We start from the raw sequence: 122,980 nt of genomic DNA on the forward strand, positions 1-122,980 counted from the left end.
TTTATTAATCAACAAATATTAGGGAAAGAAGTTCTTCATATAAAAAGGTTACACTTCTTCCCTCCTCCAGATTTTGTAAATTTTAATAGTATAATTTAAATTTGTTATAACATGCCAATTCTTAATTATTTATAAAAAAAAATAATATATATAAATATTTTAATAACATCGTTGAATCCTTATTCTTAACAAAAGATAAAATTTAAAATATCAAGGTACTGCGCAAATAAGGATTTATATTATTCTTCTTTTTCTTTATTGGAAATTATTAGATCGATATAAGCCTTTTGTATTAGTATATATTAAGAAAATTTATCAATCCAAATATATATAATTTAAAACAATTTTCTTTTCAATATAATCAATTAGTTGACTAACATAGAATTTCGCAGGTAACTTGTTAATTAAAATTGCAATTGACATTTCCCCATTAATTAATTACATATTGTAATACTGTTTCTTTGATTGCAAATATAAAATAGTATATACAATGATTCTCAATGATAATGCCATCCCTCAATTGCTTGTAATTTCCGGCTCGAATTTGACAATAATAACCGGGGAATCATATTTTAATGTTTCACCTATATCCATCATGAAAAATACTCCGCTTTGCTTTCCGCCTCATAAATTTATGTGGACCTTCAATAACTTGTATAAACTAGTGATAGCACCCATTCTTTTAATCTTGGGATTCGTAGGAAATACGATAGGATACATATTCCTTAAAAAGTTGCCCAAAGTTTCCCTCAGCGATATATGCCTTAAATATATGATAAAATTTAGTCTACTATATAGCGTCTTTTATACCATTTGGCTATTCGAAAAGATTCGTGTAGAATTTTATTCCCGCTACACTCTGGACCAAAGTTGGATGAATTACATATCTCATTTCGAGTTGATAATGTTAAAATCGTCTTCGAAGGCAGGAGTTTTTTCTTTTTTGGTATTGCTTATGGATCGACACATATCATTGAGGTATCCTTTTTATCATTTGACCTACAAAAATTTGAAATCCATACGTAATTTGCCGCTTATTTTTTGGATATTATCCATAATCCTTTGCTGGTCTGGGTATTATTGGTACGAAATGGATAGATGCATTATAGCGATTAAATTTGAACACCTTTACAGTTTGAAGAGTATGTTTATAATTACGCCAGATGTTACTCAGGCTATTTATAGATCGAGCGATACTCTGATTTTCATGTGTTTTTATAAACAAAAACGACACGAACCTTTTTGGCTCTTTTGTTATGATATATTTAGGGAACTCATATTATCCGTTATACCAGGGTTGCTTATCTTATTTTTTGGATTTCACATAACTATATCGTTGTACAAATTTTTCAAGAATAGAGCAATCATTCAACCTGGCAGATATTTGATCCCATTACCACAATCACTGCCTAGCACTACTTCTGGCCAAGATGGAAATTTGCCTTCCAAAGAGAATGTATCTACAACAAAATCCATAAGCGATATCTGGAAAAAGGACTTTATGCTAAACGTATCCAGTTTGGTGTATTTCGTTTTGTATTGCTTGTGTCATATTCCGAGCCTTATGACGGTTGTGATACGCCAACATTTGGAAAATATTAGGCCCTATACCAAATTAAACATAGACTTATTTATAGAATCTGGATACAATTTAGAGTTGTTTTACTTTGTCACAATCGTTTACATCACATTTTTTATGGACAAAAGATTTAGAGGGTTCATTTGTAAGAATAAAATACGATAATGTGTGATCAAAAAAAGAAAAATAATATAACTACCTGCAAAAAGTCAAATCATTCAAATCTTTTTTACTGGTCCGAAATTAAAAACATTTTTTTTAGTCCTGACGGGGATTTCCATTAAATAAGTCCATCCATGTTTTTTAAATTTCGCTATTTCAAATAATTTTGTAGATTGTTCCAAAAAGGAAACTTAAAATATGAGCAATAAAGAATTGTCATGATTAAAGAAAGAAAGAAATAGTTCAACTTATATAAATTATTCTATAACGGGCGTTTCGGATGTAAATGCCTGGTTTTTGATCTGTCGGTTCTCGAAATATGATAAGAAATATTTAAAATTTAATTTGTATTAAGAAATTTCTAAAATTTAATTTGTATTAATAAATTTATGAAATTTAATTTATTAATACCTCATTTATGATGGCTAATTACATCATTTTCCTTTTTGAAACAATAATAAAATTATAAATGATATATAAATAACTTATTGTTTTAATTTCATATATTTTTTTATCATTTTGTCGAAATTTGTTGTTATAAATAAACATGAGAATTACACTATATGACTTACAGTTGCGTTTTTATTACAATAACTATTTAATTGGTATAATATTCTTATATTAATTAATCATCACCTTTAAGAATATGATGGAATGATATTATATTTAATTTTTAGATAGCCCTTTGTCTTAAATATAAATAATTATATCTCAGTATATTTGGCAATAGGGAATACTGCGTAATAATTTATTAATTTTGAATTAGATTTTTAAAGAAAAATCTTGTTATTATTAGGTTCATTACTTAATTTAACGAAATAATCTCTCAGTGAAATGAATTTTAAAAAAAATAACGTATAAATTTAAATATCTTTATTAATTATATGTGATTTTGATATATATATATTTACTAAAAATAGTATATTTTAGCTAATGTTATCGGGAAAAAATTCTTACATTCATTCTATCGGCTATATAGTACAACTCTAAAAAAATTGTGGCTGCAAAATTAAAAATATAAAAATGCCGATCTTAAATTTCCTTGTAATAGCTTAATTTTATTCAAGGATATAAACCCTTCGACAAAAAAGGGTCCGGGTTCGGGTACATGAATAAAATTTGAAAGGATCCGGGTCCAGGGTTTGGGTCCAGGTTCAGGGAACATAAAAATAATGATTCAAAATAAGATTTTTTTTATTCATTTATTATTATACTTCTATACATCATAATTTACAAATGAAAAATTTATAAATGAAATAATTTATATTTTAAATGTTTTATTCTCGCACAATCATAATATCTTCTAAAATAACATCCTTGAGATTTCCACTTAAAGTAGACAATATATATTTCAAAGATGAAAATTCACGTTCTACCCTTACCTAAAATAGATATTTATCTTTATAAAATTATTGTACTTGTGTCGCTGGTACAGCCATGAAGATTCTAGATAAAATATATAATTCTGGATATAATGAAGAATTTTACTTAAAATATTTATATCCTTATTTATTCTCTTAACTTCTGAGAACTTTATAAAGATGCAATAGGCATTTTTTGATCCTCCTTTCTGGTATTACGTCAATTCGGCGCGGAAAATTCGGCGCACGACAATTCAGCGTAGCGTCAATTTGGCGCGGCGACAATTCAGCTGTATCTATTACAGTTGCAATTTATTATATATTACTTAGTATAAAAAAATAAGGATGATTAAATAGAAATCATTTTAAATTTTGGCTATTAATTATTTCTCCATATTTATTTTTACAAAAATCTCAATTTTATTTACTAAATGTGTAATATCAAAAAAATTAACAACCAATATTTATACCTATTTCTTTGGTTGCCAATTTATCACATAAGGTATGTTGATTAGTAGCCAATGTTATGTAAACCGAGATTTTGGGCATATTTCTTATCAGGGGGGGGGGTATATTATTTTTTTAACTTTTATATTTTTTTTATATTATCTAAAATTAGGCGTGAAAAGGGGATTTAAGATTTAACATTATATTTATCAGGGGGTATTTTGGGCCTATTTTAAAAAAACGGTTGATTAAAATTGTAGCCAAAATAATATATAAGATTAGAGATGGAGGTCAAATCTTTCTTTTTCTTTTTTCCTTCTATGCGCAAAATCTCCAGGCTTACATAATATTGGCTACCAATCAACATACCTTATAACGTGGTAAAATGGTCCATTAAAGAAATAGGTATAAATATTAGTTAATTTTTTTCGAAATACATTTAGTAAATAAAATTGAGATTTTTGTACAAATAAATATGGAGAAATAATTAATAGGACCAACATTCAAAATGATTTCTATTTAATCATCCTTATTTTTTTATACTAAGTAATATATAATAAATTGCAACTGTAATAGATACGCGCTGAATTGTCGCCGCGCCGAATTGACGTTGCGCTGAATTGTCGCCGGGCCGAATTGTCGTGCGCCGAAATTTCCGCGCCGAATTATCGTGGAACCCTCCTTTCTATCTGATGATAATTTGATTTTTTTTTCTCTATCTAAAAGTAAAATTTCAAGATCATCAATATTGCTATCATTATTATTATTATCACTATAACCAATAGTATTGTCGTAGTCTTCAATATATTGTAAATAAAGGAGTTTTGCTTATGCCATAAATCCTTAAGATGGTCTTTAGCCATTTGTTTTTGCTAAATACTCAATAAAACTTGATATTGAGGGTCTAAATATATAGAAGCGTTCACAACACTATTTTGCAAATATTGTTGCTCTCGAATTTTCATGTTTTCTAATATTTCGTATAAATAGGACTGTAAACTTTTCTATATCTAATCGGCATCTAATCCATATGCCTTAAAATCAAATAAACATAATTGTTCTGATTGTAATCTTAATATTGTTATTTTTAAAGGAACTAATACACTAGTAAGTCCCTTTATTTGGCACCAATCATCTTCCGACAAAATGACATTCACATGCTCCTATAATAAAATTATTACAGAAATCTTTCAAACTTAATAATCGTTCTAGCATCATACAAATTGAGGACCAACGTGTTGTGTATTATCATTTAAATTAAAATATTATTTCTTGTACTACAAAATAATTTACTTTCAAAATAATCAACGTATTTCTATAACATTATTAATAAATGTACATAATATATTATTACCCTGGAAAATTATGATATCAATCTCTAAATAAAATGGAAGTCCTGGAATAAAATTGAAAGAAAAACGCGAAGATATAATAAATGATTCCACAAAAAATTTAAAAAAAATTTATATTATTTTTTAAAAAAATATTTTTATTAAAAATTTTTATTAAAAATTTTTATGACACCTAGAAAACTACACCCTCCACTTTTAAAAAGAGTCCAGGTCCGGGTTCAGCCAAAATACGACGGCCCTGGAGGTTCAGGGTCTTGCTCCGGGTTCACATCCCTGATTTTATCTAAACTAAAATTGAGTCATTTCATATATTGCTAAAAATATCTGAAATATTTATAAAGATATTTTTTTTGGAAATAATTATGTGACCTAAAATCTGAAAATTTTATTGTACGAATATATTTTTAATTAATTATTTTAAAAACAAAATAATATATATCGATATGTACATCATTAAACTGCAAATCTGATGATGATTCTGAATATATATATAAATTGATATTTTTTTTTAAAAAAAATTTACAAAAATATTTTTAATTAATTTATAAAAAAATTTTTTTTAAAATAAACATATATCGGCATATATCTCATTAAATTCTAAATATTTAAATATGTATATGTTAGCGGCAGTGTGTTTTTTCCGGCAATGTGTTATTTTTTCAACTTTCAGTCAATTTTTGCGCACGGTTTTTTTTAAATTTTAAAATCTGATTTTACCGGTGTATAGCATGTTTAGAATACCTATCTTATGAATTGTAGATAATTATACCGTTAATGAGTCATTTATAATATTTATAATTTATAATGAACAATCTATGGAAAAACTAATATAAATGATATTAAGTTCAAAAGTTTATGATAAAATTATCTTAAATTCATAGGGTAGGTATTCCAAACATGATGAAATACATTTCCGGTAATATTCGATTTTTAAATTTAAAAAAAAACGAGCTCAAAATATGATTTAAAGTTTAAAAAATAACACATTGCTTGGAAAAAACACATTACCGCTAACATATATATTTAATTAATTGAAGATGCTCAAATTTCATATTTTATAGGTAATATATTTTTTTTTCATTTTTCGTGATTTTGGCCGAAAATAGAAAAAGTTATCTATATTTTCTAGATTTATTTTTGAGTATAACCATAATTTATATTTGTCGATATAATCCATATTTTTTTTTGTTTTGTTTTTATAATTTAGTAATTATATCCAATTCTAATAATATACGAATATCTTTAAAATATTATACAAAAGAAAATTTCTGTATTACTTTATTCGTTCATTTGTGGATTGTGGATTGAGAATTTTTAATTTGTAATTTCACTTAGAATATTTATATAATATACAAATATATACAGACTTATTATATTACAACACGTTAAATAATTAATGATCTTTAAAGGTAGAATATATTATAATTTTGTAATATTTCTTTCTAAAAACTGCATTTGATATTAAAAAAACTATAAATTATGGAACATTCAGTCGTTAGTAAAACACCCCTCCTAACTATTAAATATGCTATTAAATGATATTCGTGGCTAAGCATAAGCAGGTCGTAGGGTAAATAAATTTGAAGGACCATTGAGAAATCATCATTTGCCCCTGTTATTTCTCAAATTGAATTGTAATATTCTTCACTAAGACAAAGAGCCAGTCTGGATAGGCATGATCTAATGATTCGAATCTTTAATGGGCCGTGGTATAACTTTGAAATCAACCTAATTTATTGCTAAATAACTAATTTAAAAACTTTAAATATAAAATAATCCTCACTTAATATAAATATTTGAAAAAATAGGGTATTTAAGATTGATCCTTTTCATAATGCTCAAACGTAAAAATATCAAATTTTTAAGACCAACAAAATCTTGTAGAGGATTCTAAAGATTTTTTATTTTATATACTAATCAATTTTCAGCGCATATAAAATAGCTAATAAATAGTAAGAATATAAGAAAAATTAATTAATTGGTCAAATAACACAGTTCTTTATTTCAAAGCCTAAAATGTAATTTTTTTCGTAATAAATTAATCGCTTTTTTATATTGTCTTGTAATTTTGATAGCTGTAGGGGTGGGTTGACGGTTGGGTAATTAGTACTAAAATTTAATTTTGAGCAAAGTTATTTAATTTATAATAAATTGCAACTGTCTTCGATACACGCCGAATTGACGTCGCGCCGAATTGTCGTCGTGCTGAATTGACGCTGCGCCAAATTTTCCGCCCCGAATTGACGTGGAACCGAAAATGTCAGGTAAAATCAAATTTTTTAAAAATAAAGATTTCCTTCCTTTCAATAAATAGTTTAAGCTTGAGAGATTACGATATCATCACCATGACTATTCCAATTAGAATTCATTCCAGATTAATTTACCATTGTCTACTAAGAGAAAAAAAAATATTTCAAATTTGCATATTTAAATTTGACTATAAATTAGTAAAATTGTTTTAATTTCGAAGAATTTTGATATATTTTAAATAATAAGTTATAAATACATTTTATAGTTAAAGCTAGGGATGTAGAAACTTACCGGGAAAGTTGAGAGGTTTCCGAATTTTTATTTTATATTTTTTTTATCAAATAATTAGGATTTTTGTCATATTTTTAGGAAAATATTTTTTTCCTTTTGGTCTATATACCATCAATTGTGTTTTTTTTAAATGTACGTTAATTTTCGAATAATATAATATAATAATAGCTCAACTCTAGTTATATTCATCGAAATTCTTTTATAGACTGAAATATATTTAAATTTTTTTAATAATAACAAAGGTTAAAGGGATATCGGATAGGGTAGGCCAACTTCATCTTCTAATTTTAATTTAATTAATAATAATATAAATATTCTGAAAAAAATTTAATGAAATATATTGATAAATTTGCAATAGTTGTTAAATTGTCCATCTGCCATAATGTAACGTATTTGGAAGAAATAATATCAATCATTAAAAACAGAATTTAAAATGCTCTTAAAATATTTATTCGATCAAAATTTGTCAAAAACTGTGAATTTGAAAGGATTGAAAATATAGTTAATCGAAAGATAAGATAAAAATAAACATTGGACCCTTATTAATGATGGGCGGAAAAATATTGGCGTGGAATGTATTATAAATTATATTATAGCAATACCAAGTCCCATTTTCTACAAATTAATTAAAAGAGAGACCAATATGTATACAGGAGAATATATATAGACCAGGGTTAGTTGGCCCAGAGGGTTTGTGGTTTTAGCGGATTTTATTTAAATACCAGACATGTTTGGAAATTCACATTTATTATGTATAGCATTGTTTAATATGTATATTTGAGGAGAAAATTTATATAATATAACCCTATTTAATTTTTTTTTAAATGATAAAATATGTTTTTAGGTAAAAATCAAAATGTTTTTACTACACGAATAATTTTTATTTTATATCAATAATACATTGTCCATGAAAATAATGGAATAATAATATTAATTATCCTATCGGATACTTAATAAAATAAGGGAATCTATAAGCCCAGGGATTAAATGGCGTTAAAATTAACCTTTACTAAATTCAAACTTAAGAAAAAGTATAATATAATTTATAAATTCATCTATGTAATAGGTAGGTAGATGCTTAGGCTATCTTATGGTATTTTGTAAATTCAAATATAACAATTATTTTTGGACCATGAAGATCGTGGCAAAAATTGCCCCGACTAGCCCTGATTTCCCCTATCTAGTGAATTTATTAAAGAAATAATAAACACAATTAACATCATAACAAAGAATGTAAGTAATGAAGAAAGCCTGGACACTTTGTAAGAAATGATTTAGATGTTTAGGGTAAATGACAAATTGCTCGATTCTAGAGATCTGGAATCATTTTCTATCTTCAAACGAAGAACAAATCAATATTTGAATATCATACTTGTTTAAATAATATATTAATAGTCTGTATAATAAAACATGATATTAATATTGATCTGTAAAATAATTCTTTAAAGAAAATTTCCCGTTTTTCCCTAATTTTCCCGTTGTTCCCCGCCTTTTCTCAAAATTTAATTCAATTATAGTTTACCAGAAAATTTACATAGTTATCACCCTACTTTGTTTAAATTTATAACATATAATTGTTTTAATTTTTTTTCCTTAATGACTACCAAAAGCTTAATTTCTCAAATCCACAAAAGTATTCTACTTATTCTTACTTTAAATTATATTTTAGAAAACCTGCCCACACCAGTCTGAACCGGTTAGCATAGAATATCTACGTGTAAATTTTATTAATAAAAATTAGTATACTTTTATTTGAAAAATGTATAAATCGAAAATGTCAAATTAAGAGGATGTACTCTATTATAAATAAAAATGTCGGTATCACATCCAGGGTTGCCATGTCTCCCCCCATCAGTGGGAGTCTCCCTACAATTTTTTAGTTTACCCACATACATCTCACTCCCACAATTAGAAATCTCCCACAATTTTTTTTTAGCATTTTAATGTTTTTAATATATAAATAATAATTTTGAGAGACAGTATTTGATTATTTTTATATTTTTAAAATAAATTTTAAATATTTATTCGAAAAATATGTCTAGTACTTTTATTTTATTTTTCCGCTCTAAAATATTTTTTTTATAAAATTGTCCAATTCGGTATGGGAACGAAAGCGATATTCTCAATAAATGTTCCAAACCTGGAGATAATTTTTAATATGGAGAAAATAAATACCATCAAAATCCTAACTGTCGCTGATAATTTGAAAACCAGTTTTAGGCGGAGGCAATTAGATATTCAAGTTTATAAACTTTTTATAAATATAATTTATATTTCATTTAATCTAATAATATATGTTTAAAATTATTATACAATTAAATTATAAAAAAACAAAAAATTATTTAATTTCAATAATATTCAATCCGCAAGTTAGCGTATATTGTTTTTCAAAATACCTTTTTTAAATATATAGAATTATTATAAATTTTTTATCATTCTAAAATCTAAACTATTAAATAAAGAAATAGCTAGTTTTTATTTATATATATAGAAGGCTTTAACACTAAAAATAAAAAATCGAAAGCCTATTATTTTGATATAGACACTTATCAAAAAAGTGAATGTAGAGATATATTTAATACTGCCTTTTTTATTATAGATTTTTCTCAACATAATAGAATGAAATATTTGAAAAACTAAAACAACACTTGCTTTATTGAATGTTTAGGCTAATGATAAAAGATATAGATTAGATTAAAAATATATAGAACAAATGATATTAAGAATAATTTTAATAAATTATTTTTATTACATATTTAAAAATTTAATATTAAACATTACTTAATATTTACCATATATAACAATCAAAATAATAATATTTATTAATAGAATTCATGACTTTTTTAGTGGAGTTATAAATTATGGGAACATTTTTATCATATTTTTTTTCGCTCTTTTCCTTTTCGCTACGCGGGGTCAATTCTGATCGGCAATTTGGCGCAGCGTTTATTCAGCGCGGCGATAATTCGGCGCCTATCTAATACAGTTGCAATTTATTAGAATAAAACAAAAGGATCATTAAATAGAAGTCATGTTGAGGGTTGAATATCAAAAAAATAATTAAATTAATAAACAAATATTTATACTCTGATTTCTTTGGTAGACCAATTTCCCATGATATAAGATATGTTGATCCAAAAAAAAAATTCAAATTATTTTTTAGCAGTAAGGAATTAACAAAAGTGAAATTTCATGCTAAAGGTCGAATTTTCCAATAATTTTCAACGATTGTATTAATTTAGAAAATAATTATTGACTTAAATATAGTTTTTCCTTTAAGATTGCCTTGTTTTATATATTTTTGGAAAACCCTTAAAAGAATTTTATTAATCATAAAAAATAGATATCATTTTTAAATCAGGGTTTCGCGAAACAGGAACGAACCCTTATAATTCTCTGAACTGTAACCGAACTTTTATTTAAAAAATATAAAAAGAGCGAACCGAACTGTTATAAATATTTTTGAGCCGATTTAAACCTCTTCACAACGATTTTTAAAAATAATTAATTTTATTATTATTAACCTATGAAATTTCATTTTCCTTGGGGCATATTAAAATTTTTTTTAAAACTTAGTTATTATCTTCAAATCAATAAATACCAAATTTATTGTTATTGCTTTATACACTCAATTTTAATAGAGTTTAGGCAAATTACTAGTTAATTAGACAAGAAATTATCTTCATGGCTAAATTAAATCATATGTAAGAATGATATATTAATATTGCAATAAAATGTGAATATTATTTTTGTGTATAAAATAAAATATCTAAAATAAAAATTCTAATTTAGTTATTATTTGTATATGTAATTAACTACAGACTCTTTCGATTACGAATAATACAATTATTCAATTCGTACATAACTAAACAAATTGTTTGATTCAAAATTTAGGAATCGTATGTGAATTTAAATATTCGATTTTCAAGAGCTATAATTCTTATAATATATAATCCAAAATATAAAATAGCTTTTTAATTTCATGTGAAACTTATAAAAAAAAGATAATTGATTCAATGACATTATATTTTTTTTTTATTACACAAAAAATAATTTATCTAAACATAACATGTATTTTTGAAGTGACCCTAGTAAACATATTTATAACAATGAAATTCTTAGAAAAATGAAAAGTAATATAATAACATGAAATCAAGGTAAAAAAACACCCTGTGTCCATTTATAGTCGAATAAAAAATATATATATTAAAATTAAAATTATCATTAGAATTTAATTTTTATATCAAAATTCTTGTAAAATTTTTTTTTTTTAAAAACTTAATCGAATTTAAACAGAAATTTAAAAAATGATGTATGAACCTTTGAATATTTTTTCGCACTTCTCAATCCTTTTCCTAATATTGTTTAATTCAGTTTCGACCAATTATAACGTTAGTTCACCGCAGAAAATTTCTAATGAGACAGATATAAAAATGGATATATTCTTGGATAATCTGGAAACTATCGACGATGCTGAACCGAATTCGGAATCTACCTCCTTAAATTTGACGGCAAGTTCAAAAAATGAAACGGAAACGTATTCAGATATATTCGATATATTTCTTCACCCCTATGTTAAAACGTTCGCTCTAAATGAAAAGGTGGCAGATAGTTCGAAACTATTATTAACCATAAAATCGCAAGAAAAAAGAGAAAAAGAAAAACGGTTTTTAAGTACATCGGAGTTGAGAATAATATTGAATAAAGCAATTAAAAAGGTGGAAAAATTACAAAATCACGATTTAAAGTTTATATTACCTCTAAGTAATATTTGAAATATAAATATGTATTAATATTAATTTTTTTTTTAAACTTTATACAAATATATAGATTTTGAAAACGAAAATTTAAACAGAAATATCACGAATACTATGTTGCAATCGCTCATAGTTAAGTTTGGATTTGTTTCAGCCATGGCTTCAGAAATGATCAAAGAGAAACTAGGGTAAGAAATCATGTTGATTAATATATTTATTAAAAAATATATATATTATATATCATTTATTTACCAATAATTAATATATATATATATTTAAAAAAAAGAAATTCCTTCAATAAGACAGAATTGATTGGTTACTTAAAAAATGTCGATTTTTCTGGTACACCCTTGCAAGGAAAATGTCCTTATGATTATTTCACCAAGATTAAACATTGCGAATCTACAGAAATTTACAGGCAAATAGATGGATATTGCAATAATCTCAAAAATCCTCTCATGGGAACCGCTAGCAGTCCAGTGCAGAGATTTATAGATTCCGATTTTGGAGACGGTTTTATTAATAAATATTTAGAAAAAAATATATATTTTAAGATACACAAAAATATTTTATAAGGATGTAACTGTAATTAATAATATTTATAGGCATAGCCCGGATTTTGCCAAAGATGATGGGGAAACATTATTTAAGCCTCTTTCGTTGGATTGCAAATTATTAAAATACCCCCCTCCCCCCTATTATTTCAATTACAACCATTTTTTTAAAATTGTTATTTTTCTTTTTAAATTATTGTTGTTTAATGAGATATCGTTACATTTTGTTTTTGATGAGAGGGAAGTGGGATGAGTGTTATGGAAATCTTTTATTATAGCTTAAAGCTATATTTTATGAAAAAGTGAATTAGGGTAAAATAATTCTTTTCTCTTCTTTGTTAAGTCTATATGAATATTATACGATTTCGAGATGGTGTGTCCTTTCCGTGACAAGTTAGTATAAAAATAATAGAAAAGATTATACGAACAAGATTTTTTTTTAATATACAACTATAAAAACAGAACCTTTACCAGAAAATAGACCAAATGTTTTACAAAATATATCATTTAATAGAAGTAGTTTTTTTTTATAAATTTTATTTATTATATTTTTTTTACTCACCGATTACCTTGCTTCTCTGTGATAGAAAATTTAATTTAAATTGTTTTTTAGATTATTTATAATAGAAAAAAAATGAAAATTTAAATTAAAAAAAATTAAATTTCTTAATTAAAATATAAATGGATTTTCTTTTTTACTAAAATATAAATCAAATCTTTTGTTAATACTTATGATGGCTAGGGCTACTTTAGACATATGATATGAAAACTTTTTTCAAAATTTCTACATTTTTCTTTATAAAAAAAATAATAAATAATGCTTTGTAAATATTGTATAGTATAAAACAAAAAAATCTTATTTTCTACGAAATTTGGCGCTACTGCCCAGCCCGCATCCCTCCCCGTCTGCACGGTCTTGTTTATAATAGACCAGTCTACATAAGAATGTTTCTTACTTGTCTATTACACCAGAGATTATTCTTTTGGATGTTAAATTAGGTAAAAGTAAAATATTTATTTTGCAATTAAAAAATCAATGGGAACTAGATTATAGATTAATAAATCAAAGAAAAAAAGTTAATAATTTAATGCTTTAAAAGATTAAGCTGATTTTTATAAACCGTTATCACCTAAAATTTCACGCAAATTAAAAAAATTAGTTTAAAATAAAAATATGAAAATCCATATTTAACACTCCTCCCACCCTGAATAGGCAACGAGGAGAGCAGGGGTGATCCCGGCCTCTACTAAATTAAAAAAAAATAATATGGAAATGATATTTAATAGTTCCGAAACGCCATATGTAAAAAAATAATAATAATAATAAATAAAACTAAATCTGAAGCGTCCTATGCCAAAAAAAACAACTTATCAAAAAACTAATAAAACACTCCTCCCCCCTAAAGTTGATCAATAAAAATAATCATATATATAAGTAGGTGATTGTGATTATTTGGAGGATTTTCTTTCCTTTCTGTGCCTTGTTTAGTGAGTATTTGATATAAGCTATTTCCAATGGTAGTTTTTGTGATACCCCTTTTCCGTCGAGGAGATTTCTTACTGGTGCGTAGCCAAACTTTTACTCCTATATTTATTTTTTAGGGCTCGTTGTCGCTGTTTCGGGTGGATGTCGAGTAGGCGATCTAAAAGGTTTCGCAATTGGCGGCCTAAGAATACTATGGTTGGAGCCATTTAGTTGTGTTTGGTATTGTTGTAATTATGCAAAAAATTTATTATTTGTTCATGTATTGTAAACAGTATTCATATCTTGTATCGCGTTTTTGAAGGTTCGTATGAATCTTTAAGACATTCCATTGCTTTGTAGCATGTAGGGGGCGGTGGTAATATGTTTAAGACGGTTGTAATCGCAGAAATCGGAAATTTGCTGGTAAATTGAGGGCCTTGTCGGAAACCAGGGTAACCAGAAACCCTGCATATTTAAATATATTTATTAAGGCCTTAATGACATTTGTTGACGAAATCGATGGAAGGCATATAACGTCGGTCATTTTGGAAAAGGAATCGTTGACAATTAACCATGATTTATGAACTAAGCCCCCCCCCCCCGCTTATTTTTTGAGCGACTTTCCTTGCATTTGGCCACGGGGAGTCTTTTATACGAGGGGTATTCTCCTTGAACATAATAAAGTGTAAGCATAATTCGTAAATGGAATGTATATCTTTATTGATGGAGGGCCACCATATATAAGCACTGGTTGATTCTTTCATTTGAATTATACTGGCGTGACCTCTATGTAGTTCGGTTACAACCTCCGTTTGTAGTGCTTGGGGTATTATTATGCACGTATTTCTAAATAAAATGGTATTTTCTACGTGAGTTCGTGTTTTTGTCGTTGATAAGGCAACAAATTAATATTTGTTATTTTATTCGGCCATTCTGTGGAATATTTTAGGATTTGGGATAGGATTGTATGAATTAATTAACGTTTTATCACTTGTAATTCTTTAGGCGCAAAATTTTTTTATATCAGCAATCGAAAATATTTTATACTGTAATAAATAGATTTTGTATTAAAAAATAATATTTTTAGAAATGTCTTATATTGTTTTAATTATTTATATGCTAGTTTATTTTGTATGCATAATATAATAAATGATAAAATATGAAATTCAGAATAATTATTTTGAGTTAGCAAATTTTTAAAAAGTATAATATATTAATAAAACCCGGCCGCCCCCCAATTAAACACATTACCAGCGTCCCTATATGCCACAAAGCAATTGAATGTAAAAATTTATGCGAACCTTCAAAAACGCGATACAATGTATCAATCCAATTATAATACATGAACAAATAACAAATTTCTTGCATAATTAGAATACCAAACACAACACAACTAAAATTGCTAAACCATAGTATTCTTTGGCCACCAACTGCCAAACCCCTTAAATCGCCTAATCAAACGACATCTACCCGAAACAGCGACAACGAGTTCTATAAAATGTATGCAGGGGTAAATTTGGGTACACAGCCATAAGAAATCTCCATGATTGAAAAAGGGTATCACAAAAGCTACCATTCTAAATAGCTTATATCATATACGCACTAAACAAGAACTGTAGATCTTCCACGATAAGCAAATCAGGGAATGAAAATCCCCCAAAAATAATCACAATTTACTTATTATATATATTTCCATATTTTTTATCAACATATACTCCGCCCCTCCCCGTTGCCTATTTAGGGTGGGAGTAGTGTTGTGTTAGTTTTATTTTTATAGTTTAGTTATTTATTTATTTTTTTGGCATAGGGCATTTCAGAGTTAGTTTTATTTTGGTAGTTTAGTTATATATTTTTTATTTAACATAGGGCGTTTCGGAACTCTTAAATAACATATCTACAGAGTCGAGTCTGGGATCACCCCTCCCCAATGCCTATTTAGGATGGGAGGAGTATTGAATATGGATTTTCATATTTTATTTTAAACTAGTTTTTTTTGTCCCACTTTTGTTTAGCCTTAAATTCACATAAATTAAAAATAGTTTTACTTAGGTCCCTCTTCTGTTTGATTTAATTACACTAAAAGTAAAACATATGATTTTTGTGTTTTAATTTACTCAAGAGTTTTTCATACTTTTGAATTCCTTAGTAAAGTGTTCAATTAGATATTTAGGTCCCGGAGATCGTCCTAAATTCGAAGGTATAATTTGAGTTCCGAAAAGTATGGGGAGGGGGTGGTTGGTTTTATCCCCAATTATGTAAGATAAAACTTACACAACCTACTTTCGAAAAATTTTTTTTTACTTTGCGCCAATTTTAATTTATAACTGCGCCTTTTATTTTTTTAATAAAAGGGACTAATTTTTATGTTTACGATCCTAGATTTTTTGGTTTATAATCTTATATTTTTTTGGTAATATACCTTTTGTGATTTATAAATTTATAGCAAATTAATTTGTTTTACCTAATAAAATTTTAATAAAGTTTCTGTCGGTTTAATATAATTATGGACCATACCTGACCCCATGGACTGATTAGCAAAGTATCTTCAACTATACTACCAGTTATTTACTATTTTATTTTTTTACAGGAATAAATGATTTGAGAAGGAGCAAAGATAACGAAGAATTACCTAATCCTAGAATCGTTAGCACGACCATACTGCACACAGAAACTGTAAATCACAATGATTTGACTCATCTTATGATGGTTTTCGGACAATTTATGGATCACGAATTTGCCCTGGGTTCCAGTCCTACTGGTTTAAATCATTGATGTTTTTTTCAATAAACTCTTTTAATAAAAATGGGATGGAAAGTTCTTACAAATATTTATTTTTATATATTCTTGCATATTATATAAAATCTTACTTTTTAAACACTTTTTAACAAAGGATTTATTTCTTAATTTTTTTGGAATTAATTAATTCTTATCACGATTAAGGGTTTGATTTGGGAGATATCAAATGTTGCGATAAAGAGAGACAAAGAGCTAAATCCCGTAAAGAACAACATTTTCAATGTATGCCCATTTACATTCCCGAGGACGATTATTTTTATAGCAAATACAACAGCACATGCATGGAATTGGTCAGGTCAACACCTGCCATCAGTACAAAGTGCCATTTAGGTAGAGTAAAATTATTTTTTTTATCAATGGGTTTGCCATAATTTCCACCTCCCAAAATTGAATAAGTTCCTTCTTAGTTCAGTTTATGTTATTAATTTTTTGTTTAAATAATTACAAATTTATAATGGAGGTCAGTAATGAGCCAGTTTTTTTAGCCCAACCGGGCGTTGGCGAGTTTTATCAAATATTTTAAAACATTGGACGAGTAAGCGGGAGGATTAAAAAAAATTTTTAAACAATGGACGGGTAAACTTTATAAAATATTTTTTCGGTATTTATTAAAAATCATATTTTTCTATTTCTTGATACTGCAAGTTTTATAAGTTGAAGTAAAAAATACATTTAAATAAAATTAACCAAGAACCCAAACCTACTATTTAAATCATTTTAAAACATTAGGCCGGCAAGCAAGTTAAATCTAAAACCATGGGCAAGAAGGGCTTTGGGTTAAAACCGGCCCAATTGTAGACCTCTAATTTGTATGTTTTATTTGACTAATTTTTAGAAACGTCTATGTCTATTTATAAGTTCCTAGATCAAAATAAAATATTTGAAAAAGTTCATTACATTTCCTATATTGTAATTTATCAAAAATATATTATAAATTCGGGTTCTTGTTTATAGGGCCTAGGCAAACCAACAACGAAATAACTTCATTCATAGACGGTTCACCGGTGTATGGATCTAATGCTGATATTCAAAAATATTTGCGCGAATTTCAAGGAGGTATTTATTGATATAATATATTTATTATGTTAAATCTTTATAATAGCAAAATTGTGAAAAGAAATTATTCATGATTCATTTTACGTTTATTATTTATTTTTGTATTTAAAATAATATTAATATGGAAAAAAAATTTCTTACCAATGTATTAATATTTGAATATATGATGATTTGAAATTTTTATACAATTATATCTTTCTTAGGTAGAATGAAAACCCAACAAAATCCCTTAAATTTAAAACTGAAACCACTGCTACCCATCAGCCCTAAAGCTACATCGGAAGCCTGCGCTAACATCGTAGGGAGATACAAATGTTTTGGAGCTGGTATTATATATATTATACTATATAATTATATACACGGTACTCATTAATTAGTACTTATCAATTTTATCATTCTTTTATGGGCGAGTTGATATACTTTTATAGATATATTTTTAATACCCTTTCGAAAATAATATATATATTAGGCGATAAAAGAACGAATGAAAATTCTCTTCTTATGAGTGTTCACACAATTTTTATGAGAGAACACAATAGAATAGCCGAATCACTGGAGAATATGAATCCTCACTGGAATGACGAAAAAATGTAAGTGTTTAAGTGACTTAGGCTATCTAAAATTAATCATTTTTTTTATTGAATTATTGTTGATATAATTTTAATAAGCCATTTTATTAAATCAATTATTAAATAATTTGAATTTTTTAAATATAAATATGATTATAAGAATCGCAAAAAAAATATAAACCCAATTCTGATATATTTTGCATCAATTTTAATTATTGGAAATTAATAAATCAATAATTATATAGCTACCAAGAGGCACGTAAAATAGTAGGAGCTCTAATTCAACACATAACATATAATGAGTTTTTACCGATAGTAATTGGCCAGAAAAATGTAAATAAAAACAATTTAACATTGAAGAGCGAAGGATATAGCCATGATTATGACGAAAATTTAGATGCCACCGTTGATCAAGGATTTATAACCGCCGCTTTTAGATTCGGTCATAGTCTCATCAAGTTATTCTTTATTAATATACAGTTTTTAGATATTAAGCACAATTAAATGAAATAATGTCTTAATGGTATTTTAATTTATTCGCGATCAATGTATTCATTTAATATTAAAATTTCCTAAAATTACCAAGTAATAAACATAATGCAAAAAATCTATAATTATTTTTAAAGTAAGGACATGTTCAAGATGAAAAAACTCCAATTGTCTTACACGATTCTCAAGCTAAAAAATGATTTTTTTCACCCCCAGCATATCTACAGGGTTAAGCAAAATTTCCCCCAACATGGTTTTCATCAAAGTTTGATATTGGATGGAGGAATAGATCAACTCGTGAGAGGACTCATTCATCAACCCGCTCAAATAATGGATAATAACATAGCGGACGATGTCAAAAATCATTTATTTAGACTGGATCACGAAAAATTCGGTAATTAATAAAACATATATTTTAAATTTAAAAATGATAAGCGTAAACCCTTTATAGATAAAAAAAATAGCCCTATGAGTGATGTATAATGTATACACAAATTTTCGATCATTATAAAAATGTTATAAAGTGTGATGTCATGCAAGATATATTTTCCTATACTATATTCCATTTATTTTAAGGTATGGATTTGATGGTCTTGAACATAATTCGCGCGAGGGAACATGGGGTACCTGGATATAATGCCTGGCGTAAATGGTGCGGATTACTCAAATTTGAAACTTGGGATCAAATGAAGCCTTATTTTATGAACGATGTTGTTCGTAATATGGAGAAAGTTTACAAGTAAAAAAAAACTATGCTCTTTCTTTTTCGAATATTTCTTTTTAATTTTTTTCTTTAAAAAATAACATTTATGTTTTTATAAAGATTTTATTTGAAAATTTTTTTAGGCATCCAGACGATATTGATTTATTCCCTGCTGGTATTTCGGAAAATTCCGACAACGGTGCATTGTTAGGTCCCACCTTTTCCTGCATACTTTCCCGCCAATTTAATAAATTCAAACATGGCGATCGCTTTTGGTACGAAAATGCAAACCAACCAGGGCTCATAAATCATGCCTTTAAATTTGGTTTATATAAATATAATATCTCAGATTTTATTTCTAATCTTTAAAATTAATGACAATTTAATTATAATTTAAATGGAAAAAGGAGAAATAAGCTACTTTAAATTTGAAAAATAAAATGGTGGTCTAAATCATAATTTCGAATATAAGAAAATTTACTAATTTTTTAAAATTCAAAAATAAAAGGTATGTAATGTTAATAAATTTTTTAAATTATAATGAGAAATGGGCAGTTTTATTAATAAACTGGTAAGGATGGTATTTAAAATAGATGGGAAGTAAAAAAAAATAATTTGGTAGAAATAATAAGTTTCAAAACTTTCAATAAATTTTAAAGGAAGATTTTGGTCACGTTTTATCATTTTGTAAAGTTTCCAATAAGAGGTTAAAAAAATGAATCCCTTTCGCGCCCGGAATATTTCCCATGAACAAAAAATACTTGTACTTTGATATAATAAAATAATGATTTTGACAGGTTAATGATAAAATACGAAATAATAAATATTGTTTTATAAATCAATATCTCTAAATACCAACCATTAGTTTCTTTAGATATAAAAATTAATTGATTAAAAATTTTGATGACAAATGATCTCGCTGGGCGCGAAAAGGTTAAGGCCCAGCATCAACTATTATATAACTTCTACATTTTTTTAAGGGCATTAAATAGAGCAGGAAAAATAGTATGAAATGATATTATAACAAAAGTATAAAAATAAATGGGAAAGTAAAATGGCCACTTTTACAGAAACATGGTGATTTTCCTCGTAATATAATGTAACTCATATTCTCTGAGTTAGAAAAAAAGGAACATAAGCCCACTAACATAAAAAGTTATTATGTAATTTTTGATAGTTAATTGCTTATTAGTATAGGCTAAAAACATTTTTGAACTAGGACACCCTATTTTAACTTGTTTTAAGTATTTGGCGGTATTGTTACTTTTCGTATTTTATTCTTGTTTTTATTTGTTTAAGTTTTTCTTTCTTTTGTATTTATTTCGTTTTTTTTAAACAAATTTTATCTTTTGCTTTTTAAGCTATTTAGTAATAAGTCGCCCTAGTACATAGCAATATTTATTTTCATTTCGATATGGTATAATAAGGCCTTAAAAAAAGTTCACAAAAATAAATGAAAAATATAGATCAGCTTAAGCAAATTAGAAAGGCTACTTTGAGTAGACTCATATGTGACAACTCCGATACCATCAACGTAATTCAAGCCAATCCATTCAAACAATCCAATCATAAGTTATTTTTATTTATTAAAAAATTTATGATGGTATAGGGAAACCTATTTTTAATATACTATATATATTTATAAATTTTACACGCTAGCATTTCCTATGTTAACGTTTTTATATAGTTTAATGTTTTAATTATACTTTTTACCAGAATTAGTATATAAATCATATAATTTATAATACCTTAAACGAAAAAAATATAAATCTTAATATTTATTTACAATTTAGCAATAGTATCATTAGGTGTAAGGATATCCCCCAAGTTGATTTGAACTTTTGGAAAGACACGTGAAATTCATTTTTATTATTAGATACAAAATTATTTAATTATCATAGATATATAATAAATTATTTACATATAATAAATATATATTTAACAATAGGATTACAATATTTAAAAAGAGTGTTTTATAGTATGAAAATCAATAAATAATATTATATACTTGTATTACTATCTGTATAAAAAAAATATAATTGTATTTTAAAAAGGAGATATTTTTATTATATAAAGTTTCGATTATCAATCATGTTACGGTCAAGTGTTCATGTCAAAATTCTAAAAGTTATATAAAGAGTTTTTAAGGTTTTATTCTTTCCAAAATCTAAAATCTATGGATGACATATGTCGGCATTGTTTATAGGGATTACTTCTATGTATATTATTTTTTTAAACGAAAATAAATATAAATATATATATTTTTTAAAAAAAATTATAGTATATTTCTCAAATAGTATTGTTGAACTGCTCGATTTGAACAAATTTTTTAAAACGGATAACTCGATATTTTATTAAGAAAAATATTACTCAAACTTGAAAGGCTTTGGTCGTAGCTATCACAAAGGTTTGGACATCTATTAACACAAATTTTGAGGTTTAAGAAATATTTTTTCTAACTAAAATATTAAGTTAGGTCGTTTTTTAAAATGGGTTCAAATCTAGTCGATTTAACAGCAGCACCATTCTCAAATATGAATAGTTTAAAGCAATGATAAATTTCAAGTTTAGAGATTCTGGAACATCTTATACTAATTAAATATAATTCGATCTTTATTATAAAAGGTTGTAATACACTAAAAAATTAATTAAATCTCATTTTTTTACAGGTTATTTGATGAGAGGAAAACGTTTTCTGGAATTCGGAAAATCCTATCCGAGTTATCGCAGACAACTTTGCTAAGCGACACCTTTCTTATTTCCTGCAATTGTTCTTTTCATTAATTAATTATGGAAAATATATATTTTAACAAAAAATAATTAACACGAATAACCATAAATCTTATAATTAATGACACGCCATTTTATAACTTCGCCGCATGAGAATTAGATTATTCTATATCCACTATTTTTTTTTATAATTATATCATTGCCAATATATGAAAACATAAAACAATATAAACTTAATTTTTTAAAATTTCTCTCTTGTAAACTAACAAAAAGTGGAGATGGAATAATCTAATTCTCAGGCGACGATTCGTGAAAAAACAAACAATATTTATAATCGAAAATGTTTATAATTGGCAATAGCAGTGTCATCACTAGCCTCAGTTTAGGAGGTGGGAGAGTGGATACTATTTTAAAAAAGTCTCCAAAATTAGCAAAAAAGATAAAAGGAAATTAAATTTTATCTAAAATGGTGAAAAGGCCAAAAAATTAAGGAAAATTCTATCTAAAATTTTGAAAATCCGCCTTGCACTAAGGTCGTTACAACGATATACGTAATTAGTAATATGTTGTGCCAAATTTATAAAGTAAGTAATTTATAAATGATAGGAATATGTTTCCGTCAAAATTAGATTTTCCAAAAAAAGCGATAAGTAAAGTGATATAAAGTTAAAGAAATCAATAAAATTATTCAAGGCGCGTTTTTTGCTCAAAATATATATTCCTCTTAAAAAATATGTATCCTATAAATTTTTAGACAATTCGGTCGTGAGTTTTTGATTTATTGTTGATTTAAACACTAAAATTACAAGGATTAACTGAAATATTGATCAGAAAATACGTAACTTAATATAAGTATATACTTTAACTTATGTAAAATATAATAATTTGAAAAAGCAATAAGGCAGTGTCCTAAGTCGGCTTAATACTTAACAGCCGGCTATTTAATAGTTTAGTCGTCTTTTAAGGCTATATAGACAAAAAAAAACGAGAATAAAATTATAATTAAAATAAACCAAATAAGGGTGTCCTCGATCAAATACTTTTTAGCCTATACTAATAATGAATTAAGTATCCAAATTAAGCCGACTTACACGGTCTAAAACCTTATTTTGGATATAGGATTAATCCTTTTCTTTAAAAATAAAACCTGTCGTGAAGGCGTGGTTAATAATTCCAGAGATATTAGAATTTTCATACCAAAATCTGTCACCGTATTTAAATCGATTAAATTGGTGGCCCACTATACAAGCAAACGTTGGACCTAAGAGTCCTTGAGAGGGGTTATTCCCAAGTCTTTGAGGGGAAAATTCACTGACCCCTCCTATAAATAAATCTATATCCTCGGGGTGGCTAGAATAAAAAAAATTTTCTTAATTATTATACTTAGATTTAACATGATAAATCATCTAAAATTAGAAAATAACAAGGAACCTGTAAATAGAGGAAAGTCTATGAAACACGATAGCAGGAAACATTCCTATCATATCTGTCCATTTTTCGAAACGGGGCATACCACAAAATTCTCTCCAAGTATTATAAGAAGGAACTCCATGTTCCCTGCCTCGCAACAAATTTATTGAAATCAAATCCATACCTTTTTTTTTTTTTTAATTTAATCAATATTTAGTGCCGATTCGATAATTTGCCTATAAGTCTAATAATAACTTAATTACGATATCTAAAATCCAAATCGGCTCGTAGGTTTTTTAATATAAAAAAAAGTAATTTTAAGGTAGCTAGCTATTTCTGTTTTTTGAAATTTCAACATCATTATTCTATTAGAAGATGGGACTTTCTAACTCCCAAAATTAACTTACAAAGGAAATGAGCTAATTACAAAATAAAGAAAATCTAATAAAGTTCTAAAATTTTTTGGTCGGCCCAAAATTTTAAATAAATTCTATTATCAAGCCAGACCCGGACTTTTTTATATATATTATATATCATTTTGCAGAATGACATTTTTTTTTTATAAATTATTTCAAAGTGAAATTGAAAATATGGGCATTAAATGAACACTAAAGATTCTAATTATATAAGTTTCTTGTAAGGGTCAGTTAGTTAGAGTTGGTCATGTGGTACGCAAGCGTACATTTCTATTTCAAGTTTTTTTTTATAAAAATATTTTTCAAAGCTAATTTTTAAATTATAAATAGCGAATTTCATGACAAATCAAACAAAAAAAACACCATTCTCAACCCTACCCCCTCAGATTTTTCTAAATATTTTAAAGTGTTTGTATATCTGATAATTGAGGAGAATCAGAATGTTAGCTACAAGCTCCAAAATAAATATTTGATATTAATCAATAATTGTATTATAAGTCCTATCAAATATTTTATGTTTAATATTCAAAAAAATAGTAATTTATGTTCTGGGGGGGGGCTTGGTTTATTTATTTGATGAATGACTTCTCCTCATAAAAATAACTTAAAAAAAATACAAATCAATTTTTGATTATAATATATTGAATACAAAATTTAATTTATATATATTATAAATTCAATAATTTTGACAATATGAAAATGGTTCAACTTTAATTTAATTTTCTCTAAGTGGCCAAAAAGCATGAAACTTCTGATTCCGGGAATGGGTTTGAAATCTTTTACATGTGCATAATTAATTCCAGTGATATTTGCTTTATAAAAATTAAATGAATCTAAGGTGTTTAATATTTTCACATGGACACTGAAAGTCTCTTTCTGCTATCCATTTGTTGCCACGACCTATTACGAAAAAAATGTCAATCCACTTTGATTCCAATTTCAAATTCACATGGCTTAGATTAAATTTAAATTTTTTTTGATAAATTTCATAATTTTGATTTTATGAAAACCAATCATATTAGAATAAAAAAAAAATTGGTCTTAAAATTTCTAATTTATTAAAGCTAACTTTTGTAAATTTAAAATTAGAATATAATTATATATGATAGCATAAAATTAGTATTATCTTTGATTGGTTCTCTCTTTTAACCTTTATTGATATAAAACAATTTTTTTTTTAATCGGAATTATGAAATTTTCGAATTATTTAAAAAATAGTCTCGAAATAATATTTGAATTGGATAAAACACTCTTTTCCTTTTTTTTCAATCCTTGCCATGGATTCAGTCGTAAGGCCCAAGAATTTGGTAAAACAGCTTTAAATAAGAGACCTGGACCTGAGTAGAAAATTTTTTTAAATACCCAGTCGAGCCGCCAAAAACTTTTTTAATAAATACCCGGGCCGAGCTGAATATTTTAAATTTCCATTTTTATCTATAAAAATTAAAAATAAATTGAGAAAATTTTCAGGATATTTATTTTTGTTAAAAAAAATGTGATAACTCTGCATTAACAGTTAACGCGAATTGGCGGCGAAGTATAGAAAATATGATGTATATATAATAATTTTACATTAATTTTTATATATTTCAAAACGAATTAGCGCTAACTGTGAATGATGGGTATAACCTCTAAAAAAAATGATTCACAAACCAAATGGTTCTGAAGGAAGTCGGAAAAGATGATCCCTAACGTCTTCTACTATGTGATGATCCATCATTTGCGAATTTTGTTTATAAATTCCCCTGAATATAGGATCCAACCCACTCGGGAACCTTGATCCATACGTATGCTCAGGTTGGAAAAAGTCGTTTTGCAGTCTAATTGGGCGATATCTTGTATAGTCCTCTAACATCGAGATGCTCGGACTTTATTTATTTTATTTTTTTTAAAGTGAAATCTGTCAATAATTATAATGCCTTCATAGAATTGTCTGATATTTATACGGTTAGGCAATGTATTTTAAAAATACTGGAATAAATTTTCTGCTAAAATAAAATTTTTTCAAATTTAAAAAAAAACGCGCTAAATAAATTATTTAAAGTTGGAGAATAGGAAAATAATTAAATGAATAAATTTTTAAATATGTAGGGTCTGCTGATTATATCAATTGTATTTCGAAGTTAAAATACCTATAAAGAGTTTTACTTATAAACAAAGTGACTCCTACCCCCCCCCCCTCACAGCTCCACTCCTAGCACGGTTTAAAAATATCAAACCCCACCTCTCTCCTCCAGAAAAAATAGTTCCTTTGTTTTATTTTTCATCTTCCTTTAAAACACCCCCCCCCCTCCCTCTCCCAAAAGATAAACGAATTGCATAAAATTAGTGCTGTAAAGAACGTCGATTAAATTTGAAGAAAATGATAAGTAATTTTTTTTTTAAAAATAGCCCTTCTTAGAACTCCCTTTTAAAAAGCCTAGCGATGAGCCTGATGGTACTTTTTTTAAAAAAAATATATATATTCAAGATTTCTATTTCTGATTTTTTCGAATCCCTAATAACCCCTCCCTAGTGATAACGTGGATATGATTCTTTTTAGAAAATTAAATTCATAAGAATTATAAAGTATAATAATATAAAAAGGGAAATAATTACTTTATCAAGCTATGCCCAAATCTAAAAGCAGCTGTGACAAACCCATGATCTACAGTCGCGTCCACTTCTTGATTGTAACTATGAAAGTGGCCAGTCCTCTGTAGATTTAGTCCAAATCTTCTCATGTTAGTTTCTCCAATTATTATAGGCAAAAATTCATTATAGGTAATATGTTGAATTTCAGCGGCTAAGATTCTTCTACTCTCTTGATAACTTATAATATTTATTAAAATGTACAGATACAAACACATAGTTAAAAGATTAACCCCCCTCAGCACCAGAACTAGCTAAGAAAAAACAATAATTTTCTAAGTAAACTGACTTTATGATTATCAGAGACCTGCAGAGGTACCGTTTTCACAGCTCGGGATATTTTTTAAAAAAATTTTTCAGCTAGCCGGCACAAGGTTTATATCCGGCCAGGCCTGGATTTTTTTAAAATATATTATATTTATTTTTAATTTTTATAGCTAATAATGGCGATTTAAATATCTGGTTTTAAAATATACGACCCGGCCTGGGTATTTAAAAAAAAAATAGATTTCGTCCGCCAACCCCGTGTATATTTAAAAAAATTTATATATACCCGGCAGTTTCTGATGCTTATAATTAAAGTATACATTGATTCTGTGAAAATATATATAAATCGAAACTTTTGCAGGAACATGCAGAAAATTATATAATGGGAATCCTGAAACCTTCCCCGTCAGTTCCGGAACATTTCCAAAAATGATTTGAAAAGTATATTTAATTTTTATAATTAAAGATTTTCTTTAGTTCCCCCGTTAATAGCCAAAAGATTTCACATATCATTTTTATTAATTTCACGAAACTTTCTCCAAAAAATACACCAAGGATATTGATTATCATTAAATAAAATTTATAAGTAAACTGTATTTATTAGGTTTTGCTATTTCAGCGGCTAATAAAGTTGATGTATCCCCACCCCCTAGACCGCCCATTATGGGAGAGAGATGCTACAGAAAAATTGCTATCCCATGCAAGAGATAAGCCACTGAACGAAGAAATAAACAAGATTCGGTCTGATCTTTTATTGTTGAAAAATTTTCAAAGGGTTGAATCAGAGGTGTATGTATGATATCATACACATCTTTCTTACGAGGGTGGTTTCCTTAAATATTTGCAGTGCAAATAATGATGTCCTTTGATATCAAGGTTGGCTGTTGACCAGTTCATCTTATTTAGTCTGAATATTTATTTTAGATTCTAGGCTTAAGCAAATTGCTGTACCAGAGTTCCTCGTTTATTGGCATAAGGCCTAGATTAGAGCTAGGTATTACATCCAATCATTCATACTCAGTGTGAGAGTTAAAAATAATTTGATGAAGGTTTTCTCTAGAGATCCTCATGCTAAAAAGTAATCAATGACGTTACTTACTATAGTTTCATCCCAATCTTTTAGTTAGTTGACCGTTCCATAACTTTAGAAATTCGAGCACTGTTTTTATATGAATCTCAACCTGGATGAGAAGATCTTCGTATTTAAAAATATGTGATGAGCGAGCAATATTCGAGAAGAAAAAAAAGGTTTGGGCATGAAAGATATCTAAAATAGATTGTAAGGTATTTATTTAATATAAGAAATCTTTAAGAAAATCTTGAAGTTCTGATCAATCCCCCCCCCTCCCTCGATCCAAGATCAGTTCATTTATTCAGTAAGGATGTATTTTGGAAGTGTTGTCCAGAGAAGAGATTTCACATTTGGAATAACTATTATTTTAATGCAAAGATGTTCTATTTTTGGTTCCTGGAATTTTATGAAGGAATTTTAAATTAATGAATATATTTTATTTTAATCTTATAACTTAGGATAAAATTTCGACTCTTTGGCGTTTTAATATTAATCAATAAATTAGATTTCTAGTAAGGGTTTTATGAGGACCCGACCAGACCATGACTATAGAAAGAGAGAAAGATTGGTATCTTTACATAAGTCCTGTTTAATTCCACGTATACATCTAGCATCTATTTATCTTTTCTAACGTAAAGGCCATGTCCTAGTATTGACTTATTTTCTTTGCTCTTGTTTCCTAAAAGGCCTGAATATCGTATTTCGTTTTTTTTTTAAATAATAGATTCTGACATGATCTGGTTATATTTTTAATGCTTAAAGCATCACCATTCAGAATGGCTATTTAGAATTTTAAAAGAAAAAATAAGGTTCAGGACATAAAAAATATGGCTTTAATTTTGATTATAAACTAAAAAAAATAAAACATTTTTAATAGAATTCATAACCCCCCACCCTTAGACCGCTATTTATTTTTCAGGTTTTATTATTTTTATTTTTTTTGATGATCTAATGCCGAACTAACGAAAAACATCTGTTAAAATAAAGATTCCCACATGTAAATTTGTTTTGAAAAAAGATTATAATATCACAACTTCTATTATGATAACAAGTATGAAATACGGTACCCCATTTTGGTTTGTTTTAAATGTAAAGTAGTGGAATTGTTATTTTTTATTATTTTTTTCTCGATTTTTCGTTTTATTCATTTTCTTTTCTCTTTTACTTTTGGGCTGCTTAATCAAGGCTATCAGCCAGCTATTTATTAATAAGCTGAACCAGAACACGACCTTAGTACTTTTAATTTTAGTTTTTTATTTGATGAAAACATAATAAAACAGTTTTTTTATATTCTGATTTAGGTTATTTAAAATTCTAGAAATGATAGTTTCGATTATTAGATTTGACGTAGTGATCTCGTGTTCCGGTTCAGTTAATAAGAAATGAGGAGAAAATTTTAAACATTGTAAAATAAACGAATGAAACACAAGAATTTATAAATTGCAAATTATCTAAATTTTGTTCTTAGAACCTATTCGGTTTTCTAGAAATATAAAGAAGTCACGTGTCCCTTTCTCTTAAATTTGACTAGGATGCGGAATCAGATATGGTTACGGTTACAAACCTTGTTTTAAATTCAAAAATTTGTCATCTTAAAGTATGAAGCAAATGGTTCACTTCAACCTCAACACTGCGGTAACCAAAATGAGAAAAAAAAATTTCTTTTAAAAATGATTAAAATTATTTTTTCTCTATTACTAAATCAAATCAAAAAAAGCTTATATTTATATTTTTAAAGAAATAAATGTAATACATTTTTTCATCGTTCCAATGAGGATTCACCAATAGTAATCCATTCGCAATCCTGTTATGTTCTCGAACAAATAAAGTGTGAATTGCTATCAAAATTGTGTTTTCATTAACTCTCTCATCGCCTATGATTAAATAATTTTTGTATTAATAAAATAATAAAATATATTTTTTAACTAACCAGAAGCAAAACATCTGTATGAAGTGTTTCGTTTATCTTCGCATTGTTTTGAAAATGATATTTCAGAAACGGGTAATAAATGCTTCAATTTAGGGTGTCGGGGATTAGGTTGTGTTAACATCAATCCTTTTTTATAAAAATGCCAATTATATAATTATAATATGAGCCTAGTCAGGCGATAAGTGTAAAGATAGCCCTCGGCAATAAGTAAAAAAACTTACAAACTTAAATGTATGTAGGATAGGTATTTCATACATGTTAGTGTCAAAGTTTAGAAACAAAATAGTTCTGGATCTAATTTTTTAAATCGTTCAGGTTCTGGAGGTTTCTAAATTTGACGCGATTCCAAGGATTCTAGGTTTCCGGTATGGGCTTCCAATTACAAACTCTGGTTGGAATACATTTCTGGCAAAATCCGATTTTTTTTGTTAAATTTAGAAAAGAAATGAGCTATAAAATGATGAAAATCTATAGGTAATTATATGAACTGTCCACTTGCTAAACAATGACCAAGATTTATTAGAATGCGATCAGACCATTTATATTTTTAATATATATTAATGCGATAACGTGGTAAGTCCTATCTACTATATAATATAACCCCCCACCCGAAGGATGGAACCATTGGCTTTAGAAAACATATTTGCTGGATACGATCTCAGAACTAGATACGCTCATTGAACCAACTAGGCCACAGAACCTACGAGAAAACATATGGTTAGTATTTAAAGATAAAATTATAATGCTATTTAATATTTTAATAAAATATACTTAAAAATCAATTAACATTCTACGCTAAATATCATTACCCCAAATTCTATTTTTAGAATGATTTATTTTTAAATTCCAAAAATCTAATTTTGCCCAGATACATCTGATTATTTTTATCGTGTGAGTAAGTCATCTTTAAATAATATAATGGCGCCAGCAATATTAATATATATAAATGTAATATATTTACTTTAAATTACCTTTTTAAACTTAATGCTTGTCATTTTTAAATTATTCGCCCTATTTTAAAATGTTTAGAAAAATAAAAAAAAGCAAGTGAATTTATTTATCTTTTTTTAGACATTCGTTTAAAAGGAACTCGACTGGGAACAAAATAAATTCTTTAAACTATAAGAGAAGTTTACAGTCAGCATATTCGATATATATATATATACAAATAACATAAACCTAAAGGGATTCCCCTAATTGGTTGATTCCCAACTATATCAGGTAATAATATCTAGTAATTAAGTTTAATGGAATTTCTGATTTCCACTTAAATTAAGTTCACAAAAGATAAATTTTTATGGGATTAATATTAATAATTCAAACCTTTATCAAATGTTCTCAAAGAATATGAAATTTCTTTGGATGAGCCGTAGATAGGGGAGGCATCTATGAAAGAAGTGATTTCATTATTTTGTTCTCTACTACCTATAGATTATAAAAATTAATTTTTTATGTTATTTTTTTTAAAAAAAAACATATAAATATTATTATTAGCCTTTGGATATTATAATAACATATTATGTATGTATGTGATCTTCATCGGTTCTAATTTTTTAAGCCCGGCCTGAACCAAATTTTTTAAAAAATAATTTGTTCTGTCCGTCCTGACCTGAATGAAAATCCTGACCCGAAAAAATTAATTGTCCTCCCAGCCCGCCGAATTTATTTAAATATAGAAAAATTTAATATATTTTTTGATTGCAAAAAAAATATTCTACAAATAAAAAAATATTAACGTCTAGTTTCTTGCAAGAATAAAATTTATCAATTTATTTGACAATATGTAATGATGTCATATTTAAGCCCGATCGGCCTGGCCCTAATTTTTTTAAAAAATATTAGGCCCGACCTAGCTCGAACCGAAATTATTTTTGGTTCGAGGCGGACCGGGCTCAGGTATGAGCTGAGTCGGGATTTGCAGAACTACAATGTACTTACCTAAATGACAATCTCGAGAGATCACAGGAAATGATCTCACTACCTCCATGCATTTAAGATTAAATTTTTCGTAAAAGTTATCAGACGCATTAATTTTTAAGGCAAAGCAAAGCGGATTTTTGTCGTTATCCGTTATATCCTCGTCTGATCTTTTGCAGCATTTTAATTTTCCGTATTTAAAACCTTTCATTCAATAATATATATTTATCGAAATAATTTTTTTAAAATGTTATATTACCAGTGGGGCTGGAAGCCAAAGCAAATTCATGATCCAGTAGCTGACCGAAGGTCATAACCATATTTGTTATAAAAAAATTCTCTCTGGGAGTCTTAGGCAATACCTCACTTATCATCCTAGGATTTGGAAGTTCGCCACCAACTCTATTTAACCTCGGAGAGCTTAACCCTAAAAATTTAAGAATAATCGATACCATGACACTAATATTTAAATATGTTTGTAAATTATATACCACTTACAAAAACTATGACAAATATTGTAGGGCTTTGTTTAAAAAATAATAGTTTATTATTACAAAACATTTAGTTTTCATTATTTATTTATTTTTTTAAAAAAAGAGACTAATGTAAAACCATCTCCATAATCAGCCGGGATAAATCTTTGAGCTGGATAATTAGCCATTCCTCTGAAGGGATATTTCAAATTATTGCAATATCCATCTATTTCCCTGTAATATGGGTCACAACTTGGAGTTTTTTCTTTATCATCTTCCCTTCTTAATCGGTTTTCGTAAGGGCATTCAAAACTCATCATTGTTCCATTCAGATCCAACGACTTGATCATATTTAAAATTTCGTTATTACTAAAATTTCCTTTAGCCCTTGTTAAAGTGTATGTAAGTTTATATTGAATTTTTTTTAAAAAAACAATAGCAAATGATTAAAATATAAAATATTTTAATAATTGAATTTGAGAATTGCCACCTTATTGTGTATTACAATTGTTATTAATCCTGGGGAATAAAAAATTTTTAAGAGGCGAGTCATTGCTCATACCATGAAAGACTTCATCACTGAATTAAAAAATTGTGACAGTGGGATCGCGATCCTGAATCAAAACTTTAAATCCCGTTTTGAGTAAACGCGATAAGGCTCTAAGCGACGTGTCGAGTATAGCAGCTATATCAGAGATTACAGCGATTAGGCGTTTATCGTCATTTTTTTCAGCACCTCTTATAATTGCTTTTTATAATTAATTAATTTGGTCTTTTACTCATCATGATGAAGAAATGTGGCTTTGCGGTTACTAGAAGCGAAACCTAAAAAAAGAAATCTTACTAGTAGAATCTTAAGTTCATTTTTTAAAAAAAAATCCTTTCTCTTTAATCACATCTATGTTGATTTACCAAAAAAAAAATAGAATTAGAATACAATCCATATTAGAGATATGCATATCCCTAAAACTAGTCTGCTAAACCGGAGAGCTAGAAAAAAAAATTACGAATAGAGCAAGACGAAATGTCATATAAAAAATTTTAAACTTACAATTGAGTTTAAAAAATAAGTTAAATGGTCAAATTGATTTTTATTTGGGCTAAAACGAGGATATCAAAATTTATATTTTTTAAAAATATGATGGTTATTTTTTATTCACAATTTTTTTTTACCGTCTAGGTCGGGACGGGTAATTAATATAAAAATTTCGCCAGGGCGGGTTCGAACAGGGCGATCTCTAATTCGTAATTTAATATAAAATCTTATATTTTACACTTCTCAAAGTGGATAAGTAATTTAAATATCAAATTTAACTTTTCACACTTAGTTGAACATTAGTTTATAGATATAACAATTATATATAAATTTTTAATGATTTATTTTCAAAAAAAATATCAATTATTTTTTGATATAAAAAACGTAAGAAGTTAAAATTAAATAGTTAAAATAACTTAATCATATCTCTGATCCTTGTGGCAGCGAATACTGAAACAAAGCCCATCTTGATTTTCATGTAAGATTTACTTCTTGGTATTAATACATCATTTATTTGGTCTAAAATTTTATATAATAAATGGGATAATATTAAAATGTTCTTAATTAAAATTTTTGAAAACAGTTTGTTAGATATTTCATTTATAAAAAATTTTAAAGGAAAATATTATGCCCTTATTCGACTTTTAAACCATGGAACTCCTATAAAAATATATTAATATTAAAGCGCGCAATTATTTTGTAAAGTTACTAATAAATTAAGTTTTTTAAATAATTTTTAATAACTTTAAAAAAAAGTGTCTTCTAAAACCTTATAGAATAATTGTCTTTAAAGTAGTATACATCAACCAAAGCAAGTAATTTCTTAAAAGACTTATATTATGTAGGTCAACAAAATAATTAAAATATATATATAGACATTTGATATTTTTTATACACAATAAATTGGCATTAGGAAAATCGAGTTTTAAATGATTTAAGAATAAAATACATTTAAAAATTTAATATTTTACGATTTAATATTCTAGTAAGAAATTTTGGATTACACCCGCATTTATATTTTTAAAAAAAATATACCTTTAAACAAAGCAGACTTTAATTCCACTTGGCTCATAGCTTCAACCCTCTCCATAGCTTCACCCATAGCCTTTTCCAACTGATCTCTACCTATCACTAATGTTTGGGATAGATTTTCTTCCCCTTGAGCATTAATAATTCCATGTCGACTTGCAATCAGGAATACTTGGGATAAATACATCGTGATTCTGAGTTTTATAAGCATGAATTTCATCATTTGAAAATTTAAAATCAAATTCGTTTTAAATGAGAAAAAAAACAATGTTTATTCGTAATATTTTCAAAATTAAATGATGAATAGAGATTTTAACTATTCCACTTCCTAACTTGATTTTGTTTACACAATTCTTAACATAAATTGCCTTGTTTCTTTATTATAAGTTTTTCCTGATTTTCGATAAATATGACCCGTTTTTTGGAGGGAGCATCATTATTAATTTTTCTTTTTTAATTTAAAATTTTTTTTTTTTAAAAATAGGCCTTGTTTACAAATGTTTCAAGTTATTAGTTATACGGGATGAGGAAATATAACTACAATTTACTACCGATTTATTTTCTTGAAAACTTTTTAAAATTGAATTTTTTAAGATTAAAAATATATAAATCCTAGTATAAATAGCAAAGTTGTTAAAATATACTTTTTAAATGGATCTAGATACAGATACAGATACATCGTCTAAAAATTTATCTAGATACAGATACAGCTTCTAAAAAGTTAACTAGATATAAATACAATTTAAAATGTATCTAGATACAGATACCATTTAAAATGTATCTAAATACAGATACATTTTTTATTATACTCTTAGATAAGGTTTGAATAAACCTAAATTAGGATTCTATTGTGAAAATTCATGAAATGATCTAAAAAATTTATTGACTCGATATCACATTTATCAAAATATAACTAAAATAATGATTTTTAGATATTAATATAATATATGATTAATATAAATAATTATTATATGTCATTAATAAAATAATATAATATATGATTAAATGATTATAATTTATAAATAATTATTAGATTTCAGTAATAAAATATTTTCAAAATTTTGGTCATTAAGACATCCTCGTTTATCTGTAAAGACATTTTTAGCTATACTAAAAAGTCTTTCAACAGGGGCGCTGGAAGGGATTATAGTGTTATTTTTAATGAATAACATTTTTATATCAGGATATTGTTAAAAATACTAAAATCTATCTCGGCATTCATTTTTGAAAAAATATTTAAAATTTGTTGATTATCAGAATTTAAATCATTAACGAAAAAATCGGATATTAAATTATTGGTTTTTTTACACAGGTTTATTATTCTGATATTCCAAAATCCCGAGCAGTAGTATAAAGATCTGATATAGATATTGGTGCAACTGTTTCTTCATCTTCCAGATCATCTATGGATTCACTAATATTTTCAATTGGCTTGAAAACTCTATCATAAATAAGTAATATTATGTTTATATTTATAATAAATTAAACCTAACAGACTTAATAAAGTTTTTGGCATTATTAGTAATGCTCTTTGAGATTTTATTTTGTATGCAATAATCCTTTGCTATATCTTGTAAATTTTTTGCTATTTTATCATATGTATGATTACCAGTCATTCTTTTACAAGCCAACGCTACATTTTTTCTTTCCAAACTTGTTGGATCTATATAGTGTGCAGTGACTCCTATGTATAAACTAAAAATTAACATTTCTGTTTGTAATTAAATTATTATACAAATTTAAATATTAGCTATACCGGCGATAGGCAATCCAACAATCTGCTGTTGTACATATTAACAATGGTTCTATTAGACTTTTAATAATTTCTTTTTTTTCATTCTCCCATCTTTGGGAGATTCTAGCAACCACTGTCGGCAAATTATATTTTTTTGTAGAGCTAATGTTTTGATCATTTTTATAAATGAAGGATTTTCAACAATTGAAAATGGCTGAATGCTATCTATAATAAAATCAGTTATTAAATCATCTAAAGTGGTTTGTAAATATAATTTTTTTTCCCAAAGTCTGAGGTCTCTTGGAAAAAAAATCAATGGACGATGAGCCTAGTCCAATATTTTCTTTAATAGGTTTTTTCTCCTTCCCCTTTTTTATTTGAAGAGTGTTTGATGTTTTCTCTTAAAATTTAAAATTGTAAACATTTATTTAGTATCTATACCCTTAAATGTTTTACAATGTTGCAAGTTGAGGTAATGCTAACTGAAATTTGCATATTTTTTGGTAGACATGGCAAACATTTTACTAACAGAGATTTGTTTTCTTTATTTTGAGATATTCTTTTAAAATATGGTCTATAAATTGGCCATGGAAAAATGTCGTCATTTTCGTCATCAATATTAATCTTAAAAATTAATATAATAAAATAGAATAAAATAAAATAAAATACCAATTCCATTGCAATTAAAAATGGCTAAATTCCTTGAGATGGATTGTAATATCAGAATTTGTTTGTTATTGATAACTCGGACATAATATTTAATTAATATTTATATATTCTTTTTTATATATAAGTTTTAATATTTTACATATATATATATATATATTTTTTTAATATATATATTAATATTAAGTTATATGCTCATATGAAATAAAATAAATTTTACATTCAAGTATTTTTATTTATAATATAAAAAAGCGTTAAATAGAAGTATATCAAAATAAAAAGTATTTAAAAACAGATACAGATACTTCTAAAATAATATCTAGATACAGATACTTTAATCAAAAATCTATCTAGATAAAGATACCACATTTTTATATCTAGATACTTTAACAACTCTGATAAATAGTATTCCTTCTTTTCAAAATTCGAATAAAATTTCTTCCCCATTAATCCTACATCAATTCCAACAATAATCTCTTTAACACTCAAATCCTTTTCAATTAAATCAAACGACATTTATGTACTGCTCTGCTTCTTTTTTTCATTATTAAGTGGTTACCATTTTTTCAGAGTTATAAAAGTGATCCCAGATGTCCATAGGTGGAGTTAGGATTTTCCTAAGGGGGGACTGATAAATTTCTGTATATTTAATTATAAACATAAATGCTTATAATATTTTTTTAAATTTTTTCTTTTGGTGCTTGTGGGAGGGGGAGGGGGTTATCTTATAACTTGTTTGTATCTGTATCTTTTAATATAAGCTATCAAGAGAGTATTATTCAACATATTAGCTACAATAAATTTTAATAATTAGAAAATCTAACATAAGAAGTGAAAAGAATGAAGGATGATATACCTGCGAGTAAGTAAAAATATATTTTATTATTATTAACTATATTATAACTCTTTCTTTTTCTTTTCTTAAGGTATATATATATTTTCTAAAAATATAAATTAGAATATATATAAAAACAAAAAGTAAGGTTACGAAAAATAAAAAGTAATATAAGTTGAATTACAAAAATAAAAAGTTAAATTGAAAAGATAACTTTGAATTCATAAAAAGTAATACAAGTTGAATTACAAAAATAAAATGTTAAATTTGAATTCACAATTTGAATTCACAACAAGAAGATTTGGATTAAATTTACTGAAGACTGGCACCTCTCATAGTTGTAGCCAAGATGTGGGCGTGACTGTAGATACTAATTAGTCGTTCAACATTAGCACTTAAGTGAGAGCAGTGCAGTATTAAATAAGAAAAATCATTAATAATATTCATTTTAGTATTTTTAGATATAAAATATTCGCCTAGAGGATTTTCAATAGTTTTATTATTTATTTCAAAAAAATCATCTATAGTAGATGGCGTTTTTGATCTGGCTAGGGTATCCTGGTTTGATATAATAATATTTAACGCCACCATAAGCCTAACGAGTTGTTATTTGTTTTCAATCAAATGAATATATAGCGAATTCAAATTGAAACTAGGGTGTACAATAGCAGCCATGTTTAACATCCAAATAATAATTATAATAATTTTAAAATAATATCATTAAATAGATGTGACTGATAACAGAATGTTAATATTAATTATTTACTGTAATTTTTAATTTCATAATATAATTCTTAGATTATATTTTATGACGATTTCAAACAAACAATGTTTGAACTGGGCGAGAAAATAAACTTTAACATAAACTCATCTAGCGCAATAACTATTATAGATACAGTTTTGAATCAAACTTTATTATAAAGATTATGGATTAACTATACATTGATAATAAATTTGTTTGATATATTACATCTTACTTCTCAAGTTGAAGCATCTAATCTTATTTGATGATAAAACCTTCTGGTACATCTTACAACAAAATTTATAGCCTGCGTTAATTATTTTTATTGAGAATAAAACATTTTGCAAATTTAGAAAAAGTAAATTCCATATTATCATCATTTTTCGGCAAAATTATTTTATCATATGATTTATACCAAAATTATCTTCAATATCAATATCTATTGTCGACTTATTTTGACAAATAGATTCATAGTGCATATTTTTAAATATAAATTTCAAAATTAAATTAAATTAAATGAAAAGATTATGATTTATAAATATATTGTAATATGAAAGTAGTGAAGTAAAGCACTACTTAGCTACTTTCATAATTAATAGCTAGCTACCGCTATCCTTATTTTTTAAATGTAGCCCGCTAAAGCTACCGCGTCTGAATGACACATTTTCATTCTCCTTACTATGATTCTTTTTCCATATTTTGATATATAGATATAGAATCCCCTCCGATATCTAAAGTGGAATAATATGATTATTAAATTTGACTAATCATTTATTCTAAACTCGCTCGATTATCTAACGCGATCAATTTCTTTTGCACTCAGCAGTACTGCGGGATAAAGTATTCGAACAGTTAAGATATTTTTCATTAAGAAAATCTTTATGGGTCAAATCCCAGCAATCTTTTAATATTTACTAAATTTGAATCATTCATTTTATTTGTTTCTTGGCAAATCGTTATTTTTAAATAAAGAATATATCGGAAAGAATTTCCAAAAATATAATTTTATTAAAATTTATTCAAGGCATTTTACCATTGTTTTCAAAGATATCCATTTAATGGGACTACACGATGGTTAATTTTGAATTTTATTAATTTTGGATTTATGGCATAAATAAATAAAAGTTTAATTCCTGAATCAAGCGATATCATTAAATATTAACATAAATGATATTTAAATATTATTATCAACAAGTTCTTAATGATTTAATTTTTTTTAAATATAAGTCAATAAATAAAAAATGGATTATTTACAAAAGGACACAGTATAACTTGATGAAAATATTATAACATATTATTTACTTCAAAGTAGATTGATTAATCTTAACAATTAATAACCTACCTATTTAAAAATTTTATATTTCTATTTAAACATTTTAAGATTTTACTAAAATTGGGTTATTTCTTGCTTATAGTGTTGCTATTGTTAAATCTTAATTGTAACAGTCGAAAAAAAGTCTTGGGGTAATAGTATAATTTTTTTTCAAGATTATGTTTTACTAAGTATCATTATTAGAGGCTAAGATGATAGTTTTTCTTATAAAAATTCAAGTAAGCCTTTTTATAGTAGGCACAAATCCTGCTAAAAATGGAGTCATTTATCACCAATACATGTTGACCACACTTTATACTTTAAATAAAGTAAAAGCTGCAGCGACTTATGAAAATTTCAATTTGGTTTATAAATTTTAAAATATTAATTGGTCAATAATAATATTTTAATGATTGAGAGACCCACCTCCACCATAGAGTCATCGCTAAAATTTACAATGTCATCACTGTAGATTGTTATATCATTTTAAATCTCCAACCAATACCCTTTTTATTAGAAATTTTTTTAAAATCCTTAAAAATTGTTAAAAAGAAATCAAATTTTTATTTTAGTTGTTGATAAAATATAAAATGAACAAAAATAATGAATATTAAAATATTTAAAAAAATATATGATTAAATATATGATTAAATAATCTATTTTTGATATATAACAATAATGAAGAGTTAACACTTTTAAATGAATATTAAATATTTTCCCGAAGGACCTCAGCTCCCCTCCCACCATTTAAAATTAGGAAAGGGGGCTAAAAAATAAACAAATACTGAGAGAAGCTCCCCTCATAATAACACCCATGCATGACTTAGAGGTTAGCGATTAGAACAAGCCGGCAATGCCACTATGAAAATTCATATATAATTATATAGTGTAATGTTGAACACCAAAATAGATCTTTTAAACAATTGAAAAGACGTTCTTTATATTTTTAGAGCCATTTTTGGTGTTTTTTTAAAAAAATTTTTTTAGTATTCTAATATTAATGATGTATATTTTTTTTCATATTAAAGGATTATTTAACTAGATTATTATTCAAGGCACTTAAGAATTATTATGCTTTTAGAGGTACCCATATTTCATTTAGTAAGTCGGGCTGAAAAGCAATATATTGTATACTTCTTAGGATATTTAAATCTAGATTTTGAACAATATATTGTATTAATTTAGAATATTTTTACAGATTTCATTTATAGAAGTCTTTTGAATAAACTAATTTACCATTTACATTATAACTCCATAAATATGAGATATATTTTTAAATATAAATAATAATTATTCAATATTAATATCAATGTTAAATTTAGATTCGAAATTTTATATATAGGGGTCTAATTTGTAAAGACTTTCACATACTGCTAAATATGATTTATTTTTTATCGATAATGAATTTTTTATATATAATTTAACATAATTTTTATCATTCTTCAAGTAATTATTTATATTATAATTATATATTATATTGATAGTATATATAACAAATATTTCATGTATTTCTTTAAATTAATTTACATAATTTTTCTTTATCTAATTTATTTTTAACTTAATACCCACTTCACATGGTTAACATTTTTTTTTTAAATTTAACCTTTTCAAGTTTATTAGATATGTAGGTATTTATACTTAATAAAATTATAGCTAATGTCTGCATATTTATTTTTTAACAGAAGGCAATAGGTTAATAGCATATTAAATGATGAATGATGGCTTGTTTAATACTTTATTTTTTTTGTTAAAATATTTTGTAACACTTATTTATTTTATAAATAATAGTTTAATTTATTTTAGCCCTTGCTTTAATTTTAATAAAACAATTGTGATCTTTTAATTATAGTAATGATCAAATAAAAAATTTTTTTTTTAAAGATTAAGGTTATAAATTTAATCATATATTTTTATGATATCTGTATAAATCATAATTATACAATGTTAATATCAAAGTTAAATATTTTCTATACTTGTATCTAATTTGTAATATATTAACATACTCTTATTGATAAAGATTTTTTAAAATATATATTAAAAATGATAGTACATATTTCAGGCATTGCTATAAATTTATATAATTTTACTTTTATTATTTCTAACTTACCATTTCACATCATTAACCTTTTTAAAAAAAATTTAACTTTTACATGTTAATAGATATGTAAATATCTATACTGAATAAATATGAATTATGTTTGATAAACTTATATAGTTAGCTAATGTCTACATATTTTTTATTTAACAGAAGGCAGTATATATATTATGCAATAAATGATAAGTGGTTTAATACTTTATTAAACTATTAAAATATTTGGAAGACTCATTTAATATATGAATAATAGGCATAATTTAAATTTACTATGACCCTTGCATGAATTTGAAATATCATGTTGATCAAATAAAAAATATTTTTTTAAAATTATTTTGGTTATAAATTTAATCAAGTATTTTTATGATATATTTAGACTACCATATTATTGGTAGGCTGAATTTTTTTATGAATAAATTTATTTGCCAGCATCACGAATCTTCATCTATTTACTTGATTGTCAAACTGAACACATAAATTTATGTGATTTTATACTATTTATTATTTACAATTTTGGTTTTCTGCAAAAATTTTAATATATCAATATTATTTCAAAATATAGACCAGGGCTAACCCAATTTTTTAAAATAAATATTAAGCCTAACGTAGCCCATACCTATTTTTTAAAATAAATATTAAGCTCAACGTAGCCCATACCTATTTTTTAAAAAAAATATGCCCAAAGTCTGTTTGGATTGGATATGGGTTGAACCTACCTTTGCAGACTATCTTTTAGGTCAACCTGATAGAAAAAACCTTTACATTTAGGCACATTAAAAAAAAAATAATATAAAAATAGGGAATGTTGTTTCTGTCTGCACATTCTTTTTCCCTTTCTAATTTGACCTTAATTTAACAAATTTATTGAAAATAAAATAGTATAATTATTGAGCGTCTTTTTAAAACATTCATTTTATAATAGGCCTTAAAGGGTCTCTCGCTCGTTATCTTATTATATGGATTTTTTTTTAAAAAAGTACTATATTATTTATTAAATTCTATTTATTTTTCAAATATAAAATATTATTTGATAATCTTGTTAATGGAAAAATTAATTGTAATATGTATTAACAAAAATAAAATTCTCACTACCATTGCTATATTTTTAAACAAAAGTAAATTAAAATCAATATTTTCAATTTTTTTGTGTGTAAAAGAGAAAGAGCATTTAATTACATAAAGTATTACATTTATTATTATTTTATTCCCACATTGCCCTCTATGGTATATTATAAATTAATAAACTTATGATATAGTATTAATTACTTTACTCTATTTTAACCTTTGATTAACTCTAAGGAAATAGTCTTAGACCAGCATTTTAGAAATAGGGCTGCACAGATATTTTTCCCAATACTGGAACCTCAGAATTAACACAAAATAGTTTTTTTATGGCATAAACATATTGCAATATCGATATAACATTATAGCTTGTTTAAAGCAAAATTATTATTAAGGAAGCATCTAGAATTAAACGATTTAAATTTGTTCAAAATTGGATCCGTTTTTGCCACTTCTAAACCCCTTCCTTAAAATATTTTTGTTATGATGACATATTTTTTAAGTGCTATTTAAAAATCCAAGATGGTTATTTATTAAGTGCCAATTTCAAAATATACACATTTATAACCAGGACATTTTGATATCGGCAAAGAATCGGTGCAGCCCTACCTAGAAGTGTCATACCCTCTCTGCTGGAAGCGTTATATTTGCATCGATAGAAATTAATTGGTTCATGTGACTTTTATTCGAAAATATTCGTTTCCTAATCCGGGCCTCACATGGAAAAATTTTGAAAATCATGACTCCAGCCTTTAAATAATTTATAAACATTATGCCGTGTGGTTAAACAAAATTTATAGATAAATTGGCTAGCGGGTGGGTGAATTTTTTAAAAAAAAATAAGTGGATGGGCGGGCGGTTTAAAAAATTTCTAAACTGCTAGTAGGTGAGCTTTTGGCTAAAACCCGCCCATTGAAGACCTCTAATTCAGAGCCCTTTATTGAAAATCGGTGCCGATTGAATTCACGTTATCAAAATTTCCGCTAAATAGAGTTTAAAATTCCTGATCCCTAATTCGAATTAACGGCGCTGATTTACTTTAGGTTTTTATAAACCCAAAATTTGGTATTCGGGCTTCGATAAAATTTTTTTAATTATTTTGTTTTCCTAATGTTTTTAATTTTACTACCCTTTTTACCGCCTATAATTTTTCCGCTTTCGTTGAAAATAGCGTCAGTCAAATAAAAAAAATGATATCGGAATCATACCTAATTATTTCTAACAATAATACTCAAAGCCTATTGGTTGGGGTAAATAATTTAAATTTTTTTATCCAATTGGGGACCTGAAAATAAAAATAGAACCAATGCAGGATATTATTTTTGATATTCTTGGGATTAGGGCGGGCATAAAAAGTTCCACTCTAAATATCTGTTTAAGACTGATTTAAATTTATTACCCTAATGTCAAACCGTTTACATTTTCCGACAATCTCGCTCTTGCTTTCGAAGGAACCTTGGATATTTATTTTAACGGCGGTACCTTAATTCACACATTATGTAACAAAATTATGATTTAATTTTTCAGCCTGTTTTTTTTGTTCCTATTCATAAGCTTTAAAATGATATTTTAATAAATCATTTGCGGGGGTAAGGGTCTGCCCTATCATCATCTTCAAATTTGAAATGCCCACGCGAGATTTCAGAAAAATTTGATTAAGATCGCACCTGCTTAAATCTAAGAAAAAAAATATTTATGATTGAAAAAATTTAATTTTTAAATAAATTTTAAACAAGGGAGAAATTTAATTTTGATTATTTGTATTTTATTTTACTTTATCTAAGAGTATTAAATACATATATTAATATTTATTGTTTAAAATATTTGGATAAAATAGTAAAATTAAAAATAGCAAAAGCACATTCAAAAAAAAAATACCACTCACTTACCACGATTCCTTATAAATTTTGATGAATATAAATTTTTTTAAAAATATTTATTCGTTGCTATCCATATTACAAACGAAACTAATATTATTAAATGGCATGAAAGTAAAAAAAAGGCTTAATAGTGCGATCGGAAAAAAAGAAGCAAACCAGTTTGCGTTGTTTTTATAAATTGTTTATTGATTTATTTGTACGATACCATTTGAAATGTATTCGCTCAATTAGGTTCTACTATAATCAAGATTTTAGCAAAAAATAATTATTATCTAAGCCTTCGAGATTTTGCCAACAGATGACTAAACCTTTCTGCCATCTATGAGCAAAATAACTAGGATAATAAGGGTAATATTTTTTGAAAAATCTTGAGTTAGCCGTTTTTTAAAAAAATCGTCGAAATCAAGCCGTTTTTTAATATTATGCTAACGACCTACCTACATCATCTATTTAAACTCTTTCCTAAGTTACCAGCTTTAGAAAGTTGGTTTTAGTAATGTTTCAAGCTGAAGTTTGAACCGAGTTGCATTAGCTTAACTTTACAACTTTCTTGGCCACACGTGCCTTTCAGCAAAGGATTATTTTATCCATAACTCTATTTTTTCGTGAACATTATCATCATAATTAAGGAATTTAAAATTGACGTGTTGGAACGACCTTCTAGTCACTCTTTTCAATGTCGATTCATCCGGCTCCTTTTATTCAACTCAAAAGTTACCAAATCTCGAATCTTTGAACATTCAATAAATTAAACTAGAGTTTTAAATGATCTTCAAAATGGAAGATCTTTAAAAAAAATCGATTTCTGAAGATTATTATTTTTAAGAATGCTCAAGCTGGATCTTTGATCAAATTTTAAAATTCCAAATCTTTCATAAGCAAAAATATATGATGCTTAAAAAAATCTTTAATGATGAAATCACCATTTTTTTAGGCGAAAAATTTTTTTTCTTTCAACCTCTGATTAAATTAGCACTAGTCAATGAGGTACGGACTATAAAACCCCAGCCCAAAATAGAGGCTTTTGCCCCCATATAATCTATGATTTAAAATAAAGTTAAAATTAGTTAAGTACGTTAATTTTTTTTTTAAAAAGGGCTCATAATTACCCCATTTTCTCCCGACTTCTCGCTAGAATTATATTTTTTCAAAATCTTTTTAGCCTCTTTCATTTTCTCTCCAGATATTAGATCACGTTTTTTTAAAAAAAAATTTATTCTTTATCAACGAAATGTCAACAGAATATTAAATAAAATTTATCCAATTTCTCTTTAGCCCCAAATTTTGAGAAAGGAATTTTAAAAAAAGATTATCGTAAATATTGATCGATAGAAGAAGATACTCAACTAAAACTACTTTTTTTCTCATGATAATTGGTTTTAGTTTTTATGCGCATTTTTTTTAAAAAAAATGGCTTAATAAGGTTTGAAAATTTTATATTTATCAATTTTTGAAGTAATTTTTTTTTTCGCATTTTATTTAATATTGGTTTTGAACTCATCCATTCTAACGTACCCCCTTAGTTTAGTTTATAATTTATATATTATTTCATTCTAAATAAATTATCTGGAATTGTCAGTTTGAAATATGTGAACATCCTTGAAACTTGGCTAAAGCCTTGGCCTAGCCTTAATCAACAAAATCCAGCACTGATTTCTACTATCCGATATATGTATATGCACAAAAAAGTAGCATCATGTTACAGCACGCCGCCAGGGACCTGTAGAGTAGTGTTTTTAAATTACCCGATTAATATCTATTTGCAAGATATCCAAGACTACATAATATTATTTTGGCTAAAATCTTAACGGACCATAATACTACAGTACAGGTCATTTTTTGAAGTCCAGACTTTAATCATACTTCCTGGCATTAGAATCTTTAATATTTCTTGAGTTTAATTTCGACTATAATTTTGTGAAATGTTTCAGAGGGATAATTTAGATACATATAGATAGATATATGGTGATGCAAAGTCGTTCCATTTAAGCCAATTTTTAAAATAGGCTAACTCAATTCTTTATCCGGAAAAATATTATGAACGCCTGAAGATTTGGATCATAGATGGCACAAAGATTTGGACATCTGTTAGCGAAGTCTTGTAGCTTAGGCAATATTTTCCTGGCTAAAATTTTGAGTTAGCCGTTTTGAAAATTCACTCAAATAGAGCGACTTTGCATAATTCAATTAAATAATTTTTAAGCCTCATACCAGTATATTTTGTAAAAGTAAATTTACTGCCTTTAGGTCCAGGCCTGTGGCTTTCTATAGCTTAAAAATAAATTCTACAACTCTTATCAAATTAGATTACCTTCCCTCTTGTGTTCATACAATTTCAATACCATTTAAAAATTTTAATATATATTTTTATACTTTAAAAAAAATGAAAGAATAAGAAACCTTACATTTGTAATTTGTATAAAATATAAATAAAATAAAAGATATCGTATCTAATTGGGGGAGGGGGGAGGATTGCTCCTCTCCTTTGAAATGATCAATAAATTAAAATTATAAAGAAAATAAACGCCCAATCTCAAAAACGAAAATTATCATAGCATTTCGTAAATTATCTCATTTTAACCGAAAATTTTTTATTCGCTCACCTTCGTAATTATTATTTTATTATTTATTTTTTTCATTAAAATTTTTGTTTTAAATATTTAATTACTTAAAAGTGTTGGATTAATTGGCTCTATTTTTTGAAAATTGCTGACCTAATATTAAATATTGCACAAGCCCGAAGATTTTATTCATCGATTGCAGAAAGGTTTGGGCAACGAAATTTCGAGGCTTGCGCGAAATTATTTTTTTGTTAAGATATTGGGTTAACTAGGATTAAAGGTTAGAAAAATATGGGTTAGGGAAGATTTAATTAAAGGTTCTTTCTTGAGATATGGGATATTATAAAGAGGGTTAAAAATTTATATGGAAAATCCGTATATAAAAATTGATACGAATTTGAGAAACTTGCCAGATAAAAATTTCTGAAATTGATAGTGTGTGATGCTATATAACATATTATTGGAATACATTTTCTGTGATAGTGTGGGATGCTCTATAACATATTAGAATAAATTTCCGGTCAAATAAAAATTTTTATAACGCCTTCAGTAGATGATTTAAAAATTGAAATATTCCGAATCCCACTGGATTCCATATCCCAAATATGACATATAATATTTTATTTTTGATTAAATTAAAAAAAAAAGGATCCATTGTTTGTCAATTCCCTATTTAACGAATTAAAAAAATCCTATTACCGCATGCAATAGTATAACTAATTATAATTTGAAGTAAATTAATCATACAGGCTTCGCCTATCTATTGTAGTAGTAATAATGTAAATAATGTAAATAATGAATAGATAGAAAACATTAAATTTGGATTTGAATTGAGAAAAGGAGTAAAGGATAACTATAAAACGCGACATTTGTCAAGGTAATTTTTTTGGCATCGTATACTTTTTTTTGACGCAATCAAAAAATAATTTAAAGGTCTATTCGGGGTTTTATCAAAAAAAAAAAATTTTTGTATCGCTCGCGTTCTTCCAAGCCTAAGAGTACTTAAATTTTTTTAAATATAATAATTGAACAGTTGGATTTCTTTAAGCTCTTTTAATTCAAGTCCTTCGCTCGTTTTTGTCAATCATCCTGTCCTCCGTTATAAGCTCCGTAAATCTTCTAATTTTTTTAAAAAAAATATATTATTAACTAACCCTTACCCCTCCACATTGACGCGAATTCGCAGCGAAATTTACAAATGCTGAATTTTTGTATTTTTCACCGCCAATTTTTGCCAACTGTAAATTAGGAGTTCTACTAAATTATTGTTTTACGCTTTTTTAAAAAAAGTCCATTCAAAAATTGCAAGGACAATTTTTTTTTGAGTTAGTGTCTAAAAAAATGTACCGAATCCAGGGTGCTCTGGATTCAGGGTTCAAAAATTTTTGATTGTTTTGTCGCACGGAGTTTTAGAATTTAATTTAAAAAATGGGCCCGAACTCACCCTGCCTCAGAAACCCCAGGTTTGAGCGCTTGTCCAAAAATGGGTTCTTTTTTGGAAGATGAGAACCAAATTCAAATTTTGGAACCCTGTGCCCAGAGCCCCATAAGTATTTTTATTTTAAAATCATTTTAAATCTAAACTTTATCACATTCTTTCTCTATATATACTAAAAAATTCAATCTATTAACAAATCGATTTACATATTAACAAAATCGAAATTTGTTCTATTTAATATTCATGTAATCATAGTTTTATAGTAACGGTAACATGAAATTATTCAATACCTCCTAAGGCTCACGATTATATTAACTTTTATTTTTAAAATCATGTTGAGGTGATCAATACCCTCAACAAATATAATTTTTTTGGGGTTTGTTTGTAATAATAGTAAAAAAATGTTTGCATATTCCTATCTATGATACCAAAGTTATTTGATTGTAAATTCTTCAACGTTTCTGATTGGTCCATTTTATAGTTGTAAATTAAGATTATATTTTAAATATTATTTAAATATTACTTTGAATTATCTGATTTATTAAATAAATGTGTAAATGGAATAATTACCTGCATAAAAATTCGTATTAATAATAATGTCCTCCATTTTGACCGAAATGGACGATACCATCAAAGGGGGGCACTCCCCCTTTATCGATGTAAATGTATCATCAGCGCAACTCTTAATCGTGTTTTATGGAAGGCGCCTTTACCTTCTTTTTCGGTTGGAGGGAAGATCAAAAAATTTTAAAATATGGCGGCATTAAGATTAAGAGGAAGCGATAATCTTGAAGGAGTAGGAAAGGGGGTGTAAAAAATTTTCTAAAGATAAAAATCTCAGATTTACCTTTCTACAATATACATTTTCAGATTTCATATATTTATGAGTATTTGAATCAGAAATATCTTAAAATTAGTCCCATATGCAATAACTATTACCTATCCGATATTTAGATTAATTCTTATTTACTATATATCTTCGAACCAATCTCATATTGTAACTATGTTATCTATGCGTAATCCTAGCAAAATATGGATAAAATACTCTGAATTTTTAGTTTCTCATGGCCAGGGCGATATTGATGCATTATCATCAATAGAATTGGCAAATAAAAATCAATTTATTAAAATTCGATTAAAATCGCTATTTAAATATCACTCCGAATTTTTTTGTTTATTCCTAAATAGTTAATCATCTTATTTAAAATATTGGAAATGATTATGGCCATTGACGTACGCAGCGGGGGAAGGGGGCAGGGGTACAAATCCCCCCCCCCCCCAAGCCAAAAAAAAATGCAGATGCCGGATTATATTTTTCAAAAATATTATTGTTAATATTAATTTATATTTGTTAATATTTATTCCTATCTCATATATATATATTTAATTACATTTATTTATCACATTCATCTACTAAGTTATTTTATCAATTAATTTCGATTTCAAGTTTTCCTTGGCGTAATTTACCTATTATTTTCAAATTTTAGTGGCGTAATATTTATCTAAATTTCTAGTCAAATAATAATTATCTCTGAAGCTCCTTGTCCAACAGGGAGAAAGAAATTGCAAGCTTGTCCAACGAGATCGAGTCTCCGCCATCAAGCAGTAACAGCTTTTATGGAGTTAGAAGAGCCGATTATTAATGCTATTACTGAAATATCACAATGGCTTGAAAGAAGTATTTCCTAAGAAGCAAGAAAATTATTAGATTTCAATACTTATTCCAAATTTTTTTTTCTCGTTCGAATGTATTATTTAATTATACAACTATTTTATGTAATACTTTTCAAAAACATAACATTGACTTGATTAAGAAGATGAGAATAGCGGAGAGCATTTTATTAGAACTTAAGGAAATTAGAGCTAATGTTGATGAAGAATTTCATATTTTATATGTTATTGTTGAGTTAAAAGCAGAGCTATACGTGTTTAATATTTGTCCCCCTCGACTTGCAGCAAGCAAGCTCATCGTCAAAACATTAATATAGGATCAGTAGAAGAGTATTATAAAACAAATGTTCCCTCTCCCAACTTTTTACATATGGTGATAGAAAAAATATATAAATATTTATTAGATTTTTATCATGAAAATGTTAAAATATATTATGATGCCTTATTAGACGAATAACTATGGTTGATGCAGTCCCAAAAGATGCTATGGATGCTTTGCATTATTTCAAACACATTTTAGATAATACTCCTAATGTATTAAAATGGTTATATATATATTAGCAGCTCTTTATTAATCTAATGAGAGAACATTCTCTTTTTAAGAAGAATAACAGAGCTTTGCAGAGGTACCATTTGCAGGACACGGCCCAGATTTTTTTAAAAATTTTCAGGCCCGGCCCGAATTTTTTTTAAATAAATTATATTTATTTCTGATTTTTATAGCTAATAATGGTGATTTCAAATATTTGATTTTAAAATATACAGCTCAGCCCGGGTGTTTTTTTTAAAAAAAATTAAAATACGGTCCGACTCGGGGGCCGGGCCTGCAAGTCTGTGAAAAACACCTATGAAATACAACATCTGAAAATTGATTGAATGATTTGGATCCTTTGAATATTCATAGGCATTTAACGCCAAGCAAGGATAGATAATTGAAAAATTAGCTCAAAACATACAAAATACAATTATTCTTAAGAAACTTTATGTGTATTAATATTAATTTATATTTCTAACATTTAAATTTTTTATATTTATATATTTTAAAAGCTCAAAAAATTCAAATTTCAATTTTGTGTCATTTAAGTGATTCATATCGTGGGTTATATTCACTTTATATTTTATAATTCACATTTATTTTATAGTTTTTCAATGCCGGTTTATATATATAATTTTTTTAATTCACATTAGTTTAAAATTGTGTATTAGAAAAGTTATTAGTCCTAATAAATTTATGCTTGGTATTTTTAATTAACAATAATATTTCTTAAAAAAAAAATTTATTATAAACACCCCCTCCCCTTCCCCAAACTGCCACCTTTGAGTAATCGATTAAATTGTTATACTTGGTCGACCGAATTAGTCGACAATATGGTCGCGAGTATTGAGTAGTGTTTTAGTCTAAATTTAGTCGTTTAACGAGAACAGCCCTGGTTATTAAATTTATGAATTAAAATAAACTAATGCAACCCGAAATATTTAAATGAAATTATGTATTTCGCTGTATTTTTTCTTTTCTGATAACAAATTATTTTCTTATATTTTCCATTTCTTTTTCGTAATTATTTTTTTTGGGTTAGATTTTCGCATATTTTTCGATTCCTTGCTTAATAATTATTTTTAATATAATATAATCTCTATCTTATTATTATTATTTCTTAGTATTTACAAATAATAAACCTTTTCTTTTTTAAAAAATAAAAACTTACTACATTAATTATCGATCGTATTTGATTTTTATAATAAATCAATGAATTTAATTTTTTTTAATTTTTTTTTTATAAAATAATAAATATCTAATTTCAAAAAAAAAATATAAAAATATTTTGAGAATCATAATATTATGAAGATGCAAAAATCATTAAACTCGAACGCCAACAAAAGTTTTATTAATTGGGTCGTCCACTAGATCTATGAAATCTAAAAAAACGACATTATGAAAGCTTTGAAGAAAAAAAATGGCCAGCCAAATTGACTCCCAAATGCAATAAAATGTTGTTATACGACAGCATTTTATTCGGTTATAAATATTTAGCTAACATGTACCTGACTAAATTTATGTTAGGAAATTCTTCTGCATTAAGAGATCTACAAGGCCCTGGCTATCCGAAAGACCTCGGCCCGGGCTATTCGTGAATAAAAAATTTTGGACTTGGCCAGATAATTTATATATAAAATATCAGGCAGGGCCTTGCAAAATCTCTCTTATTTTTTAAATAGGCCAGCTTGGGCATTAAAATTTTGATATATTTTTTTTCGAATTTCAAACTAATATTTTGATAAATTTTATTTAAAAAATTACAATATGCATATTGATTCATTCCATGTTAATTGTTTCGGCCGGGTCCTTTCAATTTCGATAAAAGAAAATTGTAGGCACATTATATCTAGTTATATCAAAAACGAATTTTTTTAGCTCATTGGCAATTATTTTTTTGGACTGTCTGTCTATACTATTACTAATACTAGATCTATAAATAAAAATAATATAGTAAATTCACAAAAATAAATTAAACAATTTATTTATGATATGATCCAATTACAAATGCACAATAGATATCAAGCAAAAAATTTATTTATAAAGCGATTAATGTAGAAATAGATAGCCATAGATGAAAGATATAAGAGTCTTAGTTGACATTGGGGAAATATTAGATATAGATAGGGTTGGTCGATTTTTAAAAATCACCCGAACCGATTACGATTTTAGCCAAAATAATATTAAGTAAGCTTCGATTTGGCAAATAGATGTTCAAACCTTTCTATGAGAAAAATCTTCAGGCTTACATAATATTATTTTGGCTAAATATTATGACCGGAAAATTTTTTAAAAAAATATAGCGGGTTGGGAAGACTTTCGTAAAACTTCAACGGACCGAGACCAACTTTTCGTAAAAATTCTACGGGCCGGGCTGTACAATTTGTGAAAAATTTCTTAGCCAGCCGAGATTTGCAGACCTCTTTTACTTATTCATTTCATCAGCCATTGGCCTTTTTTTTGTCAGACTCTGATTCATTTGTCATGACTCAGATTTAAAATTTTTTTTTTATTGACAATTGATTTATTATTCACACATATTACATAAAATTTCGTTAAATTGCCTATCCCATGAACAAAATAAATAACATTATAAATCATTTATTTTCTTAGATTTTTTTGCGTCCAATCGAAACATCTTTATTTTCAGATTTTGAAGAGAGAAAAAAAAATTATATCTTTTAAATTAAAAATATTTAAATAAATTACCTTTTTTTGAGGAAGATGGGTGGTTAAAAATAATAAATACACCTAAAAAATTGCGATTTAAATCAAACGATTCTTTTAGAATCTATTTGAAAAGAAGCACATTTGATATTTTTTTATATATTTAACTCTTCTTTACCCTTACCCGAGTAGCTGACACCGTCAATTGGCTAAAATGAAAAATAGACGACTAATCAAAATTGATTTAATAAACAGTTGAATGTGGAGAATCCTCAATTACCTATTTAAAAAAAAAATCGGACTGGGTCAGGCTTATTTTAAAAAATAATTTAGGCCGGACCGGGTTTAAATGTGATATCACTCAATTTTGTGGAATAAATTTATATATTTTAAAATTCTTGCAAGAAACTAGGCCCCAATATTTTTTATTTATAGAATATTTTAAATAAATTTGAGCCGGGCGAACAAATAAATTTTTATTTCGGTTTTGGGATAAATAGAAAAAAATCGGAATCGGGCTGGGTTTGAAAAATTAAATCCGATTACTAATTGAAATATCAATAAGTTAAAACCGATTCGCCGTTTTTTGAAGAGTTTAGTTTCATAACTAATAATGGTTAATCGGGGTGCCTGGTGAAAAAAACGGTATTAAATTTAATTTTGAAAATAACATATTTTATATTCTTATAAAAAAAATTCCTATTTTCATCGATAGGGATGTACCCAGAGTTGTTAAACGCTACTTTTAAAAGTAGCGCGCTACCGCTATGGCTATTTGTAAAAAAAAGGTAGCTCGCTATTAGCTACTATTTTTTAAAAGTAGCTTTAGCTACTTTTCAAGCTATTTTTTATAAAAAAAATTTACAAACAAATTTTTTATTTTTTGCTTATAATGTTATTGTATAGTAAATATATAAAAATCAACATTTATAAATATTAAAATATAGTTAGTTTTGATTATAAAAAAATTTATGTTATAAAAATAAATATTTATGGTAATTTGTTGCATTTTAATAATGAAATCATTTTAATATTATCATCCCCAAGTCTAGAGCCACTATCAGAAAGTATAAGTTTTGCCTTACTAAATAATCTCTCTACACTAGCACTTGAGGGTAAGGGCGTATTTAATCTTATATACATATTTAAGATAGATTATCAATAATTTTATTTGCAAGTACATCGTTTGTCTGGCATCCTATTATCATTTTGAGGGCTAATGCCACAGATCTTCTTTTTAAAGTTCTAGGGTCTAGCCAATGGCCTGTGATTCCCAAATAAGCTCAAAAATATTTAATCAGATCAATTTATAAATATAAATAAGTTTTTACCTTCTGTTATGTGTCCAACTATCTGCCGTTGTACATATATATGATATCTCTGATAACTCTACTATTAGAGCATCTTTCATCATTTTAAAGTTATCTGCTATTTTATTCATTACTGTCTGGCGGCATAAAGTTGTTGTACCAGGGGATAGAGTTTTAATCATCATGGTAAATGATGGATTATCAACTAACATTGGCTAAACTGTATAAATTATAAAATCAACAATAACTTTATCAGCCAATTTCTGAGAAATATTGTCATTTGCATTATTAATTAATTTGGTTTGAATTGAATTAGTCTTTTTGGATGTAGAGTCGCCTATACCAAAATTATTTAGATGTTTCTCCATTTCCTTAAAACTCATGAGCAGTCTTATAAAATAAATATTATTGGAATGTAAAAATAACAATTTACCTTTAGGTGTTTCTTGAGTATAGCTACTGGATTAATTTGAGGAAATATTTTTTTACATTTTAAACAAATAAATTAAAAGCCAGTTTTGGATTATATATATATATATATTTAAAATTCAAATCTAGGGAATGGGAAATTTGTATTATAGCTATTAAGAATATTTTTTCTTCCCAGGCATCTTCCATTTCGTTAATATCATTGTCTGAATCACTTTCAACTATTTGGATATCTATAGGCGATTACATTTTAAATAACTTAACACGTGATTTAGGTTTATAATACAATTGAAAATATATTTCAATTTCAAATTTAAATAATAAATTATAAAAATTAAAATTAATTATGATCATATTATATATAAATTTCCATGTTTATACTTACCTTCATTATATTTTTTTAAAGTAGATAAGTAGTGGCTACTTAGCTACTTTCAAAAAAAGTAGCGCGCTAAAAAATTAAATAATTACAAAAAAAGTAGCCTCTATTAGCTATAGCTACCAAAAAAGTTAGCGAGCGAAGTAGCGCGCTACTTTAACAACTCTGTGTACCGATATTTTTGTCGGATCGGATCGGGCCGATATTTCACCCATTTAAAAATATCGGTCCGCCAATATTATAAAATTTTCTGACCCTATCCGATATAAAATGGCGCCTTTAATAAAAATAAAATGTTATAAAATTTTAAAAAAAAGTTATATCTAAAATCATTTATCTTTATAAATAAAATCGAAATCCATTTTTATGTATATTTTTTTAATAATAATAATTAAATAATAACATTCCATATTGTTATTTTTTTTGCGCATTCTGTGTATAAAAGTGTGCGATAATCTCTTCAGAATTTTTAGTGAAGCTGGTGATATTGACAGTTACCATCGCCTCAGGCTGACCTCTGATAAATTGGAAATATTGGTATTTCTAAAAAGAAATTTTCGATATATTAATGTTAAATATTATTTTAAATATTTATTTCAAATTTCATGATACATTTGTTTATTACTTATTATGTATATAGATTAATGTTATTACTTATTATATAAAAGTAATTTAACAAAAAAAATATTTTATATACTTTTAGAATTGCAATTTAATTGAATATAAACTATAACTGATCATTACAATATATTTAAATGACATAAGCTATGGTATAGTTAAATTTTAGATCTTATACTAATAAAAAGTATATTAAAAATTAAAACCATTGGTATCTTTACAGAATAAAAAATTAGATATGATATCGGATCGGTAATCGGCCGATATCAATTTAATATCGGATCGGATCGGCCTCCAGAAAGTGGTATCGACCCCTATTTATCGACGGTTAGATATTGTAAAGCAAAGTAAGATGAACAAGGAAAAAATGGATTCAAATTTTTTTTCTCTTACAAATATGAAAATTTTGGAAGAAGAAGAAAAAAGAACTTTTCAAGGGAAAGGTTGATGATTCAAAAATCCTCCAACTGGATCCGCCATTGTTAGACTCCATGGTTTAAAAATTATGAATAAATGGCTTTTGTTAGACTTCATGGTTTAAAAATTATTAATAAATGGCTTAAATTATCGGCTTGCTTTTTTTTTAGTGTCATGTCACAGTTTTCGTTTTTTGAACATGATAATTAGTTCGAAAAAAAAAAGGATGACTCAATAAATGCTTTTTATAAAAATATCATTTATTTACTCTATGACCCAGAATTTAATAAAAAATATTGAATGTTCATAAAATAGCTCAGTTATACCACCGATACCCGACGGCTTTTAGGCAAAATATTTAAAGCATACTGAGCACGCTTTTGCCTCTTCCCTACTGACACGATATTATTACTGCCAGAGTTCAGGATAGGCTAAATAACATTTTGCTCCTGAATATTCAAAAAAAACATTCATCAGTGTAGTTTAAAGAAACGGACCGAGATTGAAGCCCGATTCTCAATATCGGTCTTGTCTTTGATCTCGAAATCCGGGCCTCCAGAAATAACCGTTAGCGATCCCGTTAAATCCATTGCTAACCAACAGTCGAATGAAAGGTCTGGGTTGAACTTTGCTAATTATGCTAATAATTATTATTTTAAATAAATGATAAAAAAAATATATATTTATGCTATTAAAATATAAATAAATACAAATATTAATACGATACTTATGAACCCAGTTGAATATTTTTATGTAGACGAAGTCAACCCTATTACTTAAAATCGTTAATGATTAGATTAAATTTAAAAATACATATAATTAATATCGTGATAAGTATAATGAAAATTTTATTTTATATATTGATTGATACTAATTTATTCGTGATGTTAGTTATGTTTTTTTTCTCCATATTTTTTTAATTAAAAAATAATATAATATTTTTTTTTAAATTAAAAGAAATATATCTATATTTTTTTTGCCCCCCTAAAATAATTAAATGACGGGTATATAAATAAAAAATGATGATTTTTTATTTTTGATATCAGATTCAGAATCCTAAAATTTATCAGTATTTTGCACCTTGTTTTTTTAAAAAAAATATATGATAAATGATTAAAACCTTAGAAAATTTCATTATTATTTTGTTAACAGACTTGACAGTTGGGGTTAGAAAATCTGGTCTGGGCCGATATTTTGTTATTTTATGTGACATAGCGGCTTGATTAAGATTTTAGCCAAATTAATATTATGTATGGAGATTTTTCAGGTGGCAGGAAGGTTTGCACCTCTATATCTCGAGGCTTACATAATATTATCTTGGCTATAATCTTATAATGGGGCCTTTTTAAAAATTAACCTAAACACTATTTTCATGTAAGAAAAATTATTGCCTCTTAAGAAAGAAGCTAAATTTTCACTGATGCTAAATGATTTCACTACTTATTAATCGGCATATACTTATGAAACTTTAATGCTGGGTTTTGGGGTGGAACCGATACAATGTTTGAAGGGAGTTAAAAAAAATAACCTTATTACAATTTTATAATATTTCTATTTTTTACTTTAAAAATTTTTTACCGGTTTAGAAATGTATTTATTTAAGGATGTTTATTGGTAAGAGTTAAGCGAAATTCTCGCAATAGGATTGGTGCCGATCTTCGAGAATTCCTATTTTTGCTTATTCCTATAATGTAATTTATAATCTTTTAAAAAAAACGGAAAGGAGAACTACACCTTCCTACAAAAAAAAGGACATAAATTATATTTTTGAAATCATGATTCTTATTTATTTTAATTTTATTTTAAAAAAATGGGTTTTGATGTAATGAACTGAGTTTGCCTCCTATATATATATAGATATATATTTAAAAAAACTCGAAGTTCCGTTCGAATTAACCGTTGGGGGAGGCTTTATATTTATAAATGCTTTCGAAGATTTTTAACTCCAAATGAATGATTCCACATTCCTGGCCCCTGCCCTTTTCTTGTATGACCAAAGAAAAATACTGCCGAAGCTGATATCGAATTTGTAACTGTTGTTTAAATGTTTAAACAATGCACAAAAAAAAAAATTGTGGTTTTTTAAAATTTATCCTTTATGTAAACTTGGGAAAATTTATAATTAAAATATAAAAAAATTAGCATTTTGATTATTTTATTTAAAAAAATATATATATATCAATCAATACAATAGTTTATGTGTAGTTTATTATGTAGATTACTCACTTAAAAATCATCTTTTTTTTGTTTTGTTTTAAATTGACACGACGACTATCGCATAAAAAAAACAAATTATGATAAGTGTATAATAAATACCAGAATTTTCCTATGACAAATTTGATGGTGATGATAATACCTATAAATCGAAATTCGAAGTGATTATAATATGATCCGATAATATGGTCTTGCTTTGGCTACTAACATCATAAAATGATAATGAAAGAAAGTTTACATTACCATAACCAGAAATTAGAACCTGACGAGGGTTCGGTTCTGAGGATTTCTTTTTTTAAAAAAATGGGTTCTGTTTACGGTTCCTAGCGTTTCGTTTCCAAACTCCATTAAAGCAATCAAAAAAAAATTTAATCGATGAATGAACCCCTTAAAATAAATATATATAAAATTTAAATACTTGCACTTATGTTTGAACCCGGTTCCTGAAAATTCTAAGATGGGCTCAGGTTTTATTAAGCTCCGAAGATTCCAATTCTAAACTCTCACCATAACCTGCTATATAAACGTATTTTGAAATTGGTGCCATCTTTATAGTAGTCAAGAAATTTTAGCTCTCATTTCACCTTTTCGGCTGTCAAAGCTCCTTCAGTATTTCCTTCTACTTTATATTGCACAATTCGTCTCTATTTAAATTTATATTTCGTGATATTAGCTTTTACTTTATGGACCCTTTGAAGTTTTGGTGTGCCTACTTTTTAACCTTGTTTTCGATATAATTTTCGGGCCTTTTCATCGCTTGTCCATATCATCGCTTGTCCATATCATCGCTTGTCCATATCATCTTTGTCTGTTTACATTGATCTTTGTTTTTTTCACGGGTAATCCCTTTAAACTTCCTAATATATTTATATTTCGTATCTTATTCTTTTTGGGTCGCTTCACCATACTCATCTCCATTATATGTAAATTTTTCTCCTCTGATTCTTTATAGGATAGCTTCCAGCTTTTAATTGCCGGTAGTCGCCATTTATTTATGTCCATGGAATCATTTCACCTCCATCTATGATCATATATTTTGTTAACCCCTAATTTTTCTTTCATTCCCTCATTTTATTATGGCAAGTAAATACCATATCATGTATCGTGTGATTGATTTCGAGTTAGTCTATGAATAGAACTTCTATTATCGTTATGAACTGCATCGGGATTAGATCCCATTCCTGATGAACTCCTTCGGCTATTGGAAAGCCTGGTGATATGCTATTTGTGTTTTGGTATGGTATGGTTCTACCATAGAACTTCTATTATCGTTATGAACTGCATCGGGATTAGATCTCATTCCTGATGAACTCCTTCGGCTATTGGAAAGCCTGGTGATATGCTATTTGTGTTTTGGTATGGTATGGTTCTACCATCCGGTATAATTCTAGTATATTTTCCAGGTATCTTTGGCGTTAGGCTCACCACATAAGATTTCTTAGAATGTTTTTTTTCTAACTCATTTATCTAATTGCGCCAGTGGTCGATCCTTCAGGCATTAAGCCAAACTGGATTCTTTATTTCGACCATATCTCTTCCATTTTTTTTCGAAGAGGTATTGACAGTGGGACATTAGTTTGAGGTTTCTGTAATTTTGACAATTATGTGGATCAACTTTATTTTGAGATAGGAACTTAATAGCTATGCCTCCATTTTTATATAATTTCTTCACTTTCCAGCATTTTAGAGAGTATTCTTTCATTAACTAGTGACTTAAGACTTAAAACTATCAGGGCCTCTTGCTTTACCCTTTTTTTCATGCGTTTTAGGCCACATATTATTTCTTGCTTTGTTATAGATTCAATTGCGTTCTTTTTATATTGAGTGTTTATCTAGATGCTAAAAATATACTTTTATCTCTTTATTTTACCCCTTTATTATCAATTTTCCTTTATTTATTTTTTAAATAATCATAAATTTCAAAGTCCTCACTTTTAATACGACCAATATTTTATTTATTTATAAAAAAAAAAATTTCATTGACTTTTTTTCCTTTCTTCTTTATCATTAGATTTATATCAAATTATTTCTATTTTTTTTTTCGTATCGATTTTATCAATTTTTAGTTGTATTTACTTGTACTAATATTATTTTAAAAAGTATAATTTTTTGGATATTTTTTTTTTGCAAAATTAGTTTTGACCGTTAATTTATGAAGATGGTTGAAGCTTTTAAGTAACTTCATCAATCATATGAAGCATTTTTATAATAAATAAGTATATTTTCATGGATTTATTAATGCTTTATTTTTTAATATTTTATTATTAGACATGAGGAATTTTCAAAACTTGCGACTCCTCCTAAAGAGTTGATCATCTCACTTAGCCCCGACACAAAAATATATTATATTATTTCTTACGAGATTAAATTTTTTTCGTTAAAAACATATTCGAATTCTTAGCTGATTCATTGGAATATAAATATAATTTTTAGACATTATAAATTTAGTAACTGTTGACTTTCGTCCAAGTATTTAATATATTTAATTTAAAAAAAAACATTTTCGGCAGAATATTCTTCGAATATTTCTTGACGCGGAAAGAGGCGAATTTTCTCAAAAACATGTTTTCCCTAACAATTTGTGTTGAATTCGGGATCAAAATTATTTATTTCCTAAATTCTTAATTTTTTGCATTTATTTTAAAAAATAAAAATTATGCTTTGTTAAATAGGCGATCATTTTTTTTTAAAAAAAAATCAATAAAATAGTATTACTTCTTCTCCTCCCCCCAACCATATTCAAAATATCGGATATCCTAACATTTTATATATATTTACGACTTACTCCCCCCTTCTATCCTGAAGAGGTTATTGTGCCATATGAAGAATCATTTCGACCTCATTTTAAGCTAAAACAAAACTTTACTTTTTCGCGCATTCCTCGCTCCCAACCGCCGTAAATTTCGATATCATTATCATTTTAATCCTTCTATAAATCATGGCACCCCACCAAAAACAATCCACCAATCAACCATACGCCACTCCAATCCCCGGCTCGGGTTTTGGGGTCACCGTGGCTCAATTGAGACAGCTAATGGAGGTCAGGGGAGAGGAGGGTATCCAACGATTGGACTCCGAGTTCGGTGGTGTACAGGAATTGTGCAAGAAACTTAAAACCTCACCCACAGAAGGTAAATAACGATTCTTACTGGCATATATTTTTTTTATATTTATAATTTCGGGCGCCAATGTATAATTTTTAAGAAAATTTATAAAATAATTAACGCATTGAATTTAAAGGGATATCAATATTTTATATCTTTTATCACAGGGTTGTCCGAATCTCCGACGGAAGACGAGATCAGAGTTAAGGCATTTGGCCGCAACGAAATACCCCCCAAACCGGCCAAAAGTTTTTTGCGTTTGATATGGGAAGCTCTGCAAGACGTCACTCTGATAATACTACAAATTTCGGCCCTTATATCGCTCGGCCTCTCCTTTTACAAACCGCCAATTGATTCGCAAAGTATGGTTTTGTTTATAACGCCATTATTTTTTTTTATTGTAACATGGATGCTCCTAGTTTTGTTGGCCGCTTTATTTTGCGTCATTCCAGTCATCCCGCGGGTTGACAAATCTTTAATTAACAAATTATGAGTGTGCCCTACATAATATGTTGTATTCAGTAAAATCTACTTTTAATAATGTTTCTATGGATTTATAAGAACGATATTGATTTGGTCTTGTTTTTAGTAGTAACATAATCAACCCTAAATACTTTTAAAAATGATGCTATTATTTCAATTCAATTTTAATAAATATTTTTAGGAGATTCTTGAAAAAAATATACATTATGTTGTAATGATGTAAATAATAAGTTTAAAGATCATGATTTATTTGGTGCAAAAATATATAATTTTTAATTTAGGAAGACAAGCATTTTTTGATTATTTAAAATTAAAACTTGAAAAAAATTTTGAAAAATTGGAAAAAAAATCATAAATTATTTTTAAATTTTTGATTACATTTTGTGAAAGATTTTTTATTCTTGAAAATTTCAAAATATTTTGGCATTTTTAGGTAAAATATTTTGAAGACTTATTTTCAAACTCTGTTTAAAATTATTTGCTATTTGTATAATAAATTTTCTTCTAATATATTGGATCAAATTTTAAAAAAACATCGAGGTTTATGTTATAAATTTAAAACATCATTTAACAAAAATCACCTTTCTGGGATTTAGCAATCAAAATAGAGGTCATATAAACTCCACCTTGGCATTCGCATATTTTTTCGCTTGACCTCTGAAGGATATAATGGAATAACACTTTTAATGTTTTTATTTATAAAAATTCTGGGATATTTTCAGATCGGTCAATGTTTAGCACTATCTAAAATTTTGTAAAATTACCTCTTTATTACCATTTGTGACATATGGATTACAATTATTCATAGTAACGCGTTGCAAGATAACGTATTAGAGTGACGCGTTACTTTTTACGCTACTCCTTAGTCAATATTTTATTAATTTTTTAGGTCAAAATTTGAAGAAAAAAAATGTGATTTCATCTTGAGAGAATTTTTGAACTCTCTTAATTTTTATAAATATTATTTTTTATATAAATTAAAAAATAAGTTTATGACAAAATTTTATGAAACTCATTCTGGTATGTTCTTTCTCTTCACATGCTGGTATATATTTACAGTCAAATCAGATATGTATCAAATATAAAAATTGCCTTACACTTTTAGGCAGGATAATATGAATTGGGTACCACTTACAAATTATTAAAATTTAACTTAATCCTTATATCATCCTTATCAGAGACCTTCATGGGCCTAATTTTTTGACCAAGCCCGGCCCAGGCCTGCAGTAAAAAATTTTTTGGCCTAAACCCGGCCCGGCCCATATTTAATATTAAAAAAAATTCCCAAGCCCATATACAAAAATTTTATTTTTTTTATTTAATGAAAAATAAATATTTAAATATATTTAGGCAATCATTTTGTTTACAATACTGAAATTTATTATTATTAGAAGAAAAAAGGCAATATTTCATTAAATTAGCAACTATTTTAAATAATTTAATTTTAATAATTTTAGGCCCAAGCCCATTAAAAAAATTTAAAAACCCAGGCCCGGCCCAGACCCGCTAGTAAATATGATATTTAGCCGGATATGGGCATGCTGGCCGACCCGGCCCATGAAGGTCTCTGATCCTTTATATATATTTTTAATCATTCCAATTTACTCAAGTTATATAATGTTTATATTTGATTTTTTAAAATATTTTTGAAAAAATTGTATATATTTTATTTCATATAGATAAAAAATAAAAAAAATTTCTGTAACCAAAAGAAAAAAAAATTACCTTTTCGCGCCGGAAATGGTTAAATGATTTAAAATTGAGAGATTCCATAGCCCACTACGATATATATATATAGACATAACCTTTTATCAATTTACCGATTTATATGCATCTTCATAAGTCGCGCCATGCATTTGGGGGTCTAAAATAAATTTCAGATTATAATATTCATAATTTGTCGAAAAATTAAGCTATCGAGGGAGGTTAAGTCAAATCATGCAATTATATTATTGTCGAATGGTAATTAGAAGGATGATTTTTTATTTTGACTTGTCCATCCAAAATATTTAAAATTTCATACCTTACATATAGGCGGCGATAATGGCTTTATCGACACCTTACCTATGCCTAAAATATTTTTTATGATAAAAGGACTTGCGGACCCTTCATATTTTGCTTAATCTTAGAACCCATACCTACTTTGATCAACTAGGACACCCTGGCATGATTGGTGGAAGTGTGTCAAAGATGGAAAAATCTACTCTTCCGAGGTGTTAAAACGTTTAAAGAAAAGATTGAAATGCTAAAACCATTATAAATAAAATAGGTGTAAACCTATGTGTCACCGTTATTATTATGGCTAAAATAATAAGAAAAATTTTGATTAGCTTTTGATATACTCGTCAGAGGAAGTCCCTAAAGGAATTTAGAAATCATGTAGTAAAGGGTTATATTATATTTCAACCCTTTTTTGCTAGGCTTGCATCTTGATTTTAATTGCATTTTTAATTAATTTGGTCATTGTTTGGTAAATTTCTATATAGTATATTGTTGACACGGTAACCGTTTAACATTAATCCATTTGCCATGCCCAGCGGAACGCAAAATCCAACAATTCATGATTCAAATACATTTTTCTTTGTAATTATGTAATAGAAAAAAAAGAAAAAAGTAGTTTTAGCATAATATTATACTTCAAAAGAAATGGCCATGATTATATTTATAGGAGATAAAGATTTCCATGATTGTACATAATTGATTTATTTTTTTATTTATAATATAATGGTTTAATTTCAAATAAAGAAAGATTTACCATTTTTGATTTTTACAAATTTGGCTTGCTCAAATTTAATATCTAATCAAATTACTTTGTAAACTCGTTATGTTAATCGCGGGAAAAGTTGAAGGCGGAGAAGAATATATGACACGTACCTTTTTTTTGTATCTTTCATTAACGCCAATCAATTTCATTTCTAATATTATTCGAATTGGTGTCACGATCTCATTTTTTTTCTCTCAGGTTCCTTCATGCGCAACTGGTGCGATCTTGCCTTTATTATATTATTTAATTTTTTTTAGAAATGAAATAGGGAAATTGAAATTTTTCAAAGACGCGATAAAATATTTTATCCATGCCGGCTCGAATTTTTTGAAATGTTATGTTGTATATACATACCTTTATGCACAGAGGTTAAAATTTTAACTAGGAAGGGATTTCTAATGTTTTATCATTTTAAGTCCTCTTGTAAACTAAGTGTCGGGAACAATAGGATGGATTATTCGTTGAAATGTTATCAAATTTATTATTTTTATTGATAGAGCATCTTAGATATAAAAACTATGGTAACTCAGATTTTGATTTCTTCCTGCCACCATACAAAAATGAAAGAAGAATGAACGACAGCCGTTTTAACCTAACTTGTCGTTTAGCCTAATATTATTGCCTTTTCGATTATTGATTAAAATCGATTTAAATTGGAATTTATGTTCATCTGATATATTTAATCAACGTAAACATAATTAAATTATTGAATTTACTACAGAAACCTACAAATTTAATTAAGAATCCCCCCTTCCCATTAACATATAATTAGAAGTTGTTAATGAGTTTATCTCTCAATTTAGCACATTAAAGGAATAAAAATGTAATTATTAGAAAAGGGAAAAAATGGTATTAAAAATTGAATACCCTATTTATAATTTATGTGTAAATAGTGAGCCACGATGAAGGGGAGAGCAAAGCCGGGTGGATAGAGGGCACTGCCATACTCATATCCGTGATAGTGGTGGTTGTCGTGACGGCTTTCAACGATTGGAGCAAGGAAAAACAGTTTAGGGGTCTACAAAACAAGATCGAGCACGAACATAAAACAGCTGTCATAAGGAATTCGGAGCCCCTAGAGATACACGTACAGGACATCATGGTGGGCGATATTTGTCAAGTTAAATACGGTAAACAAAACATTTATTTTTTAAAAAAATCATACGGTCGAAATTTTTTACTGATGTTAAACATTAGCTGATTTTTTTTAAAATAAAGGCTAAGTCAAGAATTTAACTAGAAATATTATTATACTATAACCTCAAAATTTTGACCAATAGTATTTCAGACCTTTCTTCCCCATATGGGCAAAATTTCTAAGCTCGGATAAATTCCTCTTGGCTAAAATTTTGGTGATCGCCATTTTAAAAAAATCAAATAAATCGAACTTTAACAACACTCAAAATTTTAAACACCGCCCGAATTTCCCCAATCCCTCCCACAATTTTGAGTCCACCAATTTTTTTAACTCTTCTGAGATCCGGTTCGGATTATATAAAATTTTGTTATTTTACTATTATACGAATTTCCAACTGATTAATGGAGATCAGGCCTGGGCTTTTGTTATTTTCAGGCATTCCTCAGAAGCATTTTACAGCCCGGACCGAGCGCGCGGGCTCCGCCATTTTTTAATGAGTCAAATATGACTTTCGCCCAAAGTTCGATGTTTTGTCTTTGCCATCGATATTATATAATATCGTTGAAAAGTTGATGCCTCTCTTAATTAACTTTATATCTTTTTAAGGAATTTTTTTTAAAATAAAATTTTCGTATTTTAATTGCTTTTGTTCAATTATTTTTTTTAAAAAGTTGGTATTCTGCATTTTATCATGGCTTTTCCTTATTTATAAATTTTATATATAAATTCTCCACTCCAAACCATACGTGTATGTGTGTTGCACATTATATTTTAATATTTAATAATAAAAAAAAAATTTGAAGCGAAATATTAAATAAATTTCGAGAGAATAAAAATATGATATTCAACTTTTCTTAAATATCAATCAATTATGATTATTTTTCTTTTTTTTATTTCAATACATATTGTTTTTTCCAATAATTTTATTAAAAAAAATTTTTTATGTAAGTTTTTACGTTAGGATTAAGAATGAAAAACCTATTGAATATTAAGTATTTTATTTAAATTACGGGAAATTTTTAGTTTTTTTATATTCCGTTTTGTCGCTCGAAAAAATCGAAAATTTAAATCTTATAGTATAGAGCCTCCTGCTCGGTTACGGATCAGTAACAGTAAATTATAAATGTTACGGTAGTGCTGTTAAGAACCCCCGACTTGGGTCGATTTTTATAAATGGCCCGATTAAGATTTTGGCCAAATTATATATTATGTAAGCCTGAAGGTTTGGCTCATAGATGGCACAAAGATTTGCACTTCCTGTTTGTCAAATCTCCAGGGCTTACATAATATTATTTTGGCTAAGATCTTATAGTCGTTTATAATAATCGAATAAATCGAGTATTTTATACAACACTAGGGTTAAGTTTCGGGTATCAAAATTCGAAGTTACGGTTTTGGGAGCTTATAAATGTTCTCGAATAAAAATGACACCTGTCTAGTTTGGGCCCCGTTGGAAACAAGAATTTTGATCAATTTATCGAGACCTCTTACTCTCTAATAGTAGTTAATTCGAATGATTGGGACGGGGAGTTGCCCCAAACCAAAAGCACAAATTAGACAAGTTTTATTGCATAGAAAGACACGCATAAATATTGATTTTATTGGGAAAATATAATAATTTATACACTATGGCAAAATGTAATTAATATTTAAGATTTCATATGCAAAAATGTGAATAGAATAATAGAATATATAAAAAGTATTATATATTCCAGAGACCTGCAGCGGTGCTATTTCCTCGGCATGGATTTGAAAAAAAACTCGGATTTTTTTAGAAACAAATTGTCAGCCCATATTTCTTTGGAAAAAAAATTCGGTCAGGGTTTAAATTTTTTATACAAGCCTTGGTTTAAAAAAAATATATATTTATGCCTTTTCGTCATTTTACGGATCATTTTTCAGCATATATGAAATCCATACTATAATAACGTTTTCAAATTATCCCCCCCCCATTTGTCTTAAAAGGAGTGAGTTTGAATTAGACCTGTACGCCGAAGCTTCAATTGACGTCGGCAGTTTTTGCTTAGACTAAGGAATTGCATTTTTACTCATGTCAAAAGCAAATAAAATATAATAAGAAATTATATTTGGCAAGAAGATTCGTGGGGCATAAATAAGTCCTTTTTGCATTGAGTATTAATACTGCGATGGAAAAAATTCTATCGCCGGGTGTACTAATTGCAGGTAAAAAACCTTCCTAGCTAAATTAGTAAGCCTAGGAATTCTCTTTTTTTCCAAAAGTTAGTGAATCCTCCTCTGTTATACTATGTTTCCTGAATAAAATATGCCATTCTTGTTCTAGATTGCTAATGTTGTTATAATCGTTGCTTGGTAGGGAATGTTAATAGCTATTTTAGCTATATATGAACTGGATATTTGCGCATTATCTTCAACTTGAATCTCACTCTATGCATTTCTATCTTGCCCTATAAATTTAAGTGTCTAGTTAAAAATTTCAAAAATATTCTAAAACAATTTTAAGATTTCTCGAAGAAGTTTCGCTATCGAATGCTTGAAACAATTTTATTAATAAAAATATGTAAATTACTTAAAGTTCGGTATGGAAACCATTGGTCAAGCTTTTTAGCATATTTTCGTTTAGGCAAATTATGTCTGAGCAATCAGATTTATTGATTTGTATATGCGTTTCTATTTCACTGCGAAATAATAACCCGCAATTATTATCGATTCCTTTTGGAAGGAAAGAAAATCTATTGTAATCATTTTCGATTTCACCGTTATAAATCTACACACTTTGTTACATTTTCCAAAGATGCCACAAGTCCATCTGATTACATTTAAGCTACCACTACTATATTATAAAAATATAAAGGTTACAGCCTGAGACATCGAGTCTCATATTTTATGATATGTTAAAAAAAAGGTTGATTTTTTTTATGATGATAAATAATTTTTTATTTCTTAAAATCTTGATATCAATTTTTAAAATTTTCTTATCTCGCTAATAACTATTTTTTTTATTTATACTTGTTTGCCAGACGGATTAAAATAATATAAAATTGAGCGCTAACATCATGTTGTTTAGGGTGTCCTAGTTCAAAAACTGTTAAACTTGTGCTAGACAGCAGAACCAACAAGACACTGCCTAAACATTGATAAAATTTTCAATTTTTAATTTTAAGTTTGGCCAAAATTTTGCTACCTATAATTTTTCCCTTTAAAAGCACTTCGGAGGCACTAATAAATCATGAAACATTGGCATAGATTTTAGAATATTTATGAGACATGATCGATATTTAAAAGAGGTATCCACCTTATGAAAGCTTTATGCACTATTAGTAAATTTATATGGGATGTAGCCGTGAGTCTACACCAATAATTTATAATTTATTTATCCATTCATTCGGATAAAAAAATAGGACTGGCGCCTTTATCTTTAAATAATTAATTCTGTTGAGACCCATATTTACGTCTATCGTTTTATAAAGCGTCATTGGGATTTTTGGTCGCTTTTTAGATTTACGTCTATTTTTGTTTCGGTTTGTCAAAAAGTATTTATTATTTTTTAAAATTGGAAAATTTGATCATATTTTCGTTTTGACATTCAAATTTAATTCGATTTTTTAAAATTTAATTAAAAATTGGCCAACCAACATTATTTCGCTACTTTACCATGTAGATGTTACCTAATTTAATATAATTCATTAATACTTTTGTATTGGAACTTTATTTTATCGATTTTGATCCTTAAAAAATAAGTTTTTTTTAATAATAAAAAGTAGATCTGGTGGTTTTTTATGCTAGTAAAAAAAACCAAAAGCAAAACTTAATTAATATTCTTTGAGTTAATTAAATGTCCTCCTCACTTTCACAGAGTTAAAAATTTTGTCTAAATTGGACATCTAATTTTTTTTTAAAAATGAGGGCTATTTTTTTTAACGATAAAATATTTTTTAGGCGATTTATTACCTGCCGACGGAATATTACTGCAGAGCAATGATTTGAAAGTGGACGAGAGTTCCCTCACTGGCGAATCCGATCTGGTCAAAAAAGGTCCTGATACCGATCCTATGCTCCTATCTGGTAAAAAAAAATACTTTTATTTTATTTTTTAGTGCGAATGCGTAATTTTAATTACCGTACGGGAATGTAGTCTAAGAGTTCTATCTTCTCGGGTTTAACCTTTTGTTTGTAATCCCGTTCATGATTGACGTGTCAAATAATATTTTGTAGGATTTGAATCTTTTTTTTGGTTAACCTTGGCCCCTCCTCCCGACCCAATAATCATTTAAATTACTTGTTCTATTTCCGTTGAAAGAAAAGCGATAATATTTTGTCAGCCATTTTACCCTGAATTCACAGTTAGCACCAATTACTTCGTCATCACGAATTCGCGCTAACTATGAATTCAGCGCATTTTGTGCATGCAACTAGCATAATCAAGGTTGGGTTGTTGACAAGAATTTTTTTTTGTTAAAATAAAGACCATAAAAGGGTTGTTCCTAATATGTCTCCCACACATGCGCCCTGTGATATGGATTGGGTTTCACCCTACCCCTAATTTTGGCCCTCGATTAAACTGGAAACTTTGTGGTCACTTGAATTTTTAACAGAGATTCCCCGATGATACGTTTATTATCATTTCCTTTTTATAAACCTTTATCAACTGAAACCTATCCCCCTCCCCCTACTCATATGTCCATAAAACTTAGATAATAACTTCCTTCTAACACACCTTTATCAAAATATATTTCCATCAAACCTTTCATAATGTTTATGTAAATGCTAGCCAAAATTTTCATTTAATTATTTATAGAAAAAATTGTAATTTAAGTCACATTTATGCGCTTTCATACAAAAATATACCACTACTTAACATCTCATTTATTTATTTTTTTTGGCCTTTTATTTCAAATACAAAAAAAATATGAAAATATTTAGTTTTCATTTATTTTTATTTGTAAGTAAGGCAAAGGAATTTTATATTGTCTTTTTTATTATAAAAACCATTCAAAAATGTTTATATTTAAAATAAAAATACTAATACTAATATTTTTCAGAAATTCAAGGTTATATATTTTGTTTTTCCCTTTTTTCTTTTTAAAGTGGCCAAAATAAAATAGTAACTCGATAATTTTTCGGCGAAAATCAAACTTTCGCATTGAATTTCTAAAAAAAAAAAGTTAAAAGTTAGTCGAATGTAAAATAATATCACTCATAGTAATTTACTAAAGTAAAAAAAAAATGAAATAGTAATCGATTTCGTTATTACTCAATTTTGCCTTATAATTTTCTCCGGAATTTATTATCTGTTTTAAAATTTGGTCACTTTAAATTTAATTTTCGCAAATGCTTTTCAAGGGGGGAATTCAACTGGCCAATGGGATATCATTTAAAATATATATTTTAAAAAAAAATACCACCCCCGGGTTTCATACCGGATTTCAAAATCGTAATGATCCTTTTAATTCTTTAACTCCCTCTCTCGGGCCATTTCTCCATAATTTTTTTATCCCCCTCAAGGCCATTTCCAAACATAACGTTTTTCGGTTTGTATTTTTTTTTTATTAGCGATTTAAATAGCGTATATAAAATTATTACTGGAAAACATGCATTCTAAATTACACTCTCCTACTAGCATTCTTAATCATCATCATCCAAAAAAAAAGAAAAATTAAACGAATTATTTGTTTCGATAATCATCCTCAAATCAGACACATAATTTTTTTTTTATCCCCACAAAAATTGAATTTAAAATAAAAATTTTCTCTTTTATTTTTTGAGCTGTTAATAATATAATAAATATTTATGCCATTTATTTAGCCACGCGAAACGGGGGTAGAGATTTAATTTTATTTATTGATTTCCACCATTTTTTTTTCGTGTATAATCCTCCTTAACATTTTTTAATATTTTCTATAACGATTTTATGATTTTTTTTTATTTTCTTAAATCACCAAACATCGTCGAGAATTACTGTTATTATATTAGGGTTGGTTGAACCTCTTTTTTTTGCAACAAAAAAGTAAGATATATAGATACTCACTTATTACTTTTATCGCTTCGCAAAATGGCCAAATTTTTTTATATGTTTTTTTTGTTCAACACGAGGAACGTAAAAAAGGCACATTTTTTTTCTTCCTTCTTTTTCCCTAAAATAAGTTATAAATATGACATTTAAATAAAATAAGAAAAAATTCCCCCACCTCCCCTCACCAATTTTTTATGAATATAAATTGTAAATATATTTTATTATGCATCTTGTGTATTTTTGGAAAAAATGGAAATACGAATTTGTTTCCGGTGGTTCTAGAACGTTTCGAGTTCTCGGAAAACATTATTTTTGGGGAATGTTCCAGTCAATTATACGTTTTTTTTCGGAATGGATCATAAAAATATATTCTAGAGGTCTATCAACTCCTCGCAAAGCTTTTAAATTTTCCTTTGAACTTCAGGGTAGAACACACTTTTCGGAACTGCTTCCATACCTATCTAACTCGTAAGAATCAAAACCTCCGTCTACGCTCTCAGCATGTCATCCAAGATAGATTACAAAATTTTCCCCTTTTTCCAAAATAACTCCATTGGCATTGCCGACATTGAAACCACGCTTTACCTTATCATTATTATGGACCCCTTTACACGCAGCATGTTCTAAGAATGAAATTGAGCTTCCTTATCATTAGGCCTACTTTCTCACCACTACATTTTTTTTACGCACCCATTTCAAGAACCAATGGCATTGAATTTAAAATTTAGCAACACACCTTTCTTACATACATCACATGGCTAAATTGGCCTTTTTATGTGCATATCTTTAGGCATATTAAATAATTACTTGCTGGCTTAAATAAATATGACTAATAATTCTTTCTACGAGAATGGTTATAACTAAAAATTTGTTATTTTGCTCATATGATAATAATCGAATTATAATAATTTAAATCATCGATGAGACTAGCAACTTTGTTTTTTTTTGGAATATTAGATTGAAAAAAAAATTGTGATTTCATATTGATATATGCATGAAAATTACGAAATATTTACAAGATGATTTTTTTATAGAAAAAAATATTTAGAATTTATAGGTGAATAATCATAAATCTTACTTGAGCAGCATTCACAAAAAAAATTCTTTTTTTTTTGTCTTGAGCATTTCAAACTATCCATGCTATTTGCCTTGTATCATATTTTAATGTTACACTTTTTAACTCAAATCGACCTGTTTAACAACACTAGTTTAAATTAATTGGACGACAAAAAAGAAAGAGAGAGAGCCACGGCAATCATATAAAGGGCCGAAATGAAATCATTATTAGTGATGTATACGTTACTTTTTTTTGAATAAGGAAAGCGTTAAATTACAATACTTACTTAATTCTCTTATTGATTATTCGCCAAAAGATTTTTTTATATATATATCGTAACTTTTTATTGACATTATTATCGATAAATTAGGCCATAGTTAAAATTCACTCGTTCGACTCTTATTTCTTTTAACTTGCATTTTGTCAATCAAATATGCATTACAATAATAACGAATCGCGCTATTTTATGGGTATGATAACATTTTATGATCTTTATCAAATCACCCGGAATGAATGGTCAATAGAGATTTTATTTTTTTTAATAGGGACCCACGTTATGGAAGGCAACGGGAAGATGGTAGTGACAGCGGTAGGACTCAATTCTCAAACTGGTATAATATTCGCGCTCCTGGGCGCTGCTCAAATGGGAGAGGATGTTCCGCCTCCCCCTTCTACCACGCCTCAACCATCTGTACCCACTCATCTAAAAAACGGTTTATTAAAAAATATATATGTAATTGAAAATGTATGTTATGATATAAAAACTGGATTTAGATTACCAAACGGGTTTAGTATTGTTGGGTTTTATTTAGTTCACGAATTTTTTTAAGAATAATTCGAGAATTTCAATAATTCCCACGTCTATAGAATGTTTGTATTTAATTATGGAATATAATATTATGGTACCTTTTCTTTTTATAGGTAAGGTGTGGATGGAACTATAATTTTGTGGTTCAAGGAATTTTTTGTTCGATATTAGAGGAAAATTATCTTTTTATTTAATAATATTTAAAAAAATTTTTAATGGATACACAAAGGAACTCCTACCTACGGCAATTCACACTCACCCAATAGTCAAGTTTATATTTTTTGATTTAATAAGCTTAACAATCTAATCGGAATTTTCCTAACCCTTTTTATATATTTGTCGATATTTCGATGATAATTATTATAGTTACAAAAATTAGAATCCAATATTTGCATCAGAGATCTGCAGAGGTACCATTTCTACGGCCCGGCCCGGATTTATCTTCCAAAATTTTTTTTAGGCCTGGCCCGGGTTTTTCATTTTCAGGCCTGGCCCGGATTTCTTTTGAAATATATTTTTAATTTTTATAGCCAATAATGGCGATTTAAAATATACGGCCCAGTCCGTGTAATATAGCTTAGGACCGGCCTTGCAGGTATCTGAATTGCATTATTATTGAATCGAATCCGAATAATAAAAACATTAGTTTATTCATTTGATTTGTCGAATATTCGATTTTCGATAATTAAAATTCTTAAAAATATTTTTATAAATGTAAAAACCCTCTTTTTTTGAATAAATCTTTGAATATTTATTTTTTTTTTAAATTATAATTTCTTCGTGTGAAAGTAAAAGTTATAAAAAAAATATTTCATAATGAACATGTTAAAAAATACTTACAAATAATTTAAAATATTTATGAATTAATTTAAAATTTACAAATAGTTTTGAATATTTGCGGAGAATATCGAATATTCACGATAAGTTTTGAATAACGAAATTTTTTTAAATTATACGAAAAATTCGATCCAATAATGGACAAAAAATTATTCTACAAATAATAAAGCATCATTAACATTTCAATTACTTTCTTTCCTTTTTTTTAATCAAAAATATATTTCTTACATTTGCTTTAGAGTATTATTATAACAAACACCATAAGCTATATCTTCCGATTTCTTACCACTGGGCATATAAACAATCAAATTCTAAATTTTGAATTGAATAATTGTGATATTTGTACGAATCAAATGATTCTGCATTGGGTCCAGGCAGGGGCGAGTACATAACAGCGAAACTTTTATCTCAAAAATTTTACAGCAAAGTCATTTTCGCGAAACAATTTTTAATCTTTATTCGAATAACGAATAATTTGTTTTAGGCCTACTACGGTTCCGAACAAGGTAAGTCCCCTTCTCCCAACGGGGTAGATAATACCAAATCTCTCGTCACTCCTCAAGGCGCGTCCGTGGCATCAGCAGAAACCGCGCTCCCTCCTCCCGAAATGAGGCGGAAAGAACAGTCGGTACTTCAAGCGAAACTCACCAGGCTGGCTATACAGATTGGATACGTGGGTTAGTTACGATGAATTATAGATTTAAGTGTGAAGTATATATATGTCGCTTTTTTATTACTACCTAAAGGGCATACATGGTTTATAAAAAAGGTTATAATATCGCGGGTGGATATGGTTAGAATGAATGGATAAATTGATCCACAGGAAGACAATAAAGATGTCCCTCGCATAATTATGATCTTTTAATAATTTATTTTAGGTTTCGCGATCGCAGTTCTTACCGTAATTATACTAATCACGAGATTTTGCATCAAAACATATTGGCTCGAGAAAAGTCCCTGGTACATATTGATCCTATTTCATTTCATAATGCACTTGATTTTTCGTTTTTTTCGCAAGGTTTTTATTTTAAAAAAAAACGGTGAGATGTGTGAAAATAAAATTATTTCGCCTTAACCCCTCCCCCTCCCTATAAAAAAAATCAAGTTATAAAATTAAAGTTTATTGCTACTAAATTATTTAAAAAGGTTATCATTGATTGACACTTTTTCCCAAAAAAAAATCATTTTTATCAATCATCTATCCTTCTATTCATTCTGAAATAGTGTTGTTAAATGGCTCAATTTGAATCGATTGTTGAAAACGGCTAACTCAATATTCTAGCTATTAAAATATGGCCTAAGCCTCGAGATTTCCCGAATAGATGTCCAAACCTTTCTGTCATCTATGTGAAAAATCTTCCAAGAAAGAAAGAAAGACTTTCTTTCTTGCTTGCATAATATTTTTCTGGATAAAATATTGAGTCCGCCGTTTTTAAAAATGGGCTCATTATCGAGCCGTTTAACAACACTAATTCTGAAATTTTGTTAAATTTATATTGAACAATCACATCAGGTAAAATATTTTCTCTTATAGGGAGCTATGAAAAAAAAAATTTTTTGTTTTTGATTGCCATAAAAATATTTCATTCGAAAATCCAAGTTTATTAAAAAAATTTATCTTTTGAAACGTCCTCTTTATAAAAATAACGCAAATGTGATTGTGTGTTTATTTTGAAAAAAATTCCAATTTAAATAACAGCGTTTTTTTGGGGGAAAAACCATGCAAAAACCCATCTGTTCAATTTGTACATCGACGGCTTGTGCACCGCCCACCCTCATTATCTGATTTTTGAAAATTATTTTTGGATTGATTTATTTTACTATTAAATAAGGTTAAAAATACAATAAATTTATATATTCCCTCCTTTATTTTAAAAAGGCAAGGCAACCACGCACAGTATTTCGTCAAATTTTTCATAATAGGCGTGACTGTCTTAGTTGTCGCGGTTCCGGAAGGCCTGCCATTGGCGGTTACTTTATCCCTGGCTTATTCTGTTAAGGTGAGTTTAATTTCTTCTTTTCTATATTAAGTATCTTTTTTTCATTAATAAATGCCCGAAATTTATAATCGCCTTTTAGGACGTTATCCGAATTTCGAAATGATAAAATGTAAACCATAATTAATTTAATAGAAAATGATGCACGACAACAATTTGGTTAGGCATTTGGACGCTTGCGAAACTATGGGCAACGCCACTTCCATTTGTTCCGACAAGACGGGCACATTGACCACCAACAGAATGACCACAGTTAGAGCCTACCTCGAGGGTTTATCAATTTTCTTTTTATCACGTTATTATACATTAAAGCTCTTGCCTTGCGCCAGACAATTTTTTTTTCTCTTTATTCCAATCCAAGTATTCTCAATCCTATCCTAGCCAACTATTTTCTTTTAAAACTCCGAACCGAAGTCTACCTTCAGATCTGGAAAAAAAATTTTTAAATTTGAAAATAAAATATTAAATTGAGGAAAAAGTACCATTTATCATGGAAAATTATAAGTATCAGAACCAAAAAAAATAGGCCCATGGACAAAATTTTACCCCAAACCTATCGTATGAAAATTTTAAACGCAAGGTCCTTCCTGGTCAAATCCTAGATTGGTCTGGCTCGGGTGAATTTGCGTGGGACACTAGTATACATTCATACATAAACACATTATATGATATAGTTTATCCTTTACTTAAATTTAGGACTAATTAACTTAGTTTTGTAAGAATATTGATATGCGCCGAACCTCTTCTGGGAAGCTTGCAACCTTGGCCAAATAAATTTTTTTTGTTCCATTCTATTTTTTAGAAAAAAAAATGAAGACTCCAAATTGTCCATATTATTGCGGGCAATAGTTAAAGTGACTAGATTAAGGTGTGCATACATCCATTATTATTTGTTATGTTGATTCTCTTATAAATTAATTTTTTTTTAATAAAAAAACAAGGTATTATACAACCTAAAATTCCCAAATTCGACCAATTAAACCCGGTTTTTGCAGATTTATTAGTCAATGCCATTTCTATAAACAGCGGATATACCTCGCAAATAATAGTAAATAAAGGGCATTTACTTTATGGCCACTTTTCCTAAGGCATTATTGATAAGGCCTTTTTTAGTTTCCATACAAATATTTATATATAAAATAAAGTATAATGTTTTGAATGATTATTATTTAGCATAACATGATATATAACTAATTAATTTTATTTAAAAACATCTCGCGCATAAATTGTCTTTCAATAACATTATTACTTTATTCTACTCCTCTATACAATGCTATAAATGCGGCATTATGATTAAAATCAATAAGAAGATTGGATTTTTTTAAAAATTCTTTGATTCTTTATTTCTTTATCACGGATAATTTTTTGCATAAAAATATATTAACATATTTTAAAGGTAGGAAATGACCCGGGAGAATTACCCAAGCAAGTGGGCAACAAGACTGAATGCGCCTTATTAGGATTCGTAAAAGACATGGGCAAAAGTTATCAAACCGTTAGGGAAGAATGGCCAGAGACCGAACTTTACAAAGTCTACACTTTCAATTCCGCTCGAAAATCAATGACGACTGTCATCAAATTACCCACGCCCGGAAATTCTAAACCAACATTTAGGATATTCACTAAAGGGGCCTCCGAGATTATTCTTAAAAAGTTTGCTTTATATAATATACATATAAGATTAATTGTAATAGTAAATGAAATGCATATTTAGGTGTTCATACGAGTTATAATCCTCGCAACCATTGGAAATCCCTCTTAACCATATAATATTATTAGTTGCTCTATTTTATTTCGATGTAACTAAAGCCCATTTTGACGAAGAGTGACTCATTAAACGAAGCATGATTAAATTAGTCTCTCGACTTGTTACTATAGTTGGGAAATTACTATATTTTAGCCGGAGTCGGCTAAACCAAGTTTTTAGCCGATAACGATCACTTTGGCCTCGAGTTTTTTCTTAAAAAGATAGCAGCTCAAATTTGAAGCAAACTAATATAAATTAAAACGCCTTAATGTTAACGAATTTTCTCTGGCAGGCCCCAGAAGATTTAGCCGACATTTGGCCATAACCCAACTATACGTTGTTACATAAAATATGGGCATGATAAACGATGTATCGCCTAAATATAAGTTACTAATTATGCCATTGGTGTAACCTCAATTATTTCGAGGTAAATTATAATAATTTACAAAATTAGAATTTTACCGTTCATTTTTATTTTTCATAAACAAATTTTAAATGATAATATTTTTTTAGGTGCAAATATTCATTTTCTACTAATGGCACCGTAGTCCCTTTCTCGCAAGCAGATATGGAAAAGACTATAAATAGCGTTATTGAACCAATGGCCGCCGACGGCTTGCGAACAATAGGTAAATCTTATTTTATTTTTAGGTTTCTTTATAATTCAAACACAAAGCTTCTCAAGCCCAATTTGGGGAAAAAAATGTATAAAACGTTTTATGATAAAAAGGTACATTACCCATTCAGTATTCTTGATTTTTTCCCAACACTTATTGTAGCTTTTGCAATATTTGGTTATATATATTATTTTTTCATCATTATTATCAATGATTTGTTTTAGGGTTTTCTTTTTATTACGAGATCTTTGTTTTAAATATAATTGATATATTATTTTCGCTAATGGATTATTATATTTTTTTCTATCAAAAAACATTAATAATTTATTATTTTATTATAAAAAAAATTAATAATTTGAGGTTATAAAACTCGAAGTGGAAAGAAAAAAAAATTCATATATTCTTATTATTCAATAAAGATAAAATACTATTTTTATAAAAAAAAGGTAATCGTCTAATCTATTTTTGTTAAATATAACCAGAAATAAAATAAGGATTTTAATCGCCTCAATTAATATTTGCTAAATATAATAACGAACCTGAGTCATTCGTTTATCAGGAAAGTTTTGACAAAATCATTTAAACCTCTAATTTCTGCCATTCCTGGATTTACCATTCTTTTTACCATAAATTTCATTTAAAATAAATGTGAAATCTTTGAATAAAAATTAGCGATTTGTTATTACTTATTTTATGTAATATACTTAGAGTCGGCTTAAACTTTGCAATTTAAAAATAATTTTAAAATTTAAAGGATTTAAACCCTAATCCTTTCGCAAAGGGGGAGTGGCAATAACAGTTTATTTTCTTAAAACAGCATTTCATAATTTCATGATGATAATTATCCCCTAAATCAATCATTTTTTTTACAACTATTTGTTTTTTCCCCTTTAAAATACTTTACCAAAATTTCTCTCTTTGATAACAGAATTTATATTAACTCAAACGCGAAATAAGGTATCGCCTACAAAGATCTGGTTCCAGCCGGAACTCTTTCAAAGCAAAAGCCGACTGGGAATCAAGAGGAATACTCTCAAGAACTTGATTGGGACAAAGACGACGAAAAAATCTTGAAAGATTTTACGCTGCTGGCTGTTATGGGTATTCAGGACCCTGTCCGACCGGAAGTCTTTTTATATACCATTCATATGTTTTTATTATAATTTTTTAACATTATAATCAGCATTTTAAAAACTTGCATAGTTATATGTTTGGCAAAAAAAATTAACATTTTGTTTTTCTTATAGATAATATCTTTCTTTCTAATTATAAAAAAAAATATTATAAAGGGCCAAGTTTGCCCCAGAAAAATTTTGTTTATGTTAAAGGTCCATCCAAAAGGGAATTTGTAGATCGGGCAACTTGTGCGGGCTTATTTTAGGGCCTGACTCAAAAGCTTTTTCAATTTCCACTAGTCGATTCGGTCTGGGCCAGTCCGCACTTACTTCTAGTTTATGTCATACGGTTCCGTCTTACTGAAAGGGGCAGTTCAGATCGCTCTAAGAGCGGGTAAAATAACTAGATGCCAGTCCTGGTTGAACACCTTTAATTTATGTTTAAGGTTCATGATGAATTAATTACTTTTTTAAATTAAATAAGGTGCCCGAAGCTATAAGAAAATGCCAGAAAGCAGGAATAACTGTTAGAATGGTAACGGGAGATAACGTTAACACCGCGAGATCCATTGCCACTCAGTGCGGAATTTTGCAGCCGAATGATACCGAGTATTTGGTTCTGGAGGGGAAAGAGTTTAACAATCGAATCCGTAATTCCGAAGGACAAGTAATTATGCGAAAAAATAGTTTGTTAAAATTCGGGAGTAGATTTTAAAAAAGCTCCATTCATTATTTATTTCCCAGTCCTATCTGTTGTATTATATTTGGCTCATGTTTTCTCTTGCACTTAAAAAAAATGAAATGTAGGTAGAACAAAGCTTAGTGGATAAGGTGTGGCCTAAGCTCCGCGTGCTCGCCCGCTCATCCCCTTCCGATAAATACGTGCTCGTGAAAGGCATCATAGAGAGCAAGATCAGTGAGAATCGCGAAGTTGTCGCCGTCACCGGAGACGGCACTAATGACGGGCCTGCCCTCAAGAAAGCTGATGTTGGATTTGCTATGGTTTTCATCTAATTTTAATATTGATATCATCAAAATTCATTTCTCCTGTTATAGGTATATTTTATTTAAATTGATTTAACATGAGTCATTCATAATCATTATAGCTAAGTAACTGGCTAAGAATAAGATTCGTTAAGATATCCTTTTTGATTATAAACTTGTTTTTTTTTAAAAAAATACATATTTATCTCCTCACGGTAGGGAATAGCCGGTACAGACGTGGCTAAGGAGGCCTCGGATATTATCCTAACGGACGATAATTTTTCTAGCATAGTGAAAGCCGTGATGTGGGGCAGAAACGTTTATGACAGCATAGCCAAATTCTTGCAATTTCAACTGACCGTAAATATAGTGGCCGTCATCGTGGCTTTTGTGGGGGCTTGCGCCCTTTCGGTATATACCTGTATAAAAAAATTTTAGTCAGGAGGGGGAGGGGGTGCCCATTTTTAATTTAAATTAGAAATGCCAATTTTTTACATACGGATAAAACCTGTAATTACATTTTGAAAAATCTTATCAAATATATTGCTTTACCATGAATAAGGGATTTTTTTTAATATCTAATGTAACGTATATTGGGTTTTAGTATAAAACAATATCTGAGACGTGGAAGTAGTTTTAATGAATAGGCTATGAATAGAGATGTTTGATATACGAAGAAAGTAGATAAATATTTTACAGAGGGTTGTTTGACGAATGCAAATAGAACAAGCGAATGTAGAATGGTCTAAATGGTTTTTTAAAAAATAATAAAAATATATGCGAACATAGGACTCCCCCTTAAAAGCCGTTCAGATGTTATGGGTAAATCTTATAATGGACACTTTGGCTTCACTAGCCTTAGCCACTGAAATGCCCACATCCGAATTGTTAGAGAGAAAGCCTTATGGCCGCACCAAACCACTCATCTCTCGCACCATGATGAAAAACATCCTGGGACATTCGATTTACCAGCTCACCGTCATATTCACTCTCCTTTTCTTCGGTTTTGAATAAATAAAATTACCATTTGTATATTTTATAAATATACAGGTCGAAAGAAATTTTTAATAAGTGTAAGAAGGGACACATAAACAGGCTTTTATCGGGAAGGGAACTGAATGAGATCAGATTTAACAAATATTATATATAAATCCATCTACCAGGCGCACAACTGTTCGACATAGACAACGGGGCCAGCGTGACCCTTCATTCACCCCTCACGCAACACTTCACTATGATTTTCAACACATTCGTCCTGATGACCCTCTTCAACGAGATCAACGCTCGTAAAATTCACGGGCAGCGTAACGTCTTTAAGGGCATATTTCACCATCCCATCTTCTATATAATTTGGATCCTCACCTTCGCTTCACAAGTAAAATCCTTCTTTTTAACCATAATTCTGGAAAATTGAAAACGAAAAGTATGGTTTTTTATTTTAGTCATTTTTTGACTGGCTAAAATCGTTTTATTTAATGGAAGTAAATATAGTTCTTAAAATATTCTTTAATAATTAACCCAATTTTATTTTAATCACTTTCCCAATCATTTCATAGTATTTTATTTTTGCCATTTAAATCCATAAATAATTAACGAATGGTTCATTATTCCTCTCAACTTGTTTCTTTAAAAAAAAAATTTCGCTTTATAACTAACGAATGGTTCATTATTCCTCTCAACTTGTTTCTTTAAAAAAAAAATTTCGCTTTTTCATTTGTTTTTCAGTGAAAACAAACACACACTTTCAGTGTTGAGAAGTATGTCTATTACCCAATTGGTCCCCTAATCATTCGCTATTAATTTTTTTAAAAATTAGAATCCTCATCTGACCTAAATATCATCCCAAAAAATTTTAAAAAATTTTTTATCATAGCCCGAACCAAAATTATTTTAAAAATAGTTCGTACCCCGGGGGGGGGGGGCTCTGCGGATCACTATTTTAAATTAATATTAATTTCCCAAACCCAAATTGTTCTTATCTAGAGTTCGGAATTAAAACCCGAAACACTCGGAACTGGTTCTAACGGAAGTGCAAGTGATTTACATATTTTTTAAAATATTTCGTAATTCATTTTTGAGAGTTTATTTATTCTTTTTAAATTTTTTAATCGGAAGAACTCTCCAAACTAGAGATCTGCAATGGATCGGTTTTCAGTCCGCCCATTCTACCGGCGGGTTTGGGCTGGCTTTGTAAGAGATTTTTAAACAATGGACGAGTGAGTTAAACAAATTTTTATATATAAATCTGCTGGCGGTCTAATTTTTTTTTTAAAAGGGTGGGCTGGCGATAATCTTAAATATTCTAAAAGGGTTAAAAACGCTCGTTACAGACCTTTACTCCAAACCGGTTCAAACTTTAAAAACCGGAACCAGAATTCACAACCCATTTCAAAATTTTTGGATTCTAAACTAGTCTTATCCTGTCCTTTCTTACGTCCTTTATAAATAAATTAATAAAACAGATAGTGATAGTGCAATTTGGGGGATACGCCTTTTCCACTGCTCCCCTGACGCTTTCCCAGTGGCTCTGGTGCTTATTTTTTGGCGTCGGAGAGCTTCTATGGGGCCAAATCGTCACGTCACTACCTACCAAGAGGTTGCCCAAAAAGTTCACCTGGGGAGGTGGCAAGCAAATTATCGAGGAGATCGAGGCCCAAAATTTACCCCACGACATGATGCTAGGTGGGATAGGAGGTCTGGGAGGCGGGCCTGGTGATAGGAGAACCAGTGGTCAGATTCTTTGGATAAGGGGTCTCACTCGCCTACAGACGCAAGTAATATATTTGTATGTGACCCTATTAGTAAGTTTTAAAATGAGATATTGTGTTATCATATATTTTTCTATGGTCTATGAATATTTTCTCCCACATTTTATTTTTTAAAATCTGTTTGTTTTTTTTAACCGGAGTTTCGTAAATGAATATCGATTAGAAATCAATCTAATCTTCTTCGAAGTTGGTAATGTTTTAAATGTTTTTTATATTCGTATTAACCTTATTCCTTATTCGGGATAATTGGATAGCACCGTGTAAAATGCACGCTTCAAATTTTTGAAATATACTATAAATGTGGACCTTCCCATTTCAATTCCTCTAAAAAACACAGATTGGATTTAAAATTTTTGTTATAAGGTAAATATCCATATTTTTGAGATATAACACATCTTGATATGTTTGACTTGTAAATCTTTTAGAGTCTTTGCACGGCCTTACTTTTGTATATATTCAAACGAAGTTCACTTTAAATTCATTTTCACCTTGTCATAATCACGTTTTTAAATGTCCAAAATTTTCTGTATATATTTTTATTTAAAGGCAATTAGAGAGAGTTGCCATCGCTTTGGTAATATTTTATAATTTTAAAAAATATCTAATGTTAAGTTAAAAGGGAACTAATCTGTAATCTTAGGAATTTGGTTTATCAATCAGTAGATTGATTATATGTTTTTTAAAAATATTTATTTTGAACTTTATGAATATTTAAATGATTATTCCTCGCATTTAGCTTGCCATCCATTTAAAATCAAAATTTTATACATTATCTTGTACGAGGTTTACTTATTCCAATTCCTCTGCCTTAATATTATATTACATTTATTATTGTATATTTACTACATGCCAGCATTTTATTTTATCCAATATTATCTGTACGTGTCTTTTTCATATTACCACTCGCTCTACACGTATTAACACACTATGACCCATCATATATCCCTCCAAAAAAAATATCCACTACTTTCTATAAGTTAAGGGTAGTTAACGCCTTCAAGAGTAACCTGGAAGATTTGGAAGAACGTAGAAGTGTCCGAAGTTTTTATAGCATGAGGCCATCACGTAATTCTTCCTCCCACACTCCCCTTCATCCCCTCTCCTCTGCGACTGCCAAAAAACAGGCTTTTGGAACGGGTGGTGGAAGCCGCCCCACCTCCGCTGATATAAGTTTCATTGACGAGGCTCCACTTTCCTCAAACTCCCTGTTTCCCCTCTACGAGGAATCGAGCGCCCCAGCTCAACGCTATGCCGACCGCAACCGCAATAAAAATAACAATAATTTTAACGGCCAAATATCTATGGACACGAATAGAATGGAAGCAGGAAACTGCAGAAATGTATCAGGTGGCGGAGGCGACGCGGAAAGACGTGAGCCCGGGAGAGCTTACCTAACCATGGTCACTAAAGGGGGCATCGCTGAATCTGTTTTGCCTCTCGTTACCAGACTCAATACCACTACCACAACTAAGATGTGATTGGAGAAAAAGCTGCTATGTGTTGTGTTATAATATAAGAATGAAGCGCGAATTTCTATTTTAAAAAGAAAATAATGATGAATATTAAGAACAAGCATTTTATGAATGATAAAAGGTTGTATAAATATTTTCAATTACTATTAAATAATAATCATTATAGCTAAATCATCATCTGCCGTAGTAAATGAAATTCATTAGATATGAATAAAGGTCAGGCATTTTGTGATTTTATCTTAAAATCTTTCTTGTAGACTTAATTTTTTTTTATATAATGCTTTTAAACAAAATCTAATGACTGTACATTTAACATCCTCTGATATATCCATATATGGATGGGTGCGTTGTATTACTTTATTTATTTCGAATAATGTACAATACTTTTAGAATGTGATAATTTAATTAGCTATTGTTTTTAAAATTATGATTATGGAATATAGTAGACATCCTTTTATATATATACACAAACTTTACCTTTTTTTTCTTCTTGTCAATAGTTAAATCACACTTGCCCCAGTAATCTGCATGCATTTGTCAACAACATTCATGATGTATATAAATATTAAATCATTTTCAGAACTGAGCTTTTCAGGACATTCATTCGTCTTTTTTTGTATATCGAATATATTAGATTTTCTTGCTTATATTTATCCCATCCACCCGACACCAACCTTTTATTTTATTAATAATTCAATTCACGTAGAGACAATTAATAGCTGTTATTAAATTTTTTTTTAAAATGTTTGTCTTGACCGTAACATTATTTAATAGTTTCTGCATAGCCCCACTTCCTCTGAACATAACAAAAAATCAAACTGTTTTTAGGAGAAATTTTATCTCTAGAAAAATTGTAGCCGCAAAAATAATGTAATGTACATAAATACATATTTTATACGTATATTTTTTTATATAATTTTGTTTATATTTGGCAAAATCAAATTTTTGAAATTTTTTTTTTGCGCTGATAACTAATATTTTATTATTAATAATTTTGTATTCTTGAATTATCAAAAATATGTAAGGAGCCCCCTCCCTGGCATCGCTTTTTATAATAATTATGTTGGTTTCTTTTTTTAAAAAAAAAATAAAATACATTTTTAATTAATATTATACAATTTAAAAAAAAAAAGATGTACATTTTCAAATGTAATAATAATTGGCTTTATATATATAAAATTTCTCACTCTTTTCCTCGCGAAATTATTTTTTAAATAATGTTTATTATTTTAAATAAAGTTTTTTTTTAAAGAAAACATGTATATTTTTAAGAAAAGTCTTCATAATTTTTTTTTAGTAAGAAAAATTTATATTTCAAATAAAATATAAAAATTAAATTATTTTAAAAAAAAATTAACCTTTTTAAAACGAAGGTGATAGGAGGTACTAGATCTGACAGTATAATTCCTGCCTCTGCTAGCAAGAATCAAGTAGATCAAGCTGTAAGATCTTTTCATAATTCTTCTTCAAAAAAAAAATTTACACAAATTAATTACTTTTGCTAACAAAAACAAAATCTTTCAGCCTTTATTTTGTTCCGATTTTTTTTGTGATAACATTGTTTTATTTAATATATATATAAATTTTTTGCCTTTCTTTCCTTGGTGATTCTCTTGTTTTTCGTTGCTAATTTTTTTTTTATTATTATCTAGCGATCGGCTTTTTTTTATAAAAAGAGGTCTTGCCAAAAAATCTAATAGCGTTGAAATCGTGAGGTAGCTCGATTCTGCTTAATCATTTTTTTTTTAATTTAATGTCATATTTTTTTTTTAGTGACGATCAACTAAGCCGGTTCAGACGACTTCACATGCCGGAAAAAAAATCCAAAAATAAAGGAAGTCGGGCTGCATTCAGATCAGGCTTTGGAAACCATTTGGGAATTACTTATTCTTGTCCACCGAACTGAAAGTAACTATATTCCATACGGTTTTCCAAACACTCGGTCCAAATACATCCCCGACCACATTACTTTTGAGAAATAATTTTGATTGTGAAGAAGTTCGAAGCGGTTTCAGTTGATCTTTTACTATTTCACCCTTTAACACTTATCTTTTTTTCCCGTTTATATGTTGGTAATAAATACTATATAATCTATTAACATTTCTTATTAACAAAAAAATAGTAATAATGAGACAAGTTTCTAATTTATAAAAAGAAAAAATTAGCATGTATATTAAAATAACAGCGAGGGACTATTGGTTATTAAATCGGGTTAAATAATATTAAATTACCCAAAAAAACGTATTAGTTCTTGTAGTGTTTGGGTATATTTTTTAAAAAAGAAATGACGCAAATATAAAAACTATTTTTTGTGTGTGTGATCTTTGCATGAAACTTTTCAAAACGCAGTGTATAACAATTATGAGGCGTCCTTAATCAGCATGGTGTAAAAATAAATAAATAATTTAACTAATTATGTCACGGTTTAAAATCAAATTAATAACTGTATAATTTGTATGAGTTTTGCCTTTTGGGGTGAATTAAAATATTTTGGAAATGTATAGTTTTATGTGTTGTTATGGCGTGCTCTTTTGTACATGTCGTCTTCCTCCTTCTAACATAAATAACATGCGTGAAAAGCTTTGTTCGATATTGACTTATGTGAATCTCTCAAATACTTTTTTTTTAATTTTATTTTTTAAAACATCATGTTTATTGTAATAATTATATTTAATAAATAACATTTGTTATATTATTTGCTATTTTATATGATACCATATTTTAACCAAAATTGGATCTTCTCCGTTACTCAACTCAAATCCCAAATAATGATGATAATCAACAATATTCTGGCGGAAAAAAAACTGAATTCTCTTTTTTTCAAAATTTGCGTGCAAAATTCTTTTAAATTTTAAATGTTTGCTTCCATCTAAAACTTCACGAATCGACTTAATTATTACGAAATTTCACAATTTTATTTACAATAAATTAATTCACGGATACTCAAAAAAAATGATTGGCAAAAAAAGATGAGAGTAGTTAGCGCCTTCAGAGGTAGCAGAACCTTCGGCCGGCTTGACCAGTTCCCCCACGAGAGAACGACCGGAGCACGTGACAGTCCTTCCCTTCATTCGTTGCTCTCTCAACAACCACACCAAAAAGTCAGGGGCTTTAAGTCAGCCATCCCCGTGTCCCATATATCCGCCCGTCGTCTTTCACCGCCTAGGGAGCAGGCCGAGTTTAACGCCAAAGCCTTCAATAGTGCAGAAACGGCCGTTTAAATATGGAAAGAAAGAAAGAAGAAAAAAATCGAATGTTAAAAAGTTAAGATTCTGTACATTTTTTATTGTATGTTATAGAAAAATGGATACGTAATATATATATATACCTAAGAATTTTTTGTAATTTAAATTTAAGATTGATTATTTTTAATTCTTTTTACATTGCCTCAACGAAGATAACGAAGTTGAAAACGGTTATTTATTGAATTCTTCATTTATTCTAGGCATTCATTTGAGTTAGCAAACATCACTTACGTCACATTTTTAATATATCATTTTGGCTCCAATATACTTATATATTTTTTTTAACAAAAGAAGTGTGAACCTAAAGTAATAAACGCGATTTTTTCCTGATTCTAATCATTTATATATTGACGCCGATTGTGAATTTTTTTTTTTTAAATAACAAATTTTGTCTTCTTTGAAGTAAATAAGTTAATCTTAATCTTTTATAATTTCAATATTTTATTTTTGTACAGTTATCTTCAATATTTTATTTATGATTATGAACACGGTGATTTTCAAGCTTAGAATTTCTCCTCTTTTTTTGCGATTAAGTTTTTATAAAATATGAACCGGTAATAATTATAATTCCAAAAACCATTTTCTTTTATACTATGATTTCAACCTAGGGAGATTAGTTTAATGACTTTATTAGTTTTAGTATCAGCTATTTTTAATAATTACAAATCATGTTAGATTTTTGGTAAAATTTAATTTCTATAAGATCTATGAAAGGTTTAAAGCTCCGAAAATTATGACTTTCATCTGTATTTAGCTTTCTAAACATTAATTGTGATTGAGTAAATATTAAATTATATCATTTATTTATTCCTATTATTTTATTTTGTTTTCAAATTTAATATAAATCTTTCTACCCTTGCCCATTATTTATTATCATGAATATTATTAACGCTTCGTAAAATCCTTAATAATTATTTTTCGACTCAATATTGTTTCGTTCTTTTATAAAATATTATAATCCGTCATTTATAGTTAGCGCGAATTATACAAAATATGCTATATAATTTGTATTCATCGCCGCTAATTCGTGCTAACTGTGAATTGAAAGGTAAATTAGAAAAAGCTATTTTTTAAAAAAAAATTTATTACAATTTAATGACCTTATAACTTTATCTCGAAGCTATACCCCTTTAAGTCTGTTTTTTTTAAGAGTCCCCTTTTTAAATTTATCGACGTTTCATTTCCCAGTACACAATGATTATTGTAATAATTGTAACAATATAAATTTTTATTTTCCTTCGATTTTGTATATTTATGATAATGACTTATGTGTAAAAAAAAATTTTACCTTGAGTTTTTTTTTAGAGACTAATGAAATTGCTTTTATGTTTTTTTTACCACTCTATATACATAAATTATTAAAAATTGAAATTTATCAAAAAAAAATATGGCAATTTGATAATATGTTCCACCTATTCTGCTAATTCCTTATTGATTATCGAGTTAAAACTGCATGATGTGTAATTTTGATTACCCAATGACGATTTAGTCACTTCTTTCCATGATTTGTCCGTCAACAGCACTCATTGTTAGTTAATAAATAATTCTACGTAAATTTGGCTTGGCTATCTTCATCAACCATCATTTCATCTTTTATATGTATTTTAAAAATTGATTGACTAATTACTAAAAAAACGATTTTTAAATGCTAAATTATTTCAAGGTGATCACTTTTTAAATATGTATCCAATTTAAAGTGAATACAAAAGATTACACATCCAATTGGTTTTTTTTATCGGTCTTACTTTGTACGCGGAAGCATAAATGAAATTTTAATGATCTTTATGAAACATCGAATTAAGTAAAATCTTTTTTAAAAAAAGTAGGAAAACCGGCATTAGAAATCTTAATCAGAAATTTTATGTAAATATATAAGACAAGGAGCGAGCTGACTAGGTGCTTAGGGCTCCACGAGATTCTTCTTCAATGATAATGCTACCTAGACGATTCATTCATTTAAATGTATATCAATACGAATTAGCGCTTTATGCGCTATTTTTGTGCCGTGCAAAAAATTTGCATTAAAATTTAATGGTAACTTTTCGAATGACCAGATTTGTATTCTTATTGCATTTTAATGAATAAATCAGCAGTCGAGGTGAAGTATATATCATTGGTAACTTTTCACTCGGGCCTAAAAGATAACCACACTGCCAGCTTTCGGTCTGCTCCTTATTGTGTCATGTGTCAGCAAGTGATAAGTTTATTTGATAATTGTATGCCTCCTGTTTAATCGTTTCTATTCGGCTAGCTGATATTTAAATAAAGCCAGAAAGGATGGGCTTAAATTTATGTGGGAAATGGAAAATGACCCTATTTTCATAGTCGCTTTTTGTTAATAAAATTATTACATTTTATATCACCTAGAAAAGATTGTGTAAATTAAATTACCAATAAGACTGCACTAGGACCAGCATGTATGATTAAGCCATTATTTGTGTTTACTATATCTTTTTTTAAAGAAAATTATTAGTTAGTATAAATATATTTACTTCATTCGTTTGATTCGCCCAATTTGGATGAGCATATACGTTGTCAATACCCCTTGGATGATTAACCGGAATATATCATTAACAAAAATATTTGCATAATCTGATGTAAAAAGAAATATGTTTTAAAAATTTGTTAAGAAGATAATTTTGATTTTCTTATAAAAAAAATTTTATCAAAAATGTTTTTTCTTCTGATGATATAGTACTCAATATATTAATAATCATAATCTAAGCCATCATTAACTTGATTTTGAAATCAAGGAGGAATAACAATTTTAATAACATCCCCTGGCAAGCATAGCCAAAAGATTAGCAGAAAGTGCTACTTTACCATATTAAAAACTTTGATTCATTTAATTTTTATAAAGCAAATATGACTGGAATTAATTATACATATGTAATAGGTGATGAATATGAAAAAATATCTTGTTCAAAACGCCAAACTCAATACCAGAATATAATAGTTTATGCTATTTAAGAAAATTAAATTTTGTCTTCAGTTCTTTATAATCAAAAATATAATTATATTTTTTATTTTTTTATGAGGTATAAAATAAATTAACCAAACCCCCCACCCCACCCCCATAAATAAATAAATAAACCTTCCCATTAATTATTTTTAAAAATATATTTGGTGGCTATGACATAGAACTATTGAATATATTTAAAAAATATTTGCAATAGGATAATGATTACAATGCCATATCTCCTAATGAGTTTCGCTCAACCTGTATGTTTCCTTATTTATTCATTAATCCATACCTATACATAAAAAATTTTTGAAAGGAAAAATATGCCGACCAAATCTTCTACCTCCTAAATATTTTTCCCCTTTAAGCCATATCGTCACCTGAAAATTAGGTTAATCCATATCCACATTTTGTCAAAAGTTTTTTTTACCATAAAATTAATTCCTTATAATTATACTATTTTATTTACATAAATAATCTGAAATATTTATATTATCCTATGTAAAACAATAAACTTAATTTCTACAATTGCTCTCCTGTAAATACAAAATGTGTAGAGATGGAATAATCTAATTCTCAGGCGAAGATATTTATAGTAAATCGATTGTTAATACAAAAAATTCCATATTATTTATGAATGTTATCCAAATTGTCTATTTAATCAACACAATCATAATCAAAAAAAATTTCCAGTCAATATAATTTAAGATAAGTTTTCACCATATATTGCTACGATCTAAAAAAAAATTAGTCCCAAGCATGTATACTGTGTTAAGATATTATCAGCGAATGAATAATTTAAAATCTAAATGACCATTTATTTTATCCGTAATCTACAAATATTGTTTATTTTTACTTTATCCTACCACCTTGAATTTACCCTTTTAGGGCAAATACTTCCTACTCTTTCTGCTCTTGAGACGATTAATAATAGAAGTTTCTACATTCTAAACAATATTTTTGGACTGCTAAACATTACCCGACATTATACATATATCAATATTAATATATGTCATTATACATATAATTTCTACATTACTACAATGAACTTATAAAAAAACTAATACCTCTATTTAAATTTAAAAGCACATGATTCACTCTACACTTCAGTGATAATAATAATTCCATATCAAAAGGATCAACCAGTTCATTATTTATTTTAAAAGTAGTTTAAATTGTGTTATTACAGTCTATCGGAGCAATTAGTTATTCAAAGCCTAAATATTTGAATCAATCCAATATAAATGCCCTTTACATTTGAAATTTCGAAATTTGAAATAAAATAGTAATGACGCAAGTAGTATATTTTATTAATAAAAAGTTGAATGAACCTTTTGTCTGCATATGGGAGCAACTAGGCTTTATAATCTCAGGGGGGATCAAAAATTATTAACAAAATTACCTACTTTTCATTTAGCTAAAATATATTATAAAAAAAATTTTGGTGAGGTTCTTCAAATTCTTCAGGGGGCTATACGCCTCTCCCATTGACGCTACTACCTGCAACATCATAGTCTATATACTAAATATTATATATTTTGACAAAAAAATAAATTAGGAATCCAAAATAACTTTGAACCATGATAATATCATTGATCAATAGATCTAAACTTTCTTAAGGTTAAAATTTATTTAAAAATTTTCCAATCCTTAGATAGATATATCCAAATAAAGATTGAAGTACTCCATTCTTAAATATTATTTAGTATAATAGTTGTAGCATACGTATATCCTATGTATATCACTCGCACTTAGGTCCGTGAAGTTGGCGGAACGATTTGAGGATCTATTAACAAAATCTACGCCAATTATTAGAGTCTTTAATTGATCTTCATACCAGGCATCGGCGAAATCAAAGTTAAGTGAGTTATAAGCAAAATAAGGATAGTGTAAAATTTTAAGCTGGCGGAACGACTTGAGGAATTACCAAAACTTGTACAATTGTGTAGTCCGTTAATTGATCTTAATTTATCTTCAATCCAGAATCAAACGTTACTGAATTATTAGCAAAATAAGAAAGTTTTGGCACTTTGCCAAAACCTAAAATAGGCAAGATAATTTTCTGAAACTTGGCAATTATTTAGTATTTAATTTGTTCTTTAGTATTTTTCAATCTGGATATCCATAACACTAACCGTAACTGTGTTATACTTATATCCATTTAAAAAGCATGAAGTGGGTGGAATTACTTAAAGAAAGTGAGGAGTAATTACCGAAACTTATATCAATGTGTTGCCAGTTAATTGATTCACCAGAATCTTAAATCGTATATCAACAAAATGAACCGCTCGTGAGTTATGGGTATAAAAAAGTATTGGCATTTTGCCAAAATCTAAAAAGAGAAATCATTTTTTAGCCATCGTGATTTTTATAATTATGTCTAATTCGCCAGGTTTTTTTATTAGTCCCTAATATCCAAATAGCCAGGTTTTTTTATTAGCAAACTTTCCCAAAATCTAAATTATCCAGGTTCTCTTTATCAGTAACCTTTTCCCCAATGTCACAATTAGACAGATTCTTTTATCAGTACCCTTTTTCCAATGTTTAAATTACCATAGATCAATAATCATAATTCATAAACCAAATTACCATGCAAATGTGACACTATCATTAGTATCCATGTTTTCACAATATTACTTCCCATAGTGTTTCATTTTTATTGAGTCATCAATTTATCAAAATTAATTTTATATCATCACTATTTCAATAAATCCCCAAATTAATTATGACATATCCAAAATCTCAAAATCATATTTGATTTCATTTAACTTTGTTCATGCCAGATGGCTCTTCATATTTGATAAATATTTCCCATAATCAATAAGATCCCAAATCAATACCCAAAATCCAATAATTATTCAATTCATTTTTCATTTGTACCAAATTAACTATTTCGTATCTTTATTATTTTATTCCTTTTTCCAATTCATTCATTACGCAATTTTTCTTTTTCAGCAATTATAATAATTCATTCAATATCAGAACCATTATATAATCAAAACTCATTCATTCCAATATTCCATAATTTATTTACCATCGGGACCCGGATTGAACCAGATTGAACCTCTAAATCGTATCTGAACCGTAACCGAACCGCTATAATTATTTTTTTGAAGGAGTAAAAAAACCTTTAGAAAAAAAGTTAACCGGTTTAAACTGGTTTCAGCAAAATAAAATAAATGATTTTACATTTTATTACATTCTTTTTTTTGTGTTAATTACACATTTTACCATATCTGCGTCGTTATTTATAATTATTAAATGATCAAAATATTTGTTTAATATCCATAAGAGGTATGTATTAATTTTTCACCATTGCTTAAATTGATCCACAATCTTTTAAGCTTCATATAGTATTAAATAATTCCTATTTCATATATTTTAGTAGCAAAATATCTAAATAACCAATTTTTGATCTAGTTGTATTTAATTAATCTAAAAAATCATCAGTTTTATATATTGGGAATCAAATAAATTTGAATATCGAAAATTATATGCTCTTATAGTACTTCTGGTTCCATTTGTGTTATCGCCATAACGAACAAATATGAATCCACTTATATTAGAAATATGTTCAAATAATATATTTATAATGAGTTATAATTTTTTATATTTTTTTATATATTACTCATAGATACTTATAATAAATATAAATTAATAATCATATATTTTATAAATAAACAATTTTTTTAGAAAAATAGAATATATACTACACTAGATACCTCGGCATATTTTTAGAATTTTATTGAAGAGAAGACTCGACCCATAAATTCAAAATCGATTTTGTAATTTTATAATTAAAATGTAATTTTATTTAAATTTTCCGGATCTAATGCAGCGGAATAAAAACTTTATTATTAACTTAAAGTGATGGCAAAATTTAATAAATAACATTTATGATTAAAATCTTTATACGATAGTGTTCCTTCAATAAAAATAATTTAAAAATAATTCTAATCGTAATGAACATTTACATTTAGTTGATTCGAACCGAAACTTTATAAATTTTTACTTAAATATCGTAACCATTTTAATATATGCTTATTTGTTTTTTAATATATATTTTTAATTATTTAGTATATATATATATATATCCTATTCTATTCTATTAAATAAAGAAATATATTAATAGGACAAATATAAAAAAAAAACTTTTGATATGAAAAATAATCAAATCAAACAATTGTGATATGAATTTAGCAAGGACCCGAACATTTATTTATAACAGTTCATTTGGTTACGATTAAAGTTTGTAAAAAATTATAATACAATCACTTCAAAACATATTATAAATTTATAATTTAAAACTTTTAAATAAAAATTTTACCTTTTTTTTTAATTGACTAAACGTAAAAGCGAAAGTGTTCCTCAAAGACAAAGAAAATATTCAAAATTCATATAAAATAAAAGGAACATCATATACTAGGATTTACAATTTTTTATATATTTATTCACGAACAGGGTTGCCAGGTCAAAATTTTCAAATTGTGGGAGAAATTAGGTATTTTGTAAGAGAAATATAAAAATTGTGGGAGAAATTGCTAAAAAAAAATTTTTTGCAGGCCTTCGGCCTGCAAAGGACCGGGATTTAGAATTGACTTAGTTATCCACTTATTATTTTTTATAAATATAAAATCTAATCTATTTTCCAAAATAAAATAGGTAATTATTTTTCAAAATAAAATAGCTAACTTTTTTTAAAATAAAATAGCTAACTTTTTTTCAAAATAAAATAGCCAACTATTTTTCAAAATAAAATAGCCAACTATTTTTCAAAATAAAATAGCCAACTATTTTTCAAAATAAAATATCCAACTCTTTTTCAAAATAAAATAGCCTAACTATTTTTCAAAATAAAATATCCAACTCTTTTTCAAAATAAAATAGTTAACTATTTTCCAAAATAAAATACCCAACTATTTTTCAAAATAGGTAATTACTGTACGACACAAAATTTCTTAGAGTACTATCTTTATTATTAAAAAAACATATTGATTTATTATAATATATTAATTTTGTTTAAAAATAATAACCAACGATCTTTTTTAAATACAAAAGAATGTAAACAAGATAAAATTTTATAAAAAATTGTAATTTTACAATGTAAAAAAATAAATGGGGGAAGGGAATATGATATTTTGAGGTATCAAAAATCTTCAAAGCATAAATCAGTACAGGGCATTCTATCAACATCTATTTCAAAACAAAAATATTCTTCAAAAATAAGAAATAATATAGATGCAACTACAGTTGCGGAAATGGTAAATACCTATCATGCAGTACAACATTCAGAGAGTTACTCAACATCTCAATGTTGGTAGAATCTTTCCCCATAATATTTAACGACTAATATAAATGAATAGAATACTTTGTAGAACACAAAATGAGCAAGGCTATCAACAATGTTTTAGGATATAAATCCAGAAGGTCAATTCTTGACGATTTGAAAGATGTGCAAACATATGCAATTCTAACAGATGCATCTAATAAGGAGATATCAAAACATTTCCCTTGATCCTCACCTATTTCAACAAAATTAATGTCATTTTAATAAAACTATTAAAAAAATTTTCTCCAGATATGAAATATCCAAAGACATAGCTAACCATATATAATGGTAAATATGACAGATTTGGCATTACCAATGAATTGCATGGTAGCTTTCTGATCTGATAATTCCTCAGTGAATTTGGCAAAAACCAGAGTGTATTTATAGAATTGAGTCAGCATAATGTTGGTTGACAGGTTCCTCCTAATACGCGCCATCGTAGAATTTTAAAATACAAACCTTTAAAAAATAAATAGATTATAAAAGCTGTCCTATTTGAAAATAATTTTCAAAAATAAATGGCAGAAGTATATTTAGGAATTTTACATATAGGAAATCTACTATATGCTGTTAATATGCAGTTGCAATCAGAAGAGTATAATTTAATAAAGGCTCACTAAATTATGCTGCAGAAATACCAAAGTAAGAATATTACTATTATCGGATAATTATTAATAAGATTTAATATGATGTCATGTTTGAGGAGATTGTAATGCTTCTTTATTTTTATGATTTGCCAAAATATTCAAAATATTAATTTTACAATGTAAAAAATAAATTTATTTGATTTTATGCAAATGTATAAATAAGATTTTATAAAATATAGAAAGTCAAATAGTTATAGTTAATTATATTTTATATGAGATTTAAATAATGGAACTAAACGTTTACCGTCGTTATTAAGATATTTATAAAAATCCTGGCATGACATTTTATAATTTTGTTTAACCATTAACTCGGCCTCTTAGTATATCTTAAGCTTAGATAAAAGATGATTAAGATAATAATATTTTCTAAGATGAGTTCCACTTTCATTGCTAATTTTTAAAATTATTACTTCTAATATTAATAATATATTTTTTAATATATAATAGTACATAAGCAGTTTATATTGAAAATAATTTTTCTTTTTATATATTTAATTATAACATTTTATTGTCCAAAAAACAACATCAGTATTGGAAACTAATGCTTTAACCTCAAAACAATCTAAATCTCACCTAGAAGATAACTATCATGGTATATATAAATAAAAATATAAAATATGTATAATATTTAGGATTTTTTAAGCTTAGATTAAAGATGATTAGGATAATAATATTTTCTAAGATGAGTTCCACTTTCATTGCTAATTTTTAAAAATATTACTTCTAATATTAATAATATATAATAGTACATAAGCAATTTATATTGAAAATAATTTTTCTTTTTATATATTTAATTATAACATTTTATTGTCCAAAAAACAACATCAGTATTGGAAACTAGTGCTTTAACCTCAAAACAATCTAAATCTCACCTAGAAGATAACTATCATGGTATATATAAATAAAAATATAAAAAAAGCACTAGTTTCCCATAGTATTCTAACTTCAAATTTTGAAAATGTCAAATTGATTGGATTGGATGGAGAATTTAAAATTAGCGGAAAAATAAAATAATAGAACTAGACATATTTTTCGAATAAATATTTAAAATTTATTTTAAAAATATAAAAATAATCAAATACTGTCTCTCAAAATTATTATTTATATATTAAAAACATTAAAATGCTAATAAAAAAATTGTGGGAGATTTTTGTGGGAGATTTCTAATTGTGGGAGTTTTGTGGGAGTGAGATGTATGTGGGTAAACTAAAAAATTGTGGGAGACTCCCACTGATGGGGGGAGGCATGGCAACCCTGTTCACGAACCACTTTGAACATTCGTTTTCAACGCTATGATATTGCAATATTTTTTTATAATAAAGAATATTATTGAGATTATGAATTTTTATATTATATTTATTAATATTATTCTATTTTTCTTGATAATAAAAATTACGTTTCAAATTTTGAATTCCCGCAATACATTAGTGATCTAATATTATTCGAATTCGAAATGATTGATACTTCTTTTTTAAATATCTTTTATTTTTTTAGAGCTATTTATGATAATTTAATTAAATAATATAAATTTGTTAAAACAGTAAATAAATAAATTAAATTCAAAAATTTGAGAATAAATAACAAATATTTGAAAATTTATCTAAAACATTTTTACCAAAAGGCAAAATAAAGAGTAAGCAATCACTTTGCTTTCGGATAACATTTAATCAATTTGCATTAAATAAAATTTTAAATTAAAATGACTGGTCGTGGAAAAGGTGGAAAAATTAAAGCTAAAAAGTCATCAAGATCTGATAAAGCTGGGTTACAATTTCCAGTTGGTAGATTACACCGATTATTAAGAAAAGGTAAATTTATATAATAATAATCTAAAGTCAAATTTTTTAAGGTAATTACGCGCAAAGAGTAGGTGCTGGAGCACCTGTGTACTTAGCTGGTGTTTTAGAGTATCTAGCGGCAGAAGTATTGGAACTAGCAGGTAATGCAGCTAGAGATAATAAAAAGTCTCGCATAATTCCAAGACATATACAGTTGGCTATTAGGAATGATGAAGAACTAAACAAACTTCTAAATGGAGTCACAATTTCACAAGGTGGTGTTTTGCCTAATATTCAATCTCAATTATTACCAAAGAAGACCCCAACTGAAACTGGTGGTAAAGCCAATACTCAATCTCAAGAATATTGAATTATATAATTAATATTTTTTGATCATGTAAATATTTAGATCTTTATCAATAAAAATTTTTTTAAATTTCTCTAGTTTTTATTATTTGATTGATTCCATACAGGTAAAGTGTTTGCTTTACTGATGATTTTTATTTTACTTTGTATGACAATGTTTTTGATTCAAAATGACAAAAATATTTTCCCATTCTCACTTACCAAAATATATCTAGGCCTGTTCAATCATAAATTGAATAATTAATTATTTGTATTTCTTTTGAATAATTTACTATTCATAATTCCACAGTTTAATATTTGATCAAAAATTTTGCCCTTTAAAGATCAACAAAATTGAAGATTTTTTTTTCAAAAAATATTTATTTTTTCTAAAATATCCTTTATTTGTGAGCAAATCTTTTGGGATTTTTAATATAATAAAATCTTTTTTGAGCAAATCATTTGTGATTTTTTAAAAATAAAATCTTCTAGCTATAAAGGTGGCAATTAATTATCATAGTACCAATTGTTTATTAATAATTTGAATATGTAAAATCATTATTTAAAAATGTTTTGAATATTCATCTTAAAAATTTTTGAAATAATTTTAGTTATAAGCTTGAATAAATATTTTGAGCATGTTTCAATGATTGCAAAACCTATCAAGGTGATAATTGTCATATACTCATTCATCTCTGAAATTTTTAAATTAATATTAGTAAAATAGGCTTAAATAAATATTTTGATACAATATATACAACATGTAAAGGTGACAATTTTCATAATACTCATTTCATATTTTTTAAAATTAAAATAAGTAAAATGATTATTTTTAAATGTTTTGACATAATTTAAATGTATTGGTATTTAATGTACTACAAAAGTGACAATTGTCATGATACTCAAGAATTTTTAAAAATAATTTTAGTTAAAATGCTAGAATGAATAATTGTTGGAAAACACTTAATCTTATGTGTTGATAGTAATATCATATAAGTTGACATATTTAAATGTAGTATAGTCTGGATGGAGTTCAGCTAGAAAGTATATCATTATAAAGATCAGATACCTGAGCCCAGGGATGTGGCAAAATTTTTGCCCATGTTAGGTTAAGGTTAAAAAAATAAGTGGGTTCGGTTCAGGGAAATATTTTTGAACCCAGGTTTGGTTCCGGGTTCAGCTTGGGTTTAAGAATTTTTGAATTGATAAAAAAAAATATTCTATATTTAAATCATATTTAAAAAACAAGACATAGATTTGGTATAAAAGATAAATTTTTTATTTTATTTAGAGGCAAAATATAGTAAAAAATACAAAGCATAGTCATGTATAGATTTAAAAAAATTTATTTAATTGTAATTCTTTAAATTAACAATATCCAAAATAATAATTTTTACTTTGACTTGTTCACTTTCATTTTCCTCTAATTAATAATGTTTGAGAAAAAGTTGAAAATTAAAAATAAATGGCGTAAATGAATTTAATTGTTTAAAATTTATTGACAATCCAATAGGAATCTTTGAGAATAAATTTTAAAAAATTTACAAATGGTGTAAATGAATTAAGTTGTTTAAAATTTATAAACAATTCTAATTGAAAATATTATAAAATGTCAAGTAAATTATTAGTATTTGTATTTACAATTATACAAATATCTTATATAAATTTAAACAATACACTAAACCCAGGTTCAAATAAATTTCCCAGGTTCGGTTTGGGGTTTTGAAAATTTTATAAACGGGGTTCATGTTTGGTTCAGGTTCAAAATTTTTTCCGAGTTTGGTTTGAACCCCTGTCTTAGCCAGATCCAAACAAAAATTTTTTTAGGGCCAGTAATATTTTAGATCATCATTATTTTCTATAAATATAATATATTTTGTTATTGTGTTTTATAGAACATATATTCATTCTCATATTTCCATTTTTCAACTTATGTTGCTAGCTAGCACAAAGTGATTGATATCTATATTAAATTATAAAAGGAACAGGAAATAAGTGAATTGACATTGACTAGTCAAATTAAAAGTGTTGTTATTCCTCACTTCTTATACGACCAATGGGCAGATTAGATAATTTTAAAAGTTATTATATATGGATTTCATATATTCGCTGAAAAATGATGTAAAATGCCAAATGGGTATATATTTTTTTAAAAAAACTAAGGCCGTAAAAAAATAAACCTGGCCAAATTTTTTTTTAAATAATAAGATAAAAAAAAATTTTTTTTTAAATCTCATCTGGGCTTAAAAATATAAAACCTGGGCCAAAATATTTTTTAAAAAAATATGGGTCCGAACGTGCTAATTGTAACTGCAGGTTTCTGATATAAACAAAAACATGATTTTAATGTAAAAAACTTTATTTACAAATATTTTACCTTTTTAAAACAATTATTTTTATTTAACCTTTTGTTTAAAAGTTATGTTTCTTATTTAACCATTTAATTTTTACAATGAAAGACTGGGGATAAGTTGCCTACTATTTGTGAATAACAAAAATAATTTAATACATATTTCACTATATATTTCTGTAAGTATTTTTTATACACTAAAAAATTAGGACTTAAGAAAAGAAAATAATATAACCAACTGGATTAAAATTTAGAGCTTAATATATATAATACACGTTAAAAAAAAAACTCTTCTCTAGATTCGTAATGTAGACTTCCATTTTTTATAAAATTTATCTTTAAATTTTTTATTCTTTATTAACATTTTATATTTAAAAATCCAAAAAAATTAAAATACTACAAATTTTTTATTTACATATATGTAATATTAAAATTACTTTATTAAGAAAACACAAATTGTAATGTATATAAAAAACTAGATTAAAAAAATATATATGAAAATTCCAAAATCAAATCACATAAATTTGAATTAAAAATCAAATGTATATAATAAAAAATAATGAATATATGAACGTATAAATAAAGTCTATATTAAAATGCGACAAAAGGAATATGAATAAAAAAAGAATACCAATGAAGAACAGGGATGATATAATGAGAGGAAAAAAAAGGATTTAGGTTATCTTGTTATAATTACTAAACTTTATTATTTTAAATCGGCTCAGACCCTTTTATATAAGAATTAAGCCAATTGGGCTTTTTTAAATTATTTTTTTTAATCCCAAACCTGATTTTTAAAAAATGTTTCCGGCATGTGATATTTCAATTATAATTTTATTTCTTTTTTAAAATATTCTCAAAAAAATAGTTCTGCAAACATTTCCAAAAAAATCGAACGTGTTAAAAGTTCATTGATAAAAACCTAACGCGTTCACCTTTCAAAGCGTTATGAATAAATTTTTTAAAAATATTTCATTTAATATAAATTATAAATACCATACATTTTTTAACAAAATTCATTAGCCATGTTTAAAATTAAGGATTCTTATTAATTTATAAAAACTTTTATATATCATATAAAATTTAATTATTTATAAAATAATAAATTTATACTACTTTAAATTGTGTTCAACTATTAATATATAAAACACTTGATAAAAACTTAAAAATAATATGAAATTTCATATAATCACTGAATAAATTCTAAAAGGTATCAACTATATATATATATATAATTAATATATAATATTTAATGATTTTTACTTTATATATCTATTATAATAATCGTAATAACTTAATAAGCCTATGAAAACAATCTAAAATAAATTATTAACAGACTTATAATTATTTTATATAAAATAATAAATATTACAATCAAGTATCTTTTTAAATTAGAACTTATTCTACATTTGGTAAGGACAAAATTAGTTTATTGAATATATGATGTTACTGTATAAGTATTTATTATGTTTGAGCCATGGTAATCATAAGCAGATGATGAAATAACAACATCCATGCTTACTCTAACCCAGTGTCTACATGAGCGGGGGGGGGAGGTAAGAACAGTTTGCATCCTAATATCTATAAAGGGGTAGGTGGTAGGGGGTAGGAATGTTGGGGGATAGGCTATAATAATCTAGAAAATTTCCCATTACATTTTTAAATTATCTATGGATAACATTTTGGTATTTTTAGGGGGGTAGATATATATTTTTGAGGGGGGTTTGCATCCAGTGAATATACTATCATGTAGACGCTGCTCTAACCTATAAATAATAATATTCAAATTAATAAAATCAAATAGGGGTTGGTTATAAAATTAAATATGATAAAGAAAATAGCTTATTAAAAAATAATTCATTTTTATAAAAAATTTGGATTAATATTTTTTATTTACAAATGAATAAAAATAAGAAGATTTTCTAAAATTGAACAATCGTAAAAAAACGAACGCGTTTATCAAATAAAAAAGGAACACGTTCACATTCAAAGTTCGTCTAAAATAAAAGGAAAGTCGTTTTTTTTTCACAAACGCGTTCTTTTACAACATTACAAGAAATAAGTCTTTGGTGGCCTATTGTAATTATTGTTACATTTTATAATATTTGGAAAATAAATGTCATTTATTTTTTTTAATGAAAATATATTTTTATTCCCTTTTCTTTTTTTATAACATCAACAAAACTTTTGTATATTTTTTTTAAAAATATATTTTAAATAGATATTTAATATTTAAATCAGTTAAACATATCCGTATATTTGCATTTCGTATCTTAACCTTTTTTGATACCCTTACCTTCTTATCATTATCATCTCCACTGCCCGTAAACTTCACTCATCTGATTCTTTGCCAAACCATCTTCCTTAACTATATAGGATAGTTAGTTGTATTATCGAACTGTATGTCTTTCCTTTAAATTTGTTAGGAAATCTAATCTTTTGTCAAAGAGCGCTTTTGATTTATCTACCTCAGACGTCCTTGGTTCATTTAATTTTTTTTATTTGTCTTTCAATGGTGACACCCATAAATTTACAGATTTCAACTTCCTATATCTTCCATACATTTATGTCGATGTTATTTGGTTCATCTCCACTTATTATCATTATACTCTTTTTTTACTTGTTAACCTTCAACCCTCTGTTTTTCTATTATAACTATCCAACTCGTCAATCTTTTCTTCATTTCATCCTTTATTTCAGCAAGTATTGAAATATCATCTGTGAAAATAATATTTCATGGGGTTGATTTCGAGATAGTGCTATAGGACATCCATCACGGTTACGAACAGCACTCTCAAGAAAAATTGGTTGTCTATTGTTCCTAAACCCCCCCACCCACTCATGTAGACGCGGCGTAGCGACTACCAGATAAGATATCTTTGGATTCCTCGAAAGCTCTCTCTTGATCGAGAAAGACCACATGAAGCTTTTGTTCCTTTTCCTCTATTTTTCACTCATTTGTCTAATTGCGTGAATTGCGTCTTAATCTTACTGGCATGAAACAAAACTAAGCATGTTTCTCAATTATTTTTCTATCATTTTTTTTCGCAGATTTTTAGACATTGCAACATTTTTTATTCTCCTCTTAGATAATTTTTTGGGCCCTCTATTTTTTAAGATGGAAGATAAAAATCCTTCCCTTTATTTTTGAGGAATTTCTTCATTTAGAAAAGTATTTCACAAATAATTTAATTATACAAATAATTTATGCAGGGGCGTCACTAGCCTTTACAATTTCAGGGGGCTCAACTAAAAAAAATTTTTATGGGGAGCTTCCTCTCCCATACTACCTATTTGTAAACTCTGGAATCATCTTTTGCTATTTATTATGTATACAAATAATAAAAATAAAACAATACAAGACATTTCTATATATAATATTATTTAATAGAGAATATTTATCCATTTATTACAATATTAAATGATTTCGATTGCGAATATAAATAAAAATTTTGTATAAAGAATTACAAGTGATAAAAAGAGTTCTTAACAACCTACATTAACAAAAGGTCATTAAACTAATATAACATTGTGTTACCATTTTAGACAATGAAAAAATTTGTTGACCTTAACATATCAATAATTCTAAAAGAAGATAATATAAACGACTAATCCAAATCATAAGACTATATGGGTTATTAATAAATATTGTCAAGTCAACGTATAGCAATTAAATAAATACCAACCTAATTTGCTAAATACAGACCAAAATTTATTTAAGTAATAAAACCCTTATTATTTAACATATATTATAACACGGTAACACATGGTGGAGTCCGACCTCCTATATATCATCTTCCCAAGGAGGAACCACCAAATGGGAATAGAAAAAACATGATCTTTGTTAGGATTCGAACCCACAACCATCGAATTGGTAAGCGAAGCTCTTACGGACTAGGCCACAGATGATTTACAAAAATCACAATTTTTCAAATATATATTATTAATAAATTTGGTATTACCCATCCAAATAAAAAATAAACAAAATACTATTTTGAGCAGTATCTATCATTAATAAACTATATGGTGACAAATGACATGTAATATGGTTAGACCTAGATGTGAAGTTAGATACAAAATCGAAAAACTTATTGTGAGTTATTGGATTTCTAAAGGATTATTTTCCATTTTTAATGATATATAAACGACTAGACAGTTGATCTTTATTGCACAACTAAATCATACAATCACTCCGCAGCAGGAGAAACCACACAAATAATAAATGCTGGTTAATTTACAGTCATAGCCATGACACACTATTTAAACTTTTATCACAATTTATTATGATATATAAATTGATAATAAAAATATTAAGCAATAATTATGCAAATATATTAAAGCATTTAGTTATTTAGATGGCTAGGATGCCATATTAGATGAAATATTTTGTAACTATAAAATAAGAGCCAGAGTGATATGATGAAAGCAATTAAGAATTTATAGATTATTGTGGCAACATAATTAGTTTGTATTGTACATTAAATCTTAAAATAATAGTAGTTTGTAATAATATCAAAAATATACTCGTATTAAGAATTTAACTCAAAACTGTTTTTCAAAGAAGAAAAAAATAGCATTCCTAAAAAAACGTAAAAAAAAGAGATGAAAAGTTATCTAATAAGATTACATCCATTGTGGGATGAATAATAAGATGTTTAATTTTTATAATATTATTAAATAAATAGATGGAAAGAATTGAATGTAAATTGTTACTTATATTTGTTATCAAAAGCATTTATTAGTAAAATTTATTACAATATAAAAAATTTTATTTTTCAAATTTCTTCTGATGATTATTTTTTCTTAAATTAAAATAAGGTTTATAAAAATTTTGAAATAATATTCACTTAAACTATTTTTTTCCTAATACATAAATGAGGTATTTCTGTTTTTTAAACACTTCAAATTTATTTATTATACAACTTAATAATTTTTTTTAATGTATCAATCACCAAATAAAACACTTGCAACCCCATATGCGTGGCCAGGATTTTCCTAAAGGGAGGGGGTATATGGGGGGGGGGCATTCGGCCCGCATTTGCCCGGGCTTCGGCTGAGTTACATTAGTCTATATATAGTCATAAAATATTTTTACAAGATAGGAGGTTAATTTTAATTAAAAAAACCTGGAACAAATATGAAATATATTTTTATTAGTTTATATAAAATATAATAAATTTATATAAAAGCATGGTAATTTAATCCAAACACGTATAAGAAATTTATTTATAAAAAGTAAGTAGACATATATTTGATATTCCTTTATTATGTAGAATTAATTACAAAATACTAGGTAAAATTCCACTTTTACAGACATATTTGACAGTTAGAGAATATATTACAGTTGATATTTTAATAAATTTTACTAATCAATGCTCTTAATAATAAATATAGCAACAATTTGCATTCAATTATTTAACGCCAGCTTTTTATTTTAAATAAAAAATGATATATTAAAAATTAATCTTTATATTATTCATCCCACAATGTCTTTAAAAGATATTTTCTGATGTCCTTATCTATATTTTATAGTTTTCTGTAAAATATATAATTCGCTATATTAATAAAAATTACTTGATTGTCATATGATAATTGAAATGTCGTAGATTATATTGTGCTTTAAATTTTTGATTTAATATTATCAATAGTTTTATAATTATATTTTACTTTTTAAGATAAATAAATTAAAATTACTCACTTTATAAAAAATTATATTTGATATATTATATTATTTAGTAATTTTATGGATCTATTATTAATAATTATAATAAATTTCACGGCTTATATTCCATTTCTTAAAAAACATTTTTGAAATGATTATTTCTAAAAATGTATAAATTATGATGAATATTTTTATAAAAAAATTTCAACTTTTATATTCTTTCTTTCAAATTATTGTTTAAGATATATGCATACATTTTTGAGGGTCAGGGAGTGGGGAGAGGATTAAGTGGGATATTTTTTATTAGCTTAAAATGATATTCACAAAAAGTGATAAATTTAAGATTTACAGTATATCTAATTTTATCAATTATCATATGACAATCAAGTAATTTTTACCAATATAGCAAATTATATATTTTATAGAAAACTATAAAATATTGATAAGGACATCAGAAAATATCTTTTAAAGACATTGTAAGATGAAAAATATGAAGATTAATTTTTAATATCATTTTTTATTTAAAATAAATAGCTGGCGTTAAATAATAGAATGTAAATTGTTGCTATATTTATTATTAAGAGCATTGATTAGTAAAATTTATTAAAATATCAACTGTAATATATTCTCTAACTGTCAAATATGTCTGTAAAAGTGGAATTTTATCTAGCATTTTGTAATTAATTCTATATAATAGGGGAATATCAACTATATGTCTACTTACTTTTTATAAATAAATTTCTTATATGTGTATGGAATAAATTATTACCATGCTTTTATATTAATGTATATACAATTTATTATATTTTATATAAACTAATACATATTTGTTCCAGGCTTATTTTTTTTATTAAAATTAACCTCCTATCTTGTAAAAATATTTTATGACTATATATAGACTAAGGTAACCCGGCCGAAACCCGGGCAAAAGCGGCCGAAGGCCCCCCCCCCAAATGAGGTATAGGGGCGAAGCCCCCAGTAATTTTTTAATCCCCCCCTTAGGAAAATCTTGACTACGCCTATGGGGTTGCACGTGTTTTATTTAGTGATACATTAAAAACAAAGACTATTAAGTGGTATAATAAATAAGTTTGAAGTGTTTAAAAAACAGAAATACTACATTTATGTATTAGGAAAAATAATTTAAGTGAATAATTTTTCAAAATTTTTATAAACCTTATTTTAATTTAAGAAAAAATAATAATCAGAAGAAATTTGAAAAATAAAATTTTTATATAAATGTAAATGTCATTTTTTTTCTATAGAAAGGCGCCATTCGGAAGAACGAAATATAAAAATTAACAACCTAATAAACAAAATTTAGTTTACAACCCAAACCAATTAATAATATAAATTTCAAATATCTTTTTTCTTCAAATATAGTTGAATATATTATTTTGTATATATTATAATAATCTATAATTACAAATACAAGCACAATATGATAATTTAATGATGATTTAATTTTGTGAGAAAATATAATATTTTAAAATTGTATTCTCGTTTAGTTTTGAGTGTTCCGAAATTGGCATCTTTATTTTTATATAAATAGAGTAAAGATAAAAATATATTTAAAATATAATAAAATTTATATTACTTTAATTGATTGGTTGTCCCCGTTAACCAAGTTCCAAAAACTCATGCATATGATTATAAAAGTTTGTAAAATAGTACGGTATGTATCGATTTAATATCGAAGTAACATTATTAATGATTTGATCTCTAGTTTGGCCTAAAAATATTTATTTTTCAAAAATTTCTTCCGATTATTATTTTTTTTTAAAATTTAAATAAGGTTTATAAAAATTTTGAAAAAATATTCACTTAAACTATTTTTCTCCTAATACATAAATGAGATAATTCTGTTTTTAAACACTTCAAACTTATTTTTATTACACCATTTAATAGTCTTTTTTTTAATGTATCACCAAATAAAACACCTGTTACCCTGTAATAATTTAAATAATCAATTAAGCTTCAACTGTTAATGCTAAATTAATATATTGACATTATAGTTTCCACGTCATTACAGAGAAACCATTACAGAGAAAACAATTACAGAGAAACTTTTACAGAGAAAACAATTAAAGAGAATGTCGTTTAAAGAGAAAACAATTAAAGAGAATGTCGTTTAAAGAGAATTTTTTTATAGAGAATTATTTTGTATTTTACAGAGAAACTTTTACAGAGAAAACAATTAAAGAGAATGTCGTTTAAAGAGAAAACAATTAAAGAGAATTTTTTTATAGAGAATTATTTTATAGAGAATGTATTTTACAGAGAAACTTTTACAGAGAAAACAATTAAAGAGAATGTCGTTTAAAGAGAATTATTTTATAGAGAATGTTTTTACAGAGAATGATTTTATAGAGAATGATTTTATAGAGAATGTTTTTACAGAGAATGATTTTATAGAGAATGATTTTATAGAGAATTTTTTATAAAATTTTATTTAAAGAATATGATTATATTATAAAAAATGTTAATCTATATAATATATAACATTTTTGTATAAATTTGTGTAATTATTACTTAGGGTGTGCATATTGTTTTTCTGGCCAGTCAAAACATAGTATGTATTGACTGGCCATATACTATGTGTTAACTTTTATTATAAATATTAAATATTTCGATATGTATGAAATACTTACAAAAGACCAATCTTACATCTCAATTTACCATCATTTATTTAATACATTAATATCTTAATTATCTTTTTGCTAAACTTTCTTAAATTTGTTTATCATTTGAAATATAGTGAGTTTTTTAGAAAGAGATACTAATTTTGAAAGAAATCGGTCCAATAAATAAAATTTAATTTTTTTATATCATTATATTTGGTAGCATTAAAATAGAGTAAAATTGACACAATGCAAAACTCTATTTTTGAATTTCAGAAAGTTTTATAATCTTATATCATGTTTAAATAAAATTTTCGAAGGTTACAAATTTTAAATTATAGATGTGACACACGGATAATCTATTCTTTAGTTAAAAGATATTTGTCAAGAAGCGACAAACCTTAATCGTACACCTCTATGTGGTTATCAAAATATTTTTATGGCAGTAAAAGTGTTTATCAATTGAAAACAATCTATGTTATGTTATTCTATATAAACGACATTCTCTATCATTGTTTTCTCTATAAAAGTTTCTCCGTAATTGTTTTCTCTATAAAAGTTTCTCTATAATTGTTTATTTTGTAAATGTTTGTCACTAAAGACCATTTTAGAATATTTTAAGTAATAATTTAATTATTTTTTTAAGTGATAATTTAATTATTTTTTTAAGTAATAATTTAATTATTTTCTTTTTAAATTTTGATAAATTTTTTTTAAATTATGGCTGAATTTATTTTAAGTAGTCGAAACAATCAGTTACTACTTCTTGATTTTTACTTATTTCAAAAGGAAAAAACATCTAACCAAACAACCTATTGGAGATGTATTCAATTCAATGTGGACGAATGCAGTGGACGTGCAAGAACTAAGAACGGAATCCCTATATTCCACAATCATAAACATAACCATGTACCAGACATTGCAGATATTGAAGCAAGAAGAGAGCTAAATAGAATTAAACAAGTGGCTTCTAGTTCCCAATCTCTGCCCAATAATATAATAGCCGATATATCTAGCAATATATCCATAGCCGCCACTGGGAAAATGCCCAGTTGTTCCTTAATTAAAAGGACAATTCAAAGGAAAAGACGCCAAGTAGGAAGAGCGCCTGCCGTTCCTGTATACCTGATTGACTTGGACCAATCGAATATCAATTATCCAATAATAATGAACAATTTTTACTTTATGATAGTGGTCATCATGATCACCGATGCATAATATTTTCTACCATTAAAAATTTACAATTTTTATCAACATGCGATAAATGGTATGCAGATGGCACATTCAAAACATGCCCCCCTCTCTTCCGGCAAATATACACCATCCACGGGATGAAACATAAAACCATTATTCCCGCTATTTATGTTCTGATGGCATCACGTCGCCAACAAGATTACCTTAATATTTTCAATCAAATTAAAAATTTCCAAATTTTTTTAAATCCAAAAGTTTGATTGATTTTGAATTAGCAGCCTTATCTGCTTTTAAACAGTCATTTCCAATGACTGCAATGCGCGGGTGTCTGTTCCATATGTCGCAATACATATGGCGCACGGTCCAGAAAAATCCCCGCATTTGCAATGCATACAAAAGCGAAACTAATTTTGCTATGTATATAATGATGCTAATGTCACTGGCATATGTCCCAGTTGAGGACGTAATTCACGGATTTGAGGAATTATGTGCCTCCATATTCTATCAAGAAAATAGGGCTATTCTCACCCCCTTGATAGAATATTTTGAAGAGACATGGATTGGGAAAATGATAGCGATGGAGAGGAGGTCTCCAATATTTGGTATTTCCCTATGGAATTGTTATGAATCGACACTTGCTAGTGAACCGAATACAAATATTTCTGTAGAGGGCTGGCATCGGAGTTTTTCGTCTCATATAAGTTCCCATCATCCAACGATCTGGAAATTTATAAAGAGTTAGTAATTATATTGTATTTTAAATTTTAAAAATCTTTTCATTTATAGCTCTCAAAGACGAAGATAGCCTTAATAGTTACAAATTGGAACAATATTCTTTAGGACTATTAGCTCCAGTGTCAAAGAAAGAATATCGAGAAAGATCCAAAAGGATTCTTCTAATTGTTGAAGATTTCCATTCAAGAACCATGATGGATTATTTAAGGGCTTTATCCCACAATTTAAATTTAAATGTTTAATTTAATAATTTAATAATATAATTGTATTTTTTTATATTGGTATATTATTTATACTATGTTTATTTGGATTTATTATGAATAAAAATTTATTTGATATTTCGAAATGAACATTGCTAACCTCTTATTTGGTATTTTATCTAGGTTTATCTTATAATAACTTCATATACAAATGGTATTCTATTCTCTAATTTGGCATTCACAAAATATAAGAAAGCGCTTTATATAACATTTATTTCTTATTTATCTTCATTTTAAGATTATCTAAGGTTTATGATATTAAATCACTGATAAATTACACCAAAAGCTCAATAATTATTTTTGAGAGCGTTATAAATTTTTTAACCAAATTTTATAATATCATATGAGAAATTCTAATAGTTTTCTCTATAAAAACTTCGCTAGTTATTTATAAAAAATAGTAGTGACTAGTTATATTTAAAAAAAGAAAACTAGTAACTGTAACTAGTTATATTTCTCCAAATTTAGCTACTAACATAACTAATTACAGTTACATTTCCAAAGTAACTTTTAACAACATTATATAAGGTAATTATAATATTTAATATTATTTCAAATACTGTAAATTTTTTTCCTTGTAATAATTACACAAATTTTTTATAAAATAATCATATTCTTTATAAAAAATTCTCTATTTTAAACATAAAAAATTCTCTATAATAGTTTTCTCTATAAAATAATTCTCTTTAAACGACATTCTCTTTAATTGTTTTCTCTGTAAAATACATTCTCTATAAAATAATTCTCTATAAAAAAATTCTCTTTAAATGACATTCTCTTGTTTTCTCTGTAAAAGTTTCTCTGTAAATTACATTCTCTATAAAATAATTCTCTATAAAAAAATTCTCTTTAAACGACATTCTCTTTAATTGTTTTCTCTGTAAAAGTTTCTCTGTAAAATACATTCTCTATTAAATAATTCTCTATAAAAAAATTCTCTTTAAACGACATTCTCTTTAATTGTTTTCTCTGTAAAAGTTTCTCTGTAAAATACATTCTCTATTAAATAATTCTCTATAAAAAAATTCTCTTTAAACGACATTCTCTTTAATTGTTTTCTCTGTAAAAGTTTCTCTGTAAATGTTTTCTCTGTAATGATTTCTCTGTAATGACGCGATACCGACATTATAAGTGTTATCAGTGACGTCGCTAGGGTGGGAAGCGCGCAGGGGCTCGAGCCACCTGAAAAATTTGAATAGCCCCCTGAAGTAAAAATTTTTTTTTTAATGGCTCCTTAATATCCCCTTGAACGAAAAATAAATTTTTTTGATTGCCCACTGAATGATTTCTTTTATAATACCATTAAGTAACATATAGATAAAATTTTCTTATTTAGAAATTAACAAGACTATTTAAATTTTTATTAAATGAATATTATTTTAATTATTAGATTATTATTATATATAAATTATATTTTCACAATGTAACCTAGCAATCAAATTCTGTATTAAAAATATAATTTCAATAACTCACTAAATATTAATTTAGCTTTAACAGTTGAAGTTTAATTGACTTTTATTATTTAAATTATTATTTAACCCTAATTAAATAAATAGAATCATATATTATTTGAAAATTAACAAATTTAATATTGTAATTAGCCGAGTTCAAAATGACTAATCAACTTATATTTATTTTGAAATTTTATTATCATACCTTAAAAATATTTTCAAGGTTCAAATAAGTATAAGAGATTTCTTTATAAAAAGAAGTAGACATATAGTTTATTATCCTCTACTATATACAGTTGTTTATAAAATATTAGATATAATGCCACTTTTATAGAGGTATTTGACAGTTATAATATATTACAGTTAATATTATAATAAATTTTACTAATAAATGGTTTTGATAATAAATATAATAACAAATTGCATACAAGTATTTAAAGCCATCTATTTAGTTATAAATAATTTTTAAAATTAAACATTTTATTATTCATTTTGCAATAATGTAATAAATTTGATATCTTTTCTTCTCTTTTTTTACGTGTTTTTAGGAAAGCTATTTTTTTATTTTTCGAAAAACAGTCTTGAGTTAAATTTTTAATACAAGTATATATTTGATATTATTACAAACTACTATTATTTGAAGATATAATATTACAAGGTGGTGCGACAATATATAAAATCTTAATTGTTTCATCATATCATTCATGTCCTTATTTTATAGTTTGAAAATGTTTCATTTCTAATATGGCATTGCCGTGTAAATAACTCCAGGCTTCAATATATTTGCATAATTATTTCTTCAAAAGACTTTTAGTGTTATTATTTTATCAATTTATACAACATAATAAATTCTGATATTAGTTTACATCGTGAGTGTCATGGCTATTACTGCAAATTAACCAGCATCTATTATTTGTGTTGCTATGTAATTTAAGATTATTACTATAACGGCTAGGAGCATATAATTGCATATTTTAGATAAACAATAATGGACAACTGTGTAGTCGTAATTAAAATGGAAGATAATCTTTTAGAAATTTAATATCTCACAATAATTTTCTCATTACTTATCTAGCTTGTCATCTAAGAAGAAGCTCTAACCACCATATAGTTTTATGATTTGAATTGGTCGTTTATACTCTCTCCTACAAAAATTGTTGATTTAGTTTAGGCCTATAAATTTTTCCTTATTAGTCCATTCTATAAACATTGTCTAAAATGGTTACAGAGAATTATACTAGTTTGATAACCTTTTGTCAATGTAAGTTGCTAAGAATTATATTATTGCATTATGTGATTTTTTATATGCCAGTTTATTTTGTATGTAATCTAATAATTTAAATAGTATTCTTATAATAAAAATTTAGATTTAATAATTTTTAAATAAAAAAATTAAATCAATATATTACTTAATAGAAATATGAAGAAATCGTTTATGGGTCAATTTAAAAAAATTTATTTTTAGTTCACTTCAAGGGGATATTAAGGAGCCATTAAAAAAAAATTTGCTTCAGGGGGCTATTCAATTTTTTAAGGGGGATTAAGCCCCTACGCCCCCCCCCCACCCCAGTGACGCCACGAATATATAATTTATATAATTCTATCAAATAGATATTAAAACATGTTAATAACATTTTTTAAAGGAATAAATTCAGTTTATGAATTTTTGCTAAAATTATTAATATTATTTATCAAATTATTTGAATAGATTTTTAAATTTATTGAAGACGTTGAAGATTGTAATCAGTGGGGTAACTACGGGGTGGTTTTCGGGTTTGGACCCCTCCCAGAGCAAAAATTTATTTTTAGATTATACGTTCAAAAGACTTATAAGTGGTGACTTTATATCAAATAAATACCAATAATATTTATATTTTTCTGGTTTTGATGTTTGTGGAAGGATATTATATTACTATTGAAATTAATCAGGATACTATTATTATAAAATCATTGAGAATTATCTACTAAATTATAAAACAAATTATTGATGCATAAAAATTTATTTTATTATATATTATCGAAGATATGGTTATGATTTGTAAGATAAACCCGGCCAAAGGCCTGGCAAAAGGGCCGAAGACCCGTTAAACGCCCCCCCCCCAGGCTTTTATATGTATGGACCCCCTCTAAGGAAAATTCCTAGCTACGCCACTGATTGTAATGAATATACCTAAAATATTATTTAAATATGTAAAATAAATATCGGATCATTACTTATTATTAAGTATTAAACGTTTGACAAGTATCTATTTAATAAATATAATATGAAAATTTAAATGTACACAAAAAATTAAAATATAATAAAGAAGTGAAAGTAGAAAAAATTTAACTTAAAAATAAAAGAGAAATTTTTTTTACTTTCCAATAAAAAAAAATCATTCGATTAATATCCTAATAATGTTATATCCAAAAAAAATCGAGGCGTGTAAAGAAAATATTGGAAATGAATTGGCTATACATGTTCTAGACCATTATTGCTTGTACTCTCCACTATAAAACTGTGTCAGATTATGGTCGCTAGCCCTAAAAATAGGTACTTCCTTACATTTTTCCAGGTGCGTCACGCTTTGACAATCTTATAGTGCGTACAAATTGAACGTTTCAACGCAGCGTTTTAAAACGTATATTAATAATTTAAAATATAAAACTCAAACTTACTCAATTTAAATATGTTTAACAGTGACACTCATGTATTTTATCTTAATTTTAAAAAATTGTTTTTTTTTACATCCTTAAGCTATTTATGGCGTAACTTAATATATTTCAAATGTAATAAGAAGTTTCTTTCTTTTTGTTAAAAACAACTTTTATATTTTAAAAATCAATTTGTTTATAAACTAATATTAAATTTTATATTTTATAAATCAATTTACTTAATAAACTAATGTTCAATTTTTTATTTTAACTTTAAAAAAAAAGATCAATTTATTATAAACTACATTAAATTAAATTGTCAATATATATAGGAAACTATTTTGAATTATGTGATCATTATATTTTTTAAATTTAAATATCAATAAATTGATGTAATATACGTTTATAACATTTGATTTCTGCCTTTGATTTCTGCAACCTTTTCATGGTGGCAGCATCCTAAATTAAAATTTTCTAAAATATTAAATATAAATTAACTTCTTAAAATTTTTATAAAATCCAATACTATAAAATAGAAAAATTCAAGGATATTGTAAATTATAAATTATGAAACAGACCTCAAATAATAACGTTAATATTAATATTGAATTTCCAACATACACAGGTAATGGCGATGTTTTTCTAAGTCGTTTCGAAGACATATTCAACGATGCTCAGATCTCTGATATCGAAAAAGCAGGATCCTTCACAAGAAGACTACCAGATGAAGAATACATCAAGCTCAAATCGATATGTTCACCTACCGATTTCATCAATCTATCGATATTGATTGAAAAATTTAGGTTATTACACCCGAGGAAATCTACAAGTTCGAAATTGTTATTATTCAATGCAGCTGTACAAGGTAAAAATGAAAGTTACATTAATTGGGTAAGTAGATTATGTATTTTACAAAATGAATGTTCGTTAAGCGATAGTAGAGTCATTGAAAAAGTAAAAATTTCATCAAATAGCAGAAGTATCAGGCAGAAAATTACGTTGAAAGAGAATATTACGTTAGCAGAAGTCTTTAGTTTAAGAGATGATTTTGAGGAGACAGAATTAAAAGAAAATATAATAGCTAAAGTTGAAAACATTTCTTTAAGTGAAAAGACTGAAGAAGAAACAAGCGTAAAACATTTGGAAAGACAAAGAGGCATAAAAGTTGAAGAAAACAAACAGGTGGTCAGATACGACGATAGACATAATCCACGATCGAATAACGATAACAGACAACGATGGACAGCAAGAGGCCATGACTTTCAAAGAAATATTTATAAGGAAATAGTTATAACCCCAGTTACCAAGGAAATAATTACAACCCTAGATATCAGAATTATAACGCGAATTATTACAACGTCAGAGCAAACTATCCAGGATCGTACAATAATTCTTCGATATTTGATAATAGAGCTAGTTATAATAAAAATGACTATAATAATAATAGATTTAATAATGATTATAATTACAGATATAACAGACATTATAACGATTCAAGATGTATTCAAAGATATAACGATAATCATAATATTGGAAATCGAGGAACTAATCAAGTATGCAATTGTAAATATCATAACAACGACAATAATCAATCACGATATACAAATAAAGTAAACACTGTAAATATAGAAGAGATAAAAGAAGATGATAATGACAAACTAGAAAGAAAAGAATATAATTTATACAATTTAGACATAAACAATATGGATACCGATAATAATTACACAGCTAACGATGCTTATAAGGTCACGGTATATTTGAACGACATGCCTATTTTGATGCAGATCGACACCGGGTCAAGGTATAGTATTCTACCGATTCATATCGCGAAAAAGATTGGAGTAAAAATCTTAAATAAATCAGATATAAAATTAACTGGTTATGATGGAAACAAAATAAATGTTTTAGGAACTACCAAAGTCAAGGCAAAATTCGAAGACAAAAGTCAAATCTTAACTGCTTATGTAGTCCAGAGTGATAAGATTGCACTGTTAGGAAGGACCTGGATAGCAGTCTTTAGAAATATATTAGATAGATTTGTAAACTTAGTCGAAGAAGATTATGACAATACTATTCAAGAACGGATCAAACAATGCGAGTCAAAACTTAGCAAGAAACAATACTACGCAATTATGTCAAACTACATCTAAAACAAGGTGCTACACCGAAAATCATACCTCCCAGGCGTGTACCTTATTCAAGAATTAACTTGGTTACAAAAGAACTACAGAAGTGGATAAGCGACAAAATAATCGAACCTGTTGAAGAGGTAAGATGGGCCAGTCCTCTCACTCCTGTTGTCAAGAGCGATGGTTCAATTCGGCTATGTGCTGACTTCAAGAATACTATTAATCCTGCGTTAGAGGATTTCAAGTACCCAATACCACGCATCAATGACCTTATGGCAAAGTTATCGAAAGGCAAGAAATTTACAAAGATCGACTTTAAAAATGCATTTCTTCAAGTTCCAATACACAAAGAATCAAGAGATTTTCTCACTATTTCAACTCATAAAGGCTATTTCAGGTTTACAAGACTTCCGTTTGGATTAAAAACTTCGTCAGCAATATTCCAACAAACTATGGACAATATTTTCGGGAACATGAAAGACGTCGTGTTTTATATTGATGACTTATTGATTACTGGGGAGGATGATGAAGCTCACGTGAACAACATAAAAATGGTATTTGACAAAATATCAAAGTATGGGCTTACACCAAACTTCACAAAGAGTATATTTTTGAAGAAAAAACTACGGTTTCTAGGTCACGATATAGACGACAATGGAATCCATCCGAACGCAGATAAAATAAAGGCTATTTCTAATATGCCGGAACCTAAGACAAAAGAAGAGTTGGCAACTTTTTTGGGCATGGCGAGCTATTATCGAAAATGTCTGTGCAATTTTGCTGACATCGCCGATCCCTTATACAAAATAGTAAATAAAGACAAGTGGTCATGGGATAGTTCACATCAAGAAAGCTTTGATTACCTAAAAAAACTCATAAGCACTCCGCCTACGTTAAATTTTTATAACCCGGATCTACCAGTGGGCATTGCAACTGATGCTTCAAAGAAAGGTTTAGGCGCAGTCTTATTTCATATTGAGGGTGATGGCAAAGAAAAACTCATCCCTTTCGCGTCAAGAGCACTATTGAAATCAGAGTTAAATTATACCAATATCGAAAGAGAAGCTTTGTCGGTAATTTACGCGGTTAAAAAATTCCAGGAGTATTTAATAGGCACAAGATTTGTAATAATTACCGACCACAAGCCACTCGTGTATATATTTACGAAGGGACTCAAGGACAATTCTTCCATATCAATGCGACTCCAAAAATGGAACTTGGCTATGGGAGCGCATGACTTTACGATAGTTCACAGACCCGGGAAACGAAATATTGTACCAGACTGTTTGTCCAGATTACCACTAATGAATACAGAAGAGATGGTACAAAAGTTAGATGACGAAATAATTGATGACAATTTTTGGGACACACCAATAAATTTTAAAAGAATAGTTAAAAAAACTAATATTGATCAAGAACTAATGGAAGTAATCAATGATATAAGGAATCATGAGCAGATAAAGAACAAAACGTATAAAAATAGGGTATTGGAATTGAGTTTAATCAAAGGTTGCCTTTTTAAAGAGAATAGTATCATAATACCGAAAGGTATGAGAAAAGAGATTTTGCAAGAGTTGCATAATGGGCATCTCGGTGCTGGAAAAACAAAATCATTAGCGAGAGAGTATCTGTGGTGGCCTGGTTTAAATGCAGAAATAGATCAGGAGGTAAAGAATTGCGATGCTTGCAATAAATACGCAGACAATCCTCATAATATTCAAAACCCATGGGAAACAGCAACGAAAGTATTCGAGCGCGTACACATAGACTTTGCAGAGTTCAAAGATAATAATTTTATGGTATGTGTTGACGCCTTCAGCAAATTTCCTATTATTAGGAGAATGAGAAACACAACTACGGAATCAACGATTAAAGAATTGATGAAAATAATAAGTTTATTTGGTATACCTAATAGAATAGTCAGTGATAATGGAACTAACTTTACCAGTAAATTATTTAAGAAATTTTGCGAAGATCACGAAATCGAACACTTACTCACCGCACCTCACCACCAACAGTCCAATGGCCAATGTGAGCGTATGATTAGATCAATGAAAATGAATATGAAAAGGAATATGGAAAATAATAATAAAATAGACGTAGACATAGCTCTAGAAAAGTTTCTTTTTAATTATCGTAATACACCCAACGCAACGACCAACAAAATACCAAGCGAAGTAATGTTCTCCAGAATGATTAGGACAAAATGGGAGTTGATAAAACCGAGGGATGAAAGAGATCATATACTAAATCGCAAGATATCAATAGATAGGGATATAGAAATAGGAGACAGCATATGGTATAAAACTTTTAAAGATAATAATTGGGAAAAAGGTACAATAATGCGCAAAAACGGAAATTTGTTGTATGATATAGATACTGGGAACAAAATTATAAAAAGACACTTGGACCAAATAAAAAAAAGATCAACTAATGTAGAACTTTCTTCTAATGGTGCAACAGTTTTTAAAGCGAATGTTAATAATAATGCATCACCTTATACATTGAATTTTAGAAGGGAAGGTGATGAACCAAGAAACCAAAATGTACAAGTGAATGATCAAAATCGCAACGTTCAAAGACCAGTTAGAAATAGTGTGTTGCCTAGAAAATTTGAAAATTTTATAATGAATTAAATTTGATAATAAATTTTTTTTTTCTCTTCCTTATATTAAAACAAAATTATTTTTTGTGTGTGGAGCTAAATAGATAAAACGTACAACATAAAAAAGATCAACGAAGGGGTTAACGAGCAAGAATGACAAACGACAAAATTATAGACAGAGGGCAAATAAAAAATAAAAAAAAAAGTGTGAAATGTTAAACAGTGACACTCATGTATTTTATTTATCTTAACTTTAAAAAATTGTTATGTTAAACAGTGACACTCATGTATTTTATCTTAATAAGAATTGTTTCTTTCTTTTTGTTATAAACAACTTTTATATTTTAAAAATCAATTTGTTTATAAACTAATATTAAATTTTATATTTTATAAATCAATTTACTTAATAAACTAAAGTTCAATTTTTTATTTTAACTTTAAAAAAAAAGATCAATTTATTATAAACTACATTAAATTAAATTGTCAATATATATAGGAAACTATTTTGAATTATGTGATCATTATATTTTTTAAATTTAAATATCAATAAATTGATGTAATATACGTTTATAACATTTGATTTCTGCCTTTGATTTCTGCAACCTTTTCAAAATAAATGCACTTAAAATGCATTATTTACGTTTTGTAACGCAGCGTTGAAATATTCAATTTGTGCGCACTATTAGGGGGCTCAAAAAAATTTTTGAATTATTTTGAAAAAATACCTTTATCTTAAGCTAATGTTATCGAAAATTACCTTCTCTTTTTAGCAGTAAAAAAAATCAAATTTTAGGGGACTCTTCAAGTTTTCGGGGAACTCCTGCCCCTGCGCTCCTTACTAATAA

The 122,980-nt window shown here is 27.2% G+C and overlaps 3 protein-coding genes across 5 annotated transcripts; 2 read left to right on the plus strand and 1 right to left on the minus strand.

Moving 5' to 3' along the window:
• Positions 1–22,494: 22,494 nt before the first annotated feature.
• LOC135924469 (chorion peroxidase-like) lies at positions 22,495–34,929 on the minus strand. Its single transcript, XM_065459525.1, has 14 exons — positions 34,749–34,929; positions 34,130–34,232; positions 33,304–33,415; positions 32,817–33,018; positions 32,464–32,631; positions 32,226–32,408; positions 31,611–31,712; positions 30,288–30,413; positions 30,111–30,231; positions 26,986–27,198; positions 26,041–26,255; positions 23,993–24,155; positions 23,709–23,911; positions 22,495–22,604 (listed from the first exon to the last, which is right to left on the minus strand). The coding sequence occupies exons 1-14, from the start codon at positions 34,927–34,929 to the stop codon at positions 22,495–22,497; spliced, it is 2,202 nt and encodes a 733-aa protein (XP_065315597.1).
• Positions 34,930–41,382: 6,453 nt separating this feature from the next.
• On the plus strand, positions 41,383–89,523 carry LOC135925143 (plasma membrane calcium-transporting ATPase 2-like). 3 transcript variants are annotated; one of them, XM_065460347.1, is made up of 23 exons: positions 41,383–41,478; positions 61,574–62,436; positions 62,577–62,771; positions 66,550–66,786; positions 70,713–70,838; positions 74,389–74,556; positions 74,881–74,921; positions 75,973–76,165; positions 76,367–76,448; positions 77,368–77,488; positions 77,621–77,756; positions 78,427–78,533; positions 78,882–79,138; positions 79,746–79,861; positions 80,807–80,976; positions 81,449–81,631; positions 81,772–81,966; positions 82,168–82,359; positions 82,738–82,951; positions 83,112–83,323; positions 84,411–84,722; positions 87,562–87,630; positions 89,158–89,523. In XM_065460347.1, exons 2-23 carry the CDS (start codon positions 62,244–62,246, stop codon positions 89,407–89,409), a joined length of 3,771 nt encoding a protein of 1,256 aa, XP_065316419.1. In that variant the 5' UTR covers positions 41,383–41,478; positions 61,574–62,243; the 3' UTR covers positions 89,410–89,523. The 3 variants fall into 3 exon arrangements, with proteins under 3 accessions (XP_065316419.1, XP_065316420.1, XP_065316418.1); XM_065460348.1 differs by lacking the exon at positions 87,562–87,630; XM_065460346.1 differs by lacking the exons at positions 87,562–87,630; positions 89,158–89,523 and adding an exon at positions 85,694–87,398.
• A 10,485-nt stretch (positions 89,524–100,008) lies between these two features.
• On the plus strand, positions 100,009–100,519 carry LOC135925400 (histone H2A-like). Its single transcript, XM_065460695.1, has 2 exons — positions 100,009–100,179; positions 100,221–100,519. The coding sequence occupies exons 1-2, from the start codon at positions 100,071–100,073 to the stop codon at positions 100,517–100,519; spliced, it is 408 nt and encodes a 135-aa protein (XP_065316767.1). The 5' UTR covers positions 100,009–100,070.
• The last annotated feature ends 22,461 nt before the right edge of the window (positions 100,520–122,980 follow it).

This window comes from Gordionus sp. m RMFG-2023, chromosome 2, assembly GCF_954871325.1.
Source record: "Gordionus sp. m RMFG-2023 chromosome 2, tfGorSpeb1-WG-v2, whole genome shotgun sequence".
In the NCBI taxonomy this organism is placed as follows: domain Eukaryota; kingdom Metazoa; phylum Nematomorpha; class Gordioida; order Chordodea; family Parachordodidae; genus Gordionus; species Gordionus sp. m RMFG-2023.

Bases quoted from the DNA above. Each gene is read 5' to 3' on its own strand.
- LOC135924469 (XM_065459525.1), bottom strand. From the start codon at position 34,929: ATGTATTTATCCCAAGTATTCCTGATTGCAAGTCGACATGGAATTATT. The intron at 32,409-32,463 runs GTAATATAACAT...ATTGAATGAAAG, and splicing joins TTTGGCTTCCAGCCCCACTG to GTTTTAAATACGGAAAATTA. The intron at 27,199-30,110 runs GTATTACATTTA...AAATATTATAAG, and splicing joins CATTGGAACGATGAAAAAAT to TTATCAAGAGAGTAGAAGAA.
- LOC135925143 (XM_065460346.1), top strand. From the start codon at position 62,244: ATGGCACCCCACCAAAAACAATCCACCAATCAACCATACGCCACTCCA. The intron at 66,787-70,712 runs GTAAACAAAACA...AATATTTTTTAG, and splicing joins TATTTGTCAAGTTAAATACG to GCGATTTATTACCTGCCGAC. The intron at 80,977-81,448 runs GTCTTTTTATAT...AAATTAAATAAG, and splicing joins AGGACCCTGTCCGACCGGAA to GTGCCCGAAGCTATAAGAAA.
- LOC135925400 (XM_065460695.1), top strand. From the start codon at position 100,071: ATGACTGGTCGTGGAAAAGGTGGAAAAATTAAAGCTAAAAAGTCATCA. The intron at 100,180-100,220 runs GTAAATTTATAT...AAATTTTTTAAG, and splicing joins ACACCGATTATTAAGAAAAG to GTAATTACGCGCAAAGAGTA.